Source organism: Lactuca serriola, chromosome 6 (genome assembly GCF_051521515.1).
Source record: "Lactuca serriola cultivar US96UC23 chromosome 6, Lser_US96UC23_V15, whole genome shotgun sequence".
NCBI lineage: Eukaryota > Viridiplantae > Streptophyta > Magnoliopsida > Asterales > Asteraceae > Lactuca > Lactuca serriola.
This window is the reverse complement of record NC_136413.1, coordinates 36743458-36887636: the sequence shown is the minus strand read 5'-3', so window position 1 is coordinate 36887636 and position 144179 is coordinate 36743458. Positions and strand designations below refer to the sequence as shown.

Here is a 144179-nt window from a genome sequence, read left to right as displayed (position 1 = left end):
GAGAGGTTTTCGGTGGAGCATGATTTCGGTCCGAGGGAAGGGCATCTATCTGAGAGTTCTCGGTTTTTGTGCTTTTATTTTCAATTTTTGCAACACTTTAATAAAAAGAAATTTCCATATATAAATTTATTAATTTAGCCTTAATAAATTGCAAATCAACAAATTTGACTTTTATTTAGCAAGTTTGACTTTTGTTGACATTGGTTGACTTTTGCTCACTTTTACAGATTTGAAAATAACGGGTTGTTACATCATCCCCCCGTTAGAGGGAATTTCGTCCTGAAATTATTTCTAAAGTGGTACTCATGAACTAGGAAAAAGATGTGGGTACTTTTGTTTCATTTGATCTTCCCTGTTCCCAAGTGAATTCAGGTCCTCGCTTGGCATTCCAGCGAGCTTTCACTATTGGTATACGACTTTGTTTTGTTCTTTTGATTTCCCTATCCATGAGTTCTACTAGTTCTTCTACGAAGTGTAGACTCTCGTTTAACTCAATTTTGTCGAGTGGGATTACAAGAGTCTCGTCAGATAGACACTTCTTGAGATTAGAGATGTGAAAAGTGTTGGGTTTTGAGCACTATAACACTCCTATGGTGCACATGCAATCCTAAATTCTTTGGATCTATGTTTTCTCTAATTATACATACATTTTCAATTTTCCAAAGTGTAACACCCGGTCCATGGTACGTATTTAAATTCAAGTATTTTTCATGTTTTTCCCTGGGACTCGGCGACTTAGCGGCCCAAATCGTCGAGTAGACTCGACTTTGGACCCGGAGGTTTAGTGACCTGCTCGATATGGTCACTATGAGTTCGTGGTGATGCCTTTCGGGCACACCAATGCTCCTGCCGTGTTCATGGATCTCATGACGCACATGTGCAGACCGATGTTGGATCGGTCTGTGATTGTTTTCATTGATGACATTTTGGTTTATTCCAAGACGTAGGAGAAACATGAGGAGCACTTGCGAGAGGTTTTGGATAATTTGAGGAGGGAGAGTTTGTATGCCAATTTCTCCAAGTGCAAGTTCTGGTTGCGCACGGTGTAGTTTCTTGGGCACCTTGTTAACCAGAACGGGATTTCGGTCGACCTGGCCAAGGTGGAGGCCGTGATGAGGTGGGAGGTTCCGAGGTATCCATTTGAGATTTGGAGCTTCCTGGGATTGGCAGGTTACTATCGGAGATTCATTCAGGACTTCTCCAAGATAGTTGTTCCTTTGACCCGGTTGAAAAGGAAATTCGTGGTGTTTCGCTGGGGGCCTGAGCAACAGGCTGCATTTGAGATGCTGAGACAGAGATTGTGCAAGGTGCCAATCTTAGCTCTCCCGGAGGGCGTGGATGATTTTGTGGTGTATTGCGATGCGTCCATCTTGGGTTTGGGCGTGGTATTGATGCAGAGGGGTCATGTTATCACCTACGCTTCGAGGCAGCTGAAGCCTCATGAGGCGAACTATCTGACGCATGACTTGGAGTTGGGGGTAGTTGTTTTCACCCTCAAGATTTGGTGTCATTACCTCTATGGAGTCCGTTGTACTATTTACACGGACAATAAGAGTTTGAGGTACCTCATGGATCAACTAAATCTGAATATGAGGCAGCGTCGATGGCTAGATGTGGTGAAGGATTACGATTGTGAGATCATCTACCACCCGGGGAAGGCCAATGTTGTGGCTGATGCGCTTAGCTGCAAGACAGATTCGAGAGGCCCAACAGGAGGCCATGAAGGAGGAACATCATAAGAGTGAGTGTATTGTAGGTCAGGTTTCCTCCTTCAATTATGATAGACATGGATTGTTGACTCTACACCGTAAGGTGTGGGTCCCATATCACGAAGGTGTGTGCCAGGTAATGATGGAGGAGGCACACAAATCCAAGTTTTCTATCCATCTCAGGGCAACGAAGATATACAGGGATCTTCGTCTTGATTATTAGTGGCCCTGCATGAAGAAGGATGTAGCTTGGTATGTTGAGAGATGCCTCACCTGCAGGAAGGTCAAGGACGAGCACCAGAGGCCCCACGGCAAGGCCCAGCCGTTGGATATCCTGATGTGGAAGTGGGAAGATATCACAATGGATTTCATCACAAATCTTCCTAGGACCGCGCACAGAGTGGATTCGATTTGGGTCATCGTGGATCGATTGACCAAGAGCGCCCATTTCATTTCGATTCAGGAGAGCATTTCGGCTGAGAAGTTGGCCGATATCTATATTCGGGAGATAGTGGCTTGGCACGGAGTTCCAGTTTTGGTGATCTCCGACAGAGATGTGCGGTTCACTTCCAGATTTTGAAAGAAGTTTCACGACGAGTAGGGTACTCGTCTACACCTTAGCACCGATTTCACCCGCAGACAGATGTTTAGAGCGAGCGGACCATCCAGACCTTAGAGGATATGTTGCGGGCATGCATTTTAGACTTCGGAGATAGTTGGGATATTTACCTTCCATTGGCAGAGTTTTCCTACAATAACAGTTATCATGCGAGTATCGACCGTCCTCCCTTCAAGATGTTGTATGGGAGTAAGTGCAGGACCTCGATATGCTGGGGTGAGGTTGGGTAGAGGGTCATGGGGAGTATCGAAGTGGTACTCAAGACTATAGAGAGGATCCAGCAGGTTCGGAGCAGGCTTCGGACTGCTCATAGTCGACATAAGAGTTATTCCGACAGGCGTCGTTTGGACCTGGAGTTCCAAGTCGGGGATATGCTGCTTCTGAAGGTGTCGCCTTGAAAAAGTGTCATTTAGTTCCGAAAGCGGGGCAAGTTGGGCCCCATGTACATTGGAGCCTTCAGGGTTGTAGCCCGGGTGAGCAAGGTGGCGTATAGGCTGGATCTGCCAGCTGAATTCAGTCATATTCATAGTACTTTTCACGTCTCCTAGTTCTGGAAGTACCTTGTGGACGAATCGACAGTGGTGCCTTTGGAGGATATTCAGGTGGATGACAACATGAACTACATCGAGCGGCCAGTGGCGATCATCGACAGGAAGTCGAAGGAACTGAGGAACAAGAGGTTGGAGTTGGTGAATGTGCAATGGCGGCACTGGAAGGGCTTGGAATGGACCTGGGAACCGGAGGACAAGATGAGGGAGAACTACCTTGAGCTTTTTCCGGATTCAGCAGCAAACTTCGAGGACGAAGTCTAAAATAAGTGGGGGGATTCGTAACACCTAGTACATGGTACGTAATTAAATTCAAGTATTTTTCATGTTTTTCCCTGGGAATTGGTGAGTTGGAGGCCCAACTCATCGAGTAGACTCGACTTTGAACCCGAAGGTTTAGTGACCTACTCAACAATTCGGGGGACCGCCTTAACGAGTAGGAGTTGTCTGGATGATACCCTAATGTTAGGGTTTGCACCCTATTTAAACGTCTTATTTTGCCTCAACCCAACCCCCATCATCCCTCCCAACCCAGAGAAACCCTAACTCGAAACCCTAAGCCCCTTTTAAGTGTTCTTGAGCTTTTGGTGACTTTTATGTTCATTTGAAGTTGGAGGAGAAGAAGAAAGCTTGAGAGTTCAAGTGGAAGCTAGTAGATCCAGAGGTTTTGCTTCATTCTTAGTTCATTCAAGGTAAAAAGCTTGAACCTTGACCATCTATCTCTTAGATCTTGTTTTGGGGCTATTTTCTACCCCTTTTATGAGTTGTGAAGTTATAATCGGATTTTGTGAGTATACTGGAGTTAAACTTCAGATCTGGAACCATTGAGGGTTCCCATGGCATAAAGGTGCCAACTTTATGGCCATGGGAGACCCATGCTTCTTATATACCTATTTTTATGGCTTTTTGAGTCAAAAACCCCATGCATGGACGTCAAGATTGGAACTTTACGTATAAATTGGACCCTAGGAGGTCAGATCTATGGTTTTGATGCATTGAGACCCATTGTAATCGAATGAGTAGTTTTGGACAAAGAGGGACTCGGCAAGTCAGGTCACATTTTTCCCCAAATGTCTTTTGGAAATGGTCTTTGGTTGAGTGGAAGGAACACTCAGCCTGTTAGGGGTTTGTTATGGACTTGAAGATCAAAGGAGTTGACGAGTTGAAGAAGGAACTCGGTGAGTTCAAGACGATGTCCCAACCACATGAAGACGGACTCGACGAGTTTAAGGATGAAATCGGCGAGTCATAGACTGAACACCTTCATAAGGATGAGGATGAACTCGACGAGTTCACGGACGTACTCGGCGAGTCGGTTGAAGATAGTCTGATGTGTTGTTGAAGGCGAACTCGTCGAGCTCTCGCTAGACTCGATGAGTAAGGACGGGTTGGTAGCTTTTGTGGACATGGGGACTCGGAGAGTTGGTGGACCAACTCGGCGAGTCGAGTCAACCAGATGTTGACTTTGACCAAAGTTGACTTTGAACAAGGTTTGACCTTGACTTTGACTTGGACTTGAGTGACCCTTGTAAGGGTTGTGAGTATGAATTGATAACTTAGAAAAGTTGTCATGTAGGGATTGAGGAGTCAAGGAGAGTCGATTTTCATACCGAGGACAGTGCAGACACTACACGACATTGAGGTGAGTTACCTTCCAGTAGAAGTGGGTCTAAGGCACCAAGGCCAACCCACTAGTAGTTGATTTTAGTTGAGACTTGAGATGATTGTCTTTGTGATAATTGTCTGGTTTGCTATTACTTGATGTGTTTTATGTGCCTGTATGATATGTTCTATATGGTAGTGGTAGTAGGAGGGGAATAGTCCCCCGATTCGGTCGTTAGGACCGAAGGGTAGGTCGGACACCCCATATATGTCTGACAACATGATTATGATATGATATTATGTGATAGTAGTATGGGTGAAATAGTCCCCGTGACTGGGTGAGATAGACCGGAAGGTAGGCAGGCACCCCATAATGGCCTGACATGGGTAGGTCAACACCCCATAATAGATTGACATGGGTAGGTCAGCACCCCAGAATGGCTTGACATGGGTAGGTCGGGCACCCCAGAATTTCCCGGCAGTATGTATGTTGAATGGTATGTGGTATTATGCGGTAACTCGCTAAGTTTCGTGCTTATACTTTTTAGTTTTGGTTTCAGGTACCTCTTCAGCTAAGTAGGAGCGGACAGGGTAGCAGCGCAACGCACACATATGAGTTCCGTTTTGAAAACCCTAGGATTCTACTTTGACATTTTACTATTTGGTGATATGATTTTCGAGACTTGTGATTTGTGAATTGATGTTTTGAAATGATAGTAACGATGTTTTCCGTAAACTATTTTTATAAGTAATGTAATTAAAAAAAAATTGGGTCTCGATTTTGGGATGTTACACAAATCATTCTCCCTATCTAGTATACAATTAAAGCTATACAATATAAACTTGGTTTGGATTCTTACCTCTTGAGTAGGGTAGAGTTCTTAACCTTTGAAAGCTTTAGCACCTTAACTATGATGCCTCTATGGTTCACAAACACCAAAATGCAAAAGGAGGCTTGAAAGAATAAGTTGGTTATCTCCAAGATATGGTGTATCTGATTTTGGCTCTAGAGGATCTCTATTTATAGTGTTGCACATGCTATGGTTACACTTTGCAAACCCTAATAACCCATGACTTTCCACATTCTCATGCTCCATGGGTTTAACCCCCATGGACTATCCATGGATTAGTTTAGCCCACCTACATGATCAGGCATCATTGGCCCACACTACAAGAATGATTAAATTACATAATCGGTCCCCCTATATTTAATTAGTCCCTTTTGATCACAAAATTAATTCTTGATCAATACTAATTAAATAATATGGTTTCATATTAATATATTATACTTGTAATATATTAAAAAACCATAAACAACCTTATTCTCAATATCCATCCTATCAAGTTGCATTGCTGAAGGCAACCCAAAAAGGACCATGCTACAATCGGGTCAAGTACATCCCGGTTATAGTTATGGGCTTAGACACTAAATCCAACAATCTCTCACTTGGATAAGTCTAGTAACTATAACTGCCAATGTGACTTTCGGATCCGACTTAGCAATTGTAAGCTTTCAAAAGCCGCTATCAACTCTGACCCAGTCTGAAAGACATAGACTCTATTCTTTCTAAAACAAAATTATATTTCTGAAAGACCCAAGCTTTCATATTTCACAATATTCTTACTCCAAAACATGTTACATGCATATTTATAAAACAATATATTACATTGATAATTTATTTACATAGAGTAGATACAAACCAACTATTAAGATTTTTACATAGTTTTATATATATTACATACATTCCCAGGAACACAATACAAAAGTTATAATATTATCTATTCTACATCTTCTACCAGTACAAAACTATACTGGAGGCTTATCACCTGCAATAGTTTAAACATTGAGAGGGATAAGCGGGTGACGCTTAGTGAGTTCAATAATAGTTACTATATAACATTCTGCCGTATACATATCAATATGACAGAAGCAAAGAGGGACAAGGAACAACATAGACAAATGAGTATCATATGACAGGCTTTCCATATCAACGAATAATCAGATCCAAAGATTTGAATTCAATGAGACATAACAATTTCAACACTTGATATACATCAATAAGACTTCACCCCAGGTGTCAAAGAAAATATAACTTCAGAATATCATTTCACTAGAATACACAGGCTTTCAGCCATGTCTTTGTATTCTGCTATGCCAAAGTGATGCATATGTCATACACTTCATGACCAAAGGCTACACACCAATACCCAAGTGATGCTTATGTCATACACTTCGTGGCCTATGGTATAGCTCATTATCATAATAACATGGGAAAGCACGTTGGACATATAACACATAACATACATTTGTCCATATATTGAAACTCACCGTGAAATAACCGGATATTAAATAATAATTTGGGCAACACTTCGACTCTAAATATGACTTTTGGTGATGAAAACCGGCCTTACCAGGGCAGAGTTTCGGCTTGAAAATATAATTTTCTCAAAAACTTCGGAGTGTTGGGGCTTGCTTCGGGTGTCAGGGTTGATACCGGTCTTCGGGGGTGTTAGAGGGGCTTGAGAGAGGCTAGAAAGTGAACGAGAATTAGAATTAGTAACCTAAAACACAGCAGCCTCGCATCCTTTTTATACTTGGCCAAAGCCTCGGAGTACGTTGGGCGTACGAAGCGAAGTACGTTGGGCGTACCCTTCGGATAATTCTTGGATTTTTGATTTATTTCTATTTAAAAACTTCAAAAATTCGTATCTTTTGCATACGAGCTCCGTTTTTGACGTTCTTTATATCCACGTGTAGGTGAGATTATATTCTACAATTTTTGTTTAGATTCCGTTGGCTAATTTTGACTTCATTTTTAATATTATATTTTTAACGGGCTAGAACAGGAAAAGTCCGTTAAAAATTCATAACTTCTTCAACTAACGTCCGTTTTCTTCTGTCTTTTTACAGTTGAACTACAAACAATGGGATCTTCGATTTTTGATTAGGTTGTGTCGGCTAAAATTCACTCGATCTTTATTTCGAGCTTTTAGTTGTCTACTGCTATATCGAAACTTATAAAAATCATAACTTCCTCATACGCAGTCAGATTTGGACGTTCTTTTTATGAAAATTCTCGGTTTAATGAGTACTGAGACTTTTATATAGATCATAAGGGCTAAAAAGTAGTTTATCGAGAACTCACTTTTTACGTCATTCGGCGTCGTGTCGGTTCTGTTGTAACTCGGATTTCGATAAGGTTTTCGCCTAAATGTTTCTAACGAGATTCTATAAAAGTTTTAATAATAAAATTTTACTAATTTCAAATTTTATATTTTCGTTAAATTGCAATATTAGATTGGAATCTCATAAGACTTTCAATATTTTCCGAGTGATTCTAAACATAGTTTTACTTTATTTCTAGTAAAAACTATCTGTTAGAACTCAATACTCATGATCATATAATATTTCATAATATTTTTCATTATAAAACACGATTTCAAAACGCGTATGTTACACAGTCAGTGACACATCCTTTAGATAAAGGATCATATAATCCCCTATTCTCAAGATATCAACTGGACAAATACATGGAACAATGTCATACTTCTTGTCCAATAGTTTGTTTCCCAATTTCTGATTTATCTGACATAGAACATAATTGAACACATCAATTTAGTTCTGAATGGGCCCAACACATAGTCAAAGCAGAATCATCGAGGGGCCCAAGATATTGCTTTTAATCCTTTTAGGATTAAAGGGAACAGATAAACTTCGACATTATATGCTTGTACTAACTACTCATTAAATCATGCACAATTATACGGTTTATAACATCAAGTTACTGATGCGTTTTCGTATCATCAATGTACAACTAATTCATAGTCAACAACTCATATATCTAGGTTTGAAGACTTATATGATATTATCCTCTCACGATCACTCGAGATAAATTCCATGAAGTGATTCAAGTAAGCACGAGTTGATCCAATTCGCCAAATCTTATTTCAGAAGTACTCATGAATGGTGCAACAAACCTGTTGCTATGCTGTTAACACGCTGTCGCGCATGTATTAAGCAAATAAATTATCACTGCTGGTTGCACTAAAAATATAGCACAAGGAAGTAGGGTCGAATCCTCAGGGACACAGCCTAATGGTCAATGCCTTTTTGCATTAGGCACATTCTAGTCAAGAAACAAAAAGTATAAAAAGGGGGATTTGAATTAAACTAAAAACTAAAACTGCAGTGATATTAAACTAAACGAAAATCAATATAAAAAACGATTTCAGTTCTGCTGCGACTTTCCTAATCCTGTAACTGTTCCAGATCTGATTATTAGAGATGCATTCTATCTAAGATGGTACTGAGAAAAACTAACAAGCTCTAGTAATTCCACTTTTACCTTATTTAGTTAACCAAAACAAGCTCTTTAATTAACCCTAACTTTTTACTGTTCAATTAAATAAGCTCTTAATTAAATCAGAAGAGTTACATTATAATCTATGTAAAATTCCCAGCAATATCCAATACTTCTCACAGGCTCGGAAGCATAAAGATATGATTTCTACAATTTATACCAAAGTTAAATCCCAAAAAGGAACCGATCTGATACTTGTTACTTTTACCAGTTGACAAGAACAATTACGGATTCTATTAACTGATTAACTGGAATGATAAAAGCCTAGCTAGGTGATCAAACTAACAAGAATCAAAATCAAACATTCATTAAGAACAAAATTGAAGAATCTAAAATATGATCAAAACAGATAAAAAGAGACATCAAACAACTAATCTTACTAATCTACTTGAAGGAGATGATCCACAGTCTTCAGATCTTCAGAAATTGATGAAATCAAAGAAGAAATGCCTCCAAAATCGTATTTTCGTCGTATGATTCCTCTGGAATCATCCACTTCCATTATTGGAAGGCTATCACGGTCTATTTATACGTCCAGCAGCAAAAACGGCGCACCTGCGATCGCACGTACACAACCTGCGATCGCAGGTTTTGAAATAAATGCATATGGTGCCTTTTTAATGAAGTAGGATGCTATTTTTACACTTTTTGGCCAACCTGCGATCGCATGTATTGAGTTTCCACTCCCGGATGAATTTTGGGCACAAAAGAACCTCGAAGACAAGTTGCAACGGGACAACCTGCGATGGCAGGTTGTGCCTATGACGTCTGAAATTTCTTCTACTTTTCAGATCATTTTGAATTGCTTCAATCGAAGTTACAGTTCTCGAGATATGGTCAAAATACTGATAGGGGGTCCAAGCTGCCAGCAACATCCTTTAACTTTCGATTGCATATTCTATCTTCGTGTGATCAATTCAATCGAATGTTTCTTGACCAAAGCATCTACCAAACATTCCTCAACGTACTCCAGAAGTTCCAAGCTCTATTTTAAGCTCCAAACACGCATCCAATTGCTCCCAAATCACTGCTCCACTAAAACTATCTGAAATTGACATAAAAACATGAGCAGTACGGGAAATCTAAGAAAAGACATGAGCTGAACATTATTTAAATAAATGACATGCAAATGTACAAAATATGATGCTAAAATGATGATAAAAACTACCCTATAAGATGCATAAAATGGCATCTAACATATGCCTAACTCCTTAGAACTCAATACTCAAAATCATATAACATTTCATAATATTTTTCATTATAAAACACGATTTCAAAACGCGTATGTTACAAATACCTCCTCATTTTGAGGATTTCGTCCCTGAAATTACATCGATTAAAACAAATGGGGATATTTCGCTTTTATCTCATTATTATTTTCCCAAGTATAATTTGGGCCTTTATGGTGTTTCCACTTGACAAGCACCAACTCTACTTCTTTATTACGTAGCTCAGTCATTCTTTCATTTACGATCTCTTCAGGCTCTTCTACATATCTTAACTTATTATCCAATTTCACTTCGGATAATGGAACCGCTTCATCATATATGCTTAAACACTTACGCATATAACTCACATGAAACACATCATGAATACCTGCCAAATCTTCTGGTAATTCTAAGCGATATGCTTGTTTACCAATCCTCTGGGTGATTTTGAAAGGTCCAAAAAATCTTGGACTCAACTTTCCTTTCTTTCCAAATCGCATAAGGCCTTTCCATGGGGATACCTTCAGCATTACGAAATCACCTACCTAGAATTCTATCAGTTGTCTCCTCTTTTCTGCATAGGACTTCTATCGATCCTGGGCCACTTTCATTCTTTCTTGTACGATTTGAATCTTGTCGGTGGTGTCTTGAATCATTTCAGGGCCTCCAAGGATTTTCTGTCCTATATCACACCAACATAATGGCGTATGGCATTTACGACCATATAATGCTTCATATGGTGGCATCTTGATTGAAGCGTGGTAACTGTTATTATATGAAAATTCAACAAGAGGTAAATACTTATCCCAGTTACCACCGAACTCCAAGACACATGCAAGAAGCATACCTTCTACTATTTGGATTGTTCTCTCTGTCTGACCATCTGTCTGGGGATCATAAGCTATGCTGAGAGCAACTCGTGATCCCAATTCACGTTGCATACTCGCCCAAAAGTGAGAAGTGAAACGAGTATCACGATCGGAAATGATCTTTAATGGCACACCATGTCTTGCAACTATTTCATCCAAGTATACTTGTGCATATTTCTCCATTGGAGCCGTTTCACGCATGGCGAGAAAATGTGCACTTTTAGTCAGGCGGTCGACGATTACCCAAATGCTATCACGTTGTTTAGCAGTCTTTGGCAATTTGGTAATAAAATCCATGGACAGTTCTTCCCTTTCCATACAAGAACACTAAGACTTTCTGGAGTTCCGTAAGGCTTAGGGTAAATACCACTGTATCGAGTTCGAGATCATGGGTGGGATAATTCTTTTCATACTCCTTCAGTTGTCTTGAAGCATAGGCTATTACTTTACCATGATGCATCAGCACACAAGCAAGTCCTAATCTTGAAGCATCTCTATATATGGAGAAATCATTATCACCTTCTGGAAGTGATAAGATTGGAGCATGAGTCAAAAGATCTTTTAGAGTTGAGAAAACTTTTTCTTGGGCTTCACCCCATTTGAACTTTTCTTCCTTACATGTAAGACTAGTGAGTGGTACAACTGTACAAGAAAAGTCTTTAAAGAATCTCCGATAATAACCCGCAAGACCCAAGAAACTACGAATTTCGAAATCATTACTAGGCACTTCCCAATTCTGAATGGCTTCGATTTTGGTAGGATCTACAGATACACCGTCACCAGAAATCACATGGCTGAGAAATGGAACTTGGCGAAGCCAAAATTCACATTTCGAGAGTTTAGCATATAATTTCTCCTTTCAAAGAAGTTCTAATACCGCACAGATATGAACAACATGATCAGCTTCAGACTTAGAATAGATTAAAATATAGTCATTGAATACGATGACAAATATGTATCGAGCATTGGGCGGCATACTCGATTCATCATATCCATGAATACGGTAGGGGCATTTGTTAAGCCGAACGGCATGACAAGGAATTCATAATGCCCATATCGAGTACGAAAGGTAGTCTTCGGTACATCCTGCTTGTGTACTTTGAACTGATGATAGCCAGATCTCAAATCAATCTTCGAGAAATAACTAACACCCTGAAGTTGATCAAACAAATCGTCGATGCGAGGTAGTGGGTACTTGTTCTTGATAGTCACCTTATTTAGCTCAGATAATCAATGCACATTCGCATCGATTCGTCCTTCTTCTTGACAAACAATACTGGAGCACCCCAAGGAGAGGTACTCATTCGAATGAAGCCTTTGTCAAGTAATTCCTGCAGTTGGATCATCATTTCTTTCATTTCAGTTGGCACAAGATGATAAGGAGTCTTTGTAGTTGGAGTAGCACCAGGCACAAGGTCAATTCGGAATTCTATTTGCCTGTCCGGAGGAAGTCCAGGCAAATCATCATGGAAAACATCAAGATATTCATTAACAACGGGAACATCATCTTTCGTTTTCTTTTCCTCTTTTGAGATATCGATGGTGTAATCTAGATAGATAGAACACCCCTTATTTATGAATTTATGAGCTTTTAGGAAAGAGATTATTTTTAAGTTTCTTTGTTCACCGTAAACATAAATAGGATTCTCCCGTTCAATGGGAATGCATACTATCTTTTCGTAGCATAAGAGTGCTGCATGGTTCTTTGACAACCAATCCATGCCAAGAATAATATAAAAGTTGGGCAAGAAGATAGGAATCAGGTTAGCAAGAAATATATAGCCTTCAATTTCTACAACACAATTCCTATAGATTTTATCAGCAAGTAATGATATACTTCCCGCAGTATCTACGTGAAATGGTTGTGCGAGTGCATAACAAGCATTTTGAAAAGTATGCGCAAATTCATGAGACACAAAAGAATCTAAGGCACGAAAATCAAATAAGATATGAGCAGTTCTAGAGTTGACAAGAAATGTACCCGTTACAACATTCGGGTCCTCGCGTGCTTCCTCTGTGGTAAATTAGAATGCACGACCCTTAGCTTTTGGCACCTCCTCCTTTTTAGTTGGATTACTCTTTGATTGTTGAATAGGAGCTTGAATTCTCGCTGGTTGTTGAACAGAAGCTTGACTCCCCGTCACCTGACTAGTAAGAGTAGGACAAAAGCGCTTTCTATGGCCATTAATACCACATGCAAAACATGTAACATCCTTCATTGGACAAACGGGCTTCTTGTGGCCTATTTCTCCACATCCAAAACAAACCACTGATCCTTTTTCTAGTCTGCATTCGCCCGGATGATTCTTTCCACAATTTCGACATGATGGCGATTGAAGAGGAAAATATTCTGACCTACCGCGGCTACGAGAGGCACTCTAGATTGTACTTGCTTGTTAGGTTCAGGTCGAACGGGTTGAGCTAGTGGAATAGATGAAACTGGAACAGTTTGATCGATACGTGGATGCTTTGAGACAGAAAGAGTGGCACCACGTATTTCCAATTCATGCTCGCGCTTTCAGGCATACTCAACAGCTTTATCAAACGATAGAACATCCTGATTACTCACAAAATCGTGGATTTCATATTGTAATCCTTCCATGAATAACTGAATTTTATCATCTTCAGTCAGAATATACTTTGTATCAAACCGTGCTTTTTGATTGAATTGTGTTTCATATTCATTCATGGTCATTCCTCCTTGTTTAAGTTTAAGGAACTCCTTCTCCAATCTTCTTCTCATATCTATAGGACAATACTTCTCTAGTAAGCGGGTTTTGAACATTCCCTAAGACAAATTCTCGTGATCATACTCTTTAAGAGCTTCAAATGTTGCTTCATACCAGACCAGGGCTTCTCCGGTGAACATTGCGGAGGCATAATTGACTTTGTCTTCATTTATTACATAAGAAATACGGAATACTTTTTTCGTATTCTGGATCTAGGTAAGAACAACAATAGGATTAATGAAACCAGAAAACTCCGTAGCATCACTACTCTTGAAATCTTTGAACAAGGGACGCTTCACCTCTCCTTTTGAAGATTCTCTGGTGGCTTTCTCTTTGCCTTTATCATTATCCTTTTTGTGTTCTTCAAGAGTATGCCGAATTATACCAGTAAATTTACCTAAGAGTCGCTCCTCTCGAGGGGATACTGGAGTATTTACTTCACCAGGTTTAGGATCTCCACCCACTTCTGGTGTATGGCTATCTTCCTGTTCAGCCATTCTTCTGAAAATTTGGAGAAACGTAGTATTTAGAATATTGGGATTTACTATTACCTAATACTTTACTTAAATATTTCCTATGGTTTGTATCCATAAATTCCTAATGAATTCGTTCATATATTGAACTTCCAACGGTTTAAGTCTAAATACCAATCCGTGATATTTAGTTCACTTAAACTATTGCTCTAATAGCATGATTTGTAACACAAAAACTCTATTCTTTCTAAAACTACATTATATTTCTGAAAGACCCAAACTTTCTTAATTCACAATATTCTAACTCCAAAACATGCTGCATGAATATTTATAAAACAATATATTACATTGATAATTTATTTACATAGACTGGATACAAACCGACTATTAAGATTTTTACAAAGTTATATATATATATATATATATATATATATATATATATATATATATATATTACATACATTCCCAGGAATACAATACAAAAGTTATAATATTATCTATTCTACATCTTCTACCAGTACAAAACTATACTGGAGGCTTATCACCTGCAATAGTTTAAACATTGAGAGGGATAAGCGGGTGACGCTTAGTGAGTTCAATAACAGTTACTATATAACATTATGCCGTATACATATCAATATGACAGAAGCAAAGAGGGACAAGGAACAAGATAGGCAAATGAGTATCATATGACAGGCTTTCCATATCAACGAATAATCAGATTCAAAGATTTGAATTCAATGAGACATAACAATTTCAACACTTGATATACATCAGTAAGACTTCAGCCCAGGTGGCAAAGAAAATATAATTTCAAAATATCATTTCACTAGAATACATAGGCTTTCAGCCATGTCTTTGTATTCTGCTATGCCAAAGTGATGCATATGTCATACACTTCATGACCAAAGGATACATACCAGTACCCAAGTGATGCTTATGTCATACACTTTGTGGCCTATGGTATAGCTCATTATCATAATAACATGGGAAAGCACATTGAACATATAACACATAACATACAATTGTCCCTATATTGAAACTCACCGTGAAATAACCGGATATTAAATAATAATTTGGGTTGCACTTTGACTCTAAATATGACTTTCGGTGATGAAAACCGGGGATTTTAGTTGAAACCGGACTTACCCGAGCAGAGTTTCGGTTTGAAAATATAATTTTCTTGAAAACTTCGGAGTGTCGGGGTTTGCTTCGGGTGTCGGGGTTGATACCGGGTCTTCGAGGGTGTTAGAGGGGCTTGAGAGAGGCTAGATAGTGAAAAAGAATGAGAATTAGTAACCTAAAACACGACAGCCTCGCATCCTTTTTATATTTGGCCGAAGCCTCGGAGTATGTTGAGCGTACGCGGCGTGGCAGCTGCTCGGTTCTCGGCCTCGGACGTGGCGGATATGTGGCTCGTATATGAAGACTGGCGACGTGGCTGATCCGAGACCATGCAAGTACGAAGTACGCTGGGTGTACGAAGCTAAGTAAGCTGTGCGTACCCTTCGGATAATTCTTGGATTTTTTTATTCATTTTTATTTAAAAACTTTACAATTTCGTATCTTTTTCATAAGAGCTCCGTTTTTTACGTTCTTTATATCCACGTGTAGGTGAGATTATATTCTACAATTTTCGTTTAGATTCCGTTGGCTAATTTTGTCTTCATTTTAATATTATATTTTTAACGGCTCGGGACAGGAAAAGTTCGTTAAATATTCATAACTTCTTCATCTAATGTCCGTTTTCTTCTGTCTTTTTACCATTGAACTACAATCAATGAGATCTTCGATTTTTGTTTAGGTTGTGTCGGCTAAAATTCACTCGATCTTTATTTCGAGTTTTTAGTTGTCTACTGCTATATTGAAACTTATAAAAATCATAACTTCCTCATACGAAGTCAGATTTGGACGTTCTTTTTATGAAAATCCTCGGTTTAATGAGTACTATGACTATTATTTAGATCATAAGGGCTAAAAAGTAGTTTATCGAGAACTCACTTTTTACGTCATTCAGCATCGTGACGGTTCTGTTGTGAAACTTCAAATAGTCATAACTTATTCGTTATAACTCGGATTTCGATAAGATTTTCACCTAAATGTTTCTAACGAGATTCTATACAACTTTTAATAATAAAATTTTACTTATTTCAAATTTTATATTTTCGTTAAATTTCAATATTATATTGGAATCTCATAAGATTTCTAATATTTTCCGAGTGATTCTAAACATAGTTTTACTTTATTTCTAGTAAAAACTATCTGTTAGAACTCAATACTCAAAATCATATAATATTTCATAATATTTTTCATTATAAAACACGATTTCAAAACGCGTATGTTACACAATCAGTGACACATCCTTTAGATAAGGGATCATATATTCCCCTGTTCTCAAGATATCAACTGGACAAATACATGGAACAATGTCATACTTCTTGTCCAACAGTTTTTTTCCCGATTTCCGATTCATCTGACGTAGAACATAACTGAACACATCAATTTAGTTATGAATGGTCTCGACAAATAGTCAAAACATAATCATCGAAGGGCCCAAGATATTGCTTTTAATCCTTTTAGGATAAAAGGGAACAAATAAACTTCGACATTATATGCTTGTACTAACTACTCATTAAATCATGCACAACTATACAGTTTATAACATCAAGTTACTGATGCGTTTTCGTATCATCAATGCACAACTAATTCATAGTCAACAACTCATATATCTAGGTTTGAAGACTTATATGATATTATCCTCTCACGATCACTCGAGATAAATTCCATGAAGTGATTCAAGAGAGCACGGGTTGATCCAATTCACCAAATCTTATTTCAGAAGTACTCATGAAGGTTGCAACAAACCTGTTGCTATGCCTAACTCCTTAGACAAATCTACAAGCCAACTCATGACAGTATTCTTTCATACATACGTCCAAAGTATGATCTAATGTGGATAGTTTGAATAAATCTTATTATTCTGGAAGTTAAAACATGCAAAGTGAAACAATAGTAAATGATTAACACAAGACAATAATTTTACTTATAAATAAAGCTTCTTTTATTCATCATCAAATGTAAATTACAATTTAGCTATTACAAGTTTCAGTTTATCTAATCACTAAAACTAATATCGTCCTTTAGCCCAATTCCCCTCACATGCTGCAAGTGCTTAACCCAAGTCAGTCCCTTTGTAAGAGGATCTGTTGGGTTGTCCTTTGATGATATCTTGTTCACCACGGGGTGTCTTTCTTCTACTTGATGTCTTATGAAGTGGTGTTTTCTGTCAATATGCTTGGATCTTCCTGATGGGTTTTAACCATAAGAACTTTCCTATGTGCGCATGCAAAACCCTAATGCTTGGATCTAGGCTTTCTACTAAACATGCTTTTGAATCCAAGACTTCTAATGACTAATTAGGTTAAATAACAACATTGAAACAGATCTAGAATCATACCTTTGAGTTCCTTGTTGATCTTGAGGTCTTGGAGCTTCTAGAGTCACAAGTGTCACTCCTCTAATGGCTTACAAACACCAAAGCAAGGAGGATGATTTGGGAGAGAGGAGAGGGAAGGAATTTCGACCAGAGGTTCCTTACTTTAGGTCAAGTATCGAATTCCATCAGCCATGGGGTCTATTTATACTTGTAGACTCCTTAAGGATTACATATAAGTCCCTATCAGATAATCTTCTCTTAAGGCTATCCAAATCCATTCCTAGATAACTCTAATGGACGATTTTAGCTATCCTAATCCTCTTAGAATTCGTCCATAGTATATCCAAATGGATTTACAGTTTAAAGCTTAACTATCAAACAATTGACAGTTTATACCCCTTTATTTAATTAATCTCTTTAAGTCACCAAATTAATTCTAATTAATTCTATGACTTATATTAATCAAATAACAAATATATTATTCATTATATTATTCCCATAATATATATTCTCTCTTAAATCATCCTATCAAGTTGCTATGGTGAAGGCAACCCAAAAGGACCATGCACAACCGGATATAGTTACAACCTTAGACACTATTCCAACAGTCTCCCACTTGGATAAGTCTAGTAACTATACAAGTACAATTTGGTTTGCAATCGTAGCTCTCAAAGACGCTGTCAACTCTGATCTAATCAATCTTGTCCTTTAGATAAGGGAACGTACAGTCCTCCGTTAGATATCATGCTGACAATCCTATGGAATGGTTAGTCAAGCATTTAGGTTTCTCGATCTCTGATTTATTTGACATAGAACTTAATCGAACACATCAATTCAGTTCTGACCGGGCCCAGCACATAAGTCAAATCAAATCATCGAGCGGCCGAGATATCGCTTTTACCTTCTTAGATAAAAGTTACAGATAAACTTCGACTTATATGCATTTACTTATTCATTTACCAACTATACACAACAATACATTTTATAACACCAAGTTACTGATGCGTTTTCGTATTATCAATGTACAATCAATTAACAAATAATAAACCATATATCTAGGTTTTAAGACTATATGATATTATCGTCTTGCGATCACCTTTTATATCTTATTCCATAAGGTGATTCCAGCAAGCGCGGGTTTATTCCAATGCTCAAAACTAGTTCATAAGCACTCATGAACGTTGCAGCAATCCTTTGCTATGTCTAACATCATTTAGACATTCTACACACCAATTCACGACAATCTTCTTTCATATCTACTTCCAACATATGAACGATTGTGGACCATTTGAATAATTCGATTATTCCTAATAACCTCAATTATTCTGGAAGTCAAAACATGCAAAGTGAAACAATAGCTAAACAATTAACATAAGATAGTAACATTACTCATAAATAAAACTCCTTTATTTAATCATCAAATGTCAATTACATTTATCTATTACACGTTTCTAATACTATCTAATCTATGCTAATATCATCCTTCAGCCCAATACTCCTAGCATGCTGCAAGTGCTTAACCCTACTCAGTCCCTTCGTAAGCGGATCTGCTGGGTTATCTTCTGATGATATCCTCTTAACTACGAGTTGTCCTTCTTCTACACGATGTCTAATGAAGTGATACTTTCTGTCGATATGTCTTGATCTACCATGATCCCTCGGTTCCTTGGTTAAGGCAACCGCACCTTCGTTATCACAGAAAATCTCCATTGGCTCCTTTATGGCAGGTACGACTCCAAGATCACCGATGAAGTTCTTTAGCCATATTGCCTCCTTCGACGCTTCGCTCGCTGCAATGTACTCTGATTCGCACGTTGAATCAGCTACGGTTTCCTGCTTGGAACTTTTCCATGTCACTGCTCCTCCATTTAGGGTAAAGACCCAGCCCGACTGCGAACGGTAGTTGTCCCTGTCGGTTTGAAAACTGGCGTCACTATACCCTCGCACCTTCAAGTCATCACTTCCTCCGAGGACTAAGAACCATTCCTTCGTCCTCCGAAGGTACTTAAGGATATTCTTCACCGCTATCCAATGGGCTTTGCCAGGATTCCCTTGATATCTGCTAACCATGCTCAAAGCGAAGGCTACATCAGGGCGAGTACAAGTCATAGCGTACATGATTGAGCCAACTGCGGAAGCGTATGGTACTTGGCTCATTTCTGCTATCTCAGCTTCGGTACTCGGACTTTGAGTCTTACTCAATTTGGCATTACTTTGTATCGGTAGTTCTCCCTTCTTTGAGTTTTCCATACTAAAACGTTTTAGTACCTTCTCTAAGTAAGTATTCTGACTAAGTCCAATTAGTCTCTTACTTCTTTCTCTTATTATCCTTATTCCCAAAATGTAAGAGGCCTCTCCGAGGTCCTTCATAGCGAAACACTTCCCGAGCCAGGACTTTACCTCCTGCAGAGTCGGGATGTCGTTTCCTATGAGTAATATGTCATCGACATATAGAACGAGGAAGCTTACTATACTCCCACTGGCTTTGACATATACACAAGATTCGTCTTCGCTTCGTACAAATCCAAACTCTTTGACTTTCTCATCGAAACAAAGATTCCATCTGCGAGATGCTTGCTTAAGTCCATAAATGGACTTCTCAAGCTTACACACTCTATCTGGATGCTTTGGATCCACAAACCCCTCTGGCTGAGCCATGTAAACATCCTCAGCCAACTTTCCGTTTAGGAAAGCGGTCTTGACATCCATTTGCCAAATCTCATAATCATGAAATGCGGCAATTGCTAACATCACTCTAATAGATCTAATCTTCGCAACTGGTGAGAAGGTCTCATCATAGTCAACTCCGGGAGTTTGAGTAAAGCCCTTCGCGACCAATCGCGCTTTATATGTGTGTACGTTCCCATCCACGTCGGTCTTCTTCTTGAAGATCCATTTGCACCCAACGGTCTTACGTCCGGGCACGTAATCAACCAAATTCCAAACTTGGTTATCATACATGGATTGGATCTCGCTATCCATTGCCTCTTTCCACTTTACAGACTCCGGGCCTGCCATGGCTTCCTTGTAGCTATTAGGTTCATCAAGATTTACTAGTGTACCATCACTAATATACGTGTCCCCTTCGGTAGTAATATGAAAGCCATAGAACTGGGGATGAACTCTAACTCTATCGGAACGTCTAAGAGGTAAGGATTCGTCAATTGGTTCAACCGGAGTTTCCTCCTCGGGTTGAGTGCCAGCGGTAGAGGTTCCTTCATCCATCGACTCTTGAATCTCTTCAAGTTCGATTTGCCTCCCACTGTCTCCTTGGCTTATGAGTTCTCGCTCTCGGAAAACTCCTCTCCTCGCAACGAAGACAACATTGTCCTTCGGTCTATAGAAGAGATATCCAAAGGATGTCTGCGGGTAGCCGATGAAAATACATCGCTCACTTCGAGGTTCAAGCTTGTCGAGAGTATCTCGTCTTACGAAAGCCTCGCAACCCCAAACCTTGATATGTGCCAACGAGGGAGCTTTCCCTGTCCACATCTCGTGAGGTGTTTTGGCAACCTTCTTAGTAGGGACTCGGTTAAGGATATGGGCGGCAGTCTCTAAGGCATACCCCCAAAAAGAGATTGGTAGTGAAGCACGACTCATCATAGAGTGAACCATATCCAATAAGGTTCGATTACGCCTTTCTGCCACACCATTTAACTGCGGTGTCCTAGGAGGCGTCAATTGCGAAACTATTCCACACTCCTTGAGATAATCGTGGAATTCAAGACTTAGGTACTCTCCTCCTCGATCGGATCGAAGCATCTTGATTTTCCTGCCCAATTGATTCTCCACTTCATTCTTGAACTCTTTGAACTTTTCAAAGGTGTCTGACTTTTGCTTCATTAAGTAGATATACCCATATCTACTATAGTCATCGGTAAAAGTCACATAGAAGCGGTTCCCATCCTTCGTGGTTGATCTAAACGGTCCACATACATCGGTATGTATTAAGTCCAATAGACCCTCGCCCCTTTCACAAGTACTTGTGAAGGGTGACTTAGTCATCTTTCCAAGCAAACAAGACTCGCATGTGTCATCTTCCCTAAGGTCGAATGACTCCAACACTCCATCCTTTTGGAGTTGGGCTATGCGTTTCTTGTTGACATGTCCAAGACGACAATGCCACAAGGAAGCTTTATCTATACTAGTGGAAGAATCAATATTCAAAACATCATTTCCAAAGTCATCAACAATCATAACAGTTTCATATATTCCATTACATGGTATAGCTTCAAAGTAAAAGACACCATTTAGATAAGCCAAAATAGAACCATTCTCATTATTAAAAGAAAATCTAAATCCTTGTCTAAATAAACCATGAAATGAAATGATGTTTCTTGCCATTTCTGGCGAATAGCAACAATTGTTCAAATCTAAAACTAAACTATTCCTAAGCACTAAGGAATACACTCCAATCTTGGTTACAGGCGACGATCTTCTGTTCCCCATGATTAGATTGATCCTTCCTTGCTCCACATCCCTACTTCTTCTTAGTCCCTGCACATTAGAACAAATGTGATAACCACAACCGGTATCAAGAACCCAAGAAATAGCATGATTAGAATCGTTAGATTTGATTGTATATATACCTTCGAAAGATGGCTTGATCTTTCCTTCTTTGATTGCTTGCAGGTAATCCGGGCAGCTTCTCTTCCAATGTCCTATCTTGTGGCAGTGGTGACACTCTGCCTCCTTCGGGTTAGAGCAGGGCTTGGCGGGATCAACTTTGGTCCCACTAGAAGAGGCACCATCTTGGGCTTTCACCTTGCGATAGTTCTTCGATGAAGCTTTCCTCTTCTTTCCCTTCCCTTGTCCAATAACCAAGACAGGAGCAACGGGCGGATTGGGAGTAGGTGCAACAGACTTGTCTTTAAAGTTGCTCTCAGCAACCCTCAAGAGTCCTTGGAGCTTGCTTAGGGTGACCTCTTCTTTGTTCATGTGGTAGGTCATCCTAAATTGATTGTACATCGGAGGCAAAGAGTGAAGCACCATGTCGATCGCCACGTCCTCACCGAAGTCAACATTTAACTTGCGAAGGCGGTCGACATAACTTTGCATCTTTTGCAAGTGCACGGTAAGAGATTCTCCATGACCCATCTTCGCGGAAATCATGTTAGTGAAAATCTCGTACCTCTCTTGTCTCGCGTTTTGGTGGTACCTTTCCAATAAGTCTTGGTGCATCTCGTACGGGTACATGTCCTCGTAGGACTTTGGAATTCGGAGTTCATGGTGGCGATCATGATGTAATGTACCTTCGTTGCATCTCGCTCATGAGTTTCAAAGGCGGTGATTTCGGCTGGAGTAGCGATTTCGGTGTTGATTTTCTCGAGCTTCTCATCAAGGACATACTCTTTGTCCTCATAGCGAGCAATGGTGCGAATGTATCTTATCCATTCGCTAAAGTTCGTTCCATCGAAGGTGACCTTTTGGCAAAGGCTCATCAATGTGAAAGAACTAGCAGCAGCGTTGTTTGCGTTCGACATCTACAATTAGAAAAGGACAAAGATAGATTAGAATAAGAATCCCTAATTATCACCCAATAAGAAAATTAGGGCTAGGATCCAACAATAACATTTACATACTAGAAAAGGGATGCCGTAATCTAACATGCAAATAAATTGAAGGTAAGTGAATGACGATTCACTAATTCTCCATCACGAAACTTAAACTATTAGTCCTAAGTGTTTTTGAGAATTCCTAGGTTCGGATGAGATTCATTGAAACTATTCAATGGCATGTTTAAATCTCGATATGCCCCTCTTGTTTGTGACTGGGATGCCGAGGATCACAAAGCGGGTGTGAATTACCATGCAAATTCACATGGCGCCTTCATTGTAACAATCACCTATTCGATGTGCCGGTAAACCACACACGCTCCATTGAACTATGATAAACAACGAATCACCCTTTGCCACCTTCGCTTAGAACCAATTAGTGTGCCGGTAAACCACACACGCTCCACTAACATCTTAGCAAGGTGCAAAGTGTAATTTCATGGGATTGCATCAATTCACTTTTCCTAAAGTAACTAGGATTGGGAAATTTTAAAATATGTGTAGTTACTTTATATTTCTTATTATACTTTTAATGAGAGGATGAGGCTGCCCTATCCTACCCGTTCGGCTAACGACCCTCCACCAATCAAGCAAGCGGTAGGTGTGAGTGTACACCCATTAAGCGCCATTTTATAGGCCGCAACCTTATACCCACCTTATAGATCGGCTTCGTGAATGAGGCCTACTAACGGTAAGACTAGCATTTAGTTATACATATATATATTATTCTAGTAATATCATATTAGTATAGGGTTGTATTTTAAAACTTTTAAAATCTAGGGCTTGAAATTTAAGTTGTCTAAATTAAAGCTTTTAATCACAAAAGTAATTTTCAAAACATGAGGGTAGGTTTTAAACATTTAAAACATGAAGGATCAAATAACAAATAATTCCAATTAACAATTAATATCCTAATTATCTATATTTGATTTATTCAAGATTTCTTTTTAAGATAATTACCAAAATAATCAAAATAATTAATTAATTATCATATAAGGAAATTAAATATTTAATTAGTTGATAATTACCTTTAACTAGATCAAGATAATAGTTATATTTATCAGAAAAACGAATTAATATTGATCTAATTAGTTTATGGAAAGTTAAGATAAGATAAACACAAAGAAATCCAGAATCTGGCCATTCCTGACGCCTGGACTCGCCGAGTGCACAAAGGGACTCGCCGAGTCAGGCCTACTCGCCGAGTCCACTTTGAGACTCGCCGAGTCCATGACTCAGAAACCAAAAATTCGAATTTTGCAGGTTTGTTTCAGTTAATCAAGCAACAATTTACAGAAAACCAAGCTAGGCTCTGATACCACTGATGGGTTTTAACCATAAGAACTTTCCTATGTGCGCATGCAAAACCCTAATGCTTGGATCTAGGCTTTCTACTAAACATGCTTTTGAATCCAAGACTTCTAATGACTAATTAGGTTAAATAACAACATTGAAACAGATCTAGAATCATACCTTTGAGTTCCTTGTTGATCTTGAGGTCTTGGAGCTTCTAGAGTCACAAGTGTCACTCCTCTAATGGCTTACAAACACCAAAGCAAGGAGGATGATTTGGGAGAGAGGAGAGGGAAGGAATTTCGACCAGAGGTTCCTTACTTTAGGTCAAGTATCGAATTCCATCAGCCATGGGGTCTATTTATACTTGTAGACTCCTTAAGGATTACAGATAAGTCCCTATCAGATAATCTTCTCTTAAGGCTATCCAAATCCATTCCTAGATAACTCTAATGGACGATTTTAGCTATCCTAATCCTCTTAGAATTCGTCCATAGTATATCCAAATGGATTTACAGTTTAAAGCTTAACTATCAAACAATTGACAGTTTATACCCCTTTATTTAATTAATCTCTTTAAGTCACCAAATTAATTCTAATTAATTCTATGACTTATATTAATCAAATAACAAATATATTATTCATTATATTATTCCCATAATATATATTCTCTCTTAAATCATCCTATCAAGTTGCTATGGTGAAGGCAACCCAAAAGGACCATGCACAACCGGATATAGTTACAACCTTAGACACTATTCCAACACTTCCATGATTTCATGGTTCCTTGGTTAAGGCAACCGCCCCTTCATTATCGCAAAAAATCTGCACAGGCTCCTTTATGGAAGGAATAACTCCAAGGTCTCTGATGATGTTTTTCAACCATATCGCCTCCTTCGCTGCTTCGCTTGCTGATATGTACTCTGATTCACACGTTGAATCAGCTATAGTCTCCTGCTTGGAACTTTTCCATGTCACTTCTCCTCCATTCAGGGTAAACAGACAGCCTGACTGAGAGCGGATATTATATATGTCGGGTTGAAAGTTGGCGTTGCTAAACCCTGTCACTCTCAAGTCATCACTCCACCAAGGGTAAGGACCCAATCGTTAGTCCTCCACAGGTACTTAAGAATGTTCTTAGCCGTAGTCCAATGAGCTTTACCAGGGTTCCCTTGATATTTTCTGACCATGCTCAAAGCAAAGGTCACATCAAGACCACAACGGTCTGCATATGTGGTTTATGAGATCCATAAACGCGGTAGGAGCATTGGTAAACCCAAATGGCATCACCACGAACTCATAGTGGCCATAGCGATTCTGAAACGTTGTCTTCTGCACATCCTCGTCTCTGACTCTCATTTAATGGTAGCATGATCGCAAATCAACCTTAGAAAACTAAGATGCTCCCTGAAGCTGGTCGAATAAATCATCAATCCTCTGGAGTAGGTAATGGTTCTTCACCGTTACCTTATTCAGCTCTCGGTAGTCTCTACACATCCGATGTGACCCGTCCTTCTTCTTCACAAACAGAATCGAGACTCCCCAAGGCGAACTGCTTGGCCTGATGAATCCCTTGTCTAACAACTCATGTAGCTGTATAGACAACTCCTGCATCTCGGGAGGATCCAACCGATATGGTGCCTTGACTATCGAAGCCGCACCCGGAACTATGATGACCTTATTCCCACGCAAAGGAATGGTAACCAGATCCATGAGGTAACACTCATCATACATCCTCAGGAAACATTCTCTGTAAACCTCTGATGCTCGGACGGATCGGTCGTCCGCAATCTCGACCTCTAAAGGAAAATCCAACGTGCCTGAAGACTCAACAAACCTCTTGCTGTGTGCAAGATATACGAATGATCGGGTAGCCCCCGAGTCGAATAACACCTATACTGGGATGTCGTTCACATGGAACGATACTAAACAAAATACATAGAACATAAATATCAAAACTGACATATATTAAAAGTTAGGGAGAAGAGAGCATACCTGTCACCACATCAGGTGTGGCACGCGCCTCCTCGGCAGTCAGCTGGTAGGCTCGGCTCCTCACCACTTGAGCATCTTACTTGCACTGTCGGGCATCTGTGATCCGTAGGGTCGCTGGATCTGGCATCACCACTGGCGCTCCTGATGTCAATCTCAGATGGTTGGCCTTTTTATGTCCCCTATGATTGTAATGAAAGAAAATTAGGTCTGATGTCTGAATAGTGCGGGTAGGGGCTGTGCAATCCTTGCTAAAGTGCAAAGTCTTGTCGTACTTCTAGCAGCCCAATCCCCCAGCTCTGTAAACTCCCTCGTGTGTCCTACCGCATTTCCCACAACAGCTCTGGCCATGTTGGCCCTTCGACCTCGATTCGAATCCCTTGGGTTTCTTCCCTAAAACCTCAATCGCCTGCCCAGTCTCCGCCTTCCTCTTTCTGATGTGCTCTATATCAATCTCCCTCTCCCATGCCCTAGCTATCATATCATCCAAGGTCGGGCATGCCGAATAGCTGGCATACTTCTGAATGTCAGCTCTCAACTTATCATGGTATCAGGTTTTCTTCATCTCCTCATCACCCGCGTATTGGGGTACTAACAAGGCCCTCTCCCTGAACTTGGCGGTAATCTCCATCACCGTCTCATTAGTCTATCTCATATCCAAAAACTCTCTGGCTAACTGTTGAATTTGCACAACTGGAACAAACTCGGCCCATAATATGGTCACAAACTCTAACCAGGTCATAGCCTCAATGGCTGTGGCTCCCAACGTATCACTGACTACCTCCCACCAGTCTCTATCCCGCTCTCTCAAACAACTAGCAACAAACTTGACCTTCGACCCCTCAGGGTAAAAGCTCGTCACCTACACAGACTCAATGTTTGCGATCCATCGTCTCGCCACAATGGGGTCCTTCACCCCATTGAAGTCTGGCGCTCCGCATCCCCTGAAATCCTTGAAGAAGAGCATGCGATTCCCTGACTAGCTAGGTGCCATGTCACTCCTGAACGCCCTAAGGCGATCCTCCATCAGCTCAATGATACCCTCCTTGATCGAACAGAAAATCACCGGGGTCGCCTCAAGGATGCCTCTCGTAATCTCGGATGCAATGAACTCATGCAATTATTCATTAACTGGCTCGAAACCTGTACCCAAACCTGACCCATACCCTGAACCTCCTGCTTCGTGACGTGTCATCACCATTCTGAAACAAACCACACAATCATCAAAGCCATACATAATATCGAGAGACCTCCTTCTCACTACAAGTTCCCTGGTTTAATCTCAGATCTCCTTGATTCGAGTATGGATCCTCTGCTTTTAGTAGTACGAGCCCATACTACCTTCCACATCTATTCGTACTTTCCTCAAGAATTGCCTTGACTCCACCAAGTCCATTTCACTACTACTTTCCTCAGTGCTAATCTCATCCTATGCTTACCCTAGGGTAATCTCCGACCTACTCTCTGCCATCAGTTGCATAAGAAGTCCCTATTATCTCTCCCTAACTAGCTCGCAAATACCATAACATATTACTAAGACCAGATAATTATTCGAATGAGAGGCCCCACCCTACGACGGTTGGACTCAAACAAGAGCTGCAAAATAGGGCTAGACCTAACCTTCTGAAATTATTTATTCCTCGTAATATGTAAATTAACTTATCCATTTACTAGTTAATTAAAGATAACTAGGACTCCTAAAAGCACAAAATAAGCAACATTCGAGCATTAAGTAACCAATACCAAGCATTGATGGGTTTTATACAAACAATCATATGTGTGCATGCAACCCTAGAGTTGGATCTATGTTATCACTATTAGATATACAACATTATGAACACTTGAAGAACCCTAAAAGGCTTCTAGGAATTTCGAAATCCACAAGGAAAGATGAAATACATACCTCTTGTTGTTATATTGTAATAACAACTTAAATCTTGAATCTTCTTGTCTTTGAAAGCAAGTACCATAAGTGTAGTACCTCTAATGGCTCACAAACACCAAGAGCAAATGGAGAGATAATACAGAGAGAGAAGAGGTATAAAATTCATCCCTAGGAACCCTAGACAAGGCATGGACGAATTCTTATGGCCTTAGGGGTCTTTATATAGGTGTAGAGATTAGGGTTTCAGTCCTTATCCTTATCTAGTTGCTTGCCCACCAAGTAACCATAAGATAAGCCTTGAAAACCCTTATCCTTATCCTTTGGATGATTTCAATGATATCTTATCCCTTGAATTGTCCAACCTATATCTAGGATAACCATTACCATATTTTGTAACTATCACATAATTACAATTCAGCCCCTCTAGTTTAATTAATTACACTTGATCACTAAATTAATTCTTAATTAATTATTGACCAATATTAATTAAACAAATATGATTTCTCCTTTAATATATTATTCTTATAACATATTAATAAATCATAATAACCTATTTCTCTATTATTTCTCCAGTCAAGTTGCTCTGGTGAACGCAACCCAAAAGGACCATGCACAATCTGGTCAAGTACTTGAAAAATATGGTTACGGGCTTAGACACTAATCCAACAGTCTCCCACTTGGATAAGTCTAGTAACTATAACAGTAAGTACTACCCGATTAGCAATCGTAGCTCTCAAAAATGCTGTCGAACTCTGATCTTATCAGTAACTTCTCCTTTAGATAAGGGATCATATATTCCCTCCATTCTAGATATCGTATAGACATGAGACATGGATTGAAATCATTCTCTCTGTCTATGTGTTGTTTCCCGATTTCCGATTTACGACAACTGACTAATTGAACAAATCAAATTAGCCCTAGCCCAACCGAGCGTTTACGTTTGTCATCACTAAATCATCGAGGGGCCGACATATATCGCTTTTATCCCACTTTGGGTAAAAGGAACGGATAAACTTCGACTCAATGTTTGCTTGCACTCACTCACCAAATCACACACAACAACAAGTTTTATAACACCAAGTTACTAGTGTGTTTACATATTATCAATGTGTAACCGATTCGCAAGATACAACTCACACATCTCGGTTTCAAGAATACAAGATATTATCGTCTCACCAATCGCTCGTGATAAAATCCATGAAGCGATCCAAGTGAGTGTGGGTTTAATCCAATGCTCAAAATCATATTCATAAGCACTCATGAACGTTGCAGCAAAGCTTTGCTATGTCTAATACACTTTAGACAATCTACAAACCAATTCACAACAGTCTTCATTCATACCTACTTCCAACATATGAACGACTGTGGACCATTCGTATAATTTGATTATTCTGAAATAATTAATTATTCAGGAAGTCAAAACATGCAAAGTGAAACACAAGAATAATACTAATCCTATATGGTCCCAAACCTTTGAGTATAAATAAAACACATTTTATTTATCACCATATCGATTACTCATTATCCATTGTTTAATGTTTCAACTTTATAACTCGAATCATAACCACAATTGTCCCATGCTCCAAGCATGCACACTTTGGTTTCCTATGGTCCATACTTTGTGAAATAGAACATTTGCAACTCATTTCACAATCCCTAATCCTTATAATTAGTGTAAGAATACCAAATTCTTGCCATCTTTTAGAATATGTCAAATTCTAATATTTTATGCAATGACCCTCTTGTGAAGTCACGGCACAAAAATCACAAATACTCGGTCAACGAAATCACAAGGTACTCTATCAAAAATTGTTACAGAACAATTCTATAGATGTGATGTCTCTCACTCAAAGTACATTCCTTTGAACATCCTTTTGCATAAAATTTTCTAATCTAGACATGAATTCTTAATTTTCAACTCCCAATTATGGAAACATTTCCATATTTACCATATGACAACTCATTCTTAATAGAATCTTATCTATTCATAATAATGTCGATATGGTCCATTCAATACCATACTTCCAACTACTCACAAGTGACCAATCCTCAGCGAACTTTAGATCGTCCTTTGATAGTTGTTTAATTATCTTAGTCAAAACTGATTCTTGTCCTTTTTCCCTCTTAATGCGCTAGACATTTGGAAAAAATTTAGAATGGTCAAATATTATAGCATATGCAATTATTCCTATACCCGAAGTGTATGGGACATGATGCATAATGTCTTAAATAAAGATACGATACTCTATCAATCTTCTGCCATAATATTTTATGTGTCACGTTCTTAAAATTCGAACTATGAAGATGGATACCGTAATCATAATCGAAATTTAAGAACACCCTATGTATCCTTTGACTAAATTTATTAAAATTTCTCAATCTAAGCTTTAGATTTTGAACGAAGTACAATATTCTCTCCCTTAATTATAGAAAAACAACTTTTCAACTCTTACAACTTTGCAAAGTATAACTCTTGTTTTCTATAATTAATATTGCTAACTTGCAACTTACCATAATTATCATGCTCCTACTAACATGATGATTATATTCATACCAGCACAACACTTATGCTCCCACTAGCTTTGACATGTATTCAGAAAACAGTTGAACTTCTAGAAAACAATGCTTATTGAGTTTCTTAAGTTCATATTTCTAATACTAAGACGCTTCGATAAGACTTTATCTAAGTTTCTCAACCTCAAACACCTTTTCTTAGATAACTCGTGTGTGTGTCTAAACAATTCTAGAACTTATAGCAATAAGTCTAAAATGTTCAGACCCATTTGCCATTTACCACAATTCGAACTATGAAGAGGTATGCCGTAATCATAGTTGAATTTGAGAAGCCCCAATCACATAATGCTATCTTCAAAATCTCTCTTAGTGAAAGCGGTTCCTCACAACCATTCTCATGAATGAAAGAAACTTTATGACACTTAGATTTTGTGGTGTATACGTTCCCATCCATGTGAATTCGTCATAACCATAATCACAAGATAATGTCAGTGACAAATCCAAACTCTTATGGATAGAACTTGCTCTTCTTAATTTCTTTCCATCAAGGGCCCCACCATTACTTTCAAGTTATTGAGCAGCCCAACCCTTCATTTCAATGTACTTTCCATTGAACAAGGTGTCTTGCCCCTATACAATCCATTGAGAACTCATAGAACTCACATATACAGAAAACTCAATTGGAATGGCATAGAAAACAAAATAGTGTCAACACGATAGGTTGTAAACCTCAAGTCGTGTGCTAGTGATGATTGATAAGGTTTATTCTTGATTTGTTCTTGAAACCTTTCAAGACCATTAAGACTCCCACTGACTCCTTGACATATAAGGTTCTCTTGTCAAGAAACATTTCTTGACAAACAAATATTCAAGAGTTAGTGTAGTTTTATCAATACAAAACATTTCACATGATTGGTCCTAGTTGGTCTTTGTCTTATCCAAGACACCACAACTTACCAATTTCAAATGTGCAAGAATAAGAAAACCTTTTCCCAAATTCCACATTTGATGAATGCTATAAACCTTCTTAAGACTTGTCACTCAATTCAAAATCTTGGAGTATAACTCTAAGACTTGATATTGGAACGAAGTATGATTGACTTCTTAATTTAACCATTTCCACAATTCTTGATTCCTCTTCTTAGACATACAAATTGTACTAAGACTCACTTAGAGGATCAATTGAGATATGGTTGTTAATCATTAAGACTTATCATAAAACATAATAAAATGTACTCTCCTTTCTTCTTAGAATAGAGAAACTTTTATCTTTTTGCCTCCTTGATTCTTCTTATTCGTTCTGCTATTGATTGAAACTCTTTTAATCAACCTAGAATTATACTCAATCTTTATAAGTATAATCATATTCACTAAACTTTAGTAAATCATGATGAATGTCTTTGTCACTCTTATGGTAGACTTGATCAACGTACGACCTAGTGTATTTGATCTCCTTGTCCTTCAATTGACACTTTGTCAAGGAATTAGTCAAAATTTCCCAAATGTGAAAGTTTCCATTCATAATATAATACTTGTTATACGATTCCAAGTTCCCATCCACTTGAAACTTGACGATGAGAAACTCTCCCTATTTGGTAAACTCTGGACACTTCCATAAATAACCTAATTAAGAATCAAATCCATTTTGTTAATAATAGAAGTACACAAACATAAATTTTGGGTGCCCAACCTACCCTACCGAGCGTACATGGGTGCTCAACCTTCGAAGAGAAAGTACCAAAAACCAAAAGTGAAAACCGTAAGCATAAAGCTTAGTGAGTTCCCCCATTATACCATATACCATACAATGAATATACTGCCAGACATATTTGGGTGCCCAACCTACCCTACCGAGCGTACATGGGTGCTCAACCTACCCATGTTAGGCATACTGGGGTGCCCGACCTATCCCCTGTTAGGCATATCTGGGTGCCCAACCTACCCTGTCAGGCATATCTGGGTGCCCGACCTACCCTCCGGTTTATCTTAACCGGTTACGGGGTCTATTTCACCCCTATCACTACCACATAATAACTTATCATAACCATACTGACAGGCATATATGGGTTCCCGACCTACCCTCCGGTTTATCTCAACTGGTTACGGGGTCTAATCCACCCCTCCTACCACCATCACATAATATCATAGCATACTAGCACATAAAGCATAACATATAGTGGCTTACCAGACAATTATCACAAAGACAATCATCTCTACTGTAATCATCTATAGGTGGGTCGGCATTGGTGCCTTCGACCCACTTCTACTGGAAGGTAACTCACCTCGAATATCGAAAAGTGGCTGAAAGTCATCGGCTCTGATAATCAACCCGACTCAAGCTCCTATACATAAAAGATTTCCTTTAATTACCCTTTCATACTGATAGCCCCTTAAGGGTCAACTTTGGTCAAAGTTAAAGTCAACATTCTGAGTTAACTCAACTCGACGAGTTGTCCCTTCAGCTCGTCGAGTTCCATAAATCATAAAACCCTAAAATCGCGATCCAACTGACCGAGTTCTTTCATGAAATTGTCGAGTTCTTCCCTATCAATAGAATTGGGACTTCTCGAATCAACCTGTCGAGTCCATCCTTGAACTCGTCGACTTCTTCCTTTTAGCAGAATCGAGACAATACGACCCAACTCGTCAAGTTCCTCTCTGAACTCATCGAGTTCTTCAGTATGTTAAGCCTTCTTAATGTATTAAGCTATCATTCTTCGAATCTAAGTCCCACATTCCAAATCTAGGCTGAATACACATCTAGGAGGGTAAAGTTTCCGACTTTACTCATTAAGACCCACCCTAGAAGAAATGAGCTCTAACCCTAACTCATAATGGCTTAGATCCAACTCCAAAAGCCATCAGAACTTCAATATAGGCAATGGGGTCATAGATCTGGATCTAGGGACGGTTTGGTCACGTAAAGATCCTATCTTTACTTGCATGCATGACCTACTTGGCTCAAAGGACCAAAAAGATGATCTAAAAGTTGCATGGTACTTCCATGACCATAAATTTAACACCTTTATGCCATGAAGTCCCCTCAAGACCCTAGATCTAAAGGGTTTGCCAACATAGGATGTCCAAATCCTAGAAACCAGCCTACTTTGACCAAAACATGAAAAAAGCATCCTAAAACTAGATCTAAGCATGCTATAGACAAGGTAGGATCTTTATACCTCAGATGAACCAGAAATGAAGCCCAACTTCTGGATCAACTCTCCTCCTACATGTCCTTGCTCCTTCTTCAAGTACCATCTTCTTCAAAATCACCAAGAATGCACAAAACTTGGCTCAAAACTCTCAAAAGTGAATTAGGGTTTCGAGGCTAGGGTTTGGGACAATAGAGGCTGGAAATGAGGCCAGGTTATGGGGGTTAAGGTGTTTAAATAGGGTGCAAAATCCTAAAAATTAGGGTTTCATTCCGCCAGCCTACTCGTCGAGTAGACTTCTTAACCCACATCCCAATCCATCTGTACTCGACGAGTTTGGGGCCTCCAACTCGGTGAGCTTCTATACAAAAATGAATAATTGTGAATTAAATACATACTAGGAACCAGACTTTACAAAAAGTATCAAAATAAAGTTTCGGTTCAAATAATTATATATGGATGATGCGGACAAAAATTAAACTTAAAAGTGTATCTTAAGAATTTTCGATTCAAACAATTATATATGGAAGATGCGGACGAAAAAAAAAACTTAAAAGTGTATCTTAAGGAAAAAACTATTAAAAAATTATATAGGACTAATAGCCTAATTTTAAAATATATTAAGGACTAAAATAACGACTTTTAAAATAACAATAATTTAACTTTAAAATGTGAATGATTAAAACACTTAAATCAAAATTTCTTCAAAGAAAACGTATAAATATAAATCTTCTATGATCACAATTCACAACAAAATTTCTATTCACAAGGAAAAAAAACTTATTTTGAATATTATATTATGTGATATGGTTTTAATCTATTCTAATAAATTAAAGTTTTTTTCTTACACTTTCATTCAATTTGACAAATGTTATTTTGTGGTTATTTTGAATTAATTTTCATTTCACATGTCATTTTATGGGTTTTTTTTATTTTATTAAATTTCACATAGTATTTAAATGCAATAATAAATGAATATTAATTTCCTTAATGAACTTTTATTTTAATTTGAAAATTACTATGTCAATGGTTCATTAATTTCCTTTATTTATTTATCTAAATTATATGTTTAAATTTAGAGAAAAAACACTTTAATTTAATATTTTTTCATTTTTCTTATAAATTAAACTTTTCAAATGTTTAGAATTTTATATTTAGTTTTTTTTTTTGTAACACTCGTGTTTCTAGCCTAGACATTTATATTGAGGTGATAGTCTAGGTTAACCTTTGTAACTCATTTTGAAGAAATGAAAAAGAATTATGTGAATTACGTGTTTTATGCTTAATTATTAGGACTTAATTAATTAAGAATAAAAATAAGCGTCAAAATTAAAGTGTGAGATAAGCCCGATATCTTTACATAAAGTTGTAGTGGTCGAAACAAGGATTTCTGGGATATAAAGAATACCAAAATCTGAGTTATAACGAAGAAGTTATGACCTGTCGAAGTTTCGCGACAAAACCGGCACGGTGTTGAATGTCGTAAAAAATGAGTTTTTGATAAACTACTTTTTAGCCTTATTAATCTAAACGAAATTCGTAGTATTCGTTAAACCGAGAAGTTCGATAAAAACAACGCCCAAATCTGACTTCGTATGAGGAAGTTATGATTTTTCGAAGTTTCAGCTTAACAGTAGACAGCTAAAAAACTCGAATTTTAGATCGAGCGATTTTTAGCCGACACAACCTAAACAAGAATTGAAGGTCTTGTCATTAGTAGCACAATGGTAAAAAGTCTGACGAAAACGGAAGTCGGATGAATAAGTTATGAATTTTTAACGGATTTCTTGTCCCGGTCTGTTAAAAATAATAATAAAAAAATTAAATTCAAAATTAGCCGATGAAGTCTAAATGGAAGTTGTAGATCTTAATTTTAGCTATGCGTGCATATAAAGAATGTCAAAAACGGAGCTCGTGTGCGAAAGTTATGGATTTTAGAAGTTTTGGCGCGAAAATCGAGAAAATTCGCATAGTCACACTTTGCCACGTCACCCTCGCTTAGAATGTGACACGTGTCCTGCTGAGTCACCGAGCTGTTGAGTCATCCGAAGCCGTGGCACATCCTAGGAGCGACGCGTGTGCAGCCTAGTCCGAGCCTCGCAATATCTGCCGCGTGTCCGACCTTCGCACCAGCTGTCTCCCTTCCCTCCTGCTTCAGGTCCGAACCTCGGACCTAGACTCCGGTCCACTTAGAAGTTGCCAGCGAGCCCCTCGCAGGTGCGACCCATGTGCGAGCCCTCCCCTGCGAGCCTTCGGATCTTCGCCACCTGGAGACTTCTCAGCCGTCCGATCAGAAGCTTCCCCCTATAAATAGAAGGCTATGAGCCTTCTCGGATATTTTTAAGAAATTGCCATATTTAGCCCCTTTCTTCATATTTTCTTCATCTTAACATCCCGCGAAGCCCCGATATCAATTGTAAACCCCGGAATACTCCACGAAGTGCCCGAGAAGCCCAGAAAATTATCTTTTTGGTTTCGAAGCCCGACTTTTACAAAGCCCTGTTTCTCAATAAAACTCTCGGTTTTATTAGAAACGATCGTTTTAGGAAACGAATTGCTGCCCGATTATCATCAAATCATGTGAGTGTGTAGTTACTTTCAATTTACACATAGATATGAAGTATTTACCTTGAAATACGTGTTATGTGTAAATATGTTAATTGTTTATTTGAGGTGACTGTTGAATTGATGTTTTATACAAGTCTTAAACTGTATATGCTTTTTATCTACAAAATATGTTGGGTAGAACATGGGTAGATGAAATAGTTGATGTGTGTTAAAATGGTGAGAGGCCTCGATGTTGTTGTTGTTGTTGTAGTCATGTAGCGGAGTATAGATGACGACGACAGACTTTTCTAGACAGTCCAGTGGAACACTAGCATGTTCGCAACTTGTAGGTGTTGATGAATTAAATGTTCATTGGCGTACTCCATCCCCCTCATGGTTGCCTTTAGGACATGTAAGGCTGAGGAAACCCCTTAGCAGTAGTGTCCATTCCGATGAAAATCCTTAGGCTAGGTCCCTTGTGATAGGTGTTTAGGGATGTAAAGTGAGGACAACGGGAATGGGTAATCAGGGTTATTGTTGGTTGGTGAACTTAATAAGTATATTATTATTGTGGGTTGAAAACCCTATATGTTCACTAGACTCCCAAGCCTGACCCACTCAGTTTTTATGATTACAGGTAGTGGACCCCGAGCATAGTCGGAGGACGACGAGAGATTTTTGGATTATAGGCCAGTACTTGCAAATAACTATTGAAAGGCTTATAATGTCTTGTTTATGCTTTTGATCTGTATCGGAACATGACATCCCGATGTTTTGATATATATGGAAAATATATACCTTCTTAATGAAGGGTTTTGATAAACTTTTATCATATGTTCTTTGGGGACCAATTCCACAACATCTTTTAAAAAGATTTCTCTGATTTTATTTTAAAAAGCATAAATTAAATCGGTCTTTTCTGGCCGAGAAATTAGGGGATGTCATACTTTTCTTTTAAATAAATTCATACAATACATGAATCTTATACCTAGTTATTATATTATATGCCGGTAAATTGTAATGTTGTAATGTGATATGCTTTTAATTGTTTTTTGGGCAAGTAAAAACAAACTAAAATGAACCACATTTTATAAGAGAGCTACCGCTTTCTAAATTTATATTTATTTATATAATATCCTTTGATTCGTTTTTCTATTATCTCAATTATCAATGTGGAACTTTCCGAATATGGTCATTTTTAGAACGGATACTCTAAAAAAGGATGATGTTTTTCATGACATTGTGATATATTTATTTATTTATTAGGTTATAACCTGTGTACTATACGACTCGACTGATAAACTTAAAATAACATTGAAAGTTTAAAAAACTTAAATATTAATCACAAATTTGCAAACAGTTATTTTTATACAAAATTAGATGTTCTGTCTGTAACAATATAATTGTTAATTTAAATTGGTATGCTTACATAATCAACAAAAATTACGTAAAATAATAATTGACATAGATGTGGGTCTTTAATCTTTCTGTAACTATAAAGACATCCAAAACATTTGCCCATTTATCAACTGAATCCACAACATCACCAAGATTGATATTTTCGAATGTTTTCCCCTGGAAAAAAGAGTCCATGGATAGTTTGTCACAATACCATGTTGTAATGGAAGAAATGGAAATAGGATGGTATAAAACATTTAACATTGAGCTTCGGTTCAATTTGCTTTCATTTGCCAAATGACCATTTACTCAAAAATGGTCTTTTTAGCCACAAAACAAACCCGGTTAAAATATTGAAATTAATACAAAATTTATCTGTTCAGCCCATATTCAAACCATACCTTATATATGATTATGGTTGATGGTTTTCTCTAGAAACCATGAAAAAATATGATAGTTTCTCCACTCCTTGCGACCATTCTTTTGTATTTAACTTGCAGAACCTCTTCTAGATGTTGAAACCATAAAAAAGATTAAATATGAGAAATAGCAATAGACTTTCATGTTGTCAAAGTTGTAAGAAATCAACCTATAGAACATTGACTGAGATGCTCAATGAATACGTGCTTGATCTTTGATGTTCATGTAATTGATGAAAACATAGATTTACTTGATATAAATACAAAATATTATATATATATATATATATATATATATATATATATATATATATTCATTTATATTGAAAATAACAAAAAGGGACATGAATTCCATGAATATGAAGTAAATGTCATCAAAAGGAGACAAGTCAGATCCATATAAAGAAAAAATAAAACCTGCATTTTAAAAGAGCCATGAAAAGTTTCCTACAATAAAACCTGCCTTTTGCAGTTTACCAACAAAGAGATACAATGCCTCATGTTTCACTTTCTTGTCCAATTACTTCAGCAATAGAGTAAAAGATATATAAAAAAACATAAATTGTTAAAAAGAATGGCATAAGATGAGTAGAAAGAAAGAAGAGTGCATTACCAGGACACAATGGGTCAACATACATGTATGAAAAATTGTCTCTTGAGCATCGAATCCTACATAAAGAAACAACAAAAATGTAATTAAAGATCGTAAAACAACTACAAAAACTTTTTCAACATGAAGACATCATTCGGGGTCGTCCTATATTTTCCTTGAGTACAAAATTGAATTCAGAGAGCTCAAACACAGATTGGGTGCTCAAGATGCTTAAATTTTAATATGGGAGGATGAAATATCATAAAACAGTGAAAACACACATAGAGAACCAAGTAACAAACATTTTTAAGAGGTTGATAAACATGGTTTATCAAAATATTTCTTCTTGAAATTGAGAAAGCAGCATAGCCAGCATCCATTAAAGAGCTACAATACACAATAGCTAAGAGATTGGCAACTTGTTAGATATATAACGAAAAAGTCATGAAGGGAAAAATAATACTAACAAACCAAAAGGTGAGGAAGAAGGGTGGAAAGCATTTAGATGGGATTTGGGGATCTATTTGGGTAAACCCCAAACAACAGATCCAAGGTAATCTAAAATTGAATTGTAAAACAGACAAAAATTATAAAATTAATACGTCTTACCTGATTGAAACTGGTAAAACGATTAAGAAATCGACATATGCATATTGACCCACCACAAACGTTTGCAGAAAAGAATCGCAACATATAAATATATACAGAATTATATACAAATACCAAAAACTACCCACATCACTCACTCAAGCAAATGATCGAATAGTTGGTATGCAAATGGAAATCCAAGATCAACTGGAAAAGGTAAGAAATTGATGCAATCGAAGGACCATCCAGTTCAATACAAATGAAAAACTGGAAGAAGAAAACAAACAGAAAAAATAATTCAGAGCCATTACCAATCTTTAATGTCTAGCTCTGACCCTCAATAGATAGAAACTATAAGAACAAAAGAAAACACTTGAGATTAAAAATTAGAACTAAAATCAAGAATTTACCTAAATCGATGCTTACTTGAGGCATCGTCGCTTTTCAACTCTCTGTATTTACTAACGAGAAGCATTACGTGAGTGTTGGGTTTTGCAGATTGAGAATTCCAGCATTGGCTAATAAAGCAGATGGATTTAAAGATTCTGACGGCGGCTGAAGGTAACGGAGGTGGTGACAACACCATTGATGGTGATAGTGGTAATCTAGGGCTTGTCTAATAAAATTAAGAGAGTAGAGAAGAAGTAGGTGTGTGAAAAGTTTAAAAAGAAAACGCGCAATATAGGGGAAGGGGAGAGATTCAAGCGATAAGAGCTGAGATCTCGGTCGAGCAACCGTGATTGATTCAAATAATGACAACCTAAATGCTGATATTTAGGAAGTGAATGTCGATGGTAGCAATGAGTTAGTGGGCGGGAAACATAGAGCGTAGATAGCTGGTGGAATGACACGTGGCAGTAAACATAGCTTAAAAAATGACACATGGCTGGTTTAGGAGTGTTTTATTAAGCATAGAGATATATTTATTTCATCAAGTTTTTTTCAGATGTGTAATGAACATGGAATGCATTGGGATGTTGCAAGTGTAATCTATAGTAATTAAACTCTTGTTTATTGCAAGAATTTTCTTAATAGCACTGTGATTCTAAAAAAAAATGTTACCTGATAATATATATTACGGGTAGGCACAATGTGGTGCGGTCTGGGGCGGACTTATGTTGTGTCCGGGGGTCTTGGGCCACCACTCCGATTCCGGACGTTAGTGTAAATTTTTTTTTTCCTATTAAGTCCAAAGTCTTGAAATATTTTTTTCTTATTAGTGCCACTAATATTTTAGATTTGTTCGGAAATTTTTTTGATACAACCACACTCAAACTTTCTGCATCCGCCACTCAGATGCACCACATTACGTTTGGATTTTTTCTGAAATCGCAAAACCGCACTGCAAATGTTCTCAACCACATTATATGGTACGGTGCGGTTTGGTGCACTGTAGACGGTTTGGGAACGGTTTGATGATTAACTAAAAATAAAGTATATTAGTTTTATATGTATCCCTATTCTAATAAATGAATAGTTTTAATCTCATTGTGACAAGTGTCACTCTAATACAAGTCCTCATTAATATTATATCATGTGTCATGTAAATATATTAGGCAACCATTTCAAAATTCAAATTTATATTTTATAATTATATGTTAAATTTGAAGTTATAATAACTTTAAAAATTTGATATATCTCTTAATTAATAATTTATTTAAAATCATTTATTTAAAACAATTGATTAATAATTATATATTTTTATTATGAAAGTTTAATTAATTTTATAACCGTGGTTTCCACGGGTTATAAACTAGTCTACCCTAATAAATAAGAATGATTTTGCCACATGTCATTCTCTCATTTCATTGGTCACATGTCATTTTGTCATAATTTTGAGATATATTTATTTTCCACTTGTCATTTATTTCTTTTTTAATTTCCAGTATATCATTAATTTAATTTTTATAAATTAAACCTACCAAAATGACTATTAATTTTAAATTTTAAATTTCAATTTCAGTTTCAGTTTCAAATAAATTTACAATTTAAACATTTGTGCTTAACATTTTGTTATAGTTAACCCTTTTAATACATGTGTTTGATAACTAAATACAAAATTTTTATTTATTTATTTTTTGCATATTTTTTCTCATAATTTTCAAATTCAAATAAACTTTCAATTTAATTGTTCATATTTAACATTTTGTTTTAATCAACCCGTATAATATACGGGTCTCACAACTAGATATTTTATAAATACGTTAAATGCATATTTACCCTTATACGAAGAACGACATTAATCACACGTGTTTATCTTTATTTACAAAACTGCCCACAATTGTAAGTACTTGATTCATGAACAAAGATTTTAAGAAAACCATCACTTATTATATGACTTTTGGCTAGGTTACGATGACCCAAAATCCTGATACTTTTGTAGGCAAAAGGTAAATAAAAGGCCATACGTACTTATGTATAATTATCATATTTTTACATTTACGTTGTTATTTTGATATATATATATATATATATATATATATATATATATATATATATATATATATATATATATATATATATATAACAACGTAAATGTAAAAATATGATAATTATACATAAGTATTCATGGGTTAATACGTATGACCTTTTATTTTCCTTTTGCCTACAAAAGTATCAGGATTTTGGGTCATCGTAACCTAGCCAAAAATCATATAGTAAGTGATGGTTTTATATATATATATATATATATATATATATATATATATATATATATATATATATATATATATATATATATATATATAGGTTCAGCTTCATTTGAGACCATTCTAATTTTATGAGACCGTTAGACCAAATCTAAAAATAATTTTAAAATTCAAATAAATGGAAAAATCCAAAAATTCTTTTTATAAATATTATTTTCGGAACTTGAGTTAACTAAAAAAAATAAACAAAAAAAATAAAAAAAAATCCCGTTTTTTTTTTTTTTTTTTTAAAAATACGTGAAATATTCTGAATAGAATATTACACTGGCATATTCTAAAAAATAATTTTAAAATGTAAAATAAATGGAAAAATCTAAAAATTATTTTTTTAAATATTATTTTCGAAACTTGAATTAACTAAAAAAAATAAAAATAAATAAAAAAAAATTCTATTTTTTTTTGAAAAATACGTGAAATATTCTAAATAGAATATTACACTGTACATATTGTAAAAATAATTTTAAAATGCAAAATAAATGGAGAAATCAAAAAATTCTTTTTTTAATTATTATTTCCGGAACTTGAATTAACTAAAAAAAATAAAAAAAATAAAAAAAATAAAAAAATGTGTCTCACGGTCTCACAAAATTAGGTCGTCTCAAATGAACCTAACCCTATATATATATATATATATATATATATATATATATATATATATATATATATATATATATATATATATATATATATATATATATAAGGTCTGGTTCCGGTGAGTACTAGTAAGGACACCTAAAAAAATTTAGAAAAAAATACAAATCATAAAATCGAGCACAATATTATAATGGAGAGAAAAAAATTTGGAAAAAAATTTTGGATCATTAAATTTGAATCATGGATCATAAAAAGTGAATCATGAATCATAAAAATGATCAATGATACAATTTTAATGATAAAAAAAATTTCAATTTTTTTTCTTTCCAATATACTACTATGCTCGATTTTATGATTCATATATTTTTTTAAAATTTTTTTTTCAAATTTTTTAAGGTGTCTTCAACGAAAAAAGAGTCATCACATGATCCTGCTTATATATATATATATATATATATATATATATATATATATATATATATATATATATACACACACACACACACACACGTTGCTGTAACACACGTTGTCCAGAATATAATAGATCGGTTGAAGGTTTGGATGGATCAAAGGTAAGGTTTTTGGGAAAAACCTTGTATCATGTCAAGGTGAATGGAGTGCCACGTCGTTGCATATAAATACATGAATGCGCATTTAGGAGCCTGCAACGACGAGGCGAGAGGAAGGCCACGACGTGGCATCAACTACAGTCCAAGCCCATGATCTTTTGGGGTTTCCTCCATATTTAAGCCTTAAACTAAAGGTTTAGGGCATCCTCTTTAGCTTCCATCCCTTCTAAATGAAACCCTGTCCTCCATTCGTGATTGAAGGCTTGATTTCTTGATTTAGTGCTTAATCATTGGATTTTGGGTAAAGCTTGAGAAAGGAGAAGTCCATCTTAGTGCAATGGATCAAGGAGGGAACTTGGATCCACTATCTTCTTCATATTTGTGAGTATTTGAAGGTATAAATCTCTCGTCTTGACTTATGTTCTTCTTGGTGCAAGTTTGAGTCCTTGTAAAATTTTGGTTCCTTCCTTGGATGCTCTTGGAGTTCGAAGAACTTTAGAGCTTGGGATGACTTTTATAGGTCATTAGACTTATGTGGAATAAGAAAAAAATGAGCATGTTTGGTGAATCTTGTGTTCATGCTCAATTTATAGCCTCATTAAGGAGTAAATGGACTTAGAATGTTAGATATAGGCATGGTATGAAGTTCTAATGGGTAAAGTTGGAAATTTTATCAATTAAGTCAGTGTGAAAGAGTAGATATGAGATTTTAGACTTTGATTTAAAGGGATTACACACTTAATGGAAAAGTTGGCATTCTACCAGATTTCACAATGTAACCAATGGCTTGCCACATCGTGGCTATTCTCAAATGCCCGACTATTTTGTCCTTAGCTAGCCATGACGTGATCAAGAGCATGCCACATCGTGGGGAGTCGTTAACATGTTGACCGTTGAATTTTTGACAAGTTTGAGTTTGGTTCAAACTTGAAGGAATTGAGTTATTGATTAAGGTTCTACCATGTTTTGGTGCTAGTCGGTTCGCGGGAGCAATCAATGTAGAGAGTGAGTGTGTTGTTGTGTTTCTTAGGTCTCTGACTCAGGTGAGTTTCCTCATTCTACTATGTATTACATTGTATATTCTTGTATGTTAGGATATAATATTAGTAGTATGTTGGTTAGAATACCAGTAGGTTGGTGATCGTCTAGTGGAGTGTCTTAGGGGTTGTATGTAGTTATGTAAGATAGTCTGAGAAATCTTGATCTAGGATTCCATGCTTGTTTGTTGTTTGGTTGTGGCTCTAGAATGGGGTCTCCTGTTCGAATGTCTATCTCACCTATTCTTACATGTAGTTATGCATTCCTTAGAGATTTGACAGTAGTGGTGTAGTATTGTTTGAGGCGAGGTATGTGATAGTGAGTTGTTAGATAGGTAGACTAGGGTAGACAGTTGTCTGTGCTTATGTGATAACTTGATTACTTACTTGTTTCAAATGTTGACATATTGTGGTGGGGTGGGTTGAGGCGGTCATGTTTTGTGTTGTAGGAAAAGAAACTCTGCATCAATAAAGTCTTAGGTTGTGGGTCGGTCGGGGGCAATCCAATCTTAAGTTGTGGGCTTAGGGGCAATCCATTCTTCGTATTGTGGGCCTAGGGGAAATCCAGTCTTCGTGTTGTGGTCCTGAGGGCAATACAGTCCTCGTTTTGTGGGCTTGATATGCATGCGTTGTATTTATATTGTGGTGTGTGGTATTTAAGGGGAACTCATTAAGTTTTGGCTTACAGTTGTGAATTAAATGTTTTTCAGGTACCAGTGATGATTGAAAGAAGACGAATGCGTAAATATACACATACTTCAACAACAACAATGGAGATTCCACGTTTATTATATTCATATCTTCCTTAATAAATGAAAATAAGTTTGACACATGCCATTCTCTAATGCATTATGCCACATGTCATTTTGTCATAATTTTGAGATATTTATTTTCCATTTGTCATTTATTCTATTTTTTATTTTTTAATATATCATTAATTTAGTTTCTATAAATAAAAGATACCATAATAACTATATTAATTTCAAATTTTAAATTTCAAACTTCAATTTCAATTTTAAATAAATTACAGTTTAAAACCTTCGTATTTAACATATTGTTATAACTAACATGTTTATTACATGGGTTTGACAACTAAACACATAAATTTAATTTATTTTTTTGCATGTTTTTTTTCTCATAAGTTTTATTTATTTCAAATTTTACGTTTAATTATTTGTATTTAACATTTTGTTTTAATGAACCCGTATAATATACGGGTTTCACAACTAGTGATTTATAAACAAATGGTTTTCATAACTGTGTCACTTATTATTATTATTTTTTTTTTGGAGATTCATAAAAATTTCACCGGACTATATAATTAGTACCCAATAATACATTAACCGGCTATATTGGAAACAACTATTTTAGATCTTCCGGCAATTAAAGTTTGGTTTTATAATTGAAATTCAAGAATAGGAAAATGTACAAAATTGTTTGATTAATTATTTTTGTTTTTTAATAGAAAATTTGGTACAACCAAACGAGCATAGAGGTACAAGTGTGCGGGTAGAAATTTAATATGTTGTCGATGGCCGACACACGAATGGTTCACCGCCTCTCCCCTCAACCTTCGTCATACAATCTTTTTTTTTTTTTTTTTTTTTCTTCGTAAAACTATTTTTTTAATAATTGCATTTATAGTTTTATTTCTATCGTTGATTTATTACAGAAAATAAATAAAGCATCGTAGGAGATAGATTAACAATTTTAACTAGTTTTAAATAGTCATTTTTAATAAATTTATATATTTGCCGTTAGAAAAACCTGAGAAGTAAATGATGATGACGATGTATTATCTCTCATCTTTGAATTGCAATGATTTTTTTTTTTGAAATTACATTAATCTATACTACCTAATAAGTGACATATTTCTAAAGAATAATTCTAACTAGTAGGAATTACATGTGCCGTTGGCGCTGTATTGGATCAAGTTTTCATAAATATTCTTGAAAATTTTATATAACATCTTGAAAAAGAAAGTTAAAAAGTACAATGCTATAATAATTATATTTTTTCAAAGATGCTTTACCCTGAGAAGCAAAAAATCATGTCACGAAAGAGAGAAATCCAATCCTTAATTTGTTAGCAAGATGATCCTTCTGCAGTATGAAGTCTTGTCCCAACATCCATGGTCTATATTCAGATGTTGAAAAGGTAAATCAGTAATTTGTCACCTCTACAACACCTGCAAGAATTTAAAACACAAAAAAAAAAAACATGTTTTAAGATCTTATCCAACTTTTGACATTTTTAAGAGCAAACTTATAAATTTATTCAGAAAAGCTCTCTTTTTCAAAAGACCAAAATACCTTCATCACACACACACACACACACACACACACACACACATATATATATATATATATATATATATATATATATATATATATATTAAAATAAATAAAAATAATAAATTTAACCATAATTGAAAACTTAAAAACTATTTAGTTATTATTAATGAATTCCATTCAATTTCCTGAGACATGTTACAATTCCTTCATATTTCAATTCCTTTCACAGATTTCAATTCCTTCCCAAAACATTAACCAAGATTGTCTCTTTCTATTCAATTTTCAATGTTACATTTTCCAAATTTCTTTTTATTCTATGAAAGTATTTCTTGTAATTATATAAACTTACTCTATTTAATCAATTGCTCTTGAGCCAGACTCTCCAACCGTTGTTTCAATGCTTTATTTTCCATGCCTAGAATAAGACTTTGCTAATTCAGAAATTCCACCTCAACAGACACCTCAGAACCCTCTGCCTACAGTCATAAAATATATATAACATGACCTGGTTGAAATCAATAAAATATTAATAAGAAGTTTTATTTTTAAGATTTCTAATCTATACTTGTAAAGCTTGCACATTCTTTTCCAGCTCAGCAATGTACTAAAGCTTCTGGACCCGTGAACGTTGAGCAAATTACCTGTATCAAGTTGATTATTAGATGAGCCATTTATCTCATATGAAAATTAACCAGATAAAATATATCATCTTGACAAAAAGAGTGAGAAATCCATTGAAGGACAAAATTTTCAGAAAAAAAAAGTTCAATATGATACCAAGCCATTAATGTACAACAACTTCACTTAGTTTCTAGAGTCATAAAGATGAAAAACAACTTGATTTCTAGAATCCAAATTCCCAGATATATAAACTTAAAAACAATCACTCACATTGCATTTTTCTTGTTGCAAGGCATCCCACCAACCTCGTAACCATAACCAAAAAAAGTTAAAATTCATTTTTAATATATAATTATAGGAATGTACAATGGTTTTTTTGGTCTTCGATAAGAAGTAATCAAGATTACCGTGTCATTATCATGAGTTCCAGCATATACAACTTGATTTTGCTCATGATTGTGAGGCAGATGAGGGTTCGCTGAAGCATTACTAAAACAAATTGCATCAAATAAAGAACTTCCGACCTACTATCAACAAAAAATTCGCTTACAGAGTTTGTTGTAGTGCAAGGGTAAAATAGTCATTTTATGTATACAACAATGTTAAGAATTAGGATGGAATTTGTCGATAAATTTTTAAGCTTTTACTTATAGATTAAGGAAGAATGGAATTAAATTTTCACCCATCAAAGCATTGACTTCCATCCATCTGCAACGAAAGACACGATCATCATGGAATAATCCTATGAAAAGTTGAATACTAAAGAAAAAATCATAATAGAAAAAACAAAACAAAACAAAAGTGATATTAGATTATAGAAACTTATACCAGACAGTTTCACAGGCTGTATATCTGAATGATGAATGTCCAGATCTAATCCCTACATTCAAGGAATGTTAAATGGAGTGGTAACAGGATGATTGGAAAGCAATTAGGCAATCAAGATATGATTATATTGCTTACCTGTTGTGCCTTTAATCTTTCAAAAACATTACCAGCAAGACAATAAACAATGCTAGATGATGGATACACATATAATGCTTCAAAGAACTCCAAAACAATGCTCCAAGATTGATAACCAGGAATGCTAATGTCATTTATAGATGAAGTCATTAAAAAGGGTGAACCCTATGCACCTATTGTTGATTATTTTCTTCACACTGGGTCGATTTTTGCATGCTAAAATCAATTGTTGATGATTTTCTTTATTTCCAGAGGTGAACAGGGTCCAATATATCAAACCAACAATCCACCAGACTTAAATTAATATAATCACTAACACTTAAATCCTATCTTTACTGAACCCCATCATTTTGTGATGTTATCAGGAAAGTTATCCAAGTACATATCTTATCACATCTATATACAAAGCAAGATTGAAATCCCAATTGAAAAGAAAACAATAACAACCAAGATGAGAAGCCAAAATTTCGAATACAGTTATACTCCAATTAAGAACAGCATATCAATAAATCTGTGATGTGTGTGTGTTTGAGAGAGAGGGAGTCAAACTAGAAGGAAGTAGCGGTAGACAAGGCAGAAGCAGACGACATGACATCAAGAGAAGCAGCAGCAAATAAGCACTGGCACAGCCTCAACGCAAGCACAAGAGGCAAAACGGCGAATACTTGGTGTGCAAAACTGTAATCCAAACAACATCGACCAAAATCAACAAACAGTCGATCATCAATGATTTTAGTGTGTTCCAAAAACGAAATTGGAAGGAGTTGACCAAGGTTGGAACAGTTGTGTAGTAAATTACGGAGTTTGAACTTACCCGATTTCCTCTTAAAAAGCCCTAAACCCCGTTGTTGCTGAAGCTGGTTAGCAGGATGTATACCAATGATGTTATAATAGATGTATACTGAAAATAAACCAAATAAAAGTGTGATCGACACAACTGATGATGGAGTGGACGCCTTCTATAGCCGACCACTTCCATCCACCGACTTCGCCAACACTGGTCACCTTCAACGCCGACTAAGCAGCTCTGGTATACTGTTTTCTCCCACGAAGCGACTTCGAACATCAATGCTCCTCAAAGGCACTCCTCATGAGTCGGCGCCTCATAAATCTACAGGAAGGCATCAAAGGAAGAAAATTGTGGGTTGAAGAGAAAACAATGAAAGGCAGAAGACAACGTGTATGTACAATTTCTTTAAGGCGGTGTAGAAGATAGCGATAACCTTAAGGCGGTGTTAAATTTGGTGTAAAAATTAGAATTAAAATACAATGTTAAAAGAATTAAAATACAATGTTAAAAGAGTATGCGGTGGCCAAATTAGTAAGCGAAGGAAAAAAAGTGGCCTAAATGAGAATTCAGAAAGTTTCCTGTTCACCCTTTTTTTGTCAATTAATAGTATATATAATGATTTCATATAGCATCTTAAGAATTCATTCACATTTAATATTTAAAAAAATTATCAATTTAAATATTCATATTTTTGAATATTAAAAGCTAAATTAGGATTTAAAATTTAAAATTTAAAATCATTAATCATTATTTTCATACTTTATCTTATATATATATATATATATATATATATATATATATATATATATATATATATATATATATATATATATATATGGCTTATGAAATATGTAGCTGTTATGTACCTAATATTATGTATAGAACCATAAAAAAATATATAGTTTTAACAATGCAATCAAGTCTCTCTACCATCTTTTTTGTATCCTCTATAAGACTAGATGATAGACTTTGTGCATATTTTTATGAAGTTTTAAATATTTAATTTTGCACCAACCATATACTAGAATACATTATCAATTACCTATAAGTCTTCATATTCAAATTTAATTATGTTTTTCTAATTAAAATAAAGTCAATTCTGATGTTTCTATACCTAATATTATATAGGAAAAATGACTCTTGAGGATAGCTAACTGTTGCGTTTGTTTTCATTTGGTCCCCTTTTTTTGTACTCAATATACCATCGAACTTGTTGGTTGTGTTCACCATAACCCTTTTGACCGACTTTTGACATATGATAGCAGTCAAAGAGTTATGGTGAACACAAACAACAAGTTCGATGGTATATTGAGTACAAAAAAAAAGTTACCAAATGAGAATAAATGCAATAGTTGGTTACCATCCTGATTCATTTTTCCTTTACTCATTTACAGCAAATCTCACGTCATCTCCTGTTAATATTAATCACTTTATAAGATTCATTATTGCTTTTCATCAGAACATAACCCATGAAAACACATTATTCATACATGTACAACTTTGTAATGCACTTGAATATCTATTAAGGGAATCTTGACTAAGCAGGTGCATTTCATGACTACATTTACATTTCCAATCAAATGATTTATCGTATCATGGATTATAGACAAGTCTACAAACACGTGGAATCACAAGTGCTGTGATTTTTGAGTTTACCTACCTTTAAGATCAAATTCATTGGATAAGATACAACATCAAAGATGTACAATATCATGCAACTTTTGTAGACACATCACCATAATATACCTTGAGGTAAAGCGTTTATGCTGATAAATATACATCTCATATACAGTCATATCCTTTTGCAAAGAGGTGTCGACAACTAACCATAATAAGCATAGCATAGAACATGTTTTAACGAAGTTACCCATCCGAAACGCTCTTCATATACGTTATGACCAAAGATGGTTGCAGTCTTTGATAATTTTGCAACTTTAATTTCATTTAACTTTTCGGGGAAAATGACTCAGGAGGGTAACCAACTGTTGAGTTTGTTCTCATTTGGTCTATTTCATTTTTTTGTACTCAATATACTATCGAACTTGTTGTTTGTGTTCACCATAACCATTTGACTGACTATCACAGGTCAAAAGTCGGTCAAAAGGATTATGGTGAACACAAACAACAGTTCGATGGTATATTGAGTATAAAAAAAAATAAAGGCCAAATGAAAACAAACGTAACAATTAGTTACCCTTAAGAGTCATTTTCCCTATTATATACATAATAGATCCATATTCATTTTTTCATATATATATATATATATATATATATATATATATATATATATATATATATATATATATATATATATATATATATATATATATATATATATATATATATATATATATATATATATATACTTGACTTGATTATTGTAAAATCTATAATCAAATAGAACAAAAAAATGTTTCATGGCATGTAGCGCCACAAACTTATGAAAAAGTTTTACGCGTAGATGAGAAACCGAGAAATTTCTTCAAAAATTATTGGCAGGAAAGGATCTGTCCAAAACTTCTATTGTGGACGTTTCATGGGTCAAATCTTATAGATTCTCACTATTACACTATATTACTCAACTAGTTGTGAGACCCGTATATTATACGGGTTAATTAAAACAAAATGTTAATATAAATGATTAAATGAAAGTTTTATTTGAATTTGAAATTTAAAATAACTGAAAATTATGAGAAAAAAACATGTAAAAAATAAATAAATTAAAATTATGTGTTTAGTTATCAGATTTGTGTACTAAACGAGTAAATTATAACAAAATGTTAAACACAAAGGTTTAAACTGTAAATTTATTTGAAATTGAAATTAAAATTTAGAATTTGAAATTTGAAATTAATAGTCATTATGGTAGGTTTAATTTATGGAAACTAAATTAATGATATATAGAAAATGAAAAATGAAGTAAATGACAAATGGAAAATAAATATATCTCAAAATTATGACAAAATACATGTGACCAATTGAATAGGAGAATGACAAGTGGCAAAATCATTCTTATTTATTAAAGTAGATACACGAATGAAATTATTGATTTTCTCTGATTATTTTCAAAGTTAATGTATAAAATAAGAATTTCTAAGAATAATTACCAAAATGACTACTTATAACAAAATAACATTTTTTCTAAAAATATTTAAGTGAACGTGGAGTTCCAACTTTATTATTTTCGAATACAATAATGGAGTTCCACTATCTAGAAAGCCGTAAATTTAATTGATTAAATATGCTAAAGTTAAATTAATTAACATTTATTTACAACTTCCATTAAATAGTAAGACGGTGATCATTCATTTCCCTCGTCAGCTCGTCTTGTATTATCTTTAGTATTTATTTATTTATTTGTTTTTGTTAATTTTAACTAATCAAGAAACCTTGAAAATAAAAAGAAAAAGAAAGAGAAAAAATTGAAAAACCAGTTATAAAAATTGAAAAACTAAAATTGAAAAATAAAAACTGATGCTTTGTTTTCCAAAAATAAAACACTTATCTTTTGGTTTTAGTTAAAAACTAAGCATACAAAATCACGTTCGCCTCAACTTTCATAAACTTTATTAGGGTCAGCATTTGGACCGAATAAGATCGGATAGGATGACACTAGTTTGGTAGAAATTTGTAGACCATGGACCGGACATGTTAAGGTTTACCGGGTCTGGATCCGGGTTTTGTAGTTGTACTCGTTGGACTAGTACAACTTTAATGCATATGTTGCAACTTGTTGAAGCTCTACCAAAATTAGTTTATCTATTACTTTAAAATACTTGTTGGATTGGATGACCGGTTTTGTATCCGGACTGATTCTGCATGATTCAGAGAATAGATAACCGGATCCACTCTAAAAAATCGGTCTAGGTCCAGGTCAGATCTCGGTCTCGGTCTTGATCTAAGTGTTATGTCTCACTCTAAAGGTCTAAATGTTATCTCTAAACTTTATTGACTTAATGGATTAAAAAAAAATTACATTGATATTTATAAATGAAGATTTTCTTTGTTTGTTAACCACTTATGATATAAGTATATACTAGTTTAGATTATAGAAGATGACTGTTTATTTAATTATATGACTGTTCATCCAAAAAAATTAAAGGTGTCCATCTAAAAATTATAATATAATCTCAAATAATTTTTCCAAATCGTCAGGTGTTTATGGTCATCATTTAAATCTATGTAGCATCACCTTTGAGCCAATTAAATGTTCCAAAATTTAATGAGCAACTCGTTTTCGTATTTCTTTTGGAACAATTTTTTTTTTTTTAGAACGGCAGAGATTTTATTAAAAACTAGCAAGAAGCTAGAGAAAGAAAAAAACATCACAACATAATACAAGCTAGGAGGGGATTATGAAGCTAGGAGGGGATTATGAAGCCAAAAGGTCCAACTAATTTTAGCTTTTCTATACCTACTAGAAATCTAAAAAAAAGATCGATCAATCGCATCGTCTAAAATGAGAGACTTCTTGGGAAGAGCCGTTCCGAAAATGGTGGAGTTACGAAAATTCCAGAGACACCATAAGGTAGTGATGATAACAGTGTCAAATGCTTGTCGTTGCCCACTTTTAAGGGAAAGAGAATCAGACCACGAGAGGAGAGAATCAATAGAGGATAACTGAGGAAGCTGAACATCCCACCAAATAGCTAACCGAGTCCATAAGTCAATCAACTGATTGCAATGGAGAAATAGATGATCAATAGATTCAACAGTATTAGAGCAGATAGGACAAAGAATGGAATCCATAGTAATCCCTCGGAGCGAAAGATTTTCTCTAGTCAGAAGGCTTCTAGACTGCAATCTCCAAATAAATATGTTCAGCTTGATAGGCACCCAATTATTCCAACGAGCTTCAGGACCCCCTGAATGTAACAAATGAGTATCCAAAAAATCTCGGTGAGAAGAAACAGAAAAGGAATCTGAAACATCAATAGTCAATCCCAAACGATAAGGCGTGGATTGGAGAAGAACTCCTGCATTAAGGAGATAAAAGTAGTCCATTGAGTCTCCCCAATACCCCCTTTTGGAACAATTATCCATATGAAAAGAAAAAACCATCAAAATATGATACAAAAGAGTTTTCTTTTCTTTTCTTTCTTTCTTTCTTTTCTTTTTTTTTTTTTTTTTTTTTTTTTTTTTTTTTTTTTAATTTGAACATCTGGAAGTAAGTTCTTATCTATCATGTTTTTAAGTAGATGTATTTAAATCATCAACCATATTCGACAATATTAACCTATAATACTTTTGTAACGGGCCTATTTGAAATGATCATTACTAAAATCTTTTAAAATAATTTCAAAGTTTTAGTTTGTGGAAAAAGGTGCTAAACTTTAAATCAAAATATTTAAATCATAGATAATGGTTCCAATTATAAATTTCCAAAACACTTACGGTTTAATAAAAACATTTCATGCGAGAGTGTCATAAAATATATCAAAACAAAGGTTTAAGAAGACATTACAAACTAAAATCTTCTAAATATATCAAAACAAAGGTTTAAGAAGACATTACAAACTAAAATCTTCTAAATATCCAAAACTTATAAATCTTCTAAGCTTATTCCAACATCTACCAACCTCTAAAATTTATCGAACATAGTGTGTTAGGCTATAAAGAGTGATGTGTGGTTTTATATAGTATAAGGTTTTAAATTTATAAAATTGGTTTATTTTCAACTAGACTAAAAACATATACTAGACAGTGTACCTAATCGTGTAACAGTTTGACTGTGTCAAAACTATGTATCGAACACTAGGGAAACGAGTATGATTTAATTTAGATTATAAAGCAATTAATTAAACTACATATACAAAAGTAAAATGGAGTTTTGTTTAAACCAAATTAAACTTGATTAACAATTTCGTTGAAGCAAACAAAAGAAAGGAACACAATGTAAATAGTAGTTTTAAAGTATTTCCGTTTAGATTCTCAATCCTCCTATATTTCTATGGTTGGTTTTTTAGAAGTTTGATGGATTTAATAAAGTTAATTATCGATTCTTATAATAACTAGTTATTTTAGTCAGATTAGCTAATACTAATAATTATAGAGCAATTAACACAATGATTATATAATTAACTAAGTAATCAATTAAAAATTCAAATTATGAAGGAATGACCTAGTGACTAATCTTAATGGTCATGAAAATCAATCAAAGCATAACATGTATATATAATATACTCTTACACATTTAAATTCACAATTATATCACCTAACTCTAGGATTTGGTTTGTATCTAGTCCTAACAGTTTATTGTCATAAAATTAATTAAGATACAAGTCAATATAATCAGATTGGTCTTCTAAACCATATTAAACTAAAATGTAGGCATTAAAAACCGAAACTTTAATACATATGGTGAAACGATCTATCAAACTTAACTAATAACCAAACTTTATAAATCCAACTAATTAATCAAACCATAGTATGTAGGGTTCATCCACATCTAAGAGGAAGCAAAAGGTTATTAGCCCATAATCATTACTGAAAAATAGAAAACAGTTAACAGATAAGTGTTAAACATGATGTCTAAAGCAAGCCCAACGATTTTACACCGTTTCCAAGCTATCACCATAAAAAACCATTCCAATATTGTTCTTCATCCTTGATTTCGACTATAAAAAGAGTTATAAATGAATAACTTTCATAATTGAGAGTTTGGAAAGCATATCAATTTGGATAAATAAATCTCTTATATATAGAAACATGGGAAGCACGTCCCAGTAATGGATTTGTCGCGTCGTGAGTTGTAATGTGTCTCGATCCTTCTCGAATTCTACTTCTTCTTCGCGACGCTAACTGGTAATTGTCATGATGCAGTTTCGTGATATTTAATTTTTAAAACAATAACACCATACCAAGTTTTTGTGCCTTGATTTTACCCTTTCCAACAATCAAAATCCAAAGTAAATCGAATAAACCAATAATCGTTCATGAGAGCTATAACACAAGTGGAAATCCAGTTTTACTAAAATTCAAGGTTTCAAAACAAACAAATTACATACAACAATTTGAGTATAATATAACAAAACCAAAACAAAGGTCTTAAATTCCTAAAATATGTATTTAAACATTTTAGTTTCCCTAGGAAAGAAAAATTATGTTCCAACAGTTTCAAAAGGAAAAAAATAGATTTTTACACATACAATGCATGCGGCTACTCTCATCCCTAGTCAATCTCATAAGTCCAACTCACAAACAAAACGTCAGATGTGTTGTACTCAGGACAGACGACACTACCAACTTTTTCACTAACTTCTAACAACATAGGGGTGATGGTTGAGTGTAAATAACACACAACATAAGAACCTGTTGAATTTTTCCCTTATACATAAATAGGAACTACAGGCCGTCTAATTAGGTTACACGAGGGGTAGCGAACCTCTGCTTGTGCACATGAGTATTATCTAAAATTTACTCAAAACAAATAATAAAGTAACAAAAAATTATCCATTTGGAATTACAACCATCCTAGCATGATATGCACAAGTAGGATGATCAAATCATTTTTCCAAAATAAATCGTTGTTGCTTTAAGTATCAAATCATTTCTAAAAGTTACATTTCATGAATACACACATAGTTCACATAGTAGTTTGGGTATGGAAATATTATTATACAATGAAAACCATAAATTTTATCTTATAAATAAAGGTAAATTAGGGAAAGTGTTCCCGAAAGTTTTAAGATAAGAACCCAAAAGTGTATGAATGTTTACCATCAAACTATAAGATAACCCCCCCCACCTAAATTATAAAATGTTCCAACAACATATCTTTAACTCAATTAAGGATGTCCCCGAGTATAACATCAACTAAGGGAAATATACCTAATAAGCATATAGATTAACTCCATATATATATATATATATATATATATATATATATATATATCATGAAAGAAGAAACATATATAACATACTCACATAGTAGGGGGGACATGTGTTCCAAGGTAAAAAGTACTCACCTCAATCCAATGCAAGTAACACCAAAGATATTTATACTTGAACTATGCTTCTTCAAGTTCCAAACTTCTCAAGTCAATTACCTAATATCATTATAAGGAGTCAAATGACTAAAATACCCTTTTATTGTCAACTTATGAATCTAAGCTCAAGTTATATCTGAAAAACTTCTAATATGGATCATAGAAGTTAAAGGTAACAGAAGGAATGAAATAGACTCGAGATACAAGCACAACATAAGTTTGAAAATGATACATAACAGCAAACATGTCACCTTTGTGCATAGAACGCTTCCATGGGGACATATTGCAAAATTTTGTTATGTTTCTCATTTAGACATCCTACTTACCAAAAAAAACATCGAGATTGCTTCTAATGACTCAATTGACTTCAAATGCAGGTTATATCACTTCAAAAGAACATCAGAAAGGATCCCCAATAGTCCATCTCCTTGGATTAAAAGTTAAATTTAAAATCATTTGAAAACTTTAATTAGTAATTAAATGAGAGTAAGAAGATCAAATTGCACCAATTCACTATGTGTAAATGGTAAATGCAAATAACAAGATTAGACGTCATTTTCTAGAACTTAAAATACAAGAGATTAAGGAGTCATGAAGCTTATTCACTCATCCATTAAGCTTAAATCTCTATATGAACTTTAATGAAGTTCAACTCCGCACCAAAACTTAACAATACCAAATTCAAGCATGAACCACAAAATGACTTTGATTTTTGGAAAAAGAAGCATCATCTAATAATGAAAAAACTTTGTAACATCATTTGATTTACTAAAAATTGGATTTTATGAATTCCAAAAATGAAAACACTCAATACATACCATGCATGCTAGACTTGACCAAACATCAAGAAAACCTCATCATAGGCCATAAATTGAAAATATATCATAGAGTTGAAGGAAAATTAGACAAACTAATCACAAAATCAAGCTCATATCAGTGGTTAGGACCATGAATTTGAATATATAACTCTAGAGTTTAAAATACCCAGTTGATCACAATTGAAACTAGAACTTTGATATAAAAAATGTGAAATCTCACCACAAGCCAAGCATTGACAAATGGATAATAAAATTAAAGTCTATTACAAGTTCTAATCACAAGATCAAACTTACATTAACACCAAAATATAACAATCAAATTTGTGGACTTAGGGTGTAACACTCTTTTTTCGAATGGATCGGTCGAAGACTTAGAGGGGGACAAAGATAAAGTTTTTTGGGAAAACCTTATGTCGTGATATGGTGTGTTGATCACCATGACGTGGCATGAAACTAAAATGAAAATCATATCTGTATGGACACCACGCCGTGGCAAGAAGGAAGCCATGACGTGGTGGTTGCGTGAGATTTTTAGGGTTTCTCATATACTTAAGGACCTTAACTCTTGGGTTATGTCATCTCCTTCAGCCTCCATCTCTCTATTTCAAAACCCTAGCATCTCCTCTTTTATTTTAAGTTCTTTGTTGGTGTTTTTGCCATTTAAAGGTTAAAGGAAGGATTTGTTGAGAAAAGGATCAGCTATCATCACCATCTCTTGGTGCCTCTTATGGACTTTTTTAAGTCTCCAAGTTCTTACATTTATGGTTCACCTTTTGTAGATCGAGGTTTTTAGCTCATTTCCTTCATGATATGTTAATTTAAATATATGATTTTCATAAAGTTGGCAAATTTATCACTCATTGAGGTCCCTAGGTTATCATATGTTTTAGATCTAGAATTTCATGTTGATTAGTGCCATGCATGGAGTTTCGACAAAATTTATTACCATTTTGGCCTAGTTTTAAGAGATAGATGCATTATACATGCACATCCATATAGTAAGGATTTTTATGGTTCATTTGAGGCCAAGGAAGCCTTCTAGAAAGTTTGAGCAAAGGACTTAACGAATTAAGTTGTTAATGAGAAAAATGCCCTTTCTGCTAGAAACCACGGCGTAGCCATGGAGGGCCCATGACATGGTGGTATCCTACATGTTGATTATTTTATCCTAATATCCTATAACATGGCCAAGAGGTCTCCATGCTATGGTGGTCATTGACTTGGTTGATTATTGATTTTGTTGGTCGTTAAATGTTGACTTTTGACCAGTTTAACCTTGGGTCAAACTTGAAGGATTTGGATTGTTGACTGAGGTTCGATCTTTGTTTGGTGTAATTCAATATGCGATTCTTATCAGTACAAGGAGTTGAATGTGTTGTTGTGCTTCCGTGGTTGTGCGATTCAGTGAGTATCTCATTACGCCACGTATCACATTGGATATCCTTTGCATGATATGATAGAGGTACTATTAATGTACGTGTATGATAGTCGACTAGGATAAGTCCTTGTTATGCATGTGCAGTTTAGGACACTTGGTGTCATGGTATGCTAGAATGGTAGGATCTTGTATGTTGATTGTATGATATTTTTGGTTTGGGCAGCGTAGGACATTTAATGTCATGGTATGCTAAAATGGTAGGGTCTTGAATGTGGACTATATGATATTGTTAAGTGTCATTGTCGGTTAGGGTAATGTTTGTAATGGTTGTAGGTGGTTAAGTTGGATAGTATGAGAACTCTTGGTCTAAAGCCTTATTGCATGGTTCTTGTTTAATTTATTGCTTTTGGGTGGACCACATGTTCGACTGTCTATCTGATCTTTGACCACTATATATTTTATGAAAGATCAAGTTTTGTCATATAGCATGACTCGTTATGTACGTTGTGTTGGGCCCGTTATATGAGTTAGGGTTGGGCTCGTTATACTCTTTGGGCGGGGCCCATTATGTATATGGATGGGGCCCGTTATACGAGATAGGGTTAGTCCCATTATATTCTTTGGGTTAGGCCTGTTATATATGTTTGGGTTGGGTCTGTTATATATGATGTATGTTTGTGATAGGGAGACTAGGTAGGTCGAATTTAGAGCCAAGGACTTTGTGTGGATGCATTGTATATATATGATGGAATATGTGGTATACTAGGGAACTCACTAAGATTTATACTTATAGTTGTGGATAAAATGTTTTGCAGGTTGTTTGTAAGAAGGGCTCGACAAGATTGTACACACGCATCGAAGATAATGATTTCCGTTGTCCTTTAATTCAACTCTGATAACATTATGGTTTTAAAAAAATGAATGTGACTTATTGTTTTTATGTTAAGGGTTGTAATCAGTTAACCAGTTTCCAAATAAAAAAATATGTTTGTAGTTTTTGGGATGTTACAAGTTATTATCAGATCCTTAGTTTGAGGTATTTCAGTGCACCTTATGGTGTGTCTGAACTCAAACTAAGGACTGAGAGATTTTCTAAACTAAGTTTTTCAAAAGACAATGTCTTACTCAAGGAAACTTAAGAAAATAGTTGAATCAGAAGCATGAGCTTGGTCTTTTGCCATGTTCTTTTTTAATTGTTGGCTTGAGACCGTGAAAATGGTTTCTTGATTTAACTTCAAGATATAAAGAAGGATGCGATGTGTATAGTCAGCTAGATCTCAGGAAGTAAGTTATTACAAATATACCTATATGGTTATGTATTTGTGCATGGATTGTTATGCATGCTAGATCGTAGGCTAAGGATCTATTTAGGAACTACATGCTAGAATTGCCTTATTTGTATAGATGACTAATATGCCTATATGTGTGTTATTGTATGTGTTGTGAAATATTTGATTGATATTAGTGAAGGCTTGGTTAACGGGAGTATGTGGGTAGGGAAGAATCCTAGGGAGAGTCTAGGAAGTGTAGTATTATGCATATGGCTAGACATATGCATGCGTTCGAGGATTTTCATGGAGTGATGTGAAGTTACTTGAGAATATTAGAACAGTCCTTGGAATGAGTATGGATAGGTATGGAAGGTAGTATTAGGCCCGTACTACTGAAATCAATGGATTCATACTTGGGTTAAGGAGGTGTTATAGGAATACCCTAGGAACTTGTAGGTGGGTATGTATAGTGTGGGTTAGCATTGTGCATTGATTTTGATGTGTCTTCGTTATCTTTCAAGTTCAGGATAGCGACATTTCGTGGTGGAGATTCAGGTCTGGGTGAGAGGGATGTCTGCGACATCATCGCTGCAAAGGTTTTGACTTTCTATCACGAACTAGAAGGATATTACCTTCGACAAAACAGATAGAACAGACGTACAAGATCCCCACCATGATGGACTGGTGATGAATCTTTACATCTGCAACCATTTTGTTAGAAGGATCTTGGTCGATGGAGGATACTCAGTTAACATTATATTCCTGAATACTTTGAAAATGATGAACATCCCCGAAGCCAAAATAGTCAAAAAATCCTCAGTGCTAATAGGATTCAATGGCGAAACAAAGCATACGGTTGGTGAGATAAAGCTACTTATCTACGTAGAAGGGGTAAAATGTATGAATCACTTTTGTGTAATCAATACATTATCCTCATATAATGTTATACTAGGTAGACCATGGATCCACGACATGAAGGTTGTCGCCTCAACATCCCATCAATGTGTTAAGAAGCCGACTCCATGGGGGACAGTAAAGATCACAAGTGATCAAAAAGAATCCAAGGAGTGCTACAGAACCTTGATGAAATCTTCAACGATACCATGAAAATCATAGAAATTATAGAAGGGGGCACGAGGCATGCTAGAAACAAGAGAGCAGGATGTAAAGGAGGTGCTCTAATACATCAAGGGTCCTGAAGCCAAAGTCCTCATAGGATCCTCAATACCAAAATATATTGAATAAGAACTAATAAAGTTCCTAAAAGTTAAAAGAAAAACACTTTCCTAGAAGCATGGGGATATGACAGGTATAGACAAAAATATTATAACTATACACTTAACATTGATCCTTCTTTCAGACCAATACACCAAAAAAGAAAAAAGTTTGGGCCTGAGAGAAACCTGATCATCCAAGAAGAAGTAGAAAAACTTCTCAAGACAAGGATGATCAAGGAATTGGAGTTCCCAAGGTGGCTAGCCAATGTGGTCATAGTATAAAAGAAGAATGGAAAATGGCGAGTATGTTTGGATTATATGGATCGTAACAAGGCTTTCCTTAAGGATCCTTTCCCCCTACCACACATAGATTCCATGATAGATGCTATGGCTGGCCATGAACTGCTAACGTTCATGGATGCATCAGCAGGGTTCTAACAAATTCAAATGGAACCATCTGACCAGGAGGATACCGCGCTCATAACCCCAATAGGTATATATTGCTACACTACTATGCCTTTTGGTCTTAAAAATGCAGGTGCAATGTACGAAAAGGCTAGTTATACAGATGTTCAAGAAAAAACTGGGGGACACAACAGAATTCTACATCGATGACATTGTGGTAAAATCAAAGAAAGTTGAAAATCATCTCAAGGATCTTGAAGACGCCTTCAACATACTAGATGAATACAACATGAAGCTGAATCCTTCCAAATGCCACTTTGGAATGAGACCAGGCAAGGTCTTTGGATACATGGTGACCAAAAGAGGAATAGAAGCAAGCCAAGAACAAATAAAAGCAATCATCGATTTAAGATCCCCATCCCCCGACAAAGGATATTAATAGACTAACAGAAAGAGTAGCAACATTAAATAGGTTCATCTCAAGATCCTCATAAATGTACAAACCTTTCTATGGTATCTTGAAGATGAACAAAAGGTTTGAGTGGACTATAGAGACGATTTTCAAGAACTTAAAAATTATTTAAGTTCTGAACCCTTGCTTGTGAAACCACTAGATGGGGAACCATTCATCTTATACCTTTCAGTATCTTCTAACGTTGTAAGTGTTGTTTTAGCCAAGGATCTTAACAGAGACCAACATCTCATCTACTATGTAAGTAAAAGTCTCTTGGATCCTGAGACTAGGTATTCCCATCTTGAAAAAATAATACTTGCATTAGTGACTGCTTCCACAAAATTAAGACACTATTTTGAAACAAACACTACACACGAAAGAACTAATTACCCTATTAAGAATGTTATACAAAAACCAGAGATGTCAGGTAGGATGGAAAAATGGTACGTGAAGCTTAGCACATATGACATCAAATATGAACCAAGATTAGCAAAAAAAATCACACGCACTAGCAGACTTTGGGCCTGGTTTTAGTGATGATCTACAACCTGAAGTAGAGTTCGAAAGCAAGGAACTCCAAAAAGAAGAAAGCATGGGAAGGTGGACACTCTTCACTGATGGATCCTCAAAATTTAAAGGAACATGCCTAGGGATCATACTAAAATCTCCACAGGGGGACATTATACCCTAGACAGTCAGTTGTGAATTCGATGCAACCAACAACAAGGCTCAATACGAAGCATTGATCATGGGATTATAGTTGGACAAGGATCTTCAGGTATTCGTTGACTCATTATTATTAACTAATCATTTTAATGGATCATATGTAGTAAAAGGCGAAAGACTAGAAGTATACCTCAAAATCATCAAAATGTTGGCTTCCGAATTCGAAACTTTCAGCCTAAGCCAAGTTCCCAGAGAAGAAAATGTTGAAGCAGACACACTAGCTAACCTAGGACCTTCCCTTAGGATCACGCCAGAATTCAGGATCACTATACCCATATATTGATCCCAACTATAGAAGATCCCTCCAACAAACCAGATAATCCCAATGATCATGATCAAACAACCAATGTAGCAATAATCGAGGATCATGACCCTTAACCACTTCCACAAGATCCTACTTGTCGGGACCACAATATTCAGGATCCTCCGCAATACTCCAAATCTTAGATCTAACCCATTGTGGAATATCTCCAAAATGGCACGACCTCAAGAGAAGAGAAAAGTGACAAAGCATTTAGGATGAGGGTCTCACGATTTGTAATGATCTAAGGAAAACTATACAAGAAATCAATGGAAAGCCCATACCTTAGATGCTTAGAAGATCACGAGGCTGTAGAAGTCATAAATATATACACGAAGGAGATTGTGGGAACCACAATGGGCACAAATTCTTATGCTCCAAGTTGTTAAGTACATGATACTACTTGGCAAAAATGAAAAAAGATGCGTTCTTGCATGACCAAAGATGTGATGCTTGTCAAAGACAAAGCAACACCCTTGATCAAATTGCAGAAGCATTACACTCTATCATTTCCCCTTGGCCATTCATGAAATGGGGAATGGATATAGTTGGAAAGCTACCAAAGGCTTCTAGTGGAAACGTTTTCATGCTAGTGATGACAAACTATTTATTGATATGGATAGAGGTTGAAGCCTTTGTTCAGGTACGAAACAAGGAGAGGTAGTCTCATTTATCAAACATAATATCTTGACCAGGTTTGAGATCCCTACCTAGATCACATGCGATAATGGATCCCAATTCATAAGCAAGAGGACTAGAGACTTCTGCACTAGCTGGGAAATTAAGATTATAATGTTCACTCCTGTTCACCCTCAAGCTAATGGTTAAGTTGAATCCAACAACAAGATCATCAGCAACAATTTAAAGAAAATGTTAGATGAGAAGAAAGGAAGATGGTCAGAAGAGCATCCTTTTGTCCGATGGGTAGATAGGACCACTTTAAAAATAGCCATTGGCCAAACTCCATATCCTTAGTGTTTGGAACACAAGACATGATCCCAACAGTAATATACCAATTGCAGGATCAAGTAAACAACCATAGGATCATGAGCCAGGATCTTGACACTATGAATGAACTCAGGGATCTTGCCAGGATCATAATTGTTTCTCATCAACAAAGAATAACTAAAGTGTATAACAAGAGCATCAAGGTAAGAAGATTCTAGGTAGGTGACTTGGTCATGAGGAAGACATTCCAAAATACCGAGGATCCCAGTGCAGGCAAATTGGCAGCTAAATGGGAAGGACCATATCTCATTGATTCAAAAGTAAGAAATGGGGCATATTGGCTAGCTACCCTTGAAGGGAGCATTTTGAAAATATCCTGGAATAGCATTCATCTAAAGGCATATTTCATGTAAATTGCATAAATCACTTCTAACGAACTCAAGGTACATTCTCTCTACTCTATACTTTTATTTACTCTTCTAAAAACCATTACTAACTTAAGCATTAGAGGGGAGTTAGCCAAGCTAAGGCCCACCCCAAGCTAACGTTTGCTATGCATAGTAACTCAAGGATCTTGACACAATAGAATCCTGACGTTCGAGGATGTTAACACTCAGGGATCCCAACAGATCTTAACGATTGCAATATGCAAGCATCCAAGTAACTACGAATAGAGACTAATCATTGACATGTATTTTTATGTACTAATTAATAAACCTACTAATCTAGACTAACGAATACGCAATAGATAGTGGACCTAATTGAATAGCATGATCGTTTAGGTAAGTAGGGTATCGAACACAGGAAACGAAAATATCAGCTAAAATACTACTAAATGTTAACTAATCAAACAATTAATTAAAGAGAGGGTTTTTCTAGTTTTTCAAGTCCAGAAACTTAAATTATTACAACCAAAAGAAATTAAAATAACAAAAGCAATTCAAATTAAGGATTAAGACAAGATCTTAAAGAGACTTCCATTTAGATTCGATTCAAAATACTCCTATGGTTAATTTCCTGGATAAGTGCAATGGATTCAGTTGATTGTTGCTTACCGATTCCTAAGATGACTAAACTTTATGATCAAGAGAATAATCATTTAGTAAAACCTACTCATTCATGCATTGATCAGGTGAACAAACAAATAAGATTACTAGTATTTAGTTCGAGTTAACTTAAACTATGATTGAAATTAATCGATAATAACATCAATTCAATATATGAATGATCATCACATATTAGCTTCCACGTTAATTTACCTATTCTTCTGTTAACCCTAGGTTTATGACTGAAACACTAGTCTTACAACTTTGACGGTTACAAATTTATAAGATTCGAGTTTACCAAATAAGAATGATCATCTAGTTCAAAAAAACTCAACAATAAACAGAAGATACAGTTATCATTAACACAAAAGGATCTTTAACAAGCTATCATAACAAATAAGCAACTAGCAACAATCTAAAATCCAATAAATCAACACATAGTCATAATGATCATCTACTCTAAACAAAAGTAAGGGTTTTTAGCCCATGATTTTCTGAAACAAACTCTTAAAAATGAAGTTCACAATGAAAATCATAACGAATAACAAGGTAAATAAGTTTTTGGAACTATTATTGCCTCAAATCTCTTCAAATCTAAACCTTAATTAAAATCTGATCTTCCTTTGTGATCTAGCTCTTCTATGGTCTCCAAAAGTCGAATAAAACTCCAAGCATTCGTTAGGTTTGAGAGAATAATCGTAGTATTTATAACTCCAGAATCTGGCCCACCACGTCATGGTTAACCGTCAGCACGATGTAGTCTTCATTAAAAACACGTAATTGAAAAGTTACTATTCCATCGTGTTTTTCCCAATCTGCACGTCGTGTTGAGACAACAGCAACGTGGTCTTCCAGTTTTAAGTCTTCTTTGATTTTAATCCATTTTTCCTGGTTCCAACTCATCAATAGCTTCCTTTTGATCCCGAGCATGTCTACGCTGCTATAAAACATATTTTAAACAAATTAATTACCTTTTGTTATATAATGAGCATAAATGTAGCAAAAAGTATTAAAATAATGCATTAAATATATAACTAAATATGCACATATCAAAATACCCCGCACTTGTCTTTTGCTTGCCCCCAAACAAAACTGATTTTATGATCATGACATCAAAACTTTAGCTACCAACATCTCACATGAAAATCCATTTTAAACCTCTCTATTACTTCAAGACCACAATGCGTATATTTGTTACTAATTTTTCCTAAAAACTTCCCCATTCTAAGTACTCATGATCATCATAAACACTTCCCAGTCAATTTTAAAAACATTCATTTTTTCCATTCTTACCTCCTATGCCCTTTGATTTACCCATTTCGTCTCAAAAGTTATTGCCAAATGCTAAGTGACTCAACAAAAATGAAAAATAATATATAATCCAATATAACTTCCTAAAAATATAACTACACTTTTATTTGTTGGATCATTTTTTGTGGAACGTTTTCTCTTTTTTCTCTTTTTTTGATATTTTCTCAATACTTCAACTTCCATAATCAAATAAAAGCTAATAAAGAACTTTAACTTAAACTTATATTCAACTTTACTAATACTATAGTTCGTGACTTTCTAAAAGATTCATTGGAGTACTCAGAATCCCTTAGGTCACTAATGGAACCCATGAATTTCGACGGAACTCGTGTAATGGAATTCTTTCCGTTCTGATCTGCGTTAATGTACTACATATGGATAGATATATGAAAAATATCCTGCGGGGAATACTGGCCAAGTACCAAAGGTCACAGATTGGTTCGACTCCTGAATTGTTATTTTATTTATATAATAACTAGACTCAACAATATGGAAAAATAAGCAGATAAACTTGATAAATTGTCTCGTTTTGTGTTGATAGAAAGGACCCAGGAGATAAATCAGTCACCGGTAAGCTTTTTATTAAGTCTAGGTTTTCCCAAAGCCAAAACTTTTTACATCCCTTAAATTAAGAAAGGTCATGTTTATGTCTCTTGATTTTGTTAATGTTTGAATTTCAATGATGCTTTCATTAAAATGAGGAACATTATATATACATAATTACAAGGGGATAATTGGGGAAAGTCTAATAATCTAGGGAACTAAATAAGGAACATTTAATGCACAGTAATTACATAATATACAACGTAAATGCGTGATATATTTCGCTAATACTCTCCTCAGTCGAATATGTAGAAGGTCATATAGAGAGTCTGGATCGGAAATGGGTGAAGAGTTGACGAGGTAATCCGTTTGTGAAAATATATGCATATTGGTAATCTATTGGGATGTGAAGAACACATATGGAACCTAGACACACTTTTTTGTGAACGAAGTGGATATCTATTTTAACATGTTTTGTGCGTTGATGTTGGACTGGGTATTGTGTAAGGTAAATAGTTGAGATGTTATCACAATATATGATAGTGGCTTTGCGCAACGGAAGATGAAGCTCTAGAAGAAGGTTGCGAAGCCATGTAGTTTCAGTTGTGGTATTTGCAACACCTTTATACTCAGTTTCGACGCTTGATCGGGAGATAGCGGGTTGCCGTTTGGATGACCATGAAATGAGGTTGTAACCAAGGAAAACACACTAGCCGGATGTGGAACGTCGTGAGTCAGGGAAACCCCCCAGTCTGCGTTTAGGTAAGCGGTAAGGTTTGTAGACTTGTAGGGAGTGATATGGAAACCATGATTGGTGGTTCCTTTCAGATATCTCAGAATGTGTTTTAAGAAATTGTAGTGGGGTTCTCTTGGTGCATGTATAAAGAGACAAACTTGTTGAACAACATAGGCAATGTCCAGGTGAGTAATATACAACAAAAATGCACAATAATTATATAATATACAACATAAATGCATGATATATTTCGTTAATATTCCCCTTCAGTCGAATATGTAGAAGGTAATATAGAGAGTCTGGATCGGAAACGGGTGAAGAGTTGACGAGGTAATCCCTTTGTGAAAATATCTGCATATTGGTAATCTATTGGGATGTTAAGAACACATATGGAACCTAGACACACTTTTTTGAGAACGAAGTGGATATCTATTTCAACGTGTTTTGTGCGTTGATGTTGGACTGGGTTTTGTGTAAGGTAAACAGTTGAGATGTTATCACAATATATGATTGTGGCTTTGCGCAGTGGAAGATGAAGATCTAGAAGAAGGTTGCGAAGCCATGTAGTTTCAGCTATGGTATTTGCAACACCTGTATACTCAGTTTCGACGCTTGATCAGGAGATAGTGGGTTGCCGTTTGGATGACCATGAAACGAGGTTGTAACCAAGGAAAAAACACTAGCCGGATGTGGAATGTCATGAGTCAGCGCAACCCCCCAGTCTGCGTTATGGTAAGCAGTAAGGTTTGTAGACTTGGAGGGAGTGATATGGAAACCATGATTGGTGGTGCCTTTCAGATATCTCATAATATGTTTTAAGAAATTGTAGTGGGGTTCTCTTGGTGCATGTATAAAGAGACAAACTTGTTGAACATTGTAGGCAAAAGTCAAAAATTGATGGGCTATGGAGAGGCTATGATAGAGAGATACATCTTGCATTGGGTTGCCAATGGTGGCACTGAGCTTGGAGTTAGTGTCACCGGTGTAGCATATGGCTTGAAATTTTGCATGTTGACCCTGGTATGAATGTCATGAACATAGTGTTCATGTGAGAGAAATAAGCCTCCATTTTTTTGTTGAAGTTGAATGCTGAGGAAGTTGTGGATGGGGCCAAGCTCATACATTGCAAACGCTTTTGATAATAAATCAATGAAGTACCAAAAATTAGCATTGTCGGAGGCAGTCAAGATGGTGTCATCGACATAGCGAAGGAGATACGCCATTTATGGACCTTGTCGGAAAACAAATAGAGAAGTGTCACTCTTGTTGCTATTAAAACCACATGTTTGAATATATGTTGTGAAACGATGATACCATGTCCGTGGTGCTTGTTTGAACCCGTATAGTGATTTTTGTGATCGACATACATGTAATGGGTGTTGTTTGTCTACAAATCCAGGAGGTTGAAACATATACACAGTTTCTTTGAGGTCCCCGTGTAAAAAGGCATTCTTTACGTCAAGTTGGTGAATAGACCATGATCATGACACGACAAGACTAAGAACGGTCCGGATTGTGGTAGGTTTCACGAATAGACTAAACGTTTCGTGACAATCGACTCCTATTTGTTGAGAATTGCCTTTGATGACTAAACGTGATTTGTATCTCTCAAGATTCCCGTTGGCATGAAATTTATGACGGTAAATCCACATGCAGCATATAACATGAGCATTCTTGGGTCTTGGCACTAGTTCCCAGGTGTTATTATCTAGTAAAGCCTGGTATTCATTAATCATAGTAGAGGGCCAGTTTGGATCAGATAAGGCGTATTTGTAGGACTTTGGGAGTGGGGATATGTTTGTATTGGTGGTTGTCGTATGAAGGTTAAATGGTTTAGTTGGTTTTGTGATACCAACTCGTGATTTGGTTGTCATGGGATGGATAAAAGTTGGTATAGTATGGGTGGATTGTTGTTGTGGATTCCGGCGAGAGTATATAAGTGGGTAGCAAGGGGGAGTTGTGGAGGGGGGTTTAGTAGGAGTAGGTTGTGGTATGGATCTGGTCGAGGTTGTGTCTGTTGAAGGTGACATGGAAGATGTAGGGGATATAGCATGTGGTGGTGAAGTTGGTGGTGTTGGGTCGACTGGGATAGCGGGTTAGGTATTTGTGATGCTTGGTTGGTAAATTAGGAGGATGGGTCAATGTTAAGGAAAGAGTAGTTATCTGTTTTGGTTGTATGGAAAAGTGTTTTAATCAAAGGTGACATGATGCGAGAGGATGATTTTACCCGTAGATATGTCGAGGCATCGACTGCCTCGATATTGGGCTTGGTAACCAATGAAGACACAATGAGTAGATCGAGGGGAGAGTTTGTGTTGGCGAATGACATTAAGGTTGGGGTAACAAGCACAACCAAAAATTCATATGTGGTCATATGTGGGATGTATAAGATAAAGGATGGAGGTTGGGGGTACGGTTGTGAAGTATTTTTGTGGGTAGAATGTTGTGAAGATAAGCAGCGGTGTGAAGGGCGTCAACCCAAAATGAGGGTGGTATGGATATGTGGGTTAAGAGAGATAACATGATTTCAATGATGCGACGGATCATGCGTTCGGCTGTTCCATTTTGTCGGGAGGTGTGAGGGAAAGAAAAATGTATATGAAGACCGATAGTGGATGCAAATTGGTGAAGTTGGTGGTTATCAAATTCTCCTCATTTGTCACATTGGGGTGTTTTAAGGGTAGTGTTGAATTAAGTTTGTATGTGTTTGTGAAAGTGTGTTATCTTTTCATAGGTTTCAGATTTGTATTTGAGTGTAAATACCCATACAAAACGGGTGAAATCATCAATGAGAAGGAGGTAATATTTGAAGCCACTGTTGCTTCGGATTGGTGAGGTCTACATGTCAGCTTGGGCAAGATCAAAAGGTTTGATTGTAGTGGACATGGAGTTGGAAATGGTAAACGTTTATGTTGACCAATTTGGCAAGATTGGCAAATAGAAGTGTGATCAATTTTATTGCAAGAGATAAATTTATTTGAACTAAGAAAACCCAAAACAAAATGTCATGGATGTCCTAGTCTAGAATGCCAAAAAGATGAACTAGATGAAACAAAAAAAGATAAAGCAGGATCGGTTGCTTGATGTGTGAAGGGGTTGAGGTCACCATCGCTATTGTGCCTCGTCAGGAGCTTCCCAGTGTTGAATTCCTTTATAGAAAAACCACAGGAATCAAATTCAACAGATAAATCATTAGTTCGACAAAATTAACGTATAAATATTCGATTTTTGATAACTTTGGGTGTGTGAAGAATATTTTTTAGGTAAAGAGGTTTGTGTGGGTATGGTAAAAGGGAGTGAATTGATCCAATAACCGGCACTTGATTACCATTTCCAACAAATACTGATTTTACAGACGACACACTAGGAGTAGAAATTTTACCTGCATCTCCAGTAAGATGGGTGGTTGCTCCTAAATCCATGTACCACTGGTCATCGTTAGGGTCCAAAGTCATTGTCAAAAAAGCTGCCTCGAGTTCCAATGATTCCAGGGGATTCACTTCTGCTAGATGGGCTTGTGGTGGCCGATTTTTCTGCTGTTGGGTAGGAGTTGTAGGCAAGGTGAGGCCCAACCAGATTGAGTAGGGTACGGGCATGGTGGTGGTGACACCCACCAAGGAGCAGCCCAATATGGAGACTGGTAAGTTGACCATGGAGGGTGATTCTGGCTTGAAACACAGCCGTGTCGATTGTTTTAGTGCATTGATTGTGGGCGACTAGGAGGCGCTTGATTTGCCCTATTTTGAGAGCGAGATGGTGGGAATCGGCGATTAGAGTTACGTTACTGAGAAGGACGAGCTTTGTTGGTGAAGTCCCCATGTCTTGGTGGTGGGTTAGATCTCGATTCATGATTAATAGTAGTAGTGACTTCCACAAGTGAGTGAGTATCTCAGACTTATTGTATTTGATTCTCAAGTTGTAAAATCGAACAGACAGCATCCTATTTGGGGAGGTCGATTGATGTAGGCTGCCACTGTGTCAAATTCAAAGGGTAATCCACAGACTATTTGCAGTACGAGGCGTTTCTCTTTGACAGGGCACTCCACATTGTTTAGTTGCTCGAAGAGAACCTTCAGTTGTTAAAAGTTCGCTTCAAGGGATGTCATGGCTCGAAGGGTGAAGTTGTTGAACTCATGTTCTAGAGCTGCTGCCCGAGAACCTTTGTTATTTAGGAACATGTTTTGAAGTTTGGACCAGGCATCTTATGCAATAGAGTTTGGATCATGGACCTAACTAAGGAGATCATCGGATATGGTCCCGTAGATCCACTTAAGAACAATAGCATCAATTTCTACCAAGTGTCATATGTTGGATCTGTTTTTGTAGGGGATGCTGTTCCATCAGTATGGGACATAACTTTGTATACTTTTGCGTATAGTTTGAATAAACAAACCCAAAAGGAAGACGTGACCTTGGTGCCATCAAGAACTCTTACTTTGGTTTGTATGTTGGCAATAGTGTAAACTGGATGGATTGCCCTTGTAGGGTTTGTTTCATTTTCACCAGACATGATAAGATAAGGGGCTACTGGAAGGAAACAAATTGGAAATGAGGAAGGCTGCACATCCATGACTATGAAAAGACATCAGTTTCGATATTGAGCCCTTAGCTCTGATACCATGTTAATGTTTGAATTTCGATGACGCTTTCATTGATATGAGGAACATTATATATAGAATTACAAGGGGATAATTGGGGAATATTTAATAATCTAGGGAGCTAAATAAGGAACATTTAATGCACAATAATTACATAATATACAACATAAATGTGTGATATATTTCGCTAATAGATTTCACAAGGACAGGGAAGCTACAAATATACTTCAACATATGTTGGCTCGAATAAACATCGAGGGACACGTCGGATCATCCCACACTAAACTAGCAACCTAGGTCTTAACATAACAACAATTTTTTTAACTAGGTTCAATTTTAGACCATTGTTTCAAGTCTTTCTAATAATTTTTAAGTCCTAATTATTTTTCATACTAATTTTTTTTCTTCAGAATACTTGTTATTCCTATGTTTAAACCTCTACCCCACACTTATTTCATGCAATGTCCTCATTGCATGCTTTAACAATAAAAGAGCATAAAATTAAAGATAGAAATTGGAACAGACTCCCCTGGGATAGAAGTGGTGGGGTTGAACTTGAATCTTGTGTGGTTGAAATCTCGTGAGATAATTGGAAAAATGGTACTTTGGACTTCTACTGGAATGGTCCTTTATGTACCAAGAGAAACATACTTCAATAGGTGCGAAACAAGTAACCAAAAATAGTGAGTATGAGTAGCAATGCGACATGGTATTGTAGGAACACGTTGTGGTCTTTGAAGAATTTGGAATTGTAATCGTCCATTTCATCGACACCACGTTGTGGTTAGGTGTGACCATTTCGTGGTTTCGATGCTCTCATAAAAATAAATATTATGTCCAGCTCGATTCATGGCCAAGAAAAAGTAATACCAACATGGTATACTTCTTCTATTTTGCTGAAAATTCTCTCTTCTTGTTGGTATGACTAGCTACTCATCTTCATCACTCAAAATCGTTTCCTTTCAAGTCGCAAGTTTCACTCCTCACTAAAGCTTTCGTCATGCTCTTTTGGAAATCATCAACTCCTCTTATCAAGTAACTACGCTTGGAGAAATAAAAAAACAAACAAGTAATATAAAGAAAAACAACAACATAAAATTAATTAAATCCTACAGTACTTAAAATCCTACATTATCAAACATTAAAAAATTGTCTTAAAAACCACACAAACATAAAACAAAAACCAAGGATAATCACTGATCGTCTCTGTCTCCTCCTCCTCCGCTACCGCTGACACCACCTTGGTGTTCTGCCCATAACTCATCCCAAGTCGGGATGTATGTGTACTGCGAGGGATAATTGGATGGGAGATTAATGGCCAAGTGTTGCAGCATGAGATCTATATGTATTCCCATGTAATTCATGCCCGAGCCAGATTATCTTGATACCGCCTCAAATAGACACTATAAGGGTCCATTTGTAACTCATCCTCCTGAGAAATAACAGGCGCTTATCCTATATTTTATCACATCATCTCCTAACTTGCGTAAGTGTAGGAGTCTTAATTGGATCATCTGGGGGAATAGAGTAGTTGTTACCTCCATTATTAATCACCACTCGTGCCATTTTGAATAAAACGCGATTGAATGGACGAGTAATATCCATTGACAAAGCCCTAGCTTCCCTCAACTAAAAGAATACCATAAGACCTATCCAACCTCAATATGAGCACTCCCCCAATAATAGTTGCTCCCTTCCTGTCCTTCCCTGCTCTTGTTGCCAAAAATTCCGCCACACAATGTAGAAGATGACAAAAAGCCCCAGGTTTGATGATGCTCCACATGAAAAATACATCAAGTGTAAGAACCTTGTCCCCCTCCTTCCTCTGATTAATGGTAAATCTGAGGAGGCGGTGGATAAACCTATGACAATTCTCCATAGGTATACCCCATTAGCAGTGGTGTTCCACCAACTTACAACATTAATACCATGTGGAAAACCCTTATGACAATCCTCCGTAAATGCGCTAAAATCCACAATAATAACCTCAACTTGATCATACAAGTCCAACCTCCATGCCAACTGAGCCAAACTGAACTCTCTTCTCTGTCCCCCCAAACAAAACATGAAGTTCTCCATGTCATGAATATCATCCCTTTTCCTATATCGAACAGTAGCAAGGAACTTTTCCCACAACTCTTTGTATATTGGCTCTTGAATCCTATATAATCGTCTCCATCCTATACACACGAACCGAACATTTTCCCCACTAAATTCTTTAACCGAATATTAGTCAAGAATTTCCACTAACCCAACCTCCTAAACCAATCCCATCTGAGAGCATTTGGAACATGAATTTTCTGGACCGTCATTGCAGCTAACTTCTTCCTCCACTCAATCTAACTGGAGGTTCAACCACATTAGGAAAATTAAACCATGAGAAATTTTGGGATGCACTAGGGTTTTGTTGCCTCCTTTTGTTCATTTTTTGCAAAATCAATCAACACAAACAACCAAAACACAAAGCAATTTAGGAATAAAAATCGAAAATATTAAGTTCACTGAACACCCAACACGTCGTGTTGGCCTCAACCACGACGTGATTCAAGAATAGGTTGGCGATGCATGTTAAAATCAAACAAGAATCGACCATTCAAACTCAAATTAGGCACAAAGGGGTTTGTTTATGGAAACATTTAACACTATTATGCATCAGTTTCATGTTCAAAACAAGCAAAAACAACCCCAAATCGGTCTAAAAATCAGAACCCTTGGTTTTAAAAATAACTAAAAACCAACTTATTAACACAATTTATGCACCAAATCAACACTATAGTACTAATTAAAACAATTAGAAGCAAAAAGACGTTACATTTGTTGAGGAAAAACGAGAAAAATCGAAGATTGCTTGAGAAAGATGTCGTGGAAGCAAGAACTCATCGTGTTGGGAGTGTGTGGGTGAAAAATGTTTAAGTTTTTGACCTTTTTAGCGTTATATGCAAAATTTGTGTAAAAATCACCACCACGGCGTGTTTGGAGGCAACACATCGTGTTGTTTTAAAACTTCATGATTGTCGGGCCCTTTTCCACCACCACGTCGTGGAACAACTCAGGAGGTGTACAGTGCACCAAAATAATTTCGAAATTTTTTATTTTAATAAAAACTCCACATCCCACATGGTGACTTGCTTGTCCTCTCAGCAACATCTGTTATCAAAAGAATGAAAATCCTTTTTATTTTAAAATACACTTAAAACAAAAAAAATTAAAACTAAAAGGAAATAAAATGCAAAATCAAATTCTGAGTTCCCTCCCATAAGCTCTTCTTTGTGTGGAGTCGTGAGCCAGATTCCTTCCCGTCTTACGCTGTGTTGTTTTCTTCCTAAATCACGACCTCTCCTTCCATATCTTCTCTTGGAATTCCTTCCTCATAATGTTTCACACGATGCCCATTTACTTTAAATGATGTTCCATTAATCTTATATAATTCAATTTCTCCATATGGACAGATTTCTTTTACCACGAACGGGCCATACCATCTTGTCTTTAAGTTTCCTAGAAAGAGCTTCATTCTCGAATTAAAGCATATGACCTTTTGACCGGGCTCAAAGTACTTATTGTCTCTTAACCTAGCATCATGCCACTTCTTTGTTTTGTCTTTATAAATCAAGGAATTAGTATAAGCTTCATTTCTCAATTCCTCTAGGGCATTCATCTATGCCAAACGGTTAGTACGCTATTCAAATAAATCATAGTTACAAGTCCTTAAAGCCCAAAATGCCTTTTGTTTGATTTTAACCGGTAAATGACAAATTTTACCAAAAACTAGCCTATAAGGCATAGTTCCAATTGAGGTTTTAAAAGTAGTTCGAAACGTCCCTAATGCATCATCAAGCTTGTCATACCATACCTTTTTATTACTTTCGACCGACCTTTCTAATATTTCTTTGAGGATGATAGGGTGTTGCAAACCTATGGTGGACACCATATTTTTGTAACACCCTTGCATGTTGTTTATTACAAAAGTGGGTTCCCCGATCACTAATTAATGCATTGGACATGCCAAAACATGAAAATAACCGTATGATAAATTTAACGACGACACATGTGTCATTAATGGGTAAAGCTTGCACTTCTGCCCACTTCGACACATAATCAACCGCTACTAATATGTACTTTTTACCTATCAAAGCTGGAAAAGGTCCCATGAAGTCAATTCCCCAAATCTCAAACACCTCACATACTTGAAAGATCTTTTAGGCATTTCATTGTGTGAAGATATAATACATGAACGTTGTCAAGAGTTGCACTTCTTGATATAATTTGTAGCATCTTTGATGATCGTGGGACAATAGATTCCTGCATCAAACACCTTCTTTGTTGTGTATTGGACCCCATGATGTTCTCCAGTTGGCCCACTATGACAATTTTGGAGAATGCTTCTTGCTTCACCTCTGAATACACAACGCCTTATCATCCTGCCCGCACAACTTCTAAATAATTAAGGCTTATTCCTGAAATAATATTTGAGTTCTGAGAAGATTTTTTTTTGGGATAAGCTTTGGGGAGATATCTACTTACAAGGTAATTGACAACATCTGCATACCATGGTTCTTCATGTCACACCCCTGCCCGACCTTTGGCGGAAACACTGAGTAGTGTGATGGTATAAAGAGCGCCAATCCTATTAACCTGAGAAAAATGCATTTTGAAAGTCAACATAATGTTGGTGAGTGCATGAGTTATTATTTTCAATTTCTTTTAAGAATGCTTTTCTTTTGTGAAAACGTTTCTTATTTATTTATCCACCCTTCTATCTTTTTAGGGTATCTTCTATAAATCTTAAATTACTATGTTTTTAGGATATCTAATGATCCTAATGTATTTTAATTAGAATTATCTTTTGTTAACCCTAATTTATTATCTTTTAAGGATTCATAGCGATCCTAACATATTTTAATTACCATACCAGGCGTCCTAATGGTAATCTAATATCTAAGGCAATTTTTAACGTGTTAACATGAGCCCCTATAATCGATGCTACGACTGTAAATGTACCCCTAATCACTACGCTTCATCCGACGTCGAATAGTAACTTATATGGAAAGTATCCTGTCGGGATTGTAGTTAGTAATCTCGGGTGGGGTTGTCAAGGCCCCATATAGGTATTGGGGATATGCCAAATTTAATCAATACTTTTGGATGAATAACTAACTCACTAATGCATTAACCCTATGCTCATATCCTTTATCTTATAATCTTTTATCTTGACCAGAATTACCCCTATATATATATATATATATATATATATATATATATATATATATCAGACTATCTTTGTATATACCTCTCCCAGGTATATATCATCAAAAGATTTCTAATTATATATATATATATATATATATATATATATATATATATATATATATATATATATATATATATATACCCTAATTATGGTTATTTTAACAGGATATTTGAGCAACGTAACAACTAAGTATAGTGCATATCCTAAATATTGTCTAGCATAACTCTTACATACTTACGGTTCTTAGAAATTTGGCCATTATAACATCTAGGTAGTACCTACTCCTAGATTATCAGGCATCATATTCTTTAGACACATATCATATCTTAAATCTAGGCGTAGTATCTATAGTTATACTATCCTAAGGCATCTAGCTTATTAAAATGACTTAATGATTATAAAATAAATATTTTTCTAAAATCATTTGTTAAACATGTATTTCCCCCTTGAAAACATTTTAAAATAGTAAAATAGGGGTCGTGAACTCACTCTAATAGCGTATCGAGAAGCGCTCGAACCGTTGCAACCAGAGTTTCTTGCCATCGAGTGGATATTGAAGTATAGTGAGAGAGTTTGGAGGTTAATTTGAGATGAAAAACCACGAAGCAAGCACCCTTATTTATAGTAATGTTGTGCACCGGGTCTCTCCTTCATGGCTTGTACTTGCTTCGTGGCCCATCCAAATCTTGTCACGTGTCACCCTTCTGGTGGTCTACATTTCGAAATCTCAGAAGAATCTGCGGGTAAGGTGTGCTGATGGCCATGGCTCACACATTGACGCGCACCCTTAAATCCTAATTAAAAAAAATCATATTTTCTACTTATGAACCTTGTTCCTTACATTCTTTATATATTAATTTAGCTTTTACCTAGAATTACAACTTTCCTTTAGGTTGTGTCTTCAAAATTTAACTTTCATTTTTAACCCAAATTTCTATTTTAAAAAATCGTATCTCCTTCATACGACTTCCATTTTTCCCTTCTTCCTTCCCAAGTTCTTATGTCATGCTTTACGACAAATTTCCTTTTTGTAGTGTTAGCCGGAACTTAACCATTATCTTTTTTCTATTTTTGACATCAATAGCGTTATTAACATAGTTGGTTTCTATTTATCATAAAATCATAACTCTTTCAATCGGAGTTATATTTTCTCGATGTTTATATTTTTGGGATCATTAGGTCGCATATTTTCGAAATACACAAACCATTTTAACTTTTGGATTACTTTATTTCCGACTCATCTTTCCATATTATCCTTCAATATGGGAGGTTTTTGTTATTATGAGTGTAGAGTCAAAATGTCTTGTAATATGTCGAAGTCTGTGTATTTGTCATTTTGTATGTTTTCTATATATTTACTAAGGCATCTTGTTTACGAAGCGAAATGTTTAGCCTTAGTATTTTTTGTACTTTCAGCCTCCTATAAATAGGAACTGAACATTGAGTTGATAGATAGAGTTTTCCCATTTCTTCTATCATTTTTGTACTCTTGTTCATTGGAAGTAATATGAGCTAAAACCAGATCTTATTTACTTCATGTGTTCATATTACTTTTTTTTGCTCTGATTTAATTCTTATACTCGATTAAACACTTCAACAATTAGTATCAGAGCAAGAATCAACACTGCATAGATCTGATTTTCAATTAAATCTCTAGTTTTTGAGTTACGCGTTTGTCTCAAAAGTTTCTACACTATTTGATTCTGAAAATCATCTCTGATCTTCAGTTTTGATTTGATTCTGCGTTTGAATTGTGTAATCGAGTAATCAATTTTGAGTTTCTGATCAATTCATTCATTCAATTTCAAATTTCTTCTAGTTTTTTTTGAAAATTATCATCCGTACGATAATAGCGAATTTCAACATGAACACGATGAATTCATTTTCTCGTCTGTTAGGATCTTCTACGAAGATTCCTATGTTGATTCCTGAGTACTATGATTAGTGGGCTAATCGAATGGAGGATTACTTGAACGGATTGGACGAGGAACTCTGGAGCTGCATTATAGGTATCGCTCAACCTCCATCGAATGTTCAAACTATTGGATCATCTGGATCTACACTTGTTGTTACTGATCAATCCACTAGGCTGAAGAACAATAAAAAATGTTGTTTGAGAGAATTGCGAGGTGTATTGCCACCTATTGTTTACAATTACGTATGTGGTGGTAAAACTGCAAAGGATATTTGGAACACTCTTAGGGAAAAGTATCAAGGAAGCGAGAAAACGAAGATAAATTCTGTTAAGAAGTGTCTTGTGGAGCTAAAAGTATTCAGACAAAAAGAGAATGAAATGATTGAAGTTTACTATGATTGTCTTAATGAACCGATCTATAGATGCAATCGTTATGTAATCACAAGGTTATCAATGGAGTTCAATCTCACTTTTGTGATGGGACTCCGTAAGGAATGGAGGAGTGTCAATATGATGGTGAAGAATCAACAAAGCTTCGATACTTCATCTTTGAATGATTTGTATAATCAACTGAAAACTCACGAAAGTGAAGTGAATGAGATGGCTGAAGAGTTGAAACTAAGCTTAGGAGGTCCTTTAGCTCTTGTTTTGACAATATCTGAAAAAGAAGTAGTTGAGAAAGTTGATTCTGATGAAGAAGGATTTATAATGAATTCTGATGATGAAGCGTTTGCTTGTTACTTGAACAACCGAGTTAAAAAGTTTTTCAAGAAACCATTCAACCCCAAGGTGAAGCAAGGTGATGCTAAAGCAAGTTTTATGAATAAGTCTGTGGGTGAGGAGAAGAAGAAATTCGAGAAGAATGATGTGAAGGCAACTGAAGCTAAAAGTGAGAAGAAAATGAAGGGAGATTTGGGCATTGACTGTCATTACTGCAACGGAGAAAATCATTTGGCTAATGATTGCATGCTTCGTAAGAAGGAAGAGAAAAAGAATAAGGTCAAGGACGAAGCTTATTATGTGGAGAAATCGGAAGAAGTACGTTCAAAGGAAAAATGAATGTCATTGGTTGCAAGAGGAGAAGGTGAGGAAGATGGCACGTATCAGATATGGTCTTCAGGATCTGATGATGAAGAGATGTGTAATCCAACGCATGATGCTATGTTCTCACAATTTGAAGAAGATAGGACAAAAAGGTGACTGGTCATTGTTTCATGACCAAATCTGGAGACAAATCACCGATGACAACGAAGGTACGTTCTATTATTCAATATTTTAACATTCTTTTACAAGCTTATGATTATGAAATAATTTCATTTGATGATATTGTTGCTTACTTTGATACAATTGTGGTGTCTGCTAGTAATGAAGCTATGAAACTAAACATACAGTTGCAAGAGACCCAAAAATTGCTAGATTCGAAACGAAGCAGGATAGAGTATCTGGAATTGCAATTGAATAATGTGAATAATGATAGGGAAAATCTAGATAAGGATGTTCGAATGTTACTTGCACAAAGAAACATTTATTGTAATTCAGCAAAACGATTATGTGCTAAATTGACTTCGTTACATCATTCGTCTGATATAAGCAAAGAACAACATAGGAAATTATTGTCTTTTCTTGTTTTAGAAAGAGACAAAGTTGATAGTTTATCCTATGATTGTGAGAAAACCATAATGAAATTTGATAAAGTGCCTGATAATCGATTTGCTTATGGTATTTTTAAAATAGACAAATATTTGAATGCTGATGAACTTGTTGAGATAGTGAATGAAACTTTGACCAAAAAGTGAACAACTCAAAAATTTGAAAAGAACTGAGAATTCGAAACTTGACTCTCAATCTAATTTTGCTGATATCGATGATAATTCTGATTGTATTAGCAAAATCAATGAAATTGAGGAGGAGGAAAGTATTGATTGTTCTCAGTTATTGATCATTAATGTCACATCTAAGTCAAAAGGTAAAGAAATTTGTGATGATTCGATGGTTGAGGATGACACTGATAGACCCGCTACTTCGAATGTTTGTGACTTTGATCAAGTGAGTGTAAGAGATAGTCAAACGGATAGTAGTGGTGATGAGGATGAAGACGAAGTGTCAAACAATTCTGAAATAGAAAAGCATGTTTCAAACGAAACAACTATTAAACGAATTGTTGCTGACCAAGTGTTGGGAGATACTGAAAATTTTGAAAAAGTCTTATCTAAAAAAGGTGCTCATTTTCTGGTAACGAACACTATGGTGTATCCAAATTTTAAATGTTCAGATGATGTTGTATTTCCGAATCAAGTGTTTGTCACTACTGGAAATGTTGAACACATCAAACCAGAGTTCAACAAAGAATTCGTATGTTTTTCAAAGACAAAAACCACAACGAAAATGGGTTAAAAAACAAGAAAATACAAAAGAGATTTTGAAACAACAATCAGATGAAACAAATGAGAATGTGAAACTTAATTCACAAGAATTTAAGGATCTTGTTGAAAAAATTTCGAATGAAAAAGGAATTTCAAAAAGACAGGCTCGAAAGAATTTTTTTTTGGCAAGTTGTGTCAAATGAAAATCAATCACAAATACCAATCAATAAAATGTCCAAAAAAGGGTTGTATAAATCTGCACAAACAAAGTTTTCAACTTGTTCGGATAAAAAGGAAAATCCCACTCAACAAATTTCGTCTGATTCTCAAAAGGGTTCAACAAAGTTTTCAAAATCATCTTCTTCAAAGAATTTTCAAACGAATGTTTAACAAAAGAATTTTCATTCAAAAAGGCAACAAAAGTTTTCAACTTCAAATTCATCTTTTCTAAAACCAACAAAAGATCAAAACAAAAATTCTTCAAATAGGACGAATCAACATTTTGCTAATGTTCGAAAATTTGAGAATGTTCAAAAATATGAGAATGCTTGAAAATTTGACAATGTTCAAAAATTTGATAATATTCGAAAATTTGGCAATGTTCGTCAAGTTGAGAATGTTCGAAAATTTGAAAGCATTCGAAAGTTTGCAGATAAACAAACATTTGTGAATGATAAATTCAAAACATCTGCAAAGTTTACTCCACAAAAACTAAAATTTCCAAATCCATATGCACACAGAGCCACTAAAGTTTCGTACATAAAAGGTTCATCTGGGGTGGAAACAATTAATCATTGGCTTGAGGAAAAAGGGAAAAAGTATCAAACGGGAAAGTTTTCTCAACATCAAATCAAGAAGGCCTATGAAGAGTATTTGAATGATACTTCATCGGGAAGTTCATCTTCGAAAGAATCAGATACTCCAGTTCATAAATGGCAACCGATCTCTAAAATACAACATGCTGAGAAGCACGAGAAGAAAATCAGTGAAAATCCAAAACTAACGAAAAATTATGTTTTGATATCTTTTATTGATGATGTCAACTTAATTGATATTTTTTGAAAACCAAAGTTCGAAATTGGGCTTTAGGTTCTAAATTTCATTCACTTTTTCAAACTAATGACCAAGGACCCAAACAGCCTTGGGTACCTAAATTATTTTAATGATTGCAGGTACTCTGTGACGGGCAATATGATGAGAAATGGTATATTGATAGTGGATGCTTACATCACATGACTAGAAGAAAGGAGAATTTTAGATATTTTAGAAGTTTGGAAAATGCTGGTGTTGTGAAATCTGGGAACAATCATAAATGTCAAGTAAAAGGATATGGGAAAGTAACGAATGGAAAAAATTTCTATAAATCGTGTTGCTTATGTCGAAGGTCTTCAACATAATTTGATAAGTGTTTCATAACTTGTTGTGGGAACTGGTAATCAAGTTGTGTTTAACGAAGAATGAAGTATCATTTCCAATGTTAAAACGAATGAAGTATTGTTGAAATCAAAAAGATATGGGGATATGTTCACTCTTGACATTAAACCTATTGTTAGGAAGCCTTCAGTTTTTTTACTTTTGAAAGCTCCATAAGATGTTAGTTGGTTGTGGCATCGTCGTTTATCTCATTTAAACTTTCGAAATCTAAATAAGTTGGTAGTAGAAGATCTTGTTTCAGGTTTACCTGTTCTAAAGTTTGAAAATGATACTTTAAGTGCAGCTTGCGGACAAGGAAAACAACATCGGAAAGGGCATCCAATTGTCATAGATTCGAAAATTGTTGAACCGTTGGAACTTCTTCATATTGTCCTATGTGGACCTTCAACTATTAAAACACTCAACAAGAAACGGTACATTTTGGTTATTGTTGATGATTTTTCACGATTTACTTGGGTGTATTTTATCAGGTTAAAATTTGAAGTCGCTCAAATAATGATTGAATTTATCAAGAAAATTGATACGAGCCTAAAGAAGAAAGTTCGAAAAATTAAAAGTGATAATGGTTCCAAGTTTAAAAACAACGTGCTTGATTCGTTCTTAACTAAGAAATGAATTTCGCATAATTTCTCATCACCATATACACCACAACAAAATGGTGTGGTTGAAAGGAGGAGTAGGTATCTTTGTGAAGCAAAAAGAACAATGTTGACATAAGTAGAAAGAACAATGTTGACAGAAGCAGTTTCGCATAATTCCTCAATATCTGTGGGCAGAAGCAGTTTCGACAACATGTTTTACTCAGAATCGATCCTTTATTCATCGTCATTTTAATATAACTCCGTATGAAATCATAAATTACCGAAAACTTAATGTCAAATTCTTTCATGTGTTTGGTTGCAGGTGTTTTATCATGAATCTCAAAGATCATCTTTTGAAATTTCACGCTAAGGTTGATGAAGGAATATTTTTGGGATATTCAAATAACTCGGTTGCATACATAGTTTTAAATAAACGAACACGAAAAGTTGAAGAGACATTTAATCTCACTTTTGACAATTACTATGTGAAACAAGTTGAAAAATGTTTTGAACAAAAAACAATTCTTAATGAATCAAATGATTAGTCTGATAGTTGTAATTTATCTGATTTTGATTATGATTTAATTTTTGGTGTTCCAGATAGGGCTGCTGATGCTGAAGTAAATGTTGCTAATAATCAAACTCCTGAATCTTCGAAACATACTAATGATTCGACAATCACATGAGATACTGCTGCTAATGGCAAAAGCATGCTAGATGCAAAAGTGGAGGAGGAGCACTTGCATATTTCTTCAAATGTTGAGGGGCAGCATCCTTTCGAGGGGGAGAATAGCAGTGTGAATGATGTTTTCGAGGGGGAGCATCAGAATGAAAATTATGTTGAGGGGGAGCATAATGATACTGAACATATAAATCGTGATCAAAATGATGAATTTCATGAACTAAATGATAATTTTTCTGTTATAGGATCCGAAAATGAAGAAATATACGAAGATGCACCATTGGACTTTGATCCAGCATATCCACCATTGGAAAAATGGACAACAAATCATCCAAAAGAACAAGTCATTGGGAATCCACAAGATGGTGTTTTGACTAGAGCTCAAATTCGTGCAAAGAACGAGGTACTGAATACTCATCAAGAATTTTGCATGTTTAATGTTTTTATTTCGAAAATAGAGCCAAAGACAGTGAAAATTGCTATGGAACACTCTGACTGGGTTGTTGCCATGCAATCTGAACTTGCTGAATTTGATCGAAACAAGGTTTGGAGACTAATTCCTAAACCAAAAGATGTTTCGATAGTTGGATTGAAATGGATTTTCAAAAATAAAATAGAAAAAGATGGCAATATTGTTCAAAATAAAGCTAGGCTTGTAGTAAAAGGTTATTCACAACAAGAAGGAATCGACTATGAAGAAACCTTCGCCTCTGTCGCAAGACTCGAGGCAGTTCGAATATTTTTGGCCTATACAACTCACAAAGACTTTAATGTTTATCAAATGGATGTGAAATGTGCATTTTTGAATGGAGAACTTGAAGAGACAGTTTATGTGGAAAAACCTCCAGGTTTTATTAATGAAGAATTTCCTTATCATGTTTATATTTTAGATAAGGCTGTATATGGGTTAAAACAAGCACCAAGAGCCTGGTATGCAACTCTTACCAATTTCTTAAAACAGTCGAAATTTAAACAAGGATCAGTTGATCCCACATTTTTCGAAAGAAAGTTGGGATTCATATAATGCTTGTTCAAATTTATGTCGATGATATTATTTTTGGCTTTACTGATCCTGCTTTGTCTAGTGAATTCGAAAGTTTGATGAAAAGCCAATTCGAAACGAGCATGATGGGTAAAATCAATAATTTTCTTGGTTTAAAAATTCATTAAAGCATAGAAGAAATTTTTAGAAATCAAGAAAAACATACCACGAATTTGCTCGAAAAAATTGGAATGACAGATAGCACGAAGTTAAGAGTACCAATGACAGTTAGAATAAGGCTAACACCTTCGTTAGACACACTTGCTGTTGATCTTACTTTATATGGGAGTATGATAGGTCCATTGCTTTATCTTACAGCAAGTAGACCTGATATCATGTTTTCTGTATGTAATTGTGCTAGGTATCAAGCAAATCCAAGAGAACCACACTTGACTGCAGTGAAAAATATTTTTCGTTATCTCAAGGGAACTATTTCGTTAAGATTATGGTATCCTTCGAAATCAAGATTTTTCATTCAAGCATTTTCAAATTCAGATCTGGGAGGATGTACTCTTGATAGGAAAAGTACAAGTGGAGGATGTCAGTTGTTGGATGGGAAGCTTGTAAGTTGGCAATCGAAAAAGCAAACATGTGTTGCAATTTCAACTGCTAAAGTTGAGTATGTTGCACCTGCCGCTTGCACTTCGCAAATCATATGGATTCAGAATCAATTGTGTAACTATGTAATTAATATGAAAAAGATTCCATTGTATTGTGATTCACAAAGTGCTATACGCATTTGTCATAATCCAGTACAACATTCGAAAACCAAACATATTGCACTTCGTTATCATTTCATTAAAGACCATGTGGAAGATGGAAACATTGAAATTCATTTTGTAAAAACAACTGATCAGCTTGCTGATATTTTTACAAAACCATTGGACGAAAAATCATTTGTCAGAATTTTTCAAGGTTTGGGGATGATTGAGGCAAATTCAGTTCAAGGATTACTTTCGACAGAATGAAAAAGAAGTGATAAGCAAAAGTGTTGATTCATAGGCAATAATGGTTCATTCAGAAGGCTGATAGTATTAACCATTCAGTGGTTACTGTTGATGTTTAGCGCTTCGATACGCTTCGTTTTCGACATTTGTGAAAGAAAAGTTTCGTTATTTTACTACATTATTATATTTTCATTTGTTCGTTAACTTGATTTCTTTGCGAAAAATTAAAAATACCAAAAATATTTTTGTCAATTTGTTTTCTTTTTGAAAAATCAAAAATACTAAAAAGATTTTCTTTTGTTATTTGTTTTGATTTTTGAAAAACTCAAAAACACAAAAATATTTTCTTTCTTTTCAAAAATATAAAATCCAAAAATATTTTTGTTATTTTGTACTTTGTCTTTTCTTAAGTGCAGAACCAACGAAGTTTTACAAGGGTCATGCTTATGTTTCTAGGGTAAGGTGAATTTTCAACACTTTGTACTAGTTAGAATGTCCTTAGAAGCATGATGTTGCATGTCGACCCAAGCCTCCATTGACTCAATGTGTGATTTTGAAAGCCTTAATGAAAATTTTCGTTACGAAAATTTCTTACTAATCAGGCTTACATTCACATTAGTCTCTTGAGCTACCTAACTCTTCTCAAATGAGTTAAGAGTTTGCTGTTTGGTCCAATCATAACATAGGTACAATCGATTTCGTGAAACAACCTTTTTCATCTCAAACGTTTAACACAGTTCACACACAATGACATATGTCCAAGAGGTCATTGATCAAACCAATCATGACCTAGACATATCAAAACTATGTGTTTATGATCTTGATTCATGTGGTTGTGATGAAAGTGAAACCCAATTTTCTAAATTTTCAAGGAATTGACGGGGAACTATGTTCCAAATTTTCACGAAGCATTTGTTTCAGTACCAAATTTTCGATACTCCAAATCATATTCTTTCGTTATGATTGGTCTTGATCAAATGTTCGTAGCCCATGAAATTTGTTACCCAACGGGATCCAGCTGAAACTAATTTTTTCTTTGAATAAGATTTTCGTATGAGTATCAATCCTTTCAATTGTCACTTTCAAATTAATCCAAAGCATACTTGTCACTGACTACACTGGTCACACAAGTAATTTTTGTTACAATTACTCACCTTATGTTGAGGATGATATGTAACGAACTTTTTAAGCCACCCACGAAGCCTTGAAAAAGAAGCCCTTCGATACTTCTTTATAAGTAGTCGATTGTAATTCACGATAAACCACACAAGATGTTGATTATATCTCTTGATAATTAACGAAGCAACCTTTTCCCGGGGTTTATCTGCCTTTATGTCGGAAATTTATTTTTCAACATCATAGATCCCAAATTTTCGTTAGTTTGCTTCTTATCTCCTTCTGTTAGCACACTGCACACACAAAATCCTTGAGGTTCTGAGTAATACCAACTCGGGCTGATGATTTCGCAAGTATGGCGTATTACTTAGTTTCTAAACCTAAAAATGAAAGAGCCTTACCTCTATGCCGAAGGTTTTTGATCTTATCCACTTGGTACTCACGAATAGTTTTTGATGTGACTGTTTGCAACGTGGTGTGAGTTCCAAGGTACTTTATCTGACATGGTGCATTTAACGGCTAGTGGTGCGAGTTTCAAGGAATGACATGGCTTACTCTTCCAAGAAAATGTTTGAAATTCAACTGGGGTTACATATAAAAGGAAGTTATTATCTCCTTTTATTGTTAAGCATTCAAATTCTCAGAAGATCAAACAGCCCTAATTTCTCTGTTCATCAAGAATTTCTCAAAATCCTAATCAATGGCGGCTAATCCACCCACAACTACTGAAGAAGTTGTATCGTAACCAATCATGAAGATCCAAAGAACCAATTATCAGGTCGAGGGTGATGTTTCTATGTACCCTGAGGAGTTGAAGATGTTGATTGTTGCTCTTCAACATTCTATTCTTGCTACTACCATGTTCAACTCCTTTGAAGTTTCGATGACCTGGTTATCCATGGCTGGTTCTACTGCGTCTTACAACAAAGCTACTGATGTTATCTCTTTTAATTTGGTGAATGAAAAGAGAATTCATCTCACGAAGAAATCGTTTACTCAAATCTTGAAGATCCCAAATTCGCCTCCATTCTTTCAACCATCCAGTGCTCAGATTTTGTTCATGTTTAACGAGATGGGTCATCAACCACCACTGGTCAAGATCAGTGATTTCAAGAAATCTGGTCTACTTTGCATCTGGAATTTCTTTGTTGGGATATATCTTCGTTGCTTAACTGGGTGAAGTGTAGGGCTTGACAAGGGAAGAATGGAAGTTTATGCTATGATAGTAGGATTGTATTATGATTTGAATGTTGATTTTGCTACTCAAATGTGAAAGGAGTTTGTTAAAATCTTGGAAAACACGAACATGGTGAAAGGGATTTCATGTGCTCGTTACTAGAGTTTAATTCTCAAGAAGGTGTATGAAAAAGAAGAAATTTCAGTTCCTGTGGATGAAGATAAGGCTGAGTTCGTGAAGTATCATTTTCCAAAGACTGTTGAAGATGATACAAAAGTATTTCCCAATGTTGCTCACATTCTTGATGGTATGTTGAAGAAAGTTGATTCAAAAAATTGTGTTGGTATCATACTTGAAAAATGTTAACCCTTTAATCGAAACTAGGATTTTGTTGAAAATCAGTGATGAAATGTCATCTAAGCAGGTTAAGAAATCAAAGAAGGGAGTTGATGATGTTGTTCACGAAAGTCCCAAGCAACAAACCAAGACTAAGTCTCCAAAGAAGAGAATTACAAGTAAAACTGACAAGCCTAAGGAGAAGCTTGTTGATGAATCTTCGAAGGAATTGGTTTCTTCTATATACAGTGTGTTAAAAAAGGTTGTGGAAGTTATCTTATACGAAACGAACTTCATCAGAAGATCAATCTCCTATTATTCGCAAACCTCAAATTAATAGAAAATGAGTGAAAGTTTTTGAGATTCCTGCACCATTTTCACCATCATCAAAGAAGAGAAGAGCTAAAGATGTGGCGAAGCACATCTCCAAGAAGACACAGAAACGAAAGCTAGTGATTTGTGTTGAGTCATCAAATAGTGAGGTTGTTCCTGACACACCTCAAGGTTCGAATTCCCCGATCCTCACAAGTGTTTCAATGCCAACCTTAACAATGCCACTCGAAGTTGTTGTAACCAAATCAGTTTCTAAGGAGGCTCTAATTTCTACCATTGCTGTAAACGTATCTAATACGGGTGCACATGGTTTTGTGAGTGTTGTTCCATCTTCTCAGGTATTCCTACTACATCTACTTCCGAACCTATTTCAACTACTTTTGTTTCACTTCCACCTTTTATTTAACACATTTCAACCTCCACTACTTCACCTACTTTTGATACCATATTACAACAACCAATCACTACGCTTTTTCAATCCCGATCCACCAAAGCAAAATTCCGATGATGAAACAGATGGAGGAGGTTTCAGATGAACATTTGATGATTTGGGATTTGATTATGAAGATGAGAACATACCTGACCATATGCTGATGTCGGGGAAATAGTTTAAGATTCTAAATCGCAAACTTAATTCTATCCTTCAATCACAAGCTGATTCTGGAGCCAAGAATTTGGTTTAGGGATAGAAGTTGATGTGATGCTCTAAAACAACGCGCATAGTGGATTTGATATGGGTCATCATGGATCGATTGACCAAGAGCTTGCATTTTATTCCTATCTAGGAGAGCATTTCGGTAGAGAAGCTAGCCGATATCTACATCCGAGAGGTTGTGGCACAACATGGGGTGCCGGTTTCTATGGTCTTCGATAGGGATGTTTGGTTTACTTCTAGGTTTTGGAAGAGGTTCCATGAGGAGTTAGGTACTCATCTACATTTCAGTACGACCTTCCACCCGCATACTGATGGTCAGAGTAAGTGAACTATCTAGACATTGGAGGACATTTTGTGGGCATGTGTACTAGATTATGGCGGTAAATGGGATACGTATCTTCCTTTTGTGGAATATTTGTATAACAACAGTTATCACGCCAGCATTGATCGGCCTCCTTTTGAGATTCTCTACGGGAGGAAGTGTAGGACCCTGATATGATGGGGAGAGGTCGGCCAACGAGCCATGGGGAGTACTGAAGTGGTAATTAAGATGACGAAATTGATTCAACAGGTCCACAACAGACTTCAGATAGCTCAGAACCGATAGAAGAGTTACGCAGATAGAAGCCGTTCAAACTTGGAGTTTTAGGTTGGGGACATGATGCTCCTGAAGTTGTCACCTTAGAAAAGTGTCATCTGATTCAGGAAGCAGGGCACGTTGGGCCTCATGTATATTGATTCCTTCAAGGTGTTATCCCGGGTGGGCAAGGTCATGTATAGTTTTGATCTTCCAACAAAGCTTAGTCAGATTCATAGCATTTTTTATGGTTCTCAGCTGCAAAAGTTCTTAGTGGATGATTCCGGAGTGGTTCCATTGGAGGATATTAAGGTGGATGATCGTCTGGTTTATATATTGAGACCAATGGCAATCCTTGACAGGAGGACGAAGACTCTACGAAATAGGGTTCTAGATCTCATAAAGGTGCAATGACAGCACCGAAAGGGCTTAGAATGGACGTGGGAGCCGTAGGATAAGATGTGAGAGCATTACCTCAAGTTATTTGAGGTGGCGGACTACGTGGACGAAGTCTTATTCTAGTGGGGTAGAATTGTAACATCCATATGCTTGAGGTAATTAATTATTGAAATTCTAGTTTTTAGAATACGGTCATGACATGAGACATAATGATCACATCGTGAGTGGTCGTTGACCTTGACCTGCATCTTTTAAAGTCTCACGACATGAGAACAACCTGACGATCAAAACCCCAATATTTTGGGTATTTAATGGAATGAGAGGGCTAAGATTGGCCATCCTTAGCATCCCTCACTCTCTAGCCTCCTGAAAACCCTAATATCGACTTGCTTGAGGTCCTTAGCCATTCTTGGTGACCTTAAAGAACTTATTTGGTAGTTTTTGGCTCATTGAAGTGGAATCAGACTTTTATAGAGCATTCTCTTTGCAATCCAACTTCTCCCTCACCTTCTTGCATAGCATTTGGACCTTTGTATGTCATAAAGTTCTGGCCTTTTTACCTCTTGCATGCTAGATCTAGGTTTTAAGATCTTTTTTGCTTGGTTGAGTTGGATAGCATGCATGGGATCCATAAAGTTGGAAACTTTATGGATCATTGAGACAATTTTGGTATTATAAGCTTTGGATATGAGTTTTGGAGTTGGTTTTGGACTCCAAACGTGAGTCTTGACCTTATTTTCCCTCTTTTGTCCTAGTAAGTGTTTAAGTCATGCATTGGACATGCATGACTAAAAACCTACGATTTTTATTATCCTTTGGGTGAGGGAAGACCCTCTGGAAGGTCCTAAGTAGTGGCCTAAAGGAATAACATCTTAATGCTCACAGCTGGCAAAGGCAATGCTCATGACGTGAGGATGAGCCCACCTCCTCTTGAGAATGTGGGCATCCGCGACTGCTTTGTTTGGTTTAGGTCACGACGTGGTCCCGAGTGGCCACGACGTGACATTGGTTGGAATCAAGACTGAACGAGTTGATATGCTGACTTGACCCGTTGAGTTGGATCCGGTTCGAGATCATACTCACGACGTGAGGGTCAGCTTTTGAAGTTTGGACCATTGACTTTAGGCCATTTTGAAACTTTTGGGCCCTAGGGTTCTCTAGTTTGGGCTTGGGCCATTATTGGGCCTTGTGATTATGGGTTAACCTTAGATAGTAACTATGGTTGGTATTAATTGTGTTCAGTGTAAGGAGTTGTTGTACAACAGGCTCGGGTGTGAGATTTGTTATTTTATGATCGAGGTGAGTCTCCTTATAATACTTGTGGGTCAAAGGCACCAATGCCGATCCGTTGGATTATGTTATAGTATGCTAGTTGTCTTTGTGACTCTTTCATGTGTTGTATATGCATGTATATATACTGGGAGGGGCCTGATGAATGTATCGGGCAGGGCCCGATGCCTGACCTGGCTTGTTGTCGGACGGGGCTCGATGACGGGCAGGGCCCCATATATGTATGTATCCATGATATGTATGGTATGTAGTATTTTGGGGAACTCACTATGCTTTGTGCTTATGGTTTATGTTTATCATGTTTCAGGTACTTCCGGTTGCAAGGGGAAGGGTTCGGGTTGATCGCATCGTATGCACCCATGATTTCCTCATGTTGACTCTTATGTATTTCTGGATGATTTTCGTTATACTTTGATTTTCATATACTGGTTTTCTATAAAAAGTGAATGGTTGGTGGTTTTATTTAATTTAATCTAAAATAATTTTTTTTTTGTTATAAATTTTTGGGACGTTACAGTTTAGTTGTTAATTCTATTAAAGTAGTCGTTGGAGGGTGAGGTGTAAGTCTGATGACTAAAAGGGTTTGGTTTAATATTAATTTAGAAGATTTTAATCTTCCAACAAGATGGACAAACTTAGATTCATTGTCATGAAAAAGGTGTGGACAATACTTTGACTAGTTTTTGGAATGAGATGTGGTTTTGTTTTTTTTTTTTTGGAAACGAAAAATAAATTAGAAACCACTCACCATGACTAGCAAGGAGCTAAAAACATGGAAGGGACGAAAGGTATAATTACAAGTCTAGAAAAGAAAGGGGCGAAAACACCAATAAACCCAATTGCTAGGGGCTAAGTTACCTCTATGTTTACCCCATAAAAATAATAATGACATGACGTTATCTACAATCTTCGTAGGGGATGAGAAAATCCGGTTGAACACTTTGTTATTTCTCGTCATCTATATACACGAAAGTAGATAAGATAAGACGAAAGTAAAGATCTTGCGTTTTCTCAGGAAATTGCCCGACTTTACAGCCTAGTCAATGAAATCCGCAACTCCAGAAAACTACCCAGTTGGGATAACACACCACCTCAAAATCCATTTCATAGTAGTTGTGGCAAAATTGCAATTGATGTCAATACATTTTTGTGTCCAATTTATAATATGCAACCAAAGTCTATTAAAAATGTTCATTGACTATGAATATGACTTAATATCTTCAATTTAGCATTAGGTTGATCATTGGTTGGGGGTTGATATCTCACCTTATACTACAGTACGTGAATAACTTTCTTGGGTATGTCATTCGATAGTAATAATGTGTCAAGGAAATGCTTGCAGGCGGTTGTCATTATTACGTTTTAATCTACTTGGGGCTTTGAATACTTAAGTTTTTTGAAAAAAAAATCGATAAATGATGAACTTTTTGATAAAGAGGGGAAAACAATCTTATTAATTGATAGCTCGTAGATATACTAAATTAATAGTTTCATGGACATGATGACTACTAAATCCTATTTTTTTTTTTATTTTTTTTATTTTTTTTTTTTAGTTTCTTCTATGTAATTTGGTATAGTTTTTTTTAGTATTTTGTCGGTTGTTATTAGTCGTTAACGAAAAACATAGTCATTTGTAAAAAAAAAAAAAAAAAAAAAAAAAAAGATACTGAATTTTTAGGAGTTTAATGTAAAATTATGAATCAAATTTCTTTTTGATGATTGTATACATGCATATCCAAGTTATCCGTCATATTCCCACCTCCGATTCTTTTGGTAGCTTACAAACCATTTATTTTCATTGAAACTTAGACACAAAACTTTCAAAAGGATAAAAGAAAAAACACAATATTTTGGGTAATCAAAACCTTTGTTGCTTTGAAGGCTAGACAAAACAATATTGCATATTGCTTTCCTTAAGGATTTTACATTGTGCCCATATACAATCATACACTACAAATGCCCCACACGCACACCAAGAGAGTCAAGGAGACACATTTAATTTACCCACATGTACCATCATCTCCTTTCATAAATATAAATTTTCCTTTTCAGTACATAATAGCGAGTGAAATTCCTTGCTGGGACTCAACTAAATTATATTATAGTTAAATATCAAGATGTCATAATTACACTTATAGTTGTACTACAAGGAGAATGAAAAAAGTTTAACATTTTCAGTTATTTAATTTAATCTATGTTATTAAAAAAAATATTATATAAGTTGGGCTAGTCTACTAGACTAACAATGTGTCTAAACAAGATTTACTAACAAAGAGTTCATGGTTTCTATCTCAAAAATATATTAATCCGCCGTTAAAAAAAATATATTGTCATTTATATTTTTCAAAACCATAAACCTAACGGCTAACACCCTTCATCATTTTTTTTTTTTTTTCTAATTTTATAGGGTGACGATTAATTTTTAACAATTTGATATAAATACTACATATTTATCAATAACATCGCACCAAACATAATATATCCATATAAAGATATAGAAGGGTTATTCGTACATAACAAGTGTTTTGTGATACAAAACAATTACATGGTATTTTTTATTATAATGTACAATTTTAAAATCGTAAATCGTATTATATAACAAAAATGGTTGTTTACGAATCAACTCTAAAAAATATAACAAAAAAATGATGAAATAATAAAAGGAACGTGAAAATATTTTCTTTAAAAACCCCATATCTCATCAAATAAATAAGTCTTTTATAACGTGTATATGGCGTTTCATTACTAATTTATTAGATAATATAAAACTATTCTTAAAATTAGAACATAACATTTTTGGCATTATGTTGAAACAAATGTTAATCTAATTTTCACAAGTATCCACCATTTGTATTTTGGAAAACCATCCCCTTGAACACTCTACTTTTATCAAAATTCATAGGTGAATTAAAACTCGTGATCAGTCAACTTCAGAAATATCTTATGTATGACATTTGTACCTATTTATTGTATCAACTTTTCAAATTTTTATATGCATGAGTCATGACTAGTTATCATAGGTCCCACCTCTCTCTCTCTCTCTCTCTCTCTCTCTCTATATATATATATATATATATATATATATATATATATATAGAGAGAGAGAGAGAGAGAGAGAGAGAGAGATGTGTAAGTTCAATTGAGAAAATAGAAAAATTGAGAATAAGGAAATCATTCTCGGTCAATTGTTTATTTTTGCCGCAAAAACATCCATCGTACCGGCGGAAATGGAAAAAACAATACAACAATACACATGTGTTTTCCAACAAAACATGTTTCCTTAAACTATCTTAATTGTTTTGGTCAAAAATTACGCAAATACTAATCAACCAAATTGAATGAGAGGCTATGATGTTCAAATTGCGTAATAACATGTAGTAAAAGAAAAGTGACACGATGATTTACAAGGAAAACCCTTGATCCTTGCTAGAATCTCCAATATAAAACCTTGGGAGGTGGTAATGATCACCGGCCTTGATGATTTTATTGATATAAAATAAAGATTACAATGAGTTCTTCGTATGAATGAGTAGAGAATTCCGTAGAGTAAGCTTGAGCTAAAGAACAGTGTGTCGTGTACAAATTCAAGTGTGAATTTATAGTCTAGCTTAGCCAACAAGATGTCCGATATTCCTGGGATCCTTTATGACCAGATTCACGAACGTTATTTGACCAAGTATTCCGGATCTTTAGCATAGTTGAGATGATTATTCGTTGAGAATTGGTCTTCCATTGACTACTTCTGCACGCATGTTAGTTATAGACAAAATATGACCATTATAAATATTGATAAAAATAATAACAGTAATTAACCGAGATACTGATATGGCTAAGGATCCTAGATATTTGAGGATCTTGAATATAGTAAGGATCCTGGTCCCAACAATTGACCCCAAGTTATTCCTAAAAATATATGGGTTAGTTCTGTAAATATGAAAGGAATAACTTAAAGTAAATAGGTAAAAGAAGAGGAGATAGTAATTTTCAATTTTAACCCATAACGGCTAGGTGATTTAAATTCCAATGAAAAGTTCTCTTATCTATATTAACCGACTCAACATAAATATGAGGGATTGTCTTCATGTTCTCCTATCCATTCTTGTTTGTTTTTCTTGTGTCGTCTTTGGATTTAGAAGGTAATTTTTCCTTTAGACTTTTATTCTACCATGGGTCGAAAAATAGCGGTGTCTCGTGAAAGCATTTTGGCCCTCCCCGATGATGATTTCGTTGATCAGGGGATCCTCTCTTATGAGGAGTCCTACTCTTTTGGTGATGACGATATCGAGTCTCCAAAACTCACTGGAGCCTTTCCTTCCGGAGTCGTTTTCAGACCCTCTGATCCCCTTATTCAACCGGACTTTGTCTCTCCCACTTGGGTGTACTTTCCTGAGTACCTCTTCTCTTTAGGTTTGATGTATCCTTTCACGGGAATAATCTCTAAATTCTCTAAGTTCACCGGGATTTCGTATATCCAGGCCATGCCTTTTATTTGGAGGGTCCTTTATTGGATCGATCAGATAAATCAGGAGAAAGGCATGAATATAGGCCTCTATGAGTTGGCCTGTGTATACGATCTTACAACTTTTGGAAACTCCTAATTCCTCTTTAAGGTCAAAACCTACAAGTCGTCTTTAATCCTGAAAACCAAGCATAACGATGGATCTTGTAAAGGAAGATACTTCTTCATGAGACGTGACTCTATTCCCGACGGGGATCTCATGCCCCTGGATTGGGTTAAGAAGGGTAGGATTTCAATTTTTCCTTTGGGATCCTGAAAACTTATGCTTGTTTTGTTTTTTCTATTACAGGTTTCAAGTTTGGAGAGCTTGTTGTCACTGCTAAGGATTTAGAGGATAAGATTGTCGGCTTTCTCTCCCTCCCGGAGGTAGATAGATCTCTTAAACTTGACCAATCCAGTCTCCAAGAAGGATCTTCCACCACAACTTATATGGGTACACGTACGTATCTTTTTACTTTCTAGCTTCAAGTAGTTGCCTTAAGATCCTTATGTTATGTGCAGGTTCCAAGACCATTCGCCCCAGTGCTCGCTTCGCTCTAGCTGACCTCAAGGATGATATGACCAATGGCCTGGTTTGAAACAAGTAGGAAAAGTCTTCTGCTCCGGTTCCTTTAAAGAAAGCCCAACTCGACCTGGTTGTAAGGACTCCGGGATCCTGAAAAAGAAAGAATTTCAGGGCCACAGATTTCAATCAAGAGGGTCTCATTCTTGAGGATGTTCTTGGGAAGCTGACCTCTTTTTCCCAGGCTGTAAGTTTCCTGCATGAAAGAATTTATTTTTCATACTTGTTTTCTTCCTTTGCTGGTCTCTGTGTTTCTTCCAAGTCTCCATTCATATTTCTCAATACACAAACGATCTTAGGATCCGTGCTGAGAAAGCCAAGTACGCTCTAAAGGAGCAAGAGAAAATCTGGAAGGCCACCAATGAAGATCTTCTCCAGAGGGTAGAGCTATTGAGCAAGTAGAAGGCCGAGAAAAAGGAGAAGCACCTTGCAGACCTTGATGAGGTGATAGTGGATGCGAAGGAAAGCGCTGCTGTGGTTATCCTGGGAGCCAAGATCAAGCTGGTTGAGGATCTTGAACATTCAGGATCTTGGGACGTGATAGGATGGCGTGAGGCATTAGCCAAGCTAACGGGAAAGCCTGCCGCCATCGTTGAGGATCCTGTAGTGCGGCCAGGAGGGGAGGAAGAAGAGAAGAAGAAGAAGAAGGCCGATGATGACCAGGTTAAGGTCTAGGCCTTTTATGTGATTAGGGTAGTATAATCTTTTGATGTTAATTCATGGCTTTTGTAAGGCTGTAGGCCTCTTTGTTTTTTAATATAATGGTTGGTTGGTTTTCTTTTTGTCTTTCTCTGTTTCCTGCAGAACACAATACTAAGGTCTTTGCATGTTTAAGATCCTAAAAAAAAACAAAATGGATCAATAATGATTAGTTAAACAATAATCGGCTTTGTAAGCAATATAAAGTATAAAGTTTCTTTTACAAGTTTATTGATTAACTTGCAACTCTTACAAGTTTCTAATACGTTTTTGGAACTTCTGTGAAAATAGTGAATGACTCTGAAAGTACATATGTCAGCGATTAATTCAGGATCCTGGAAAGTTCAGTATTCTTGATTTTAAAACTTCAAAATTAAGGAAAAATAGAACCTATTTGTCTTCGGGTTTCTCCTTAAGTCCTTGAGAGTTTACTGAGGGTAAATTCCAACTTAGGAAAGAATTTTGGTTCAACGTTAGGAAGCATCAAAGTTTGATGGGGATCCTTAAGGGTAAGGATCCCTATTGTCAGAGATCCCACAAATTTTGGATCTTGTAAGGGAAATTTCTCCTTAGGATAACTTGTTTAGATTATAGACTTAGACAAAATAGATAACATATTAATGTTATATTCTGGGGAGGATCCTTGCTTGAGATATAATTCATTGGGTAGGTAACATGAAAACGTTACAGTCTGACCGGATTTTCTGGGGAACATTCCTAACATGTGACAACATGAAGCTGGTATAGGTCTTGTGCAATTTATGGGGAAAAATCCCTATCTTTGATAACATGAAAATGTTATAAGCCTTAAATAGTTACTGGGGTAAAATCCTGATAACATGAAAATGTTATAAGCCTTAAGTAATCACTGGGGTAGGATCCCGATTTCTGGATAACATGAAAATGTTATAAACCATAAGGATCTCAACTTGTGTTCAAAGATAAGAGGGTTGCCAAGCCACCGAATCGTGAAATGATCCTCTTTACATTTACTTATAATACTTTAAATAATGTTTTATAACCATATTCTTCGTAAGGACGATGTGGAATTAAAAATAATAAGTTAGAGAAGAAACTTACAATTTATCCAAACCACAGGGACCATTCATGTGATTTACCTATTAATCAATATGGTAACATGTGTAACTTTCTCATTGGTTCTTAACTTGATGCCCTACTTATTAATTTTTCATAGAACCTATCCTTATATATATATATATATATATATATATATATATATATATATATATATATATATATATATATATATATATATATATATTGTTGAATATTTTGAGATATTGAAACCGATTTGGCATTTTTGGTTATTTAGGGAAGCCTTTTGGGGTTTTATATTTTTGGTAACTATTTTATGTTCCCTATAAATAATCATTAGGTTAGCTCTTGATGTAAGCTTTTTCCTGATTAGGGTTTTCTTTGTACGCTCATATCAATATCAATATACACAAAACCTTTGACAGATTACTTGCATATTATGGTGATTGATTCATAATTGTTCTTCAGATTCCGCATTCTTCATCTCAGATTTATTCCCAACACGTGGTATCAGAGCAAGTTCTTGTAGATCTCATCGATTACTACAAGAATCAATCAGATTTGGATAATTTTTTGGGTGAATCTCACATTGTTTTTCAAGTTTTATAAGTTTTCTGAAAAGAAAAAATCAAATATCTCGTATTATTGCAAAATCTTATTTGGATCTATTATCTTCTACACATTTTTTCACTTAATTTGTTCTTGATTCCTTTTTTGGAACTAAAATTGTAACGCCCGCAGATCCGGGCTAGTTAATTTAAAAGCAACAAGTGTCGAAAATGACTTTTTGGCAAAAGATTATTTATAATAAATAGTCTTAACCAAGTTGTAGAATATGTCCCAAGGTTTCTGTACATATAAAGAACGCCGAAATCCGAGTTATAACGAAGAAGTTATGGCTCGTCGAAGTTTTACGGCAAAACCGGCACGACACCGGGAAGCGTAAATAGTAAATTTATGATGAAGCGAATTTTAGCCTTAGAAATCTAAACAAAAGTTTTAGTATATGTTAAACCGAGAACATACAACAAAAGAACACCCAAATCTAACTTTGTATGAGGAAGTTATGATTTTTCTAAGATTCGGCTTAGCAGTAAACGACCCGAAACTCGAATTTTAGTTCGAGCGGTTTTTGGCTTACGCGACCTAAATGAGAGTTGAATATTTCATTAATAGGAACTCAACGCTAAAAAGATAGACGAAAACGGAGTCTGTATGAAGAAGTTACGAATTCTTCGCGGTCATTTAACAGTCTAAACGCTTCCTACTGTTAAATTTGAGACCGGTCGAGAATTAGCCGACGGGGTCTAAATGAAAGTTGTGGATCTTGATTTTACCTACGCGTTAAGAATAAGAACGTCGAAAACGGACCTCGTATGCGAGAGTTATGATTTTTCTAAGTTTAAAGGCCGATACGCGATAAGGGGTGACGTGGCACCACCAGAAGGCTGCTACATGCCCCAACTCGGCGAGTAGGTCCTCCTACTCAGCGATTCCATCAGGAATTCAGCCTATAAATAGAGGTGTCGGGCATTCCAACTTCCTCACACGTCACCCTTCAACTTTCTCTCTCTACACTCTCTCTCTCTAAGCTCCCTTAAGCCCCCTAAAGTCTAGGTAAACCCCCTAGCACCCGAAGGAAGCCCCGAGGCTCCCGGAGCCCCACGAAAAGAGCCTTTCGGCTCGGGAACGCTGCTCCAGCGAAGCCCGGTTTTCTAGAAAACCCGCTGTAAGTGAGTTGTACCTATCCTATCTTTAGTATACCTTATGTTTAGTATTGTTATTAGGACCTTATAAGGTGTATTTGAGCTATTATTATGGGTTATATAAGTATTTTTTAACACTTATATAATAGTAATAATAGCTAGACTATTAAATTAGTCTCGTCAAGCGTTAGACTAAACTCTAGTGGTAATGATACTAGGTTTCGTCAAGGGATAATTGTTTTAAGAGTAACGAAGTGTCGTCCGAGTGTCGAATCACCATCTTATCAAGTGAGAGCATGGTCCCTTTCATTTTACACATAGATATGAAGTATTTTACATAAATTACGTGCTATGTGTGCATATTATCTGAATACTTGTTGTCTATGCTGGATGAATGATTTTATACATGTTTTAAATGATTTAAAAATGTATATTTATATCTACTAATATGTTGGGATAAAACATGAGTAAATGAAATAGTTGGTGTGTGATGAAATAAAATAATGAGATATAGGTGATGATAATTAGGAGAGGATAGATAGGTGATGATGAATCGGTGATATTGGATAATACAACCTTGTCCGACAATTTGGAGATGTAGTCATCTACCAGAGTATAGATGGCGACCACGGACTATTATAGACAACCCCGTGGAAACACCAGCAGGCTCATAACCTTTAGGTGATGAATTACAAGTTCAGGCGATGTTGTAACTACGTATTCATGCGATGATACCCTAACCCTTGGTGGGCACGTATTGAGGGAGTAATCCCTGAATCAATACTGTCTAGGCGATGTAGGCGATGATCCTTAGGGAAAGTCCTTAGGAACAAACATAAAAGGAGATGCGATGTAAGGACATGAGAGGTAAAATATGATGTAGGAGACGACCCTTAGGATAAATCGTTAGGGAGGGTACTTAGGAATAAAGAAGATAATGGGGATGGGTAATTGGGTTAATTGTTTGATGATTGAACATAATAATTATATTATTGTGGGTTGAAAACCCTATGTACTCACCAGGTTTCCCAACCCGACCCACTCAGTTTATTTATATCACAGGTGTTTTTATGAAGTCACATTACACTGGAAGATTAAAGAGATGTAGATCACTAGTGTAAATAAATGTAAGTTCTGTTTACGCTTATGTTTTTGTATTGACGATGACATCCTAAACGTTTTAAAATGAATAAAATACGTTTCTTCGAAAATGTTTTGATAACGTATTTAACATGTTTTTCTGGGAACAAATTCCACAACATTTTTATGAAAAGAAGTACTCTAATTTTTACAAAGCATAAACAAAATCGGTCTTTTCTGGCCATGAAAATGGGGATGTCACGGTTGGTATCAAAGCATTAGTTTAAGCGAACTAGGAATATGGATTTATTTCTAGACTTAAACTTAGAATGCTAAGCGATGATTGTGAGGTGTGAGCACTAGCTTATTTTAGGAATTATGCCTAAAATGCTTTTATGTGCTAAATGCTTTATGCCTTATATGCTGTTATTTATTCAGATCTATGGTCTGTTGCCGACCGGATCTGGAAACCTTATGTGTTTAGGATTCTAAACGTACGACTACGATATAGAACTAGCATGTAAACGTTTCAGAGTGATAAGGATGATTTAAACGTCAATCCTAAATAAAGATCTAGATTCACCTAATTCGGTGTATAGATCTAGATGGCAAGGACCCGTAGCGGAAACACGAATGCAAATGAGAATAGGAATCAACCCCCGGTGATTCAGTAAATACCTGTCGTAGTAGAAGATCTACTCGAGCCAATCACCATGGCTGGAGTTTAAGCCATGATTCGGGCTATGCTAGCTGAACAAAGGGAAGAAATGAGACAGATGTTCCACGAAAATAGGGACGAACCTACCATACATGCTGAGCCGACCAAGCCAATTCCCGAGCAATCTGAGGAAGGGAACTACAGCCGCTAAGTGAGTCAAGTAGGGACTCAAGGTGAAAGAAGGGATGACCCGGAGACGAGAAACGACAAGGATGGGCAAATATACAAGAATTTCTTAAGTGCAAGACCACTAAGTCTCTCAGGGAGCCCGAAGCCTGTGGAAATTATGGACTGGATCTCCGAGATGGAGATGGTGTTTGAGAGTTGCGACTGTAGCAACAAGCAGAAAACCGTCTTTGCGGTCAGACAACTAAAGACCGAAGTCTTGAGCTGGTGGAAGCTATTGGCAGATACGATACCCAAGGGAGAAGCAAGCAAGATGTCTTGGGAAGATTTCCTGAAGCAACTGAAAATGCAGTACTGCTCTGAGTAGGATCTAATAGAGATCAACAACGAGTTTCAGAACCTAAAGAAAGGAAAAATGAGTGTCACCGAGTACGCTGCAAGTTTTACGGAGAAGATGAAGCTTGTTCCTTACCTAGTTCCAACAGAACTTTCCAAGGTCAACAGGTTTGCCAATGGATTACTAGTGGACTTTGGTCCAATGGTCAAACAAGCAACCACTTTGAAAGCCACCATCTGGGCAGCCAAGAATGTTGAGACCCAAATAAGGGAAAAGGGTCTGGAGAAAGCTGAAGTTGGTGAAAAGAGGATGTGACAACCCTAAATTTCTATTATGTGCAAATATTTCAAGTCAATAGAAGTTAGAATAGTTGTTGTTAATTTTCAGACTTTTTAGAATAAGTTTGAGTATTCCAGGATTCACACTTTAAGAGATATCAGGAGAGAGGATGCACTAGGGTTATTGTGCAACTCTGTTATTCCAAAACTCTAAGAAATTAGAGTTTACTGCCTGAATAAAATATTTTCTGCCAAAAACCCTAATTTGGGAGTATATATATGAGAACTTGTCATTATTGACACTTTTCCAAAAACTCAAGATCCAAACCCATTTCTCTCTCAAGTATCATCCAAAAGATTTTCAAGATCTTCAAACTAGTAAGTGATTCTAGCTTTCTTAAGTGATTATATGGCTTAATATAGTGTTTTAACACTCTTCTAACCGTGAAATCATTCCAAAAGGTTGATTCTTCCATTTACACCAAGAACACCAAGAACACACACTAGTGTTCTTGGACTTTTAGCTTATTTCAAGCTTCCATATAGTAAGTACTTCTATCCTAGAGTCTTATAAAGCTTGTTATACATCTTTACATCAAGAAAATGTCCCAAGAACACCAAGAACAAGGTGTTCACGGTTCAAGAAGTTCTTGAACCGTAAACACCAAGTAAAGGTGCCAAAGTGTGCTTAGTCCCTTCTTATGCCTTAGTAACTAACATGGATCCATTCTTTGATGAGCTAAGGACTTGAAAACCCCAAAAATACCATAAACCTTATGAGTTTACGGTAGTAAACTCAAAGGAAAATGGTTTAGGAACCGTAAACTCCAAATAGGAGTGAAATGGTGCCCTAGTTCCTTCCTTAGACACATACTTCAAGTAGAAAAGCTTCTAGGGACTTTTAAGGCTTAAAAACAACAAATGGTCAAAAGTGTATGAGCTTATGGCCGTAAAATCAAGGGTTTACAACCGTAAACTCTTTTGGTAGTGATTACAAAACTGTAAACTCCTTAATGGAGTTTTCCTTGAACCCCAAGCACACTAGCCTTTCCCTACAACACTTAGATGCAATCCTTGGGACTTATAACACTTGTATAAGGTGTTTAGCATGTCCTAGGGTGTCTTAACTTTATTTAATAGTTGTTTAAAGACTAATTGGATACATATATGTGATATTATATGTTAACCAGGATCATAGAGTGTGTTCAAGTCTTCACTTGACTCCTAGCAATCCTACATCTTCAGTTCATCCGTACCACTCACTATAGGTGAGTTCATACCCCTTAATCAATGGTTTAAATGTTTTTAAATGATTGTATGGGGGGATACAATTTGAATACTTATAGTTATTATATCAATCACATGTGATTAATAACTACCAAACTAGTAGTTTGCTTACTGTTCAAACTGTTTACCAAACTGTTTTGCTTCAAACTGTTTTACAAACTCTTTTAATTATCAAATACTTTTACTTGAACTCTTTTATACTTATTATCAAATGTATGCCTATGTATGTATAGTTATATAAGTAATGTGTAAAGGGCTTAGGAAGACTAGCTCGCTTTATCTCCTTTTCCTCATTGGGATGTGGCTTTATGGCATCGGCTATCCGTCCGAAGGTCGTCTATCCATTTGTTATATATTATGTATATATATATATATATATATATATATATATATATATATATATATACATAAAAGTTCTTTCAACCAGTTCCACACCTTTGGGTAGCAAGGGTTTCACAAACATGATCATACTTTACTAGTAGGCTACCATAGGGGTACTTTAGGAAGATACTAAAACTATTACTAGAACAATGAAACATACAATGAGTCAGTTCATTCATGAGTCAATACATTCTAGATAGAGAGAGAACATACATTACAGATAGTACACAATACATTACTATACATGCTAGATAGAGAGAGAACACACATTACAGCTAGCACACGCAGAACATTACAGTACATACAGGCTAGACAGAGAAAGAGTACACTTACAGTTTGCACATTCATTACATGTACATTCATGTAGTTATGTGAACCGTTAAACGGGTCATGGCACTTCCTTCCATGACCGTTTTTGTATCCAGAATCTCCTTAATTGGGGAGTGTATGAGTTTGCGTATAGATCTATACTGGATTGACTATCCTACACCTTGCTGCTCGCTACAGTGGGACTTGCAAGTGTACGGGTGCCAAATGTCATTTCTTACGGCGTCTTACATCGTCGTTTTACTAGATTCAGTAGCAGGATACAGGTCGATCACATGTTACTTTAAACGCCTTTTGTTTTTAAGGTAGTTAGTACAGCAGTAGTTACTTATTACAAATACTACGGTACTATGATATTTTCCCATTACATTCACTTCGTGAATATTCACACGATGCACGGTAATGTAAAATCTATATTTTTGGTTAATGATAGTCGGACTCTTACAAGAGACATACACACAGACACTAGATGCCTTGGTAGAAGGCTAACATTAGTAGGAAACATAGGGTTTTCAAGGAGAGTTCAAACATTTTACAAAACATTGTACAAAACATCTTAAAAATGTTTTCATACAAACACAGACATTAATATACTTATGATCTCACCAGCTTTAAGCTGATACTCGCTTTCAAAATAACTTGTATTCTCAGGTCACCGATAGACAGGTACAGGTGCCAGGTTTCCAGAAGATGGAGTTCGTTCAAGACTCGTCTTTTATTTTGATATGTATATTTTGGTGTCTATATAACTTGACAGAACACGCATGTATGAAATTATATTATTAATGCAATGGATGATGTTGTTGCTTGTTTACTATTATTCATTGTTTTGATATTGTACATGACGTTCTCCGCCCCAGAACGTTTCCGCCGTTCATGGTTTTGGGGTGTGACAGATTGGTATCAGAGCATTGTTTATAGTGAATTGAGTATATCAACCCATAAAAGATATACTAACTATAAATACAATGGGATAAAAATAGTCTGACCAAGAGTTTATACTTTAAATATTAAAATATTTAATTAAGTATACGTGCCTGTATTCATACTAAAATCAGTGTCACTAAGACTGTTCAAAAGTATTACGATTGTTGGGCAACACAAGTAGACTTAGAGACATATAGTCAAAACTGGGAAGATATAGCCTGATCAACTATATTATCCGAGGGTTGACTAGCATGTGCCTAGGTGTGGTTGTGAGGTTGCAACAAGTCTAAAAACTTACCCGCAATACCACAACGAGAACAATAGAACCTAAACTTAAGATACTATAGGAGTATTTTGCATTACTATAAGTTACCTATGTGCTAGATTCTTATACCTCTCTTCTTGCGTAGATTTAATGGCTGGATTCCACCTTCCCGGAGACCCATACTATCCCAACCATGACAATGCAGGATGGCTGGAAGAAGAACCAGAAGATGATCACCCAATTCCTTTAGATGATCATGAAGCTGAAGGCTTTTCTGATGGTTCTGACTCAGATCCAGAAGTCAACAACCTGCTTCCAGCTGATCAAAACCCAAACCTGAACCCCCTTCCCACATTTCAAGGACCCACACCCCTGTGGGCCACAAACTTGAATACATGGAGCCATGAACAGGGTCAATCCATTCCCTATAACGGAGACAGAAGCTTCTACAACCTCACTGAAGGAGGTTCTGCTGACATAGTTCTACCCGTCATGGTTCGTAGGATTTCTCGGAACACGATAATGGGTCAATCAACTATCAATCGAGTCTTGGAAATAGATGCTAACTCTGCTGTCAACACTGTCCACATTCTCCAGCTAGAGTCTGCTCATGAAAGGGCTCTGGTTCACAATGCAGCTCTTCGGAGGGAACTCACTGAAACCCGAGCTGAAGTCAGAGAACTTAGAGCTCAGCAAGCAAGAGCTGATAGGCGCATGAGGGACATAGAATGTCTCCTATCGGGATCAAGAACTCACTCTGGTAGTTCTTGTCACTGATAGATTCTCATCAACTTCTCTCTTTTGGATATAACCTAGTTATGTAAAACTCTGGTCTAATTCCCTGTCTTTGTAAATCATAGGCATGTCAGGTTTTGGCTAGGTTGTAATTCTGTCAAAATTTTCCCATTTTGGTTGATGTAAGGCCTCCTTCGGTTGGCCATTTTTCCCGAACTTGTTACATCTATAATTCCAGTAATATTGACAGGTGCCTAATCTTATGGGAGTTATTATCCAAATGTGATCATCTATTAGTTCTAGATCTACATTCAATCGTATTGTTGGGCTATGAAGAGTTAGTCCATGAGTCATTTTCATCAATTCTTCCATTAAATGCTTATCAATGTTTTCATCTTCATAAACTTATAGATCAAAGATGCCGCCTCGCAGAAATCCAAGGAGAAACCCTAATAACGAAACACCGATACCACCTACTCCTCAGTTCGACACGACAGCCCTAAATGCTGTTGTAGTTGCAGCTGTGGCTACAACCATGGCTCAATATCATTCATCTGGTTCCACTGGAGGAGGAACCCCTGTCCTGTCTACTCATGGTGAAATCCCTGTGCGCTTGAAAGAGTGCTCCTACAAGGACTTCACCAACTGCAAGCTATTGTCCTTCAAGGGGACTGGCAAAGTCATTGCCCTCTCGCAATGGTTCGAGAAAACCGAATCGGTTTTCAAAATTTGCTCTTGTCCCGAGGAGAGCAAGGTGAAGTTCGCTGCTTGCACCTTCGAAACGAAAGCCCTAACATGGTGGAACAGCCACGTTAAGTCACTATCTCTTATAGTGGCTAATGCTATTGGAAATTTTGAAACACCTCATGATTGAGGAGTACTGCCCGAGGGATGAGATCCAGAAACTGGAGGAAGAACTGTGGAGCCTAACCATGAAGGGCTCCAATGTAGTCGCCTACACCGCCAGATTCTGCGAGCTGGTGGCCCTCTGTCCCAACATGATTCCTTCAGAGGGAAAGAAAATCGAGAGATACATATGGGGGCTGGTGCCTCCATACCAGGGAAATGTTTTAGCATCACATCCTACTACATTTGATAGTGCCAAGCAATTGGCACAGCGGCTCATAGACCATGGGTTCGTACCCCGACCGCAACAACTACCCTGGCCAACTGAGAAGCCGCAAGAACCGATGATTCCAATCGGAAGTTTTGGGATTTCAAGAAGAAAGCTAAGTCTGCCAAAAGCAACAGGTTGTGGTAGTAAATGCTGCGATAGCACCTGCCGCTGCTGCTCTGGTAAAGCAGTACGCTTGAAGTTTGCCTAAGTGCAACAAGTGCAACTTCCATCACGTCGGCGCCTGCCGGGAGATGCAGTGTCTGAACTGCAATGGGAAGGGGCACACTGCCCGTTTCTGTAAAGCTCCAGCAAAGCCAATCAACCAAGCCCCCAGTGCTGGAGTAGGCCAAACTTGCTACGGATGTGGCGAGGTAGGCCACTTCAAAAGAAACTGCCCGAAGGCAGGGTTTTCCGGTGGAGCGGCAAGAGTTCTGGCCATAGGCCATGGGGAAGCGCTTGCCGACCCCACAGTGGTCACTGGTACGTTCATCCTCGATAACTCTTATGCATGCATTCTATTTGATAGTGGAGCGGAGAGGAGTTTCGTGAACCAAAAATTTGCTTATTTACTTAGGCAAAAATCACGAGCACTTAATGAACCGTTCACTGTAGAAATGGCTAATGAAAAGACAGAGAGCACTAGCAGTATATTCATAGGGTGTACCCTAACTTTAGATAGCCATTCATTTTCAATCGATCTCATGCCGGTCTCCATTAAAATTTTCGACGTCATTATCGGCATGGATTGGTTGAGTCTTCATCGTGCCGATATCATGTGTTACGAAAAAGTTGTTTGCCTTAATCTGCTGTCTGGCGAAACCTTAGTAGTTTATGGAGACAAACCCGAAACAAACCTTCGTGTCATTTCGAGCATTCAAGCTCAGAAATTCTTGCGAAAGGAATGGCGTGCATTCCTTGCTCATGTGGTCGATGTGAGCCAAGAAACAAAGGACATTCAGAACATTTCAGTAGTACGCGACTTTCCCGACATTTTTCCAGAAGAACTCCCAGGATTACCTCCGCAACGTCAAGTCGAGTTCCGAATTGACTTAGTTCTAGGGGCTACCCTGGTAGCCAAATCACCCTATCGTCTAGCACCTTCAGAGATGCAAGAACTGTCCGGTCAACTTAACGAACTGCTCAACAAGGGCTTTATAAGACCAAGCTTCTCACCCGAGGGAGCTCCAATCTTTTTTGTCAAGAAGAAAGACTGATCGTTTCGTATGTGCATTGACTACAGGGAGCTCAACAAACTAACGGTCAAAAATTGTTATCCGTTGCCTCGTATCGACGATTTATTTGACCAACTTCAAGGGGCGAACTTCTTTTCAAAAATCGACTTGAGATCCGGATATCACCAACTACGAGTGCTAGGGGAGGATGTACCAAAGACATCCTTCCGAACTCATTATGGGCACTACGAATTCCTAGTGATGCCGTTCGGATTAACAAACGCGCCCCTGTATCCATGGACTTAATGAATAGGGTGTGTCGTCCTTACTTTGATCAGTTCGTCATCGTCTTCATCGATGACATACTTATATACTCTCAAAGTAAGGAGGAGCATAGTCAACATCTGTGTCAAGTCCTGGGAACATTACGTTCGGAGAAGCTCTACGCGGAGTTCTCGAAATGCGAATTTTGGATTCGACGAGTCGAATTCTTAGGGCACGTGGTTAGCGAAGAGGGTATACACGTGGACCCTTCCAAAATAAAGGCCATTGCGAACTGGTCAGCACCGAAGACGCCTACAGAAATTCGTCAATTTCTAGGCCTCGCTGGCTACTATCGCAGGTTCATTCAGAACTTCTCCCGCATTGCGAAACCTCTTACAACACTGACCAAGAAGGGCGTGGCCTTTGACTGGGAAGAGAAGCAGGAAAGAGCGTTTCAAACGCTCAAACGAGCCTTGTGCACCGCACCAATACAATCCCTTCCCGAAGGAATAGAAGACTTCGTCGTCTATTGCGATGCGTTAAATCAAGGACTCGAATGTGTTCTGATGTAGTGAGGTAAGGTCATCGCCTATGCCTCGAGGCAGCTAAAGACACATGAGGTTAATTACACGACCCACGATCTTGAATTAGGAGCAGTTGTGTTTGCTCTGAAGATCTGGAGACACTACTTGTAGGGAACGAAAAACACTATCTTTACAGACCACAAAAGCTTACAACACATATTCGGCCATAAGGAACTCAACATGAGACAACAACGGTGGGTCAAGCTACTCAGTGATTACGAATGCGAAATTCGTTATCATCCGGGTAAAGCCAACGTAGTAGCTGACGCCTTAAGTCGGAAGGAATATTCTAGTGTAGAGTCATATCATTGACTATGACTATCCATTCACACTTGTCCACACAAATTAAGGCGACTTAGCTCGACGCTTTGAAGCCTGAAAATGTGGCGGGTGAATCCCTGAGAGGTATGGATAAGAACTTGGAGGTTAAGGGTGGCGGAGCTTATTATTTCATGGACTGGATCTGGACCCCGAAACTTGGTTGGTTCAGAGACTTGGTCATGAACGAGGTGCACAACACTCGTTATTCCGTGCACCCGGGATCAGATAAGATGTATCTGGATCTTAAAAAGTTATACTGGTGGCTTAACATGAAAGCAGAGGTTGCTACCTTCGTGAGTAAATGCCTTACTTGCACAAAGGTCAAGGTCGAATACCAGAAACCCTCCGGTCTATTACAACAGCCTGAGATACTGGAATGGAAGTGGGAGCGGACCACTATGGATTTCATAACCAAGTTACCCAAGGGCCAAGACAACGGGTGGACTTGATACCATATGGGTCATCGTCGACAGATTGACCAAGTCTGCACACTTCCTGCCGATCAAAGAAACAGAAAAGATGGAGAAACTTACAAGAACATACATTAGGGAGATTGTACGACTGCACGGTGTTCCCTTATCCATTATCTCGAATAGAGATAGTAGATCCACTTCAAGGTTCTGTCAGTCGTTAAAAAGATCCTTAGGGACTAGGCTGGACATGAGTACAGCATACCATCCACAGACCGACGGGCAAAGTGAGAGAACTATCCGAACCTTGGAAGATATGTTGCGAGCCTGTGTGATCGACTTTGGGAAAGAATGGGATACTCATTTACCCTTGTCGAATTTTCCTACAACAACAGTTATCACACGAGCATAAAGGCTGCTCCATTCGAGGCCCTCTATAGCCGAAAGTGAAGATCGCCTCTGTGCTGGGCTGAGGTGGGTGATACCCAGTTAGCTAAAGGACGAGTTCCTGAAAGCACTCTCACAGGTCCGGAGATCATACGGGAAACGACGAAGAAGATCGTTCAAATCCATGAACGATTGAAAGCCTCCAGAGACCGACAGAAAAGCTACGCTGATAAACGTAGGAAACTGTTGGAATTTCAGGTGGGTGACCGTGTTCTATTGAAGGTATCACCCTGGAAGGGCTTGATACGCTTCGGAAAGCGTGAAAAGATAAATCCAAGGTACATAGGGCCTTTCGAGAATCTCGCAAGAATCGGCCATGTAGCTTACAAACTTAACTTACCGCGCGAACTCAGTAACGTACATTCTACCTTCCACGTATCGAACTTGAAAAAGTGTCTGTCTGACGAGACTCTTGTTATTCCACTCAACGAGATCGAGATCAACGAGAGCCTCAAATTCGTGGAGGAACCAGTAGAGATCATGGACCGAGAGGTTAAGCAAACGAAACAAAGTCGTATCCCGATAGTGAAGGTTCGCTGGAACGCCAAGCGAGGACCAGAATACACTTGGGAGCGTGAGGATTAGATGAAACTGAAATATCCTCGTCTTTTTTACTTAGTTATTTGTAACTACTTATTTGCTTAAATTCTAATTTCGGGACGAAATTCCTTCTAAGGAGGGGATGATGTGACAACCCGAAATTTCTATTCTGTACAAACATATCAAGTAAATAGAAGTCAGAGCAGTTGCTGTTACTTTTCAGACTTTTTAGAATAAGTTGAGTATTTCAGGATTCACACTTTAAGAGATATCAGGAGAGAGGATGCATTAGGGTTATTGTGCAACACTGTTATTCCAAAACTCTAAGAAATTAGAGTTTAATGCCTGAATAAAATATTTTTTGCCAAAAACCCTAAATTTGGAAGTATATATATGAAATCGTGTCATTATTTACACTTTTTCCAAAAACTCAAGATCCAAACCCATTTCTCTCTCAAGTATCATCCAAAAGATTTTCAAGATCTTCAAGCTAGTAAGTGATTCTAGCTTTCTTAAGTGATTATATGCCTTAATCTAGTGTTTTAAAACACTTCTAACCGTGAAATCATTCCAAATGGTTGATTCTTCATTTTACACCAAGAACACACACTAGTGATCTTGGAATTTTAGCTCATTTAAAGCTTCAATATAGTAAGTACCTCCATCCTAGAGTCTTTTAAAGCTTGTTATACATCTTTACATCAAGAAAATGCCCCAAGAACACCAAGATCAAGGTGTTTACGGTCCAAGAATGTTCTTGGACCGTAAACCCCAAATAAAGGTTCCAAAGGGTGCCTTAGTCCTTCACAAGACTTAGAAACATGTCTAAATCCTTCTTTGATGTGTTTAAGCCCATGAAAAGCACCAAAATCTACCATTTATATCTGTTTACGGTTTGGGGATCTCCCAAAACCGTAAACACCCCAAAGTGTGTATAAATGGCCCATATTCTATCTTATGCCTAGAATCTAACCTAGACTATTACCTTGAAGTGTTTAGGACTTGAAAACATCATAAAACCATGTTCCATAGGAGTTTACGGCAGCAAACTCATGGAGAAATGGTCCATGGGCCGTAAACTCTATTTAGGAGTGTATTGATGCCACAAAACATTTCCTAAGGCTTAAACATGAAGTAGGAATGCTTGGAATGGCTTAGAAGTCTTCAAACAAAAAAAGGTCAAAAGTTTGTGAGCTTACGGCCGTAAACTCAAGGGTTTACGACCGTAAACTCTTTTTGTTGTGACCACAAAACCGTAAACTCCCTAATGGAGTTTTCCTTGAACCCCAAGCACACTAGCCTTTCCCTACAACACTTAGATGCAATCCTTGGGACTTATAACACTTGTATAAGGTGTTTATGTTGGATTAGTGTCTAAGTCCATAACTATTTTGGTATGTACTTGACCCGATGGTGCATGGTCCTTTTGGGTTGCCTTCACCAAAGCAACTTGATAGGATGAATTATGAAGAGAAAGGATTAAATATGATTTATTAATATATTATGAGAATAATATATTAAAGGAGAAATCATATTGTTTAATTAATATTAGTCAATAAGTAATTAGTAATTAGTTTTGTGACTAAAAGAGATTAATTAAACTTAAGGGACTGGAATTGTAATTATGGGATAATTGCAATTTGGGCCATGAATTGCCTTATATTAAGGAGTGGACGAATTCTATGGGGAAGCCCATAAGGAAATCGTCCAAGGCCTTAATTAAAGGAGTCCATGGGTTGCTTAGGGCTTAAGCATTCAAATTAGGGTTTCCTTGTTAGATAACCCTAATAGCCTCACTATATATAGATCCCTTTTGGACCAAAAACGTGGTTAAGACTCCTCTAGGGTTTGTTGACGTTTTTGGGCAGCCTCCATCCTCTCTCCTCTTCATCCTCTTGCTTATGGTGTTTGTGAACCATTAGAGGAGTGACAATTGTGACTCTAAGCTGTCTAAAGTAAATACAAGAAGGATTTAGGATTGTTATTGCTACATAACAATCAAGGTATGATCTAAACCCTTATTTATATGTTATATTGATTATCATATGCTAGATCTAGGGTTTATAGTCTTGGATAACTTGCATGTATAATAGAGAAACCTAGATCCAAGCATTAGGGTTTGTATGAGCACATAGGATGTTCTTAGGACTAAAACCCATCAGTGGTATCAGAGCCTAGACTGGTTTCTATTGTATTGATGCATTATATGTTTGAAAAATTCGATTTTTGGTGTTCTGGAGGCTGGACTCGCTGAGTCCATAGCTGAACTCGCCGAGTCCATAGCTGAACTCGCCGAGTCCATGCTGACTTGACGAGTCCATGCTTGACTCGACGAGTCAACTCGTCAGATGGAGTAAACTTCGGGATTTCTTGCTGTTTTTGCTTAAGGATAGTTGCCTTATCATATTAGATCAATATAAATCCGATTTTATGATATATTTGACTATATTCTTGATCTAATTGAAGATATTTATCAATTAATAAAATATTTGTTTCCTTATGTGATAATTGATTAATTATTTTGATTAAATTGGTAAATTGTTTTGCAAGAAATCATTAAATAAATCAAATATGGATAATTATGTGATTAAATATTAATTTAGATTATTTGTTATTTGATCCTTGTGCTTTGAAAAGTTTCATATTTTCCCCTTTAGGTTTTATAGTTTAAATTTGAACCCAAAATGTTTTGTTGTTTTGAAATTTAAATAGTTGAAACCCTAATGTTTTGAAAAAGGTTTCAAAACTTGCCCTCAATTTTTGGAATTTAAATTTTGATTAATAGTTTAATTTTGATGTATATTTAAAATCTAAACCCTAATGTTTTAAAATGTTTCAAAACTTGCCCTCAAGTTTTGGAATTTAAAAGTTGATTAAAAGTTTAATTTAGGAATGTTAAATTCTAAAACCCTAGTATTGTTTGAAAAGTTCAAATCACACCCTTATGGTTTTATTAATTTATTACGGTGTGTAGTTAAAAGAGGTTTAATAAATCCATAAAATTTTAGTTTTACAATTTAATTGAATTAAAAGTATAATTGTTAAATTAAACCACCTAGTATTTTAAAAGTGTAAAATACACCCTAAACTATATATATATATATATATATATATATATATATATATATATATATATATATAACATTAAAAGTCTAACATTATCTATATGTATGAGTAAAAGTCAGTATTACCGTTAGTAGGCCTCATTCACGAAGCTGGTCTATAAGGGGTGTTTAAGGAAATTGCCTATAAAATGGCGATTGAATGGGTATCCACTCTTACCCACCGCACTCTTGACTAGTGGAGGGTCATTAGCCGAACGGGTAGGATAGGACGAAACCTTCCATTATAAGTATAATGAATTACTAAAGTAACAAAATGTTTTTCAAATTCCCAATCTTAGTTACTTAGGCAAAGTGAATTGATGCAATTCCATGAAATTACACTTTTTGCCCTTGCGAAGACGTTAGTGGAGGGTGTGTGGTTTACCGGCACACTAAATGGTTCTAAGCAAAGGTAGCAAAGGGTGACTCAATGTTTGTCATAGTTCGGTGGAGCGTGTGTGGTTTACCGGCACATCGAATAGGTGACTGTAACATGTGAGGGCACCTTGTAGTTTGCATGGTTATTCGCACCCGCTTTGTGACCCTCGGCATCCCAGTCACAAACAAGAGGGGCATATCGAGATCTAAACATGCCATTGAAATGTTCAATGAATCTCAATGGATCTAGGAGTTTTCATAGATTTAAAACTTAAATTTCCTTTTCATTTTTCACGGTGGAAATTAGTGAATCGTCATTCACTTACCTTCAAATGTTCTGCAATTTGGGTTACAACATCCCTCTCCCGAGTTGTAGTATATTGTGTTGGGTCCTAGCCTTAGTATCTCATTTGGGTGATTTACTAAGGATTCAATCAATCAACTAACTTGAATTTGTTTATCCCGTTTTGTAGATGTCTAAGTTCGACAACCATGGTCTTCCCAAATCCCGTGGAACAAGCATTCCACATGAAGTTGGTATTCCACGATTCGATCGAGGAACAAGAAATCATGCTTCACTTCCTCCACCTCCTCTAATTGTTCTCCCTTACCCACAAGTTCGAAGGCTTGAAAAGTTCAAACTCACTCAAGCCCTTTTGGCAAGTAAATATAAAGAAGGAAATTCGGTGTGTGCACACGTCCTATGGATGAAGTCACACATTGATAGGTTAAGAATGTTGGGATCCGTGGTCTGTGAGGAAATGGCTGTTGATTGGGTTCTTCAGTCACTTCCTAACTCATATAGTGAGTTTGTAAGAGAGTACTATATGATGAACCACGACGTGACCCTTATAGATCTCACCTATATGCTTATTGCTGCTGAATCAGCAATGGTTTGGCGCAATAGAAAAGCAAAGTTGATTGGTGAATCTGCCTTCAAGACCTCTATGGATATAGACAATTGCAACGAAAGACATGCTATGATCGAAAAGTTTGATCATAAGAGAAAGGCAATGTCTGAAGTAGTTCCATGTCATGTTCCAAAAGAGTCAATTTGCTTTTATTGCCAAAAGAAAGGGCATTGGAGACGAAGCTGCCCCTTTACCTAAGAGATCCAAGAGATGGGAGAGTCGAAATGTATGGCTCTAATATAGGTTAAATCCATTAACTAACTCTTTTAAGCTTCTATTCTAGATTCTTAATACATAATGTGATAAGATTACAATTGATGTTTTGTAAGATCGAAGAAACGAAAGGAAGCTTAAACGAAGAAGTGAGCAGAATCTAACTGTGAAGGAATGGATTTCGATCGCATTTCTTGAAGATTAGATTCTTGAGCTACTACTTAGAGTTAGAATTAGATTGCTAAGAAAGATGTATTAGCATAGTTTTTCAATGAATTGCATTGTAAGGACAAAATTTTTCCGCAATAAAATAAATTTTGATTTTATATTATTTATTTATCCTTGCAATGGCGTATATGAAAAATTGATGTTTGAATGTTTCTATTATTAGCAATAATGGATTTGGTTCTTATTTATGTTATTTATGGAAAGTCGAGAATTTACCAAATAGGGAGAGTTTCTCATCGCCCAAGTTTCATTTGGACAGAAATTTGGAATCACGCAACTTTGTTGCATGATGAATGAGAAATTTCATATTTGGAAATTAGACTAATTCGTTGACAAAGTGTCAAGTGAAGGACTAGGAGATCGAGCACACAAAGTTGCGTGTTAATCAAATCCACCATAAGAGTAACAATGATATTCGTCATGATTTACTAAAGGTTTAGTAAATATGATTATACTTATAAGATTAAGTGTAATTATGAATTGATTGAAAAAGTTTAAATCAATAGCAAAACAAATAAGAAGAATCATGTAGGCAGAAAGATAAAAGTTTCTCCATTCTAAGAAGAAGGGAGAGTAGCTTTTATGCTTTATGATAGGTCTTAATGATTAAGAACCATATCTCAATTGATCCTCTAAGTGAGTCTTATGGTTAAGAAGAGGAATCAAGAATTGAAGAAATGGTTAAATCAAGAAGTCAATCATACTTCATTCAAAAAAACAAGTCTTAGAGTAAAGATTGTGACATTGAGTGACAAGAATTAGAAAGGTTTATAACATTCATCAAATGTGGAAAGTTGTGATGTCTTGGATAAGACAAAGACCAACTAGGACCCATTTATGAAGTGTTTTGATAAAAGCTACACTAACTCTTGAATATTTGTTTGTCAAGAAATGGTTGTTAACAAGAGATTCTTATATGTCAAGGAGTCAGTGGGAGTCTTGTTGGTCTTGAAAGGTTTCAAGAACAAATCAAATAGACCTTATCGATCATCACTAGCACATGAGTTGAGGTTTACAACATATCGTGTTGACATTATTTTGTTTCTATGCCGTTCCAATTGAGTTAATTATGCATGTGAGTCCTATGAGTTCTCACTTGAATGCATAAAAAGGCAAGGACCTTGATCAATGGAAAGTACATTTATAAGAAAAGGTGAGTTGCTTAACTACTTGGAAGACATGGTGGGCAGCTGTGCTACCATAAAGGCAAGAAATCGAGATCAAGAAAGTTCGATCCATATGAGTTTGAATTTGTCGTAAACTTTGGTTTTGACAAATTCACATGGATAGGAACAAATACACTGTTTAAATCTAAGTGTCATAAGATTTCCTCCTTCATGAAAATGATTGTGAGGAAATGCTTTCACTAAGAAAGATTTTAAGAAGATAGTGATTGTAAAATTGCATTCTCAAATTCGATTATGGTTACGGCATCCCTTTCCATAATTTGAATTGTGAGGTTTGGCAATTGTTTACACACACATATAAACTATCTAAGGCAAAGGTGTATAAGTTCAAGAAGCCTTGATAAAAGATTATCAAAGCACTAAGTATTAGAAACATGAACTTAAGAAATTCAATAAGCATTGCTTTTCTGAAAGTTAAGCTGTTGCTGAATACATGTCAAAGCTAGTGGGAGCATAAGTGTTATGTTTTATAATAATAATCATGATAGTGGGAGCATAAGTGTTATGATTGTATGATTATTAAGGCACGTATTGCAAGTTGGCAATATTAATTATAGAAAACAAGAGGTATACCTTGCAAAGTCGTAAGGGTTGTAAAGTTGTTTTGCTATAATTAAGGGAGAGAATATTATGCTTCATTTCAAATCTAAAGGATTAGGTTGAGAAATGTTAATAAATTTAGTAAAGGGTACATAGTGTGTTCTTAAAATTTCAATTATGATTACGACATTCCTTTTCACAATTCGAATATTGAGAACATAGCAAATTGCTTTAATGTTTGACCATTCTAAAATTTTCCAAATGTCAAGCGCATTTAGAGGAAAAAGGGACTAGAATTGGTTTTGACTAAAATAATTAAACAACTATCAAAGAACAATCCAAAGTTTGACGAGGATTGGTCGCTTGTGAGTAGTTGGAAGCATGGTATTGGATGGACCATATCGACATTATTATGAATAGAAAAGATTCTATTAAGAATGAGTTGTCATATGGAAATTATGGAAATGTTTCCATATTGGATGGACCATATCGACATCATTACGAATAGATAAGATTCTATTAAGAATGAGTTTTCATATGGAAAATATGGAAGCGTGTCCATATTGGAAATTGAATATTGAAAATCTATGTCTAGATTAGAAACTCTTATGCAAAAGGATGTTCAAAGGAATGTACTTTGAGTGATAGACATCATATCTAAGGAATTGTCTTGTAACAATGTCCGATAGAGGACTTTGTAATATCATTGGCAATAGTCTTTGTGACTTTGGTACAGTGACATTACGAAATGATCATTGCATAGAATGTTAGAATCTAGCATATTTTATAAGTAACAAGAATTTGATATTCTCACACTTATGAAAAAGGATTTGGAGTTGTGAAATGAGAATGATTGGAAATGTGTTCAATTTGATCTACTTCACAAAAGTAAGAACCATAGGTAAACATTGTGTGCATGCTAAGAGCATGGGACAAGTGTAATAATTCAAGTAAGAAGTTGATTACCCGAAACGACAAATAATGACTAATTGATATGGTGATAAATAAAAGGAGTTTTATTTATACTCAAAGGTTTGAGGCCATATGGGATTAGTATTATTCTTGTGTTTCACATTTGCATGTTTTAACTTCCAGAATAATTGAATTTATTAAGAATAATCGAATTATTCGAACGGGCCAGAGTCGTTCATATGTTGGAAGTAGATATAAATGAAGACTGTCGTGAATTGGTGTGTGGATTGTTTAATAGAGTATTAGACATAAGCAAATGTTTGCTGCAACGTTCATGAGTGCTTATGAATATGATTTGAGCATTGGATTAAACCCACGCTCACTTGGATCACTCCATGAATTGTATCACGAGTGATTGGTGAGACGATAACATCCTATATTCTTGAAACCGAGATGTGTGAGTTGTATCTTGCAAATCGGTTGCACATTGATAATATGTAAATGCACTAGTAACTTGGTGTTATAAAACATATTGTTGTGTGTGATTTGGTGAGTAAGTGCAAGCAAGCATTATATCAAAGTTTATCCGTTCCTTTTATCCCAAGTAGGATAAAAGAGATATCTTTGGGCCCCTCGATGGTTTAGTGATGACAAACGTAAATGCTCGGCCGGGCTAGGGCTAATTTGATTTGTTCAATTAGTCAGTCGTCATAAATCGGAAATTGAGATATAGTACAAAGAGAATGATTTGAAATCATGTCTCATACGATATCTAGAATAGAGGAATATATGATCCGTTATCTAAGGACATGCGTATCTGATATGATCAGAGTTGATAGCGGCTTTGGAAAGCTACAATTGCAGATCAGGATCTGAAGTCATATGCATAATAGTTATTAGACTTATCCAAGTGGGAGACTGTTGGATTAGTGTCTAAGTCCATAACTATTTTGGTATGTACTTGACCCGATGGTGCATGATCCTTTTGGGTTGCCTTCACCAAAGCAACTTGATAGGATGAATTATGAAGAGAAAGGATTAAATATGATTTATTAATATATTATGAGAATAATATATTAAAGGAGAAATCATATTGTTTAATTAATATTAGTCAATAATGAATTAGTAATTAGTTTTGTGACTAAAAGAGATTAATTAAACTTAAGGGACTGGAATTGTAATTATGGGATAATTGCAATTTGGGCCATGAATTGCCTTATATTAAGAAGTGGACAAATTCTATGGGGAAGCCTATAAGGAAATCGTTCAAGGCCTTAATTAAAGGAGTCCATGGGTTGCTTAGGGCTTAAGCATTCAAATTAGGGTTTCCTTGTTAGATAACCCTAATAGCCTTACTATATATAGATCCCTTTTGGACCAAAAACGTGGCTAAGACTCCTCTAGGGTTTATAGACATTTTGGGTAGCCTCCATCCTCTCTCCTCTTTATCCTCTTACTTATGGTGTTTGTGAACCATTAGAGGAGTGACAATTGTGACTCTAAGCTTTCTAAAGTCAATACAAGAAGGATTTGGGATTGTTATTGCTACATAACAATCAAGGTATGATCTAAACCCTTATTTATATGTTATATTGATTATCATATGCTAGATCTAGGGTTTATAGTCTTGGATAACTTGCATGTACAATAGAGAAACCTAGATCCAAGCATTAGGGTTTGTCTGAGCACATAGGATGTTCTTAGGACCAAAACCCATCAGTTTAGCATGTCTTAGGGTGTCTTAACTTTGTTTATTAGTTGTTTAAATACTAATTGGATACATATATGTGATATTATATGTTATCTAGGATCATAGAGTGTGTTCAAGACTTCACTTTACACCTAGCAATCCTACATCTTCAGTTCATACGTACACTCACTACATGTGAGTTCATACCCCTTAATCAATGGTTTAAATGTTTTTAAATGCTTTTATGGGGGGGGGAATACAAGTTGAATACTTATAGTCATTATATCAATCACATGTGATTAATAACTACCAAACCAGTAGTTTGCTTACTGTTCAAACTGTTTATCAAACTGTTTTGCTTCAAACTGTTTTACAAACTCTTTTACTTGTCAAATACTTTTACTTAAAATCTTTTATACTTATTATCAAATGCATTCCTATGTATTTATCAGGGCCGGTCCAGACGGTGGGCAACCCGGGCGACTGCCCAGGGCCCACGTCTCTAGGGGGCCCAAAATTTATGGGCTATGTAGTGTATATATATATAAAAAAATTTATTACCTAAATGATTTTTAGGGCGTAAAATTGGTTCAAACTCAAATTAGCTCAAAAGATAAACAATTTGACTTATTTTTTTACTAATTGAACGTGTCTATACCAAAGAATAAATGATATATTTTTTTTAATTTTTATTATATTTGTCTTTGAGGGGCCCTTTTATTCTTTTCGCCCCGGGCCCCATATACGTTTGGACCGGATCTGGTATTTATAGTTATATAAGTAATGTTTAAAGGGCTTAGGAAGGCCAGCTCGCTTTATCTCCTTTTCCTCGTTGGGATGTGGCTGTAGGGCATCGGCTATCCGTCCGAAGGTCGTCTATCTATTAGTTATATATATTATGTATACATATATAGACATAAAAGTTCTTTCAATCACTTCCATACCTTTGGGTAGCAAGGGTTTACAATCATGATCATACATTACTAGTAAGCTACCATAGGGGTAGTACAGGAAGATACTAATACTATTACTAGGACAATGAAACATACAATGAGTCAGTTCATTCATGAGTCAATACATTCTAGATAGAGAGAGAACATACATTACAGATAGTACACAATACATTACTATACATGCTAGATAGAGAGAGAACACACATTACAGCTAGCACACGCAGAACATTACAGTACATACAGGCTAGACAGAGAAAGAGTACACTTACAGTTTGCACATTCATTACATGTACATTCATGTAGTTATGTGAACCGTTAAACGGGTCATGGCACTTCCTTCCATGACCGTTTTTGTATCCAGAATCTCCTTAATTGGGGAGTGTATGAGTTTGCGTATAGATCTATACTGGATTGACTATCCTACACCTTGCTGCTCGCTACAGTGGGACTTGCAAGTGTACGGGTGCCAAATGTCATTTCTTACGGCGTCTTACATCGTCGTTTTACTCGAGTTAGTAGCAGGATACAGGTCGATCACATGTTACTTTAAACGCCTTTTGTTTTTAAGGTAGTTAGTACAGCAGTAGTTACTTATTACAAATACTACGGTACTATGATATTTTCCCATTACATTCACTTCGTGAATATTCACACGATGCACGGTAATGTAAAATCTATATTTTTGGTTAATGATAGTCGGATTTGGGAAAATACACACTCTTACAAGAGACATACACACAGACACTAGATGCCTTGGTAGAAGGCTACCATTAGTAGGAAACATAGGGTTTTCAAGGAGAGTTCAAACATTTTACAAAACATTGTAGAAAACATCTTACAAATGCTTTCATACAAACACAGACATTAATATACTTATGATCTCAACAGCTTTAAGCTGATACTCGCTTTCAAAATAACTTGTATTCTCAAGTCACCAATAGACAGGTACAGGTGCAAGGTTTTGAGAAAATGGAGTTCGTTCAAGACTCGTCTTTTATTTTGATATGTATATTTTGGTGTCTATATAACTTGACAAAACACACATGTATGAAATTATATTATTAATGCAATGGATGATGTTGTTGCTTGTTTACTATTATTCTTTGTTGTGATACTGTACATGACGTCCTCCGCCCCAGAACGTTTCCGCTGTTCATGGTTTTGGGGTGTGACAGATCTCACCAGCTTTAAGCTGATACTCGCTTTTAAAATAACTTGTATTCTTAGGTCACCAATAGACAGGTACAGGTGCCAGGTTTCCAGAAGATGGAGTTTGTTCAAGACTCGACTTTTATTTTGATATGTATATTTTGGCGTCTATATAACTTGACAGAACACGCATGTATGAAATTATATTATTAATGCAATGGATGATGTTGTTGCTTGTTTACTATTATTCATTGTTGTGATACTGTACATGACGTCCTCCGCCCCAGAACGTTTCCGCCGTTCTTGGTTTTGGGGTGTGACAGATAATATGTGAGCATTGAATTTTGGGATTTCTTTATGAATGAATTATGTGTTTAAAATGAAAAATTGTTTGAAAATTCACGTTGTTACAGGTGCACCACACACGCTCCACTAACGACTTATATAAAGTGCAATGTGCAATTTCATGGATTAACATCAAATTCACATTTTCCTAAAGTAACTAATATTGGGAAATTAATAAAAACATTTGGTTACTTTATTTATTCCATTATACTTGTTAATGAGAACTAAGTGTCCTATCAAACCCGTTCGGCCAATGACCTTCCACCAATCAAGGGAGCGGTGGGTAAGAGTGGATACCCAATGACAGTCATTTTATAGGCCGCTTCCTTAAACTCCCCTTATAGATCGGTATCGTGAATGGGGTGTAAGTCCCCAAAATTCGCTTGATGTATCAATCCAATCCACTTGAGTGTTGTGGAATCCCAATCAAGTGGATAATGTAAGATAGAATGGAGTAGAAGGAGAAGAAGAACTTGATGAATCTATGATGTATTGATGATATGAATGATAATCCTTACATAAATCACACATACACACACACTTTTTCTCTCTACTTTCTCTCTCTAGAACTCCAAAATGTAACAATAATGCTCCCTTAACCGAAAACACCCCTCCTTAGTCTGGACTTGTAAAACACTCCTCCTCCACCCTATTTATACCTATGGACTAAACCCAAAGCCCAAACCCAAATGCTAGACCGAAAACACATGGGTTTTCGGTCCAAGCTACAAATAAACCCAAGGAGTTTTCAGCCTTAGACCGAAAATTACAAGATCTAAGAAAAACAAAGTATAAACCATATTTTTGACCCAACAATCTCCCCATTGGTTTATAGCTTTCTTTTCCTTTAACCCAATATGATTGTGCATTTCTTCTTAGTCTTCACTTTAGCTTGGCTTCAACGTTTATCTTCGATTTCTTCACAGCTTCAAGATGAACAAATGAATCTTCTACGTGAGTGACTTCATCTTGAACATTTGGGCTTCTCTTCAAAATTTGACATTGAATGCATGTTTGGTGTGGAGGCTTCATGTAGAGATTCTTGAAACTTGGCGCTTTCAGCTTGAGAATCTCCAGAGAGAATATCAGAGAGAACGAATCTTATGGATCACTTCAGCAGATACATAGATAACATCAAATTGATTGAGGAGGCTTCAATGCAATTTGTCACATAATCTTCAAGTACAGCTTCACCTTGCTTCTAGGGTTGAAAGATTGAATGTTAAAAGAATAATCTTCATTTCTTGTTCCTTCAAATGAAAATTCTTTGATAATCACGGATGAAGCATTGGATCAAAAAATCTTGATACAGTCTCCATGAGTCTTATCTACATCTGAATTCTCTTTTCAAGACAAAGAAAATTTTGAGATAAAAACAAGACTAAAAGAAAACTTAGCACACAATATTTTTGGATTTTTGATTTTTCTGAAAAAGAAATAAACTATTTTTGGATTTTTTTAATTTTTTAATTTTTTAATTTTTTAATTTTTTAATTTTTGTTTGATTTTTTTAAAAAAATTTAAATTCTCCCCCTAAATTTGTGCATAGAGGAAAACTATGAACAAATTTAACAAAAACAAAAATAATAGATAACTTTAAGACTGATTTGGGATCAAAGTTGTCAGGCAATTCAATATCGTTTATCAGCACACACCTACATGCTTATATCTGGTCAATCACTGGTATTATGGTCCACTTAAACACAAAGGATATTTGACAAATTGGACAGATTATAAGTGACAAGTCATTGTGATCTATATTCCTAAATGGACCATTTGGCTGACGACGACCAAGGATATTATTGTCCATTGAAATTCAGTAGCGAGATCTACAGAGAACCTTTTAAGTAGTTCAATTTCAGATGTACTAGAACGTGTTCCCCACATTCTGACATACCCCGATAATTAAGAACTTCCAAAGAAATCTTTACTTTAGGTGAGTATTCAATTATTAAGAAAGAAGTCAGATATAGAAGTGCATATGTTGTATCCCAGGTTGGATTTCTTCTAATCACGCAGAGGGAACAACATATGACTAACATAGATAGAGGGTTAGAGAGATAGTAGGGTGCATATACTGTGTCCCAGGTCGGATCTTCCGTTCATGCAGAGGGGACAGCATATGACTAACAGATAGAAAGAATTTCATAGATAAGGATATTCATAGAGATAGAGTTGTATATGTTGCAATCCAGGCCGGATATGTTCTAATCACACAAAGGAAGCAACATATGACTGACAGATCATAAAAAGCAAGAAAATAATTTTCTACAAACCTACTTTATCAGAACCCCCTAGTTGCCCTATCAATACCAGAATTCAAGACATGAGTCCATACATCGAGGAAATGTTAAGCCACAATTCTAGATACATATGATTTTTAGCGTATCCTGCAGGTTCCCATGTTTATCTCACTGCTCAATCTACATGAGCGTCATATTGTTAGTCCAAATAGAACTATCTAAGTCCATTACACGATTTTCAAAATTCCCTTTAGCACTAAGCTTCATATCACTTCCCAAAAAATACCTAAAAGCCAAAAACTATAAGAAAATAAAAGATTGCCTTCAAAACAAATCATTTTAAGAAAAACTTAGGATTATCGAGAAGAAAACTCAAACCGTAAGTTACCAATTGAATTTGAATCCAGAAGGTCTGAGAACAGCACACATACTTTAATCTCAGAATAGATCTGAAAATTCTTCATATCATTAAGCACAAACCCTATGTGTGATCCTTTCCTTTCTTCCTTTCCCACGAAGGACACATACCCTCACTTAAAGTTTTGAGTGTCGTACAGTTGAGAGATGTCCCCTATCATGTGCTTGGAATAACCACTATCAACAAACCGAAGTCTGATTATATGCCTCCATAGCTGCTCCAACAGAGAGTACGGGATTAGTTGGTCTTTAGAACCCATTCCATTTTGAAATTGGGTTGACCTTTATCATCAACACAAGGTACTCTCTCCCATGACATATCCTGCTTATCACAAATAGAAGATGAATAAATGTTAGAATCATTTGAAGATTTGGGAGGGTGAACCTTCGGTACCCATCTGTAGTCGGGCTTAACCCATTTCTTGTTCAATCGATTGGGTGCCTTATCACTTGCTTTGGAACTCGAAGCCGAACGCCGAGATGACTTTGACCTAATCGGTCTTGGTTTCACTGGAGCATATCTTGAATTGGACTTCTTGGCCGACATTCCCTTCTTGACATTGGGAGATGGATTCTTGGCCTTTTGCGTGTTCCGTTTATCATTTCTTGAACGTGGCCTCGGATGGTTTCTTTTGAAAGATCTCCCTCTTGGCGCGTTCTGCCATCCTTGTGCGTAGTAGGGAACATATGTGCGATTTGGATAATTTCTGGCAATGTGTCTAGGTGTTCCACAGTGAAAACATGTATTTTTCTTCACGTAGAAGTTGTTTCTTCCTGCCCCCGGTGGCATGCCCTTGCCTTGTCTCTCATTGTTCCCACAAGCACACTTGCAGCAAGCAGTCTGCTTTGCTTGTTTTGGTGGCCTGTATTTACTAACAGCAGGTTGATTGGATGTAACATAATTAGAAGCAACAGATTCAGAGTTCAAGGAGACATTAGTTTAACAGTCAACCGAATCAACAGAACTAGAGTTAGTTATGTTCTCCTTGTTCTCATCTTCCACTACTTTACCTGCACAGGAAGTAGAATCATTAGTATCCTTCACCTCAACACTCTCATTTGGCCTAGACTATTCAGTCTTAACTGAAGTTGGTACAGGGGATAGGCCATACCCTAGACCCTTATTTTGATTATCCTTAAAAGTTAATTGTTTTTCAATCATTGATGCAACTACCTCACTTGACACATCAAATTTTTAAAAGTTGAATTCAACATCTTTATATTTAGCTTTTAATGCATCAAGTTCAATAGTCAATTCAACAAACTGTTCCTTAACATAATCATAATTCACACATTTATTATTGTATTCTTCCTGAAGCTTCCTAAAGTCCTTGGTTTTGGCCTCTAGTTGTACTTTTAAAGGTTTTTGATCTTTCCTAAGAGTATAGCCTTCGTACTTAAGGTCCTCATTTACTCTTTTTAATAAATCGATTTGATCTCGGAGAAATTTAATAGTAGCTTCACAAGATTGAGAACATGAAACTTCATTGACTTTGGTGTTTGAAGAACTCATTGTTTATCAAAAAATGTCCTTTGACTTGAAACCTTGAAAGTCAACCTTAAAAGTCAAGTTTAAAAAGTCAAACTTAAAAGCAAACTTGAAAAGTCAAATCGAAAAGCTAAACTTGAAAATTTAAAAGTTAAACGAGAAAGTCAAAGTTTAAAGTCAAGGTCAAACTTGAAAGTCAAAGTCAAAATTTTAAGGTCAAAAGTCAACTTAGGAAGTCAAAAATTAAAAGTCAAAGTTTTGGGTTGAAAATGAAACTTTAAAACTAAAAAAATTGATTTTTGGGCCAAAATTGTAAAAAATTGCGAAGCTACTTGAACTAATCAGGGAAGATCTTAAACATCTGACATGCTAGATTGATTGGTAAGGGTGTGGGTTGCGTGTATGAGAGACCGTGGTTCGAATCTTGTTCTGCTCAATTTTTGTATATAACCTGCTGACCGAGAACTAGACCACACGCGAGGACCGCAAATGAAGACTGCAAACGAGGACAGCCAAACACGTGCGAGACCAAACGGGTCATCTTCCTCTTTAATCGATTGGTTAAATCAATAAATGGAAGCGATTTCATAAAATTGAGCTTTCATTGTTTGCGATTTGAATTTTGCTTATTTTCAGTGAAAGCGATTTCAATTTTACTTATTTTCAAAATTGTAATTCAATTCACCGTTTTTTCTCTAAATCTTTAGTCTTTAGTTTTTGTTTAGAGATTCAAGAAGGTTGCCGACGTCATTATCCATTGTTTCGACCTGGGACTCGTGCTTTTGTTTATGGGTCTTCAATTGGAACTTTTTTGTATTAGATATTTATGGGTCATCTATTGGAACTTTTTTGTTTATGGGTCATCAATTCGTGTTCTATTTTTGTTAATTCATTTTGTATTATGTTCTTTAGTTTTAGAGTTTTGATTCTCATACATTCATTGAGAATGAATTTATGTATAAACTAATTCAACATCTATTCCTAGAAGATACTATATATCATATTAACGTTATCAAATTCATATTTTTTGTGTTTGTTATAAGGAATGGAAAGATGAGTTGAATGAAACAATGTAGATTATATATTACTTGTGAATCATTTGGAATTTCATGTGTTGTCTTTACTTGTTAATCATTTGGAAAACTGCAAAGAACTCAAATGATGGAGGTTAGTGATATAAAATAAAGAAAAAATGATTCTTGATATATTATCAAAAGATGTTGCTTGAGGGTAATATAGTCATTTTGCACAGTTAGTCAGATGCAAAATCAAACAACATGTGTCAGTCAGAAGTTAATTTAGTCAGAATTTCTAATCCAGTCATTTTCTAACTCCGTCAGTTATAACTCATTTGACAGCTATCAAACGACCCCTTAGTCAAGAAAAACAATATGCACCAAATATGTACAACATGAATATTATGTTACCATTATAGATCTTTTTCCATTAGCTTAATAATAAAACTAGTTGTTAATATAGTAGTTTTTACTTTTACCAAAAATTATTTATTTTAGGTGTATCAAGTGTTGTCTTCTTTTCTTGAGAACAAATATTAAAGTCCGGCAGGGGATATATATATATATATATATATATATATATATATATATATATATATATAGTTATGTGTGTGTTATTTTCATAATTTATTAGATATGCATACCCGACAATTGAGGGTATAATACTGGTTAGGAGTAGTTTATGAGTGGATTCAATTTGCCATTACAAAATGTTTTTCGTTTTAATAAAAGTATGTTTTATATTTTTATGCAGAAAAAATTGAGAACAATAAGATTTGGTGCAAAAAAAAGAAGCATAGTTGGAACCAAAAATAGGGATATTCGTGAAGGTCGTCAAAAAGACACTAGTACAAAAAGCATTTGATGAGAAAATTCAAATTATTAATTAGTGTGGTAGGGAACCCAAACAAAAATATATCGCATAAAAAGCACACATATTTAACGATGTGGTTATAAATTCGCACCAAAAGACAACTCTTAGAACCATTAAACAATCGTACCATTAAACATAGGCCAAACCGTTAAACAAAAACGAATCATAAACGAGAATCGCACCGTTAAACAATTTCCAATATATGATTTCCATTATCCAGAGTATATATTAGACATAATTTCCACGAATATGTTATAATTTTATTTTTTGAACGACAAGAAAATCCATTAAAAGAGAAAAGTCAATCAAGAAGATGGAGAGGTACAAACAGTACTAGATGCATATATAAGAACACCCATCGTATTATTAAATACATTTTGTAGAGAAATTCACTTCAAAGAAAAAAGAAAGTCATTACTGAAAGTTGTCTAAATATGGATTTGTGAATTCATAGACCAATTGCCGAAACATCCATCAAAATTCAAATGGATGTGAATTAATGATCAACAGATGAAATCGATCTCATAGATTGTTGATGAAGCTTAAAGTTGTCTGAAGTGATGATCGACTGCTGAAATCTTCATAAAGATATTGTGACTATTACATTGAACGTTTAAATCTCATTTGAGATGAAAAATATAGATTGAAACTAAACTAATATATATGTTGTACACTCTTTTAAGAAAATAAAATAAATAAATAAATATATACAATTATTATTATTGTATTACTATTACCCTTCACATTCCTCTCATGCACCACTACCCCACCGACTCACCCACCCACCCCCACAATCCCGTCACCTCTCTCTCCATTTATACACCTTCACATCACTCTTTCTCATTACTCTCTCTCTCTCTCTCTCTCTCTCTCTCTCTCTCTCTCTCTCTCTCTCTCTCTCTCTCTCTCGTTTAATGGGTTATTTAGTCTTTTTATCACTTGTCTTCATACTCACCGAAGCATCGGTGAGCAATGCTGGCTACTGGCCACCTTCACCTGGGTTCTACCCAAGTTCAAAGTTCAGGTCCATGACTTTTAACCAAGGCTTCAGAAACCTCTGGGGTCCTAACCACCAAAGCGTTCACAACAATGCGCTTGACATCTGGCTCGATCGTACATCAGGTACCTTTATTTCTCTCAAACAATAACTTTAAAGTTTAAACCCCTTTTTCAAAAATGCTCCAAAGCTTCCAACTTTAACAACTTACATGTAAGAAGTGAAGTTTACGTGGATCTTGAACGTTTTCTTGATTACAGGAAGCGGGTTCAAGTCGGTAAAACCTTTCCGATCCGGGTATTTTGGAGCATCCATCAAACTTCAACCCGGTTACACCGCAGGAGTCATAACAGCATTCTATGTGAGCATTAAGCAATGTGTCAATGATTGACATTAATTAGTACAAGCTTTCAAGCTCATAGTACCTCACTTAGTTCCATGAACGTACCTAATGTCCTTTCCGCCAATAATTTTCAACTTATCGACAATATGTCACATCCTCGACTTTTTCCCTTAATCTAAATCCACCCAAATATCAAATAGATTCGATTAATACAGCCTACATCAAATATAACTGATAAAAAAAAGTACGATTTAAAGGACTGTGGTATATCTTTATATATGGATAAGAAATCGTATTGCATGGTTGAAATAAGTAAAAATCATGTTTGGAAATGTGTCCTTAGGGTTTGTAGATTCTATACGTACTAAATAGATAATGGGTTTGGATTTTTTTTTAAATATTTTTTAATTTACAATGTGTCAAGAGAAAATAACATTTCTTTGTGCACCTTGCGGAATATTCTGTAAAACAAATAGATTATGTTTATTTAAAGTAGAAATGTTCTATGCTTTCAGCAAATCTTTTAGATAGTGCCTTTACTAAAGAAACGTTAGATTTTTATTTCTTTTAGCAAGTAAATAAAATATAATATATTTTTTTACGTAAACTTGTTTATTATTACACCATGATGTTACAAAGTAGACACTTATCATTATCTTTATGAAGTTTTGAATATGCATTATGGCGAGGGAGCCACTCAAAATAGTACATGTCTAATGTCTTTAAGCACAATATTGATTCATCTTCTTGATTAGATTCTCCTTCAATCAATGCATTGTTTTATAATAGTATTATATAACGGTTTAATCAAATATTTTGCCCATTATTAACTAAACATTACGGAAAAATAGAATTTATTGATTATAAATTACAGTTGTCTATATCAATAGACATTTTAGACACCCAATGAATTATCACAATAAACACAAGAATTTTTATTTTTATGTGATCTAATTAAGTATTAAAAAATAACATTTTAAGTTTTAATATTAAACTCATTGCAAGATGTAATAATATCATTTTGGTCTAATCAAATAATAAGTTTTCTAAATTTTATTATAGCTTTCCAACAATGAAGCGCACCCAGGGTTTCATGATGAGGTTGACATAGAATTCCTTGGAACAACATTTGGAAAGCCATACACCTTACAAACAAATGTGTATATCCGGGGGAGTGGAGATGGAAAGATTATTGGGAGAGAAATGAAGTTTCATTTATGGTTTGACCCCACCAAAAATTTTCATCACTATGCTATCTTGTGGAGCCCAAACGATTTAATGTAAGGTTTTTTATATTGTATTTATTATGAAAATCTATTACTTATTATTTTAAATTGAATAAAGTATACGTCAAATCAAATGATACATTTGAAAAAGAAAAACCTATATATTGTTTTTAACTAGTGGGTTTGAGTTGATATACTTATACAAGTTGTAAAACATTCTATTGAGAGTTGATAAAAAAAAATCCGTACTTGTTTGTCTTTGGATCTTGTTTCATTATTCAAAAAGGATAGATTTTATATAAAAAAAAACAGTGGTTTAAAAAGTTACCTATGTTATTGACAAGAATGTTGTTTAACCTTCAAGGAGCATCCTATGATTTTGTTCTAATTAAATCTAATTCTTTCTATACATTTTTTCTAGATTTTTTGTGGATGATGTGCCGATAAGAAGGTATCCAAGGAAAAGCAGTGCAACGTTTCCATTAAGGCCAATGTGGTTATATGGCTCCATATGGGACGCTTCTTCATGGGCTACTGAAGATGGTAAATACAAAGCTGATTACAGATATCAACCGTTTGTCGGAAGGTTCACCAATTTCAAGGCAACAGGTTGCTCAGCCTACTCAGCACCACGGTGCCACCCTGTTACCGCCTCTCCGGGGCGGTCTGGTGGCCTTAGCCGGAGACAACACATGGCCATGAAATGGGTCCACAGCCACTACCTGGTTTATAACTATTGTTGGGACAACAAAAGGGACCATTCATTGACACCTGAATGCTGGAAATAGGAGATTAATTGGGGCATCTACCCTATTCAACTTAAGGTCACATGGTCTTTTTTGGCTTTGAAGTTAAGGGTACTTTTTTACTTAGTCCTTTTTTTCTATAGGGTGTGTTGAGATGGGGCCACAAAAGGTGGTTCAACATCCAAATCCCTCTAGAAGAACAAAGAAATTTTTATTTTGTATTCGTGTGTAATATTTTTATTGGCCATATTCACAACACTTGTCAAGTTTAATATTAAACTTACTGTATGAGTGATTATATATTATCTGTTTTATAACCATATTGATTTGATCAATGAAAACTCTGATAAGTTGATAATAACATGAATGATTTATATCTTGTACGATGATAAAAAGTCACATGGACTGTGTGATTTAGTTGTCATTTCACTATCAATTTGGAATAAAGAAGATGAAAAGAGAACAATTTGATGTAAATAATATCATTCTATTGAATCGTTATTGATGATTATCTATATTAGTTTATTTGATTCAAAACTTAATGTAAGTGATAAATGTTAATCTAACGAATTTTATCATAACTATAAATAACTTTTAATCCAACTTTATATATTTGTCTCTAGGTTTGTTTTTATCGGTCAAAATCTGAGCATAAACATTGGTCCATGACCCCACGAGCCAAATAAATTGTTGGAAAAAGAGAATTCTTACACAGCTCCAAACCTTTGCACACATACAAATTAATATTATTTTATTTAATATATTATTTAAATTTGTTTTATTTATTTTTCATGTCGAAATAAATTGATTTTAGTTTTATAGACGAATTGTAAAATTTTCATATGTAACGATTTTGGGATATATTTGTTATAAATAAATATATCTTGTTGCTCACTTTGCACCTTATATGTACTTTTTCTATTATCCTATAGATAGGTTACTTCCATGATAGATACGTTTGTTATTTGTATATAAAACATACATTGAAAGGTGAATAATATTTATGATCTTACAATTTCTCTGATCTAACCTCTTAAACAATTTATCTCCAACCATCTCATATGGTCGATTACAGTGCTATACACATACAAGTTTTCAGGTCTTTATCTTAACCCATATTTCCCGCTATCACTATAAACAAACTCCAACCCTAATAAACATCGTGTGTGACTGTGTGTTACTTGGTTATCACCCTCCTCCTCCACAATCATCGTGTTTTAGTTGTTAATGCCTAACAAACCAAAATGTAATTATAACGGCCACATCTTATTTAATGGGAACGTTTTGCCCTTTGCCAAAATTTTCCAAATAATTTTGACTCACATGCTTTCCTAAAACCAAACGTCATCCCTTTCTACATTCAAAATACTACTCCATCACACTCCCTTCTAGATCCACTCATCCAGTTTGTAGCTGCCTCGACCACCTTTGAATCATCCTCCCACCTGGAGTATTCTAACCTATAGCATGTTGGGTATTTCTAAACATATAATCATTTCTAATCTCACTTCCACTTTTGTTATTCTACTACTTTACGCAATCCTTGTTAGTGATGTTAGTATCACAATGTCATTTTATGTAATAGGAACTAACATGTGAGCTAAGAGGCTTCATAATTTGTTCTGTAATATATGTACGGGTATGTGCGGGTGCACACATGTATAAGATCGAATTAGAAGCATGTTCGACGACAAGTCGGGGGTTTGGGGTTTTCAAAGGGGCAGCGCCCCTAGCAGGGTCCAAGGGGTAAAGCTGACGAAATTCATCAGTTTTGAAAACCATTGATTTCCTTATTAAATTCTGGATTTCTCTGAATTGCTTTAAAAGCAACCCATGACGTTGAACCCTAAGAAGCAAACCCTAAATCTCGTTTATTATATAAACGACTCTTCTCTTTGAGAAGCTATACGCAACTATTAGCCCTCTTTTCTTCAAAAGAACATAAAATCCTTCTAGCAATTTGGCTTACGATTTTTGTGCCTAGATTCATAAGTGTCCTCTTGTAACATCCCGACTCCTAGAGCGAAGAGCTTGGAATAAGAAGGAGTCTATAGATCCGACATCCATTCAGTTGTAGCAGCCATTTGAAGGCGGAGTCTAGACTGACAGTTTGAGTGCGAGACATACTTGCTTTACTTACGAGGTGAGTCTTCTAACTATAATTACATGAGTGGTAATTACTATGCGACCGAAGGGTCTTATTTATGTTACTGACCGGAGGGTCTTATGTGCTGATACTGAGATATGTGATATTATGCATTTTGTCTTTGTGATTTATGCTATATATTATTTCATGTATTTATTTAGATAGGACCAGAGGGTCCAACTGAGTCGTGAGACCGGAGGGTTTTCATTGAGATATAGGACTGGAGGGTCCAACCTAAGCCGTGAGACCGTAGGGTCTTCCACGAGACACATGACCGGAGGGTCCTTATCGCGATATAGCCATGAGAGGCTAATTATTTGTGTATGGTATTTTAGGAAACTCACTAAGCTTTGTGCTTACAATGTTGTGTGAAATGTGTTTCAGGTACATCTCAGTATCGCGGGAAGGTGCCGACATGATTGTACACACCAACTTGTTGATTTATATTTTGAGGATTTTGGGATATGTGACAAACAATTTTTATGTTAGTGCTTTGAAACATCTATAAATTGAGTATGAGAGATATTAAACTGTGTTTTGTGTGGAATTAAAAATGAAAATTTATTTGAAAATTTAGAGTGTTACAAGTTGGTATCAGAGCCTTGGTTTGAAGGATTCGGCTGTACCCTCGGGTATGTCTGGACTTAAACTAAGGATTTGAAAAAAAATCTAAAAAGAAATGATTTTCTAAACGAGCAAAAGATTTTAAGAGGAAATGAGATGAAACAGTGTGTACAATCAGCCAGAGCCCGAATAGTGATTTCCCAAAATACCCTTACTTGTTTATATTCTTATGAGATAAGATACTAGAGTTGCATGCTAGATCGTAGGCTAGGTATTTCAGGAATTTAGAGCTAGAGTTACCTGATTCATGATGCCTTAGCCTAGGAGAATGCTATTGATTGACATTATCTACTATTTGCTTTGTGTGTGTGGTGAGTAAGGGTACCTGGCAGGAAATCTTTGAGAGATAGTTTTGAGTCAAAGAGTAATCTAGGAGGGATACTTAGATGTTCATTTGAGGAATCTACTGAGAGAGTAGTTTCATATCCGTGAGGGATAGAGTACTTGTGAATTAGGATCCTGGGAGGAGGACTTGGGATAACTACAGGTTGGTGTGGAAGGTAGTATTGGGCCCATACTACTGAAAACACCAGATCTGTACACGACCCAAGTAAGAACCTTAGGATACTAAGAAGCATGTAGGGGTGGGTAATTGTGTGTGCATGTTAGCCAGTCCCATATGATTTCTGTGTTTGTGTTTCAGAGAGACTATGGTGATTACCCGCAGCAACCCTCGAGGGGGGTGGTTGGGGGTACCAGTAACGAAGAGATCCGCAGGATCATTGCTGAGGAGGTGGCCGCAGCTATCAGAAAGGTCATTCCAAAGATGTTCGGGTCTATTAAGACCATGTTGATTGAGACTTTTGACAAGCGTTATGCTGCTGTCACGAAGGCTGGCGCTGCCGCAACCGCTGCAGCCCTTGCAGCTGCGAGGCCAGAGGGGGTGATTCGTTGTTGCTCTGAGAGTTCAGAAACACGAAGACACTAGAGTTTGACAAGATCCAAGATCCAATTACTGCTACGAGATTGATTTCTGATATCGAGGGATGCTTTTATACTTGTTAATTCCCGGAGGACCTAAAGGTCCAATATGCGCTGAACCAGCTTCGCTTAGGAGCGAAGGACTAGTTGAGGTTTGTGACGAATGATTACTCTCCTGCAGACCATGCAACAGTTACTCGGGAAAGGTTCACTCAGTTATTCCAAGATGAGTACGTTCCCCAAGTGGATAGGGAACGATTGGCCCAAGAGTTTCTGTATCTCAAACAGAATACAAAAACAATGATAGAGATTACAAAGATTTTCAATGAGAGGGCGTTGTTCTGCCCTGAGCACGTGTCTACGGAGCAGGCATGTGTGAGCTGGTACTTGACCATTTTGAGGCAAGATATTCGGGAGTTCGTGGCGAAATCATCATATCAGCCATTGGTTGAGCTATAGACCAATGCTAGGAGGAGGGAGATTAAGTTGGATATTTAGTCTAGAGAGGAAGGAGAGACTCAAGGTAGAGACATGAGACCAGTACAGTCGCAGCCGGCGACCAAGCGGGCCACACCCGCTGATACGAGAGCAGGAGGCCAGAAGGGCCACACTTGTAGCAAGTACGACAAGAGTCATGAGGGATCTTGCCGACCATGGATTTGCTACAAATACGGCAAGGAGGGGCATATGGTGAAGGACTGCCCCAAGGGATTTTCGGTTTGCTTTCAGTGCAACCAGATTGGTCGCTGGAAGGCCGAGTGTCCTCAGCTCACTCAGGGATCAACCCAGGCTTCTGCTCCTGCCGGTTTGCGCGTTCCTGATGGCCGGCCGGGGAAGGCCGAGGCTCCGAGAGCTCGTGGGAGAGCCTTCCAGCTGACTGCGGAGGAGGTCCGCACAACAACTAGCGTTGTTGTTGGTATGTATCTCCTTATTTATGATATTGTGATTATTTTTTTATGCTTATATTGTGTTTTATATAGGTACTTTTCTTGTGAATTTTGTGCCTTCCTTGGTGTTATTTGATTCGGGTGCGAATCGATCCTTCGTGTCTTTATCTTTTGGTCGTCACATTAGTGTTAGATGCGAGGCTTTGAGTTGACCACTGAGGGTTTCTATAGATAATGAGCATGCAGTTTTTGCCACTGATGTATTTCGGGGATGTGTTTTGGAGATTTTTGGGGTTGAGTTTCCGATAGATCTGGTACCGATAACGATGGGAGATGTCTTTGTCATAGTAGGGATGGATTGGTTGAGCCGGTTTGGACCCATGATTGACTGCGAGCGTCAGATGGTGACGATATGAGACCCTAGTGGGGGAGTGCTTACGGTCTATGGTGAGGGGACTAGAATGGGATCAGCTTTCTGCTCTGCCGCTAAGGCAAGGGAGAGTCTAAAGCAGGGATGCATGGGCTTTTTAGCGTATGTGGTGGATATGCGGGTTGTTACTGAGTGGCCGATTTCTATTTCTGATGTTCCAGTGGTATGTGAGTTCTCGGATGTTTTCTTCGAGGAATTGTCTGGTATGCCTCCTGAGAGACAGGTAGAGTTTCGGATCGATCTGTTTCCAGGGGTGGCGCCTATTGCCAAGTCACCATATTGCCTTGCATCGCCAGAGATGCAGGAGTTATGCTTGCAGCTCCAGGAGTTATTGGGAAAGGGTTTCATTAGCTCGCTGTGGGGGGCATCGGTTTTTTTATAAAGAAGAAGGATGGTTCACACCGGATGTGCATCGACTCCCAGGAGTTGAACAAGTTGACGGTCAAGAACTGTTATCCACTACAGAGGATCAACGATTTGTTTGATCAGTTGCAGGGAGCATCTTGGTTTTCCAAGATTGATTTGAGATCTGGGTATCATCAAATGAGAGTCTGCAAAGAGGATTTCCAGAAGATGGCCTTTCGGACTCGTTATGGGCATTACGACTTCGTGGTGATGCTTTTCGGGCTCACCAGTACACCAGCAGTATTGATGGACCTCATGAACCGGGTGTGTAGGCCCATGTTGGATCGGTCGGTGATCGTGTTCATCGATGATATTTTGGTGTACTCGAGGTCTAGGGAACAACACGAGGAGCATCTTCGGGAGATTCTTGGGGTATTGAGGATGGATACGCTTTATGCCAAATTCTTCGAATGTGATTTCTGGTTATGAGAGTTCCAGTTTTTGGGACACCTCGTTAACCAGAATGGGATTTTGGTCGACCCGGGCAAGACTGATGCAGTTATGCAGTGGGAGGTGCCAAGGTCCCCATCCGAGATCAGGAGTTTTCTGGGTTTGGCAGGCTACTATCGGAGGTTCTGTTGGGTTTTGAGCATTCTAACACTCCTATGGTGTACATACAACCCTATAAACCTTGGATCTATGTTTTCTCTATTATACATGCAAATAAGAACTTTCCTAGGCTTTAATTCTAACTAGCATATTATTATACTACAAAGTACTAGTTAGATGACGTACCTTTTGATGTAGCTTGATGTCTTCAAGCTTTAAGAGCTTAGCCCCAATAGTGTGGAAACCTCAAATGGAATCACAAATCCACCAAAACACCTTGGAAGACTTTAGAGAATATGGATACTTGGTTCTCTCTAGTGAAATCGGCTAGCCCTTCTTAGTGTACCACACTAGTGCCAATTTCACCAACCGAGGACATCTTTATATAGTATGGAAACTAGGGTTAAACCCATGACCTTTCATTTCATATGATCCATGGGTTAAACACTCCATGGACTATCCATGAAAGCTTAGCCCAACCTAAATGAACTTGGCCCATTCCATATATATAAGAGTCCATATTTAATTAGTTCATTTTGATCACTTAATTAATTATAAATTAATTTTTGATCAATACTAATTAAATAATATGATTATATATTAATATATTAGAACTTATAATATATTAATATAAATCATAAATATACTATTCTCAAAAGACTATCCATATAAATTGTGTTGGTGAAGTGCAACCCAAATGGACCATGCCGGGTCGGGTCAAGTACATACCAAATATAGTTATGGACTTAGACATTAATCCAACAGTCTCCCACTTGGATAAGTCTAAAACTATTATTGAGTATGACTTCAAAACCTAACTGGCAATCGTAGCCTTTAAAGCCGCCGTCGAACTTTGATCTTTTGTCAACGAACTTGTCCATCAGATAAGGGATCATATATTCCTCCATTCTAGATATCATATGGACTGAGACATGGATTATAATCATTCTCTCTGTCTATTTGTTGTTTCCTGATTTCCGATTCATGATGTCTGACTGATTTAACAAATCAAATCAGTCCTGGCTTGGCCAAGCACTCACATGTGTCATCATTAAATCATCGAGGGGCCCACAAATATCGCTTTTATCCCGAAGGTAAAAGGAATGGATAAACTTCGACTCATATGGCTTGTTCTACTACTTGTTGAATCATACACAAAGGCACGTTTTATAACACCGAGTTACCGAATGCGTTTTCATGCAATCAATGTACAACCAACTCATAGTAACAACTCATATCTCTAGGTTTGAAGAATATAAGATATTATCGTCTCATGATCACTCATGATAAAATCCATGAAGTGATTCCAATGAGCGCGGGTTGAATCCAATACTCAGAACTTATGAGCACTCATGAGTGTTGTAGCCCTTTGTCTAACATCTTAGACCTCTACAAGCCAACCCATGACAGTCTTGATTCATATCTACTTCCAACATATGACCGACTGTGGATGGCTTGAATAACTTAGTCATTCCGGAAGAATAACCTAGTTTATTTTGGAAGTCAAAACATGCAAAGTGAAATACAAGAATAAATGAATCAGATATGGTATCAAACCCTATGAATATAAATAAACACTTTTATTTATCACCATATTGATTACTCATTATTCATTGTTTTGGTTTTATCAACTTTATACTTGAATGAAAACACTAGTTGTACCATGCTCCAATCATGTACACTATGTTTTCTAAACACTAGTCATGCCACACACCAAGTATGCATACTATGTTTGTCTATGATCTTTACTTTGCGAAATAGACCAGTTGAACATAACTTCAATGATTCTCATTTCACAGGTCCATTTCCTAACTGCAAATGCAAGAATTCCAAATTCATGCCATTTACTGAAATCTGTTAGATTCTAAACTTATATGCATTGATCCTGTTGTAATGATTATGCACAAATTCACAAAGACTTGACAACAATCATTACAATGTATTCCAAAGGAGATCAACTCCTTGGAAACATCCTTCTTGCATTAAGTTTCCTAATCTTACAGATTGAATACTTTCTAACTTTGAAACATTTCCATATTCCATTTTGACTATCACTTCCGAACAAGAGTTGCCTCTTTTCAGACTATGTCAATATGGTCCTTCCAAAGTCAACACTATACTTCCAACTGTCCTTGAGCAACCAATCCTTGGTAAACCTTAGATTGTCCTCAACAATTGCTTAATCATTTTAGTCATATCCAATTCTAGACCTTTTCCCTTTTTAATGCCCCGGGCATTTGGAAATTTTTTAGAAAGGATGAATATAGCACATGTAATCGATCCTGTATCCGAAGTATATGGGACACGATTCATGATGTCTCACATAAAGACTAAACCAGTCTTTTGCTATAATATTTCCATTTCTATTTGCCAAGTTCTCATAATTCAGATTATGAAAAGGGATGCCGTAATCATAATCGAATTTTAGAACGCAAATAATGGACCCATATATAGAATTTCCTTATGTTGAGCCATTTTAACATGAAATTCATATATATTCTTGACTAAATACGATTAAAACCTCAATCTAAGCTTTTAGATTTGAGATGAAGTATAATATCCTCTCCCTTAATTATAACAAAACAACTTTTTCCCAATTGAGACCTTTTGTTTTTCTATAATTAACATTGCTAACTTGAAACCTTTATCATAATTATCATGCTCCCACTAACATGATGATTAATAGCATAACACTTATGCTCCCACTAGCTTTGACATGTACCCAGAAAGCAACTGGACTTCTAGAAGTCAATACTTTATTGACTTTCTTACCAAAGTTCAAATTTCTGATACTAGATTGCCTTGATAAGACTTTATCAATATCATACACCTCTCTTAGATAGCTCACATGTGTGTCTAAACAATTTCAGAACTATGAAAAGGGATGACGTAATTATAGTCTAAATTGTTTAGACCTTTTGCCATTTCTCATAAGTCAATGTTAGTGTGCCGGTTAACCACGCACGCTCCACTAACGACTTTGAGAACTGCAAATATCACAATTTCTATCTACTTAAAATCTACTTAGTGAAAGAGTTTCCTTACCATCATTTTCATGAATCGAAGAGAAACCTTATGACACTTAGATTTTATGGTGTAAGTGTTCCTATCCATGTGAATTTGTCAAAACCATAATCACAGGACTAGGTTGGTGACAAATCCTAACTCATATGGATTGAACTTGTGCAATCTTAACTTCTTGCCACCTAGCAGCTCAAGGGCCTGTCATTGCTTCCAAGTAGCTATACAAACAATTGAGAACATGTAGAACTCAAATGTATAGCCAACTTAATTGGAATGTGCACAGAAATGTCAGCACGATAGGTTATAAACCTCTAGATGTGTGCTAGCGATGAAATACAGGTTTTATTCTTGATTACTTCTTGAAAGCCTTTCATGATCTTTTAGACTCCCACTGTCTCCTTGACCTATAAGACTTTCTTGACAAATATTCAAGAGATAATGTGGATGCTAATCAAGATAGACACTTAACACAATTAGCCTTAGTTGGTCTTTGTTTTATCCAAAACATCACAACATACCAATTTCAAATGTACAAGAGTAGAAAACTTTTACTCTTACATTTGACGAGTGTTTTAAACCTTCTTTAAGACATGTCACTCAAGTTACAATCTTAGAGTATAACTCTATGAATTGTTTTGGAATGAAGTATGAATCATCTTCTTGATTTAACCACTTCAACAATTCATAACTCCTCTTCTTAACTATCAGAATGTACTTAGAGGATGAATTGTGATAAGGTCTCAAAATCATTAAGATGATCTTAAAACATGATACTAAAGTACTCTCCCATCTTTTCAGATTTGAGAAACTTTTATCCTTCTGCCTAATTTGATTCTTCTTATTCGTTCTGTCATACATTGAAAATTTTTCCAATGCTTCAGAATTATACTTAAGCTTGTAAGTATAATCATATTTACTAAACCTTAGTAAATCATGACGAATATTCTTATCCATCTTTTGTGGTGGAATTTGACAAGTGCACAAGAAAGTGTACTTGATCCCTTAGTCCTTCTCTTGACTCACACATCCATGTGAACAAGCAGTTAGTCTTAATTTTCCAATGCTCGAAAGTTCTCATTCATCATACTATACAACTTGCATGATTCCAAGTTTCTATCCAACTGAAACTTGGGTGATGAGAATCTTTCCTTATTTGGTAAATTTAGACACTACCACAAATGAAAGAATCAAATTCATATTTCCAATATTGCTATCAATGGAATCACGTAAGCAACATCTTTTCCTTTTTCTACAAATGCCATTGTAAGGATATTTTAAAATAAACAAAAATAAAAACTTTTCTTTTATTTTAAAACTTTGCGGAAAAACTAATCCTTACAATGAAAATGTATATGAAAACTTGTTGTTATCTATTCCTAAGTAATCTATCATAACTCTTAAGCACATGCTCAAAATTCTGATCACCGAACCATGCGATCCATCTTCGCGATCAGAATAAGCATATACTTGCTTT

The 144179-nt window shown here is 36.1% G+C and overlaps 1 protein-coding gene across 1 annotated transcript; it reads left to right on the top strand.

Moving 5' to 3' along the window:
• Positions 1–131287: 131287 nt before the first annotated feature.
• XTH32 (xyloglucan endotransglucosylase/hydrolase 32) lies at positions 131288–134039 on the top strand. The gene is made up of 4 exons (XM_079006354.1): positions 131288–131529; positions 131665–131765; positions 132810–133027; positions 133395–134039. The coding sequence occupies exons 1-4, from the start codon at positions 131322–131324 to the stop codon at positions 133759–133761; spliced, it is 894 nt and encodes a 297-aa protein (XP_078862480.1). The 5' UTR covers positions 131288–131321; the 3' UTR covers positions 133762–134039.
• The last annotated feature ends 10140 nt before the right edge of the window (positions 134040–144179 follow it).

Bases quoted from the DNA above. Each gene is read 5' to 3' on its own strand.
- XTH32 (XM_079006354.1), top strand. From the start codon at position 131,322: ATGGGTTATTTAGTCTTTTTATCACTTGTCTTCATACTCACCGAAGCA. The intron at 131,766-132,809 runs GTGAGCATTAAG...ATTTTATTATAG, and splicing joins GAGTCATAACAGCATTCTAT to CTTTCCAACAATGAAGCGCA. The intron at 133,028-133,394 runs GTAAGGTTTTTT...CATTTTTTCTAG, and splicing joins TGGAGCCCAAACGATTTAAT to ATTTTTTGTGGATGATGTGC.